The sequence below is a fragment of the Carcharodon carcharias genome, chromosome 27 (genome assembly GCF_017639515.1).
Source record: "Carcharodon carcharias isolate sCarCar2 chromosome 27, sCarCar2.pri, whole genome shotgun sequence".
Taxonomy (NCBI): Eukaryota; Metazoa; Chordata; class Chondrichthyes; order Lamniformes; family Lamnidae; genus Carcharodon; species Carcharodon carcharias.
In genome coordinates this window covers 15,947,547-16,091,725 of record NC_054493.1, presented here as the reverse complement: position 1 = coordinate 16,091,725, position 144,179 = coordinate 15,947,547, and the positions used below count along the sequence as shown (strand labels likewise).

Here is a 144,179-nt window from a genome sequence, read left to right as displayed (position 1 = left end):
CAACATACATCATGTTGCACTCTGTGGTACAATTATAATACATTTAGTATTCACTACATACAATCTTTGTGAGACGTACAGTCCAAGGGGTCTATATAATTCCCAGCCCCTCAGTGCACTATGGCAGAAAGGTCTTAGACAGTGACCTTTTCCCATTGTGCCTTTGCAGTGGCTGCCCCAAGCTTTAGTGCGTCCCTCAGCACGTAGTTCTGGACCTTGGAACTTGCCAGTCTGTAACACTCGGTTGGGGACAACTCTTTGCACTGGAAGACCAACAAGTTTCGGGCAGACCAAAGAGCATTTTTGCCTGAGTTGATGATTCTCCAGCTGCAGTTGATGTTTATCACATTGTGTGTCCCCTGGGAAAAGCCCGTAGAGCACAGAGTCCTGTGTCACAGCACTGCTCGGGATGAATTTGGACAAAAACCACTGCATCTTTCTCCAGACCTTCTTTGGAAAGGCACGTTCCACAAGGAGTTGAACAATGGTCTCTTCACCCCCGTAGCCATCTCTAGGGCAACGTGATGAAGCTCTGAAACTCCCTCCCTAAACCTCTCGGCCACTCTCCTGATTAAATATGCTTGTTACAATCTGCCTCTCGAATCCAGCTTTTGGCCATCGACCTTAATATCGCCCTTCGTGACTCAGTCTCTAATTCTGCTTTATGAAGCTCCTCTGAAGCACCTTGCAAAGTTTTACAACAATAAGCATGTTCTATAAATGCAAACTGTTACTCTCATAACAGCCATTTTGCACAAGAAAAGATTCCAAAAACACCAATAGATGAATAACCAATTAGTCAAGTTTTTTTTTGGTGCTGTAGTTACAACAAGAATGTTGATCCCACTGCGCCAGGAAGAAGGCAGAATGAGGAGAGGCAGCATAAACTAAATGGTACAATTTCAAACAGAGTGCAGGAATAGAGTGACCTGGGAGTGTAAGTGAACAAATCCTAGAATACGACAGGAGAAGTTGATCAAACTGACAAAAGCTAATGGGAACCTTGGATTTATCAATAGAGGCATGGAATACAAAAGAAAGTCAGTTATCCAGAATCTTTATAAATCTGGGGTTAATCCTAAACTGAAATGTTGCATTCAGTTCTGAGTCCCACACTTCAGGAAAAATGTCAAAGCCTCAGAGAGGGTGTAAGGAATGTTTACCAGAATGGTATTAGGGATGAGGAATTTCCATTATGTGGAGAGACTGGAGAATCTGGGATTGTTCTCTTTAGAGCAGAGAGGTTAGGGAGTGATTTCATGGCAATGTTGATATTTTTTAGGAGTTTTCCTCTGCTCTCGGAGAAATTGTTTCCATTGGCAGGATGGCTGATGACCACAGAACACAGATTCAGAATAATTGGCAAAGGTCCAAGGTGAAGATTAGGGGAGAGTATTTTAGTCAGTGAGTTATCATGATCTGGAACACATTGTCTGAATGACTGGTAGAAGCAGGTCCAATAGTAATGATCAAAAATTTTTGGACTTTTACTTATAAGGAAAGATTTGGAGGACTATTGGAAAAGAGCAGGGGAGTGGGACAGATTGGTAACATTCTCAGAGACAATACAGGCACAGTGGGCTGAATGGCCACCATCTGTGCTTTGTGGTTCTATCATATGGTATTTACTATGAATCATTATATTATTATAGATCATAGAAGCCCTAACAGGACAGCAGAGAAAGAGGCTTCCACCATTGACCTACCACAGTGCTAAATGGGATAGATTCGAACAGATCTAACAACTCAAGACTGGGCATCCATGAGACACTGTGGGCCATCAGCAGCAGCAGAATTGTACTTGAAAACAATCTGTAACCTCATGGCCTGGCATATCCTCAACTCTACCCTTACCACCAAGTCAGGGGATCAACCCTGGTTGAATGAAGAGTGCAGGAGGGCATGCCAGGAGCATCACCAGGAATACCTAAAAATGAGGTGTCAACTTGGTGAAGCTGCAACACAGGACTACTTGCATGTCAAACAGAATAAGCAGCAAGTGATAGACAGAGATAAGAGATTCCACAACCAATTGTTCAGATCTAAGCTCTGCAGCCCTGTCACATCCATTAGTGAATGGTGGTGGACAATTAAACAACTCACTGGAGGAGGAGGTTCCACAAACACCCCCAACCTCAGTGATGGAGGAGCCCAATACATCAGTGCAAAAGATAATGTTGAAGTGTTCACAACAGTCTTCAGTCAGCAGTGTCGAGTGAATGATTCATCTTGGCCTCCTCCAGAGGTCCCAGCATCACAGATGCCAGTCTTCAGCCAATTCGATTCACTGCATATCACATCAAGAAACAGCTGAAGGCACTGGATACTGCAAAGGCTATGGGTCCTGACAATATTCAATATTCTGGGAAGAGTACTGGAGACTTGTGTTCCAGAACTTCCAGTGCCCCTACCCAAGCTGTTCCAGTACAGCTACAACACTGGCATCTACCTGGAAATGTGGAAAACTGGGCAGGTATGTCCTGTACACAAAAAGCAGGACAAATCCAACCTGGCCAATTACCACCCCATCAACCTACTCACAATCATGAGTAAAGTGATGGAAGGGGCATCGACAGTGCTATCAAGCAGCAATTGCTTAGCAATAACCTGCTCAAATACACTGGGTTTGTGTTTTGCCTGGGTCACTCAGCTTCTGACCTCATTAAAGCCTTGGTTCAAACATGGACAAAAGAGCTGAACTCCAGAGGTGAGATGAGAGTGACTGCCCTTGACATCCAGGCAGAATTTGACTGAGTGTAGCATCAAGGAGCCCCAGCAAAACTGGAATCAATAATTTGAGGTAATAACACAGTGTAACAAGAAAGGAAATTCAATAGCAGGATTGGGGAGCTGGGACGTAACTGAATATTTGAGAACTGAAATAATCTGGAGTAAGAAAGGAGAAATTACAAGAAACTGAATAATCAGTAACAGGACATCAATTGGTCTCTTATCAAAGAGAAATCGACAATTCATTCCAACTAATCAATAATCTCCAACTGTCAGGATGAACATGGTTCATTCCTGAATGTGATTTCTCCCTTTATTCTTTATGGAACGTGGGCATTGCTGACAAGGCCAGCATTTGTTTCCCATCCCTAATTACCCTTGAGAAGGTGCTGGTGAGCCGCCTTCTTGAATATCACTGAGTGGCTTCTTTGGCCAATTCAGAAGGCAGTTAAGAGTCAACCATATTACAGTAGGTCTGGAGTCACGTGTAGGCCAGACCAGGTATGGATAGCAGATTTCCTTCCCTGAAGGACATTAGTGAACCAGATGGGGTTTTAGAACAATTGATGATAGTTGTCATGGTCAGCATTGCTGAGACTCGCTTTATATTCTAGATATTAATTCAGAACCGTGGAAGAAGAGCCATATTGGACTCCAACCGCTAACTCTCCACAGATGCTGCCAGACCTATTAAGTTTTTCCAGCATTTTCTGTAGATGAGGCTGGATGCACAAGTGAATCCTTTCCCAAGTATGCAGCAGATGAACAACATCTCTATGGTAGAAAGGACGTTTCCTCTTGTGGATGAGTCCAGAACTAGGGAGCACTGTTCTGAAATTAGGGGTCACCCATTTAAAATGGAGACTGGGCAATTTTTTTTTCTCTCAGACGGTCATGAGTCTTTTGAATTCTCTTCCTGAAAAGGTGGTGGAAGCGAAGTCTTTGAATATTTTTAAGGCAGAGGTGAATAGATTCTTGGTAAGAAAGGGGTGATATGTTATTGGGAGTAAGTGGGATGCAGATTTGACGCTATAGTCAGATCAGCCTATCCTGCTCCTTGTCCGTATGTATGTTCAAATGCCTCAGAAGGCAGTGGAGGCAGGATCACTGAATACTTTTAAGCCTGAGGTACATAGATTTTTGTTAGGGAAACAATAGTTATTGTGGGTAGATGGGAATGTGGAACTCGAAACACAAACAGATCAGCCATGATCTTATTTAATGGTGGAACAGGCTCGAGCAGCGAAATGACCTCCTTCTGCTCCTAATTCGTATGTTCATATGAACTTGTTGGTGTATCTAGAGGCTGAATAAGTGAGTGAATCTTTTCCCACACACACAGAAAGTTTTACTGCTTCTCCCCAGTGTGAACTTGCTGGTGTTTCTGGAGTCTGGATGGTCTGATGAATTATCTTCCACACAAGGAGCCAATAAACGGCCTCTCCACCATGTGGCAATATCATTATTTTTCCAGCAGGAATGGACAACTGAATCGCTTCCCATAATCCCCACATTTCCATGGTTTCACCGTACAGCGGGTGTCCTTGTCTCTCCAGGTTGGATGATCAGTTGAAGCCTTACATAGGATTAACAGGATATACAGCACACAAACAGGCCATTTGGCCCAACCAGTCCATGTCAGTGTTTATGTTCCACTCGAGTCTCCTCCCATTTTGTAGGTCTAAAGCTACCATCGTAACCCAATATTCTCTTCTTCCTCAAATGCTTGTCTAGCTTCCCCTTAAATACATCAAAGATATTCGCTTCACCCACTCCCTGTGGTAGTGAGTTCCACAATCTCACCACTCTCTGAGTGAAGAAGTTTCTTCTGAATTCGCTATTGGATTTCTTGGTGACAATCTTATATTGATGCTATCTAGTTTTGCTCTTCCCCACAAGACAAAACATTCTCTCTGTATCCTCTCGATCAAAACCTCTCATAATTTTAAAGACCTCAATTAGGTCACACCCTCAGCCTTCTTTTTTCAAGAGAAGAGACCCAGCCTGTCAATCATTTCCTGATATGTAAACTCACACATTTCTGGTATCATCATTATAAATCTTCTCTGCTCCCACTCCAGTGTCTCTGTATCCATTTTGTAAAAAGGGGAGCAGAGAAATGGAAAGCTCAGTTTGCTGAGAAGAGGGTCCAGAGAAAACAGAGACCAGTGAACCCTGCACCTTCTCAGCCAATGGTCTTCCTCTGCAGCAATTATAGCAGATACTGTCCTGTCAGAGTGAGGCTCCTGAATGTTTCCTCTTGTGGGGTAGAGCAAAATTATTCCCAATATATTATCATTGTCTAAACTCTGTTACATCCTCAAAACATTCAACAAGGTTGGTCAGACAAAATTTTCCCTTTTGAAATCCATGCTGACTGTTCATTGTTATATTTTACATTTCTAGATGTTCTTCTATTCTCACTTTTAGAAGAGATTCTGTTACTTGTCCTGCCACCGATGTTAAGCTGAATGGTCTATAATTCCCTGGACATGTTCCGTCCCCCTTATTAAATACAGGAATTACATTGGCTATCCACCAGTCCTCTGGTGCTGCATCTTTTTAATGAATTATTAAGCATAAGCAGCACAGCCGCTGCCATTTCTTCCCTACATTCTTTTACAATAAGTGAATTCAATCCATCTGGACCACTTTATCCCTTTCATTTATTCAGTACATCTTTTCTTGACTTTCGATGCACTTATCTCATTCCTCATCTCACCTTTCTATATCCTATTGACTTGTTGTCTCTCCCTGAGAAACAACAAGGCAAAATATTTTTTTAATATTTCTGCCATCTCTCTGTTGTTCCCTGTGGTATTATCCTGTCTAATCCCTTAAAGCTTCAATTCCCATCACAGCCATCATTTTTTATAAATATTGTAAAATATTTTACTATTTTGTTTATATTTCTTGATAATTTAATTTCATAATGGAGGTGCCACTGTGAGAATGTGTAAGTCAGTAAGAATTGTCAGCAAGGATTAATCAGCACTTTCTAATTGGAAATGTTAATCTGTGGAATCTTCCAGACACTGAATTGTAGAGTTTGCACCAACGGTGCAAATTTAGGACTGAAGTAAAAGTTCATAATTTTATTGTAAACTAGCTCCTGTCAAGAGTTCTTGAATTAAGGGGAAAGATCGCAGATGGTGCATTTAAAAGGGGACACTGCAGCCCTGAAAATCAGTGACAGATCCAAAATATTAAACTCCTGCCAGTTAACATTGGAAGGAACAAACTAAATATTGTCAGACTATCAGTCCTGGATGTGATTAACAGCATCAATAACAGCAGAATCCAATCCCTGTAATCACTTATGAACTCGCTGTGTGTGAACAGGTGTTGTGACTGAGTGAATCTCTTCCCACACACGGAGTAGGTGAATGGCCTCTCCCCAGTGTGAACTCGCTGGTGTGTGAGCAGGTGAGAGGACTGAGTGAATCCCTTCCCCCACACGGAGCAGGTGTACGGTCTCTCCCCGCTGTGAATTTGCTGGTGTGTTGCAGGTTACATGGGTGAGTGAACCCATTCCCACATACAGAGCATAGGAATGGCCTCTCCCCAGTGTGACTTCGCTGATGTCTCAGCATGATGTTTCACTGAGCGAATGCCTTCCCACACTCAGAGCAGGTGAATGGCCTCTCCCCAGAAATTGATCCAGTTACCAGTCCAGCCGCGGTTTCCATTCCTACCCTATGCTCACAATCTCCTCCCGCCTCCCGAACCGTCAGCTCTTCCTCTCTCTGTCACTATGATCGACACTGAGCATGCTCAGAGTGCACAACTACAATGCATCTGCGCACTGGACTCCTATAGTCATTGATTGGGGACTTTCTGCAGCGCAGGGTATTCTGGGTAAATAATCCGCCATTGTCGCATTAAATTCATGACAGAAATTGTAATGGCTCGGCATCCTAATCGAGATCGGGGCCAGAGGGACAATACATTAGTATTATGTAGAAATGTGAATATCTGGACCCTCCTACCCGGTACAATCTGTGCAATTCACCTCCACCTCCAACTGCAATTTCAAATTGGAAACAGTCAAATGTGTGATCTGCAATGATCAGCGATAAGACCATGTTATTTCTTATTTTGTATTAATGACCTGAACTTGGGAACAATATCAAAACTTGCAGCTGATACCAAACAGTATTTCTAGGAAGAATGCACATAAGACAAGAAGACATTAGAACGCCTGGCAGTTTAGCAGCAAATGAACTTTAACAATGATAATATGCAATGATATGCTTTGGGAGCAAACATACAAACAATGCCCAGATATTAGAGAATAAGAAAGTGCATGGGGTGGAAGAACAAAACAACCTTGTGATACAGGTGAACAAATAATGAAAAATATCATTGCAAGTCAGCAAATCAAGTAAAAATGCTCACAAAGGACTGGGATTTATTTCTAGAGGTACAGGACTAAGAAATCATAAAATTACGTTCAATCTGTTAAGTTTCCTGTACACAGTGTCGTCGCCATACAATCAAAAATCCAAAAAAGCACTGGAGCTTGTGCAAAAAAGATTTTTATGGATGACATCAGAATTGAGGGATTACAGTTATTGGGAAAGATTTAACAGATTAGGGCTTTGTATCTTAGAAAAGTGTTGTATTAGAGGTGACCTGACAGAGGTTGCTTTAAATTATGAATGGGTTGTGGAGGGTAGAAGTGGAGCAATGTTTCCATTTATTGGAGAATAAAAAACTGGGTCCATATGTACAAAAGAGTTCCCGAAAAATCCAGCAGCGAAATAAGGAGAAATGTCTGTACTCAGAGAGTGGTTAGAATGTGAAATTCACTATCAGAGGAAAAGGTTGGGAAAACAGCTTAGATGCTTTTAAAAGGAAACTCGGTGGGTACACTAGATAAACTGTTGATTGGATAAAAGAGATAAACTAAAAGGCTGAAATGAGGCAGATGAAATGGAAGGAGATTACTGTTAAAGATCAAACTAGGTGAATCAATTGGTCTGTTTCTGGACTCAGTATTCCCTGTAATTCAGCGTCAGTTCCTCCCAACTCCTGATTAGCATGTTCCACATCCACCACATGTACTGCACATGCTCAGAGTACAGCTGAGTAATCACACTGGGCTCCTATAGTCATTGATGGGGAATATCATGGCCACTTGGGAAATAGTGGATTGTATCACCATCACGGAAAGCCAATTAGTGAACAGAAATTTGTGTCAAGACATTGAGATTGGACCGAATGGCCTGTTACTGTAATGAAATCCTGTAAGGTAGAGGTGGATTAATACTCATGTCTATACAGTTGTGGCCCAAGAGGTGAATTAATACTCGGGTCCATGAAATCACCCCCAACCACATAACTCAGCACCGACTCCATCCCCTTCCTTGCCACACTCTGAGGGCAGACCAGACAAATTGCAACCTTCGTTTCCTATTTGAAGCTGAGCTGAGCATTGAGTTACTAATAACATATCCTCTCCATCCCTAAGATCACCTGCTTCCAGCTCTGTCATATCAATTGTCTCCATCCTGTCTCAGCCAATTTGCTTCTGAAATTTTCATCCATGCCTTTGTTACCTCCAGTTTCGGCTATTCCAATGCTCTCTTGACTAGTCGCTCATCTTCTACCCTTCATAAATTTATGCTTATCCAAAACTCTCCTGGGTGGACAGCAGTTTAGTGCGAATGGAGACCACAGAGCAGAAAGTGGGTCTCATGGACAAGTTGAGTTTATGAAAAGATAAAGGGAGGTAGCAGAGAAACTAAAGAAAGATGCTTGATCAGGGCAAGGGCTGGTCGGATCTGGAGAGGCAGTTTGGCCCAGTGGACTGGTGGAAAGGAGGAGAGTGGCAGAGGCAGCTGATCAGATGGTCTGAGTCTTAGAAACAATGAGTGAATGAGCTCCTCGCCCTTGTCATTGGAGGTGAGGATGGAGGAGACAGGGGAGAGGGAGAGCACTTCAAAATGAACTAACTTGTACTAGAGATATTAAAATGACTTATAACTCTGCCCGCTTAACACAAAATTTATTTATTTGACTTTTATCCAGAATATTAACACATATAACTGAGAATTTATTAACATTAGCAGAAACAGATCCGAATGCTATACTTGCTATGAGATGAGGGATGGAGAAATATCGTGAAGGTCAATGCAATATGAAGATTGTATTCATTGATCTAAAGGCTTATTACCAGTTGCCCAGGAAGTCTGGAGATGGGTTATAGTTCGTGGAGTCCCTGAGAAGTATATAAGAATATTACAGGATTTATCCAAGGAATGCCAGGCAAGAATAAGAGGCTGTGTGGGAGAGAGTGAGTTTCAAAGTCAAAGCTGGATTGCACCAAGCATCAACACTGAACTCCCTCCTCTTCCTGATGTCATTGATGTTCTAAATGAGCAAATGTGACAGGAAGCGTCATAGTCAACAGTATTTGCAGATGATTTTCAGAAACTTGAGCTACATGGTGGGTTTGTTGAGAACATGATGGAATATCTGGAGAACTGGAGAAAAGAACTGGAAGACATGGGGATGAAGATTCATTTTTATTCTTTCACTGGATGTGGGAGTCACTGGCAAGGCCAGCATTTGCTGCCTGTCCCTAACTGCCATGAACTGACTGGTTTACCAGGCCATTGCAGAGAGCAGCTAAGGGTCAATAACATTGCTGTGGGTCTAGAGTCACATGTAGGCCAGACTGGGTAAGGATGGCAGATTTCCTTCCCTAATGGACATTAGTAAACCAAAGACCCAATCTATGAACTGTCAGTTTGAGCCTAGGGAAGAGAATCAGAGTGAAGATGTAAATATTATGGACAAAGACTTGGAGAAAGTGAATAGATTCAAGTACCTGGGGTCAGTCATTGCAGACGATGGAAGTATGGAAATTAAGCAACAGATTAGCTCTGGTTGGAGTAATTGGAAGAAGTGCAGTGGAATGTTAAGTGATAGAAAAGCATTACTGAAATTGAAAGTGTAAGTTTTTGAGGGTGCTTAACCTCCAAATCCATGACTGCACTCACTCAATATTAATTTGTTTTTTTGAGATTTTAACCATTCAGGAAATAGGAAACAATCTAGTGAGGTAACTCGGGAAGTGTTTATTAAACAGAAGTAATAGTTAACAAATCTAGGGAGCAATTTTACTGGCTGAATGCACTCTTGCTTCTCAATTCAGCCCAGGGCACAAGATGACATGTGGTCTCTCTCTCTGTCTGTCAGTTTTGTGGTCTTCTGCTCCTAGCTGTAAAGCAGTCTCTTGTCTTCAGATTCAAATTCATTGCATGACGGAGGCTGAAGCTTTTTAACTCTTTCAAACCACGACTTACATGCATGAACAGTCATGGTCTTGAATTCTGATTGGCTCAGGAAGCACATGGTCAGTCCATGAAAAGTTTTGGTGGTACAGGATCCGTTTCTGATTGGTTTCTTGAGAGTGATGCCCATCTATTGATGACACTCCCTGTTGTCTCCTGACTGGTCCTCTAAAGTGTCATTTACTTGTGTGACAGCCCCCCTCATTATAGTTTTTCTTGTTATTTCATCAAATTTTATGCCTTTCAATTGAGATAACAGGGCCTTCAGGTAGTTTTAGTGTCTACTTGTTTGAGATAAGAGAGGATATGATGTCAGTAATACTCAAAGATTGGACTCATTGTCCCAAGTGCCTAATTGATATATAGGTATCAATATTGTATGTCCTGCAGAACGCTCATTCTGACAGGCACCTATCAATGTGTTTTGGTTATGGTAACAGCTTCGCTATTATATATATATATTTTTTAGTATCTGCCTGTGCTTGGTACAAGTTAAATAAAAATAGTAAAAGTGTACAGAGTGGTGCATAATGTTATAAAAATTATTAACTTACAGAAATTACATAAAGTCTACGTAAAATACATATAAAATTGATGCATAGAAAAATGATTGGTGTGTTAAAGTTGAGGTAACAAGTCATACCTAAAAATACAGCATGATACATTCCGCTAATATATGTTCCTCAGTAAATAAATGTCAAGAGAACTATATTGTTACATAAACTGATTACAGAACTTAATTTAAAGCCTGAGGCAGTTATAATATTGTGAAGGGAGGTAACTGCTTCTCTTATAAAGCATCTTAAGTTAAAACTAGACTAATTTATGACATAAGGCTGAATGTTTAACACTTCATAGCTGTTTTCTTTACACAATAGGCCTTTCTAACTCCTCTCTAAGTCACAGGTATGAGTACCTGATAGGGTTTCATTGCCATGGAATATGATGGTGTCAGACATGGACTGCTCAACCTTGACAGCTTCACGGGACTTGCTCTGTAATTAGACCATGAAAATATAACTTTACATGGCTTGGGGCGATGTGGTGTTTCTCACTTGTCAAGTGTGGATGTGACTGCTGACAAAGACTAGTCACATGATGTACTTGTGGCCTGCATTAACTACAATGAAGCAGAATATAATAGAGTTATTCATTAATATACCTTGATCATTTGATCATTACACATAACTAAACTACAAATTAATTGTAAATAATTGTGAAACCTAAGCTTTTCTACAGAAGGAAGAATCTACAAGATGGTTTTGAAACCGGCCTTGTTATATAGAGCAGAAACTTGCATCATATCAAGAAGTGAGGAACAATGACTAGATACTAAGGAGATACAAATGCTGAGATGGATGTGTGGAGTGACAAGAAAGGACAAGATCAGGAACCAGTACATCAAGGGGTCAGTGAAGATTGTGGAAACATCAAAGAAAGTAGCTGACAAGAGATTGAAATGCTCTGGTCATCCATTGTAGAGAGAGAGGAAATGAGGAGAGGTGAGTGATGGACATGGAACTGTCAAGAAGAAGAAGAGGAAGGTCTAAGGCCAGATGGAAAGATGTGGTGGCCAGAGACAGAAATGCAGTGGGATTGGAAGAGGAATATGTGAGTGACAGGAGGAGATGGAGAAGGTGATCAAGCAGCATTGTGATGACTCCAAGTAAAATGGAAAGAAGAGAAAGAAGAAAAAAACAGATCCCAATGAACATGCTTCAGTCCTGGATGTGGTTAACAGTAAAATCAAATCACGGTAGTTACTCATGAACTTGCTGGTGTTTAAGTTGGTTGGATGACCGAGTGAATCTCTTCCCACAGTCAGAGCAGGTGAACAGTCTCTCCCCAGTGTGAATTAGCTGGTGTACAGTGAGGTTAGATGATGTCTTGAACCCAGACCCACAGTGAGAGCACCTGAACGGTCTCTCATCGGTGTGAACACGTTGATGGGATAACAGTGCCCCAGAACTTTTAAAGCACTTCCCACAGTCTGGGCATTGAAAAGGTCTCTCATCAGTGTGAATTCGTTGGTGTATGAGCAAAACGGGTGACCGAGTGAAGCCACCTCCGCACTCTGAGCAGGTGAATGGTCTCTCCCCAGTGTGAGTGAGTTTATGTAAATGCAGGTTGCCGGACTGAGTGAATCCCTTCCCACATATGGAGCAGATGAATGGTCTTTCTCCAGAGTGAACTCGCTGGTGTATCAGTAGGTGGGATGACTGAGTGAATCTCTTCCCACAGTCAAGGCAGGTGAACGGTCTCTCCCTAGTGTGAACTCGCTGGTGATTCAGCAAGATAAATGAATGGGTAAATCCCTTCCCACAATCCCCACATTTCCATGGCTTCTCTCCGTTGTGACTGCATTTGTGTTTCAAGAGGCCAGATGTTCGGCTGAAGCCTCGTTCACACACAGAACACGTGTATGGTTTCTCCCCACTGTGAACGGTGCTTTTTCCTTCCATGTTCAAAATCTAATGATATTCAGCTTACGATAAATTCGGTGACTCTGTCAGGTTCTGATGTGATGTTTGGTTTCAGTTTCATTACTGAAAATCCTCGCCTTTTGAAAACCTCCCAAATTGATTTAAAACAGAAAAAAGGAAGTGAGAGAGAACTCACAAAAACACAAATGCACCAGAAAAGTGACCATGACGAGAGAGAGAGAGAGAGAGAGAGAGAAAGAGTGAAAGAGAGAGAGAGAGGGGGAGAATTTCCAAAACATTCCATGTTCACCACCTGGATAGCCGGTGTATGAAAATACTGTCACCATCCTGACCAGTCTAACATGAACAGAAATTTGCTTTAATTGAATATTGGGAAGACTGATGCCATTGTCCTGCTACAAACTCCACTGCCGAGCCACCGACCCCATCCTTCTCCCAGGCAACAGTCTGAGGCTGAACCAGACTATTCACAACCGCTGACTTCAAGTTGATCTTCCAACCACATTTCTGCATCATCACCAAGTCTACCTATTTCCACCTCAGTAACACTGCCCTAACTTCAGCTCCATCCATTCCTTTGTTACCTGCAAATTTAACTAACCTAACGCACCCCCGACCAGCCATCCACATTCAACCTTCCTGGAATCTTCAGGCCATCCAAAACTCTGCTGCCGGTGTGCTTACTCACACCAAGTTTTGTTCACCCATCTCCCCTGTGCTCGCTGACATATGAAGGCTCCTGTTTAAGAAGCATCAATATTTAAATTTCTTATTCTTGCTTTCAAATCCTGCCCTGATCATGTCCCTACCTATCTCTGGAATCTCCTCCAGATACACAACCTTTTGAGGTATCTGCACTCATCCTGAATTGCACCTGCCCTGATGGCCATTATTTCAGTTTCTTAGGCCCTAAGCTCTGGAATTTCCTCCTTCAATCTGTCCACTTTTTAAATCTTCAAACCTACTCCCTTAAAACCTTCCTCTCTGACCAAGCTTTTGGTCACCTGCCCTAACATCGCCTTGTGTGTCTTGGTGTTAAATGTTGCCTGAGTCACTGACCAGACCAGAGTTTATTGCGCATCCCGAATTGCCTTTGAGAAGGTGGTGGTGAGCTGCCTTCTTGGAACCGCTGCAGTCCATGTGGTGTAGGTACATCCAGTGCTGTTTGGGAGGGAGTTCCAGGATTTTGGCCCAGCTACAGTAAAGGAACAGTGATACATTTCCAAGTCAGGATGATGAGTGGCTTGAAGGATCTTCCAGGTTGTGGTATTCCCATGCATTTGCTGCCCTTGTCCTTTCAGATGGTAGTGGTATTGGGTTTGGAACATGCTGCCTAAGGAGTCTTGGTGAGTTCCTGCAGTGAATCTTGTAGATGGGACACATTGCTGTTACTGTGCGTCAGTATTGGAGGGAGTGAGTGTTTGTGGATGGGGTGCTATCAAGCAGAGCTGCTTTGTCCTGGATGGTGTCAAGCTTCTTGAGTGTTGTGAGAGCTGCACTCGTCCAGGCAAATGGGGAGTATTCCATCACACTCCTGACTTGTGCCTTGTAGATGGTGGACAGGCTTTGGGGAGTCAAGAGGTGAGTTACTTGTCGCAGGATTCCTAGCCTCTGACCTGCTTTTGTAGCCAGAGTATTTATATGGCTAATCCAATTCAGTTTCTAGTCAACGGTAACCCCCAGGATTTAAATGGTGGGGATTTCTGCAATGGTAATACCATTGAATGTCAAGGGCCAATGGAGAGATTCTCTTGTTGGAGATGGTCATTGCCTGGTACTTGTGCAGCATGAATGTTACTTGCCACTTTTCAGCCCAAGCCTGGATATTGTCCAGATCTTGCAGCATTTGGACTTGGACTACTTCAGCATCTGAGGAGTCACGAATGTGCAATCATCAGCGAACATCCCCACTTTTCACCTTAAGTTGGAAGGAAGGTCATTGATGAAGCAGCTGAAGATGTTTGGGCCTAGGACACTACCCTGAGGAACTCCTGGAGTGATGTCCTGGAACTGAGATGATCGCCCTCCAACAACCACAACCATCTTCCTTTGTGCTAGGTATGACTCCAAACAGCGGAGAGTTTTCCCCCTGATTCACATTGACTCCAATTTTGCTAGGGCTCCTTGATGCCGCAATCAGTTGCTGCCTTGGTATCAAGGACAGTCACTCTCATTGCACCTCTGGAGTTGCTGGAGCTATGTTAAAGGCACTTTATAAATACAACGTATTATTGTTGACTTGGACCTATATCACCTTTCCTTCATCATTGCTGGATGAAAATCTTGTAACTCCTTATCTAACTGCATTGTAGGAGCAGCTTCACCACATGGACTGCAGCGGTTCAGGAAAGTCAAACATCATCTTCTCCACAGGTAACTGGGGATGGGTAATAAACACTGCTGGTCTTGTTAGTGATGCCCAAATCCCAAGAATAAATTTTAAAAACATGCAAAAGTCAAATAGATCAAAAGCATCTAAAGAAATCCTTGTTCCTAAAACAATTACATTGCCTGGACAGTGTTTGTTTATTAATCTGATCTCACCTAGTATCTACCTCCCTCGACAATTTCACATAGGAAATTGCTGCGCCCAACTGGGTTCCAAAGTCCTTGGGGTTAAACCCAGCAGCTTCTCCTCCATCTCCGCTCCAGCTCAAACTGATACAACAAAGACTTTCAAAGGGAATTGGATAAGCTGGGCTACGAGGAAAGGGGAGAGGGGTGGGACTAACTGATTTGTTCTTGAGAGCACCAGCATGGGAATGATGAGCTAAATGGCCTCTGTCTGTATTGTAATCATTCTATGGCTGCATAAAAAGGACCTACACTGGGGGGCAGGAACCAATCTCTACAACCAACACCCACCCTGATGCAAATCAGTTTTTAATTGGTCCATCTCTGTTTCTCGATTCGGTTCAGAGAGAAACACCTGCAATAAAAAAAAGCAAACTACTGCAGTTTCTGGATATCTGAAATAAAAAGAGCAAGTGCTGGAAATACTATGTCTTAGTTCTGATGAAAGGTCATCCAGATTCGAAACGTCAACTGTGTCCATCTCCACAGATGCTGTCAGACCTGCTGAGTTTTTCCAGGTATTTTTGTTTTTGTGCTGGAAATACTCAGCAGGTCAGACAGTAATTGTGGAGAGAGAAAGAGAGTTAACATTTCAGGATGTGCAGAATCAATTAGAAGGAATAAAAATGGAGCAGAATTTGATGGTCAATTTCAGCTCAGGAGCGGAAGAGAAACGATCTCTAGTGCAGAAAAAAAAACTCCTGGCCATTGGAAGGTAAAGCTGGTAAATCAGCAATGAATAGCCAGGGTATGGGCAATGGTGGAAACCTCATTTAGCCACCTTTGGAAGAAATAACATTAAAATACTAAACATTATTAAAATACATCCACTATTAGAGGCAGAGGAAGTTAGACAATGGCAGAGAAGTGGTCAGGGAAGGCAGGAGTGAAACTGAGCAATGGATAGACATGGATTCAGAACCACAGTAAAGGAGCCACACCAGCCCCAGAGCCATGGAACCAGAGTACAGCACTAAAAGCTCTAAATGGTAGATGAATGGTCAATAATACTCACATCTGAAACAATTTCACTGTTTTCAAAATTTTAATCTGCTGGAACCTGCAGTTGAAAAGATAGCAGAAGCACTGGAGTTAGAGAAAAATTTCACAATTTTCAAATCTAACTCCCTGTAAAAAGAGATCACAAAAGCAATAAGTGTCAGTTCAGGATATAAGTTTAGAACAGACAAATATTTCTCTTGGTTTCAGTTTGCTGTGTGTAAATCCTCTCATTCTAACCCACTGTTAAAGAGGTTTCCAAAGTCCATCACTGTCAGTCCAGGACAGAAATTCACAACATTCTCTCCACCTGCTGCCTGTCCCAGGATTACTTAAGCACTAGTTAAACCACACCTAGAATATTGTGAACAATTTTGGTCCCCTTATATAAGGAAAGATATATTGGCATTGGAGCCAATCCAGATAATGTTCACAAGGTTGATCCCAGGTACAGAGGGATTTTCTTATAGAGAGGTTGAGTAAGTTGGGCCTGTAATCATTGGATTTTTGAAGAATGAGAAGCAACCTTATTGAAACATATAAGATTCTTAGGGGGTTTGACAGAGTAGATGCTGAGATGCTCTCGCCTTGTGGGAGAGTCCAGGACCAGAGGGCATAATCTCAAAGTAAGGGGTCGCCCATTTAAAGCAGAGATGAGGAGAAATTTCTTCTCTCAGAGGGTAGTCAATCTGTGGAACTCTTTACCACAAAGGGCTGTAGATGCTGGGTTGCTCAGTATATTGAAGGCTTAGATTTTTAATCAGAAAGGGAATCAAAGGTTATGGGGAAAAGGCAGGAAAGTGGAGTTGAGGGTTGTCAGATCAGCCATGATCTCATTGAATGGTGGAGCAGATTAGGTGGGCTGAATGGCCTACTTCTGCTCCTACATCTAATGAGACATATGTGCATTGGAATCAGTTCAGAGAAGGTTCACTTAGCTGATTCCAGGGATTAGAGTGTTTATTTTCTGTGCAAAGGTTAAGCAGTTTGGGCCTATACTCATTGGGGATTAGAAGAACGAGAGATGATCTTACTTAAACCTGTAAGACTCTGGGGTCTTGACAGGATTGATCAGAGAGGACGTTTCCACTCAAAGAGGGTTCTAGAATTAATGGGCCAGTTTAAAAATAAGGGGTCCCTCATCAAAGGCTGAGATGAGGAGGAACTTCTTCTCTCAGAGGGTTGCTAATCTTTGGAATTTTCTTCCCCGGAGAGCAGTTGGAGGCTGGCTCGTTGTATATGTTCAAAGTTGAGTTAGATAGATTTTTAATCTACAGGGGAGTTATAGGGGGCAGGTAGGAAAGTGGATTTAAGGCCACAATCAGATCAGCCATGTTCTTATTGAATGGCAGAGCAGGCTCGGTGGCCCATTCCTATTTCTGATGTTCTTAAGGTGGCCGCGCAAACGCCCTGCAGCACCTTGACCCTCCAGAGATGGTGGCAATTACCTCGGGCCTGTCACCAGCTCTTGTGCGCAGAGTGAGAATAAAATCGATGAGTCAATGACTTTATTTCTCCCGGTCACGGGGACCCTGAAGCCCCGCCCCGCCCCTCTGTTGCATCACCAACACAGCTGCGCATGCGCTCCGTTCCCCGGTGGCCATTAACCTGGGCCTATTCCTGGGAAAAAGCCCAGGAGCTGTAAACGCAGGACCCTCAGGGTCTTATTCAGGCCTTGCGGCCTACACCAGGTCTTTATGAAGCCTCGTCTTCCTCCCCACCCCGACTCCCGGCTCCCAGCTCCATCCCTCCCTCCGCCTCATCGACTCTCACCCGCTGCAAAAAGCGACTCCCACACTCAGGACTCTGACCAAAGTGACACTGCGCATGCTCTGGACACTGTCCAATATTGCTCCTGCGCACAGGGCTTCTGTAGAAGGAGTAGGGCACATTCACATTCGCAGGGGATGTTGGGTAACAGCAGCGCCATTGATATCCCAGAGAAGAGAAAATAATTCTGTTACCAATTAAGATAAATTAATTTAAAAATCACATAAACTCTTGTCAATGCCGTGTCTCATTTCTCAAAGTGATTCAAACCGCTGCTTTCCTGTGGCAATACACTGAGTTTTTAAAACTTTCTTTACTCTCTCCTCTGAAGGTGTTGATTCTGGCTGGCTTCAATCCCACAGTAACTGCTTCCTCTCTCTTTATCTCGCTATCCCCTGATACTGTATATTCACTGTTTTAAAGAATGATACAACACATATGGAAACCATTTGGCCCATCATGCCTGTGCTGGCTCTTTGGAAGGTCTATCCAATTAATTCCTCAGACCTCTTGGCACTATCAGAACAATGTATTTCTGCTATAGAAATGGAAGTGGTGAATGGAAAAGGTTTTCCAGTTGGATACTTCTCAGACACAACCACCACTGTGGAAAGATCAATTGTCCAATTTATTAAGCAGAATTAAGTGTTCACTGGTTAGTTAAGTTTTTGGTAGAGTTAAATTCAAAAATTCTACACACCCCCATATACTGCAGTGACATTATTAGTTAAAGGCCAAGGCAAGGGAATATCCCTGGTGTGATAAAGTAAATGAATTGAGTTACAAAGCAATGACATTAACATCCTAAAACTGAAAAAAATTACCAATTGGCTGGAATGTTGCAGTATGAAGGAAACCCACATACTTGTCAGGTGAAAAAAGGCCATATACAATGGACCTATTAAAGCCTCACCACTGTTAGACTCCACTGGGATTTATTTGGATGGGTCTTTCTTTTATGAACAGGAACCCTATTAGACTGGTACTACATCCTTGATTCCTCATGACAGCCGCAGTATCTTTAGTGAATTCCCACCACAATACTTAGCCCAGAGATCTGAGGTTATTGAGATCAAATCCCTTCAAAACGTCACTGATAGAATCAGCAACTATTCTGAAACCTCCTTTGGTTTTTACTCCCTCAGGGAAAACCTATTTCTCTGGCAAAAAAAAAATGACAGAAAACCAACCACTCACCCACTACGCCAAATTCCAAATGATTTGGGATATTGATGGTAAGTGTCCAACACAAATTGCAATTTGTAAGGCTAAGGTACATCAACAGCAGTGTAGTGATGAGGTTAATAACCAGGCAGACTGACTCACCAGGAAAGTTGCTGGGATCTGCTTGGGATCCACCCAAAACTCCATCATTGGCACCATAATGACAGACTGAAGTTAAACCTGATTCAAAAACTTGTCAGGGCATTGACCCTGATGTGACTATGGTCAAAGAAGTCGTACAACATAGGAGACTTTACTGCATTCCTCACAGCAAGTAAGGACTCGCTCATCCTACATGATTAGATTTTTCTATTATATGAATGACTCTAATTTGACTTGGGTCACACCTCAATGGCTCAGAAAAGGATTAATTTTGTTTATGGGTCAAATTGGGGACAAGTTTCTCTTGTTCCAGTCATTGATATGTTACACAATTACTATTGGTGGCAGTGGATGCACCAGGATGTTCATCACCACCTGAACTTGTGTCTCATATGTGTCCAAATCAATCCAGATCTTCAAAATGTAAGGTCCCAATGGACACATCCCACCTGAATAATGTTCTTGGGAAACATTGTAGATTGATTATACAGGTGCCTTGTGCATATAAAAGGAGGGGATTAGTATATAATGGTAATTATAGATACCTTTACTTGGTGGATTCAAGATTTCTTGGTATGTAATAATGATGCAGTCACTACAGCTAATATCCCATGGGAATAGATCTTTACCTGATGGGGCTTTCTTAAAAGGATAGAGATTGATAATGATTCTCATTTCACAGCAGAAGTAATGCAACAGCTCTGTCATCTTATATGTGTAGAACTACATTTCCACATCCCCTACCACCCAGAGTCCGGTGGGATGCTTGAGAGCATTAATTACTCTGGATAAACAACACTAAAAAAAGCTGTCATGGAGGGCACCTTTTCAACACCTCCAGGAGAACAACCCCATCCGTTACATTAACTCCTAAATGGGAGATGAAGTAATGTTTTAAAAAATCATTGTGAAAAGAGGTGGGGCTAGGAGGTTGGTTGAGAAGATCCATATGATGTTCCGCATAATTGGGAGGATCAAATCTTAAATGAGTTAATTGGAAAAGAGGAAGAGAAGCACATTATCTGAGTTACTATAGAGATCAGTGTAAACAGTACAAAATGAAAAGGTCAGATAACTACATGGGGAATAAACCCTGTGTTTGATTTTATGCAACAGGGACTTGATGTGGATGGTCATCGTGCTCCTGGGCTGTGCTCAGGCTGAATTTCTGTTCCTGCCCAATGCATTTCCCCCAGATTGTCCTTTCTGAGCTCCAGCCAGGTGATGCTAAAAACACAATTGAGAAAGATAAAAATCTACAACAATGTGTTTAAACCAAGGTTAACTTATTCCACATTCAAACAGAATATTAAACTCAAGCCCAGTGATGGGATTATTACCATCCGAGGCAAACCCTGACTCTCACAAGGAACGTGTTTCAATCCTGCCGGTGATTAACAGCAGATTCCAACCCCTGCAGTCACTTGTGAACATGCTGGTGAGTCAGCAGAGTGGATAACTGAGTAAATCGCATCCCACACATAAAGCAGATGAACAGACTTTCTTCAGTGTGAGAGTATTGGTATGTCAGCAGATCATTTTTACTTTTGGTATTGAAATGCTGCCTTATCAGTGTGAATGCGCTGGTGGCTTCCCAGATGAGATGAAGTAATGATTCCCTTCTCATACACACAGCAGGTGAATGGCATCTCTCTAGTGTGAACTTGTTGGTGTATCAGGAGATGGGGCGACTCAGAGAACCCCTTCCCAAACGCAGAGCAAGAGAAGGGCTTTTTCCAAGTGTGAACTTGCTGGTGTACCAGTAGGTGGGATAAACAAGGAAATCCCTTCCCACAATCGGGACAGGTGAATGGCCTCTCCCCTCGTTGGTGTGTTAGCAGGTTGGACAATTGCCTGAACCCCTACCTGCACTGAGAGCAGTTGAGCGACCTGGAACAGGAGCGAAAGTGCTGGTGCTCTTTCAGCCCACATGGATGTTTAAAGCTCTTCTCACAGCCAGAACATTTGAACTCTCTCGTCACTGCGAAGCTGCAGGTGTCTTAGCAGGGCAGAGAAATGAAAGAACCCCTTCCCAAATTTGGAGCAGGTCAATGGCCTCTACCCAGTGTGACTATGTCGATGAGTCTCCAGCTGAAATAAGTAATTAAATATCTCCCACAGTCCCCACATCTATCTGGTTTCTTCTCAGTGTGACTGTGCATGTGTGTCGACAAGCCAGATGAATGGCTGAAGCCTCGTCCACACACAAAGCATGTGTATGGTTCATCCCCGCCGTGAACAGTGGTTTTTCCTTCCACATTCAAAGGCTGATGATAGTCAAGTCCTGACATACTGTCAGATTGTGACTTGATATTTGTTTTGAGCTTCCATCTGCAATCCTCCCCTTCTAAATACCCTGTAAAATGAATTTAAAATAGGACAAAGTGAGTGAGGGAGAATGCACAAAAGCACAGCTAGGTGATGAAACTGAACTGAATGAATTTAGTTACTTGTGCAGCCAACCCTCGGCAAAAGTGGCCAGGAAAGCCGTTGGATTGTAAAACCCAACTGAGTCATTGATGTCCATCAGGGTAGGGAACCTGCCACCTAGTATTGACCTACAATAAGACTCTGACCTCAACAGAAGCAAATAGAAAGGTAGAAGGTTTGGGGCCATGGCGTGAGAATGATACTGAAGGAAAGGGATCTTATACATTGACATGTCGACAAGAACTTAGACAGAACCTCCTAAAACTGTAACTTCCACCCACTTGAAAGATAATAACAGCAGGTGCATGCGGAAACCTTCATGTTCATTTCAAGTCACACACACCATCCTGACTTGGACACATATCAGTGTTTCTTCATCTTCACTGGGTGAAAATCCTGCAATCCCTTACCTAACAGCATTGTCAAAGTACCTTCACCAGAAGGACTACTGTGGATCAAGAAGGCCCACAATCAGCTTCATGTGGAGAAGGTTGGATTTCACAGGGTCTGGGTGTTGCTGGTGAGGCCAGCATTTATTGACCATCACGAATAGCCCTTGAGAAGGTCATGGTACACCACACTGCTGCTAGGAAGGGAGTTCCAGGATTTTGATCAGCTGATAGTGAAGGAACTGTGATATAGTTCCATGTCAAGATGGTGAGTGGCTTGGAGGGGAAATTGCAGGTGGTGGTGTTCAATGAGTCTGCAGGCCTTGCCCTTCTAGGTGATAAAAGCCGTGTGTTTGAAAGGTGCTGTCAAACAAAACTTAATGAGCTGCTGCAGTACATCTCATAGATGGTACACATTGTTGCCAGTCTGCATCGATGGTGGAGAGAGTGGATATTTAAGTTGGTCAGTGGGGTGTCAATCATGCAGGCTATTTGTCTAGGATGTTGCCAAGCTTCCAGAGCATAATTGGAGCTGCACTCATCCACTATATTTGGTGGCCTTGCTGGCAAAAGCCCACACCCCAAGAATTAATTTGAAAAACTAAATGGAAATGAATTAAAAGCGTTTACTGAAAGTATTGCTCTGAAGGGAATATTTGATTACTTTGTAGGGGCTGTGTCTGTTTAGCAACCGAACATCCCTGAGGAATCTATCTCCCCTGGCAGTCCCACACATTGGGAATTTTGGGGCTTAACTGGGCTAAAAACTACACAGAATATTCTCCCCCATCCCCATTCCTTTTCAAACTAATACAACAATAAAGATCCACTCAGGAGGCCAGGGACAGGCAAGGGCATCTAACTCCAATCCTGAGGCAAATATTCGAAATATTATGTTGTTTAAATAGAATATGTGCAGAGAGAACCGAAAAAGAATTTCATACCGTTGAGTTTTTGCCAGGATGCAGGAAAACACATCGACAGCAGCTTATTAATGGTGGCCATCATTCCCACAAGTCCACGCGCCCAAGAAACTGCTCTATCCAATTCGCTCCTTTCCCCCGGCACTGAGAGTGAGCATGCTCTCCAGGGCCAGCCGCGGGGCATTCTGGGTAGCTCCTTTGTTGTGATAAAAACAAAACACTGCTGATGCTGGAAATCCAGAACAAAAACAGAATTACCTGGAAAATCTCAGCAGGTCTGGCAGCATCGGCGGAGGAGAAAAGAGTTGACGTTTCGAGTCGTCAACGCTTTCCTTCTCCGCCGATGCTGCCAGACCTGCTGAGTTTTTCCAGGTAATTCTGTTTCTGTTTTGGATTTCCAGCATCCGCAGTTCTTTGCTTCTATCCAACTCGCTCCTTTCCCCGGGCGCTGAGAGTGCGCATGCTCCCCAGGACCAGCCGCGAGGCATTCTGGGCGGCTCCTTTGTTGCGAGTCGGACTCGGTGGAAACTGGAGAAGAAACCGGGAGGCGGTGGCGAGCATGGGGGAGGCGCTGCAGCATCGCTTTAATGGGCAGACCCGACTCCCAGCCCGGGGAGATCACCGCACTGCCGCCGGGCACGGCCGCTCTCATTCGGCCTCTGAGAGCCGCACTCGCTGTTCCTGAGGCTGCGCTCGCCCCCCGCTCAGTTTCTCCATTGAATCCAGTTTCTCTCCTTGTTTTTCCCAACTCAGATTCACCGCCTCATTTTCTTTTCTTCCTCTGAGCCCCTGAACTCCATCTGACAGGGTCATGTTGGAGAGCGGGCATTGACTGTCCTGAGAAACAACAGCAAGAGGAGCTCAGAGGCCGGAGGAGCAAAGGGAGGAGCGAGTTCAGTCACCAATCGGGGGGATTGAGGACTGGACCCTGAGTCAGTCAGTCAGGGGAGTCAGAGTGAACCCCTGGGAATTCAGTCATCTCGTAAACAACATTAAATGAGTATCTCTTTTAGCAGCAATACAATTTAACTTTTGTCAATTTTAATTTTTTAAAATTTATTCTTTGTTATCTCAATTCCAGGACATCGCTGCTGGAGTTCCTCAAGGCAGTATCCTAGACCCAGTCATCTTCAGCTGCTTTATCAATAACTTTTCTTCCAGCATAGGTCAGACTTGGAAATATATCACTGTCCCTTCACTGTCGTTGGGTTGAAATCCTGGGACTCCCTTCCTAACAGCACCTACACCACATGGACTACAGCAGTCCAATGAATTGGCACACCACCATCTTCTGAAGGTAATTCCAGATGGGCAACAAATACTGGTCTTGTCAGTGACACCAACATCACATGAACAGATTAGAAAAAAGAAACAAACTAGAATTGACTGTTCTGAATTTCTATCCTGTACTGACTTTTGTGAACCCCTTTTATAGGATATTTGAACAGGAAGATTTGCTGACAGGAAACTCAAACCAAAAACTATGTCAAAATCTGATTGATTCACTTAATACATCAGGAGCTGGATATCATTGAACATTTAATATGGACGGAGAAATGTTTTAACCAATTGCAAAGCCTGATAAAGCATCTCACCATTCATAGTGTGAATAAATTATGTGTGGATGAGGTTTGATCTGACCATCCAACATGGACAGCTACGAGGACATCGGCACCATGGAGAAACCATGGAAATGTAGGGACTGTGGGAAGGGATTTGGTTCCCCAACAAAGCTGGAAATTCATCAACGCAGTCACACTGGGGAGAGGCCGTTCACCTGCTCCGTGTGTGGGAAGGAATTCACTAATTCATCCAACCTGTTGAGACACCAGCACATTCACACTGAGCAGAGTTCAGTCATCTGCTCCGTGTGTGGGAAGGCAGTCAGTCATTGAACTTTCACAGACACCAGCAAACTCACAGTGGAGAGAGGCCATTCACCTACTCTGTGTGTGGGAAGAGATTTACTGAGTCATCCTACCTGCTGACACACTAGTGAATTCACACGAGGGAGAGTCCATTCACCTGTTCCTTGAGTGGGGAGGGATTTAATCAATTGTCTAGGCTTCTGAGACACCAGTGCATTCGCACTGGGGAAAGTCCAAACACCTGTTTTGTCTGTGGGAAGGGATTTAATCGGCCATCCAAACTACTTACACACCAGCGAATTCACAATGGAGAGAGGCCATTCACCTGCTCTGATTGTGGGAAGGGTTTCACTAATTCATCCGACCTGCTAACACACCAGCGAGTTCACACTGGTGAGAGGCCATTCACATGTTCCATGTATGGAAAGAGATTCACTCGGTCATCCCACCTTCTGACACATCAACTTGTTCATACTGATCAGAGACCCTTTGAATGTTCATACTGTGAGAAGACTTTTAAAAGTAAAAAGGATCTGCTGACACACCAGAGAGTTTACACTGGGGAGAAGCCATTCACCTGCTCCGTGTGCGGGAAGGAATTCACTCAGTCAGGTTCCTGACTGACACACCAACGAGTTCGCAAGTGACTGTAGGGGTTGGATTCTGCATTTTTTGTTGTTGCTAATCATGTTCAGGATTGAATTCTTTCATTCTGACATTTGGGTCTGTTTCTGAAGATTTTAATGGACCATATAATTGGGCTGCTGTTTAATATTTTGGATAAATGTCGAATAGAATGTCAAGCTTTGTTTTAAACACATTATTGTAGATTTTTGTCTTTCCCACCTGAATGTTTAACAACACCTGGCTGGAGCTCAGAAAGGACAATCTGGGGGAAGATCATACAGCAGGAACAGAACTTCAGCCTGGACACAGTCCTTCAGGGTCACGCTGAGAGGGACAAATGGCACTTTGGTCTTTCTCATATTTCTTCACTGACAACAAAACCCACATATGGATTAATCCTGAGGTGTGTAAGAAATGTGTCACAGCCGCTTCTGTGCAGTACATACAGTCTAAAGATGACCAAGGTCAGGCTACGTGGAGTCCAAGGCCACATAGAAAAATGGATGGAAAAATACAAACTCACTGTAAATCTAACCCTCTGATTTCTGGTTTGTAACCATCGTTGTTCAAAGCTCCTAGGCACAGAGTAGAAGTTTCCTTTACAACTGTGGCTGTTCAACCTGAGTCGGGCAGACTGGAAACATACTGTTAAATCAGAGATTGATGTAAAACTGTGCTCTGTTCCTGACTGAAACTTAAACACCAGGATTAAGTTTCCAGTTTAAAAGTGACTTGTGATTATTCTGTGAAGTTTTAAAGATGTTTTAGTGACAGTTCTGAATCCACCACTTTAAGCCAACATCAAAAGCAACTTGTATTGATACAGCACCTTTAACATAGTAAAATGCAGTTAAAATATATTGTTTAAAGCCTGTACTAAAATAACATATGGAGGAGTTCACAGGATCCTGTTAACTGCTGGGACAATTATACAACAGACATTTGATTTCCAGATAATGAAGAACCTGCAGCATGTTTCCAGGAATTCACTGTTTTATTCATGTGTGCATTTTGGATCCAAGGATTTTGTTGCAGTTTGCTCAGTATTAACTGCATCAGGTCCTCGTGTCCTTGTTCAGTCTGCAACAGAATTAAAGATTTAATGAACTGTGGTACAAAGTTTTGTTGATTGGGAATTCTTATCAGTGATTTACTGTAATTCTGCTCCCAAATTTTAAAATTAGAATTTCATTTTCTGGGTCCAAATTGTTTACGTAAGTTGTGAATAACAGGGATCCCAGCATTGCTCCCTGTGGAACACCACTTCTCACCTTTTACCTGTCTGAGTAGCTACTCTTAACCTCTTCTCTGTTTTCTATTTTTTCACCTGCTTGCTTTCCATATCAGTGTGTACAATCTACAAGGTGACCAAGTAATTCACCAAGGCTCCTTCAACCTTTCAAACCTTTGAAAGCACCTTTCAAACCCATGACCACTACCATCTAGAAGGACAAGGGCAGCAGTTTGTGGGAACACCACCACCTGGAAGTTCCCCTCCAAGTCACTCATCATCCTGACTTGGAAATATATCGCCGTTCCTTCACTGTTCCTGGGTCAAAATCCTGGAACTCCCTCCCTAATAGCACTGTGGGTGTACCTACACCACAGGGACTGCAGCGGTTCAAGAAAGCAGCTCATCACCACTTTCTCAAGGGCAATGAGGGATGGGCAATAAATGCTGGCCCAGCCAGCGAAGCCCACGTCATGTGAATGAAAAATATCAGGTGGTGTGGAAGGAAGAGCCAGACAACAGAATGGATGGAAAGGTGGCTACAACACCAAAACCAGAGGGTTAGATTTACAGGGAGTTTGTAGGCACCTTTCCATCCATTCTGCTGTGTGGCCTGACCTTCACCCAGACCATCAATATAAAGGGAATTAGCATCATCTGTAATACCAGCAGGAAAGTAGAAGCTGCAATGAGCGAAGGATATTGTCCTGTATTGTGTAAAAACTCCCATCAGGGCTTATCACCTGGGGTGATCATAGACCACTCAATATCTATTGACCACAACTTTCTGTTGCTGCTTCTGTCCAAGGTGTTGTTCATTATAGATTTAAGGTTCAGAGAAAGTGGTGGCATCAGGTGGTCAAAACTGCTTGCAGTCCCTGGAGGGTAATGTTTACATGAATTTCTATAACTTTTTGGTCCTTACAGATGCTGATATTTTATCCCCAGTCTTAGTCAGTCATCAGGTTGGCTGGTGTGAGGCAAAACCTTGTCCACCAGATTGGGAGGAAGTGTATCCATGTGGTTTTGTATGTGTGGCTGGCTCTGTGTGTGTGCGTGTGTGTATGTGTCTTTTTTGGGGGGGGAGGTGGCAGTGTTGGTGTCAGTGTGTGTGTAAAACCAGGCACCTGTGCAACCACCAGGTCCCACTTCCTTTATAGCAACGTGAAGAGATTTTTTTTCCACAACCCTTCCTTTTGCTTCACTATTATCTTCAGATAGTTCACAAATTCCTTGTATACAGCATCCTCCAACACACCTGTGGTCTCCATTTTAAATGCTTCCATTGGCCTTACCAACAGGTAGCTGCTACCACAGGATTCAGTTCTGAAATACTGTCATTCTGATGTTTTTTTATTCCTTCATGGGATGTGGGCTTCACTGGCTGGGCCAGCATTTATTACCCATCACTAATTGCCCTTGAGAAGGTGGTGGTGAGCTGCCATCTTGAACTGCTGCTGTCCACGTGGTGTAGGTACACCCACAGTGCTGTCAGGGAGGGAGTTCCAGGATTTTGACCCAGCAATTGAAGGAACGGTGATATATTTCCAACTATGGTGAGTGACTTGGAGGGGAACTTCTAGGTGGTGGTGTTCCCATCTACCTGCTGTCCTTGTCCTTCTAGATGGTCGTAGTCGTAGGTTTTAAAGGTGCTGTCTAAGGAACCTTGGTGAATTCCTGATGTGCATCTTGTAGATGGTACACACTGCTGCTACTGTGCGTTGGTGGTGGAGGGAGTGAACGTTTGTGGATGTGATGCCAATCAAGTGGGCTGCTTTGTCCTGGATGGTGTCAAGCTTCTTGAGTGTTGTGGAGCTCCCACAACTTGCAGCTTGCACTCATCCAGGCGAGGGGGGAGTCCTCCATCACACTCCTGACTGGTGCCTTGTAGATGGTGGACAGGCTTTGGGGAATCAGGAGGTGAGTTATTTGCCACAGGATTCCTAGCCTCTGACCTTTTCTTGTATCCATAGTATTTATATGGCTAGTCCAGTTCAGTTTCTGGTCAATGCTAACACCCAGGATGTTGATAGTGGGAGATTCAATGATGTAATGCCATTGAACATCTAGGGGTGATGGTTAGATTAGATTCTCTCTTTTTGGATATGATCATTGTCTGGCACTTGTGTGCCAATGTTACCTGTCAGCCCAAGCCTGGATATTGTCCAGGACTTGCTGCATTTGGACATGGACTGCTTCAGTATCTGAGGGATTGCAAATGGTGCTCAACATTGTACAATCATCCCCACTTCTGACCTTATGATGGAAGGAAGGTCATTGATGAATCAGTTGAAGATGGTTGGGCCGAGGACACTACCCTGAGGAACTCTAAGGCTTCCTGGAGGAAGACACTGATCCAGATCTTCCCACCTAATACTAATCCATATTCCCATCTGAGTTCCTGATTTTAATGCGATTGTCCCTTATGCTTGGCATCCTTTCATCTATGAGAAATGATGGGAATGTAGCCTCAGGAGCTTAGTGAGGTCAGATGATATGGTCTGCTGCCTTTCATCTGATGGCTGAACAATCGGATTCTGGGAAGACAAATTCTGTCAAAAGTAGATATTCCTTACTCATGTTGTGGGTGGATATCAGCTGACACCTTGTTTGCCAGGATGGTGTCTGTTGTGGAGATTCTGAAACCACATGTCGCCGTGGTGGTGAACTCCTGCTCACAACTGGCGTTGGTACTTGCATCAATCATCAGCTAGAGTTTCCCACTCATCATGATTAATGTTGAGGACTTTCATTACTCATTTCTGAAGCTTTGAATATGATTATCTGTGTGGTGCAGTGGTTAGTGCTGCTGCTTCACAGCTCCAGAGACCTGAGTTTGACCCTGACCTTGAGTGTCTGTCTGTGTGGAGTTTGCATGTTTTCCCTGTGTCTCTGTGTGTTCCTGCTGGGTGCTCTGTTTTCCTACCACCCTCCAAAGATGTGCTGGTTAGGTGGATTGGCGACAGTAAATTCTCCCCTATTGTGTGTGTGCCCTGTGATGGACTGGCATCCTGTCCTGAGTGTACCCTACTTAGCGTCTGTTGGGATAGGCTCCTACTCCCTGCAACAATGAATTGGATGAAGCGGTTCTGAAAGAGTGATTGTCCAATAGAGAAAACATATTTGACCTCTGTCAACCTGATTCAGCACGTCATTACAGACTACAGGAGATTGTCTTTGAGATCAGTTTTTCCTTTACAGTCTCTGTTGTTCTGAATGATGACAGTATTAACCTTCTCCCTAATCTGTCCTAACCCTTCTGCCTGTTCATTTATTGAAACCAGGGCCTCTCCTTATTCCAATAATGACATTCCCTGTCTGCCCAATTATTCCTTTAAGTCAGCCGTTAGATTGTGTGTCCATTGTTTCATCATATTCCCACATATCACTAACAAATGTTGAAATATTTGCTCCACACCCATAGGGTTTCATCTGTTTAAAGCCACAAACAGAAAGGTCCAGTTTTCTGCTGGAGTTTGAGACAAACCAGCTTTCAAAATGATGCAGACTTTCAGCCAATGAGGGAGATCCCGGACGGATCGTCCCCGCCACTTATTCACTCCGATTGGATGGAGGACCAGCCGCTCCTGCTCAGTCCTCCAGCCCTGCCCCCTCTTCCTATTGGTCCGGAGCTGCCGTCAATCACTCCCCGTGCATTGTGATCTGGAGCGTGCGCAGTGCGGGTGATGTCCATGGACAGACGCTTGTTTGTCTCATCTTCAGGAGGATAAGCGGAGGCAGCGTTAGGGCCAGTGGGTGGGAAGGGAGGCTTCACAAATACCCAGTGGAGGCCGCAAACATCAAAAAAGAAGTTAACTGTCCCGATTTTGCACCAATAATGAGGGCTTTTTTGCAAAATCCGGTCACAGGCCCAAGTTAACGGCCGCCATCTTGAGCGGGTTAATGTGCAGCAGGGCGCATGCGCGGTCATTCATGTCCTTGTCAGCAGGAGGAGAGAATATTGTGAATTGTCATTCAGACTCGAAACGTTAACTGTTCCTCTCCGCAGAGGCTGTCAGACCTGCTGAGTTTTTCCAGCTATTTTTGTTTTTGTTGTGAGTTTCTATCCTGGACTGGAAGGGATGGATTTTGGAAACTCCTTTTGCAGGGGGTTAAAGCGGGGTGTGGAGACAAAAAACTCAAATCAAATATAACATTAAGATCTGACAGAATCACTTGATTCACTATGATCTGGATATTATTGGTTTTTGAGTTTAAGCATCGAGTTCCAGGTCATAACCACTCGTTGTTTAAAAACATTAGTCCTCACATTCACCTGTATCTCTTCCCAAAAGCTTCAATCTGGGTCCAGTAATCGTTTTGCAATCAGCTAAGTTTTTTTATTCAATCACGGGACTTTGGCATCACTGGCTAGGCCAACATTTATTGCCCATCCCTAAATGCACTTGAGAAGCTGGCGGTGAACTGCCTTCTTGAACCGCTGCAGTCCATGTGGTGCAGGTACACCCACAGTGCTGTTCGGGAGGGAGTACCAGGATTTTGACCCAGTGACAGTGGAGGAATGGCGATATATTTCCAAGTTAGGATGGTGAATGACTTGGAAGGGAACTTACAGGTGATGGTGTTCCGATCTATCTGCTGTCCTTGATGGTAGTGGTCGTGGGATTCGAAAGTGCTGTCCAAGGACCCTTGGTGAGTTTCTGCAGTGCACCTTGTAGATGGCACATGCTGCTGCTAGTGTGCATCGGTGGTGGAGGGAGTGAATGTTTGGGATGTGGTTCCAATTAAGAGCGCTGCTTTGTCCTGGGTGGTGTTGAGCTTCTTGAGTGTTGCGGGAGCTGCACTCATCCAGGCAAGTGGGCAATATTCCACCACACTCCTTACTTGTGCCTTGTAAATGGTGGACAGGCTTTGGGGAGTCAGGAGGTGAGTTCCTCACTGCAGGATTCCCAGCTTCTTACCTGTTTTTGTAGCCACAGTATTTATATGGCAAGTCCAGTTCAGTTTCTGGTCAATGGTAACCCCCAGGATGTTGATAGTGGAAGATTCAATGGTGATGCCATTGAATGTCAATGGACGATGGTCAGATTCTGTCTTGTTGGAGAAGGTCATTTGCCTGGCACTTGTGTGGTGCAAATGTTACTTGACACTTGTCAGCCCAAGCCTGGATATTGTCCAAGTCTTGCTGCATTTGGACTTGGACTGCTTCAGTATCTAAGGAATCATGAATGGTGCTATACATTGGTGCAATCATCAGCAAACATCCCCACTTCTGACCTTATGGTGAAAGGGAGGTCAGTGATGAAGCAGCTGAAGATGGTTGTGCTGAGGACACTATCCTGAGGAACTCCAGTAGTGATGTCCTGGAGTTGTGATGACTGACCTCTAACAACCACAACCATCTTCCTATGTGCTAGGCATGACTCCAACCAGCGGAAAGTTTTCCACCTGGTTCCAATTGACTCCAGTTTTGCTCGGGCTCCTTGATGCCACAGTCGGTCAAATGCAGCCTTGATATTAAGTGCAGTCACTGTCCCCTCACCTTGGGAGTTCAGCTCTTTTGTCAATGTTTGAACCAAGGCTGTAATGAGGTCGGGAGCTGAGTGACCCTGGCGAAACCCAAACTGGGCATCAGTGAGCAGGTTATTGCTGAGCAAATGCTGCTTCATAGCTCTGTTGGTGATCCCTTCCATTACTTCACTGATGATTGTGAGTAGACCGATGAGGCAGTAATTGGCTGGGATGGATTTGTCCAGCTTTTTCTGTATTATTTATTTCATACTGTTGAAGAGAGGGGGTGGAGCAAAATAGGGGTAGTCGAAGCTTAGGAGCAATTTGACAAAGATATCTGACACAGGACAAAGGCAATGATTCTCTTAAATGCAAAGGCAGATGTTAACAGTGGCATCAAGGTCAGTTAGCAGAATGTGTTAATAGCAGAACAAGGGTCAGTGCTCTCTGAAAGCAAAACATGAGAATTAGGTACAGACTGGCCCTTTCTGAGGGAGGGCATTGGGAAATAAAGAATTATCAAAGTGGAGTACCAGTGAACCTTTGTTTCAATCCCTCTAGAACAAGTATGTCCTTGCTTAAGTAAGGAAACCAAGACTGCAAACACTACTCCAAGTGAGGCCTCATCACTGCTCTGAATAATTGTAGTAAGTCTTCTTTACTCTGATACTTAATTGCCTATGCACTAAGGAAATACTAGTATGATCAGACAGTCAACATGGTTTTATCAAAGCAAAATTGTGCTTGATAAGTATATTAGCTTTCTTGAGCATGTAACTGACAGGATGGATAAAGGGCAACCAGTAGATGTCTTATACTTGGATTTCCAAAAGGCATTCGACAAAAGGCTGTAGAAATTCCCTTATCAATGACACCAGGAGCCCAGTGCACCAAAATGGGGTGGGGTTGTGCTCTGAGCATGCTCATACCAGCTGATGGAGATGGACTGGGGTGAAAAAGGTGGCTCAGGTGGCCGTAAAAGATTGTGGGAAGAATTGGAGCTGTGCATTGGCCGGGAAGCTTCAGAAACATCTGGCCTAGGCCTGAGACCCACAATAAGAACCTCCACATCGCATGTTTGCAACCTTGGGGCTTTATCCCAGGGACAGGCCCAAGTTAGCAGCCACCATCCTAGTTTAGCGAATGGCAGAGTGTATACACAGCCACCTTGGTGTGGGAATAGAGAGTGAGAGGGTCTTTGTGGTCCCAGTGACCAGGAGAGAAAATGTTTGACTCATTGATTTTATTTGCATTCTGCAATCAGGGGCTGGAGAATTGAACCCAGCCAGAGTAGAGGCAGAAAAGGGAATGGAGGAAAGATATGGTGGCAGTGGCGCTGAAATCCAATCCAATCATACTGGGAGGAGGGAGAATGTGCGCTGTGGGTGTACCTACAGCATATGGACTACAGCCGTTCAAGAAGACAGCTCACCGCCACTTTCTCAGGGGCAATTGGGGATGGGTAATAAATGCTGGCCTAGCCAGTGATACCCAAATCCCATGAACGAATAAAAAAAAAGTATCAAACTGTATGGGACGAGGATTTACTTTGAGAGCTGTGTCTGCCAATTGGAGAACAAGAGAGGAAAAGATGTTCCATAGAAAATGGGATTGTCTGTTCTGAATTTCCATCCTGTAGTTAGAGTGATTGATGACTTGTGTAATCTCCTTTAACAGATAATAAGAACAGGAGGATTTGCAGACAGGAAACTCAAACCAAACTTCACACTGAGATCTGACTCAATTCCTCAGGTCTGGAATATCATCGAACTTTGAATGTGGAAGGAGAAATGTCTGTTCTGTCTGCGGTAAAAGATTTCAAACATCATTGTGACTGGAAAAGCACCGGGACACATACACACTCGAGTGAGAGTGTTCCAGTGAACTGACTGTGGAAAGTTACACAGCCTGAAAAAACATCACACCATTCACAGCGGGGAGAAACTGTACACGTGTTCTGTGTGTGGATGAGGTTTCAACTGATCATCCAACCTGGAGAGGCCCAAGGACACCTGCAGCATGGAGAAACCATGGAAATGTGGGGACTGTGGGAAGAGATTCAGTTGTCCATCCCACCTAGAAACTCATCGACGCACTCACACTGGGGAGAGACCGTTCATCTGCTCTGTGTGTGGGAAGGGATTTACTCAGCCATCCAGCCTCATGTCACACCAGCGAATTCACACTGAGGAGAAACCTTTTAAATGCTCTGACTGTGGAAGAAGCTTTAGGAGCTCCGGCTGTTTAATTCAACATCAGGGACTTCACACAGGGGAGAGACCGTTCACCTGCTCCAAGTGTGAGAAGAGATTTGCGTCTTCATCTCACCTCACAAAGCACCTACGTGTGCACACGGGGGAGAGGCCATTCACCTGCCCTGAGTGTGGGAAGAGATTCAGGTGTTCACCCAACCTCGCTGAACACCTACGTGTGCACACGGGGGAGAGGCCATTCACCTGCCCTGAGTGTGGGAAGAGATTCACTTGTTCATCCCACCTTGCTGAACACAAGCGAGTTCACACTGGAGAGAAACCATTTGTCTGCTCCATGTGTGGGAAGGGATTCACTACGTCATCCCAGCATCTGAACCACCAGCAGGTTCACACTGAGGAGAGACCATTCACCTGCTCCACATGTGGGAAGAGATTCAGTCGTTCATCCACCCTGCAGAGACACCAGCGAGTTCACACTGGGGAGAGACCGTTTCTCTGCTCCAAGTGTGGGAAGGGATTCACTCAGTCATCCCACCTGCTGAGACACCAGCGAGTCCATAAGTGACTACAGGAATTTGATTCTGCTGAAATTGCTGCTGATAATCACATCCAGGACTGAACCATGTTCATTCTGACAGAATCCTGGCTTCCTGAACTGGGGTTTGGTGTCCAATGAATCACCTTTCTGTGTGCCAAGCTCTTGACTTTTCCAGGATAAGAGGAAACTCATTGATCTCCTGTTACCTACTGCTCTGTTTTTGGAACTTGATGGGATAGAAAGCTGACAAACCCCTGGATCTCACTGCCTACATTCCAGGATTCGGAAAGAGGTGGCTGCACCGATATTGGATGCACTGCTTGTCATTTTCCAAAATTCCCTAGATTCTGGAATGGCACCAATGGATTGGAAGGTGGAACATGTAATCCCAATATTCAAGAAAAGCAGGAGAAAGGATACAGGGAAACACAGGCCATTTAGCTGGACATCAGTCATCAAGAAAGCACTGGAATCTATTATTAAGGAAGTGGTAACATTGCACTTAGAAAAGGACAATTTAATTAGACAAAGTGAACATGGTTTGATGAAAGGAGAACCCTGTTTGATAAAGCTGATAGAATTTGTTGAGGATGTAACTCGCCGGTTAGGTAAAGCGGAACCAGGGAATATAGTATGATTGAATCTTCAAAAGTCATTTGATAAGGTGCCCCACAAAAGGTTGCACAAGATCAAGACTCATGGGGTTGGAGGTAGATTATTATTGTGGTTAAAGGATTGGTTAAAGGTCAGAACACAAAGATTAGGAATAAACTTGTCATGTTGAGGTCAGTGGGCAGTTATTCTGTAACAGCTCGAGCAGTGTGACTGGGGCTTCACGTATTTACAGCCTATATTTAGGACTTATTTCAAGAGGGACTGAGTCCCAATGTGTTCAAGTTTGCTGATCATATCAAGTTAGGTGGATAAGTAAGCTGTGAGGAGGACACAAGGAGTCTGCAGAGGGACATGGACAGGTTGAATGAGTGGGCAAGAAGGTGGCAGATTGAGTATAATATGGGAAAACGTGAGTTTATTCACTTGGGTAAGAAGCAGAGAGAAACTGAATATTTCTTGAATGGCAAGAAACTAAATGTTGTTGTTCAGAGGGATTTGGGTTTCCTTGTACAAGAAGCAAAGGAAGTGAACATACGGGTGCAGCAAGCAATTAGAAAATAAATGATATGTTAGTGTTGATTCCAAGAGGATTGGAGTAGAAGAGTAAGGAAGTCTTGCTACAATTGTCCAGGACTCTAGTGATACCACATCTGGAGCAATGTTTACAGTTTTGACCTCCTTACCTAATGAAGGATTCACTTCCTTTGGAGGGATTGTAATAAATGTTCAGTAAATTGATTGCTGGGGTGATGGGGCTGTGCTATGATGAGAGATTGAGTGGACTGGGCCTATACTCTCTATATTTTAATGGAAAGCTCTGAGAATTTTCACTAGATTGATCCCTGGGATGATGGGGCTGTGCTATGATGAGAGATTGAGTAGACCGGGACTATACTCTCTGCAGTTTAATGGAAGATTCTGAGAGGCTGTTTCCCAGGCTTGAGAGTCTATAGCCAGGAGGCATCATCTCCGGCCTTTCAGACTGAAATGAGGAATAACTTCCTTCGCTCAGAGGGTTGTCAATCTTTGGAATTCTCTACTCCAGAGGATTGTGGATGCTCACTTGTTCACTGTGTTAGCGGCTGAGATCGACCGGTTTTTGGACTTGAAAGAAATCAAGGGGTTATGAGGTTTGAGTGGGAAAGTCGAGTTGAGATTGAGGATCAGCCATGATCTGATTAAATGTCAGAGCAGGTTTTAGAGTCTGTATGATTTACTTCACCTCTTATTTCTTACATTCTCCTTTCTATTTCTGGATTATTTCACTTCTCAGACCTTTGGTTACTCTCATGGACATGTCCCAGCTCCCCATACCTTCCAGAGGTTCTCCATCATGCTGGGCTCAACAGCACGGAGACCACCCTCCAGAAAATTCCACTTGGCCAGGCATGTCCCCCACATGGATGATGACAGAATTCCCAAGCAGATTGTCAATGGGGAACTGTCTCAGGGTAAACAACATCAAGGTGGTCAGTTCAAGGACACCCGAAAAAAGAGCCTTACAAACTTGTGCATTGCAGACCACCTCTCAGGAAACACTGCAGCCGACCGGCCCATGTGGAGGCAAACACTGAAATTTGGTTCAGCATGTTTCAAGGAACATCTGCTCCAGACTCACAACATCCGATGTGCCCAGAGGTGGAGCAGCTGCAGAAGTTCCCCCAGGCACCAACAACAACTTGAACTGTCAGTTCTGTGGACATCCATGTCAATCCCACATTGGACTCTTCAGTCACGAGAGGACCTACAGAAAATGATGAAATCGTTTACAGCTTGGACATACTCGAACAACGAGGAGCCTACCCCAACATTATCCCTGTTCTCCGGATCGGGGAACTATACTCTGTATGATTACAGTGCTGTTAATAAAGTCAGGAAAAGACAACCTGTTGTTGTGAGCTTGATTATCTGGTGGCTGAAACCACAAGATTCAACATTTAGAGTCAACAAGATGAACAAGGAAACACATCACAGTTCAATATTCCAGCTCAATATTCCCAGGAGAAAGTCTGTCATCTAACACCTCGAGTGGACAGAACAGAGAAAGATCCCAACTGTAAGAAACCCTCAAATCATTTGTAAATGTCTTTGAAATGGTGACAGGTTCCAACAGTCAGTTTCCATTACACTGAAGTCAATGGAAGTTGAGAGCGCGGTTATTCTATAATTATAAAGAACACTAGTTAGATCACAGCTAGAGTACTGAGCACAGTTCTAGTCAGGGGCCCAGATAGAGTGGATAGGAAGGACCTATTTCATTAACAGAGAGGTCAATGACCAGGTGGCAGATTTTTAAAGTCATTGGTGGAAGGATTAACGGGGAGTTGAGGAATGTTTTCACCCAGAGGGTGGTGAGGGTCTAGAACTCACTGTCTGAAAGGGTGGTAGAGGTAGAAATACTCACATTTGAAAAGTACTCCAAAATGCACAGGAGGTGTAGCTGTAACCTACAGAGCTAGGGATCAGGAGCTTGAAAGTGGGATTAGACTGAAGAGCTCATTTTCAGGTGGCACAGGCATGATGGCTGAATGGCCTCCTCTGTGCTGTAAATTTCTATGATTCTGTGCTGACAAGTAGTCCTCATGTTTTTATCCGAGACAGGCCTCAGCCCAGTCATTTGCTTCACATGTTGATGTGATTGTTCGAGCTAGGAGTCTGGAATCTGTGGTCAAAGGTTGTAATTATTGAGACAGACCCTAATTGAAGAGGGAAACTGAGAAAGGAACTGACTTGCTAAGGAAACTAAGACTGAACCTGGTTAAAATCATATAAGAGGACACAGAGAGCCCTCAGAGCTCAGTAGTAGATGATGTTCAGTGCTGCTGTACAGGCAGGCTGAAGAAGATGGAGACTCGAAACAGAAGCTGAGAATAAGGAAATACACAGTTTCTGCAGCTGTTTCTGTTACTTGGTGGATCTACACCATCCAGACCGTTGTAAGCAGAGTTGAGGTGGTTCCGCAGATGTGTGTCATTTTTGGTGAAGACCATGCCTGTGGAACTCAGGTTGGTTGTGCACTGTCGTCGGCTGGAGATCAGGCTGCATCCTAGAAGAAGAGGAGCTGAAATTCCTTGTGAGGAAGACAGTGTTCTGAGTTGTGACTGAGACTGATGACTTATAAGCGAGATGCACTGCCAAGTCAAATCATAAGACCTGTCTTAATTGTATCTGCCATTTAATGTGTAATTTATCATTTATAATTGACCATGATTTGCCTTTTAATTCATGTTGAACTAATGTTGACTTTGTGTTTTAGAGTATAGATGATTAACTAAGAAAGTGTTCAGTGTTTGCTTTGCTTGACTCCTGTACAGTAAAAATTCTTCTGTTTAAATTGTGGAATCTTGTGTCTTCGTTCTTTCCATAAATAACTGAGATTTCAGATTTCTTCTATTTTGAATAACAAGTTACTGGTCTCTCCTGAGATTATGGCAGGTGCCAGGTATCAGGAGCAGTAAATAAAATCTAAATGTCAGTAAGCAGTGATATGATTTATCTGTATCCAGTTCTATTTGAATACCGTTTGCTGAATGGGGCCCTCGCCCAGTGCTCAGAATTGAACACAATATTTGAGCTGATCAGGGATTTATAAAGATTCAGGATAACTTCCTAGTTTTTGTATTCCTTGCCTCCATTAATAAACTGAGGATCCCATCAGCATTTTTTAAAACAGCTTGATCAACTTGCCTTATCACAATGAAAGAAGTGTGTCCATTCACCCCCAAGTGTTTTGTTGCTACACACTCTGTTTCACTTGTACTATTTAGTTTATGCTGCATCTCCTCATTCTTCCTTCCAAAATGCAACACTGACTGTGAATCACTTTGGGATGTTCTGAGGGTGTGAAAGGTGTTAAATGAACACAAGAATTTTCTTTCTCTTTTACAGCTGATTTAAAGTTGTAGATTTTTCTCCAAAGATTAAATTTGGATCGATTAACTATTTTACTGCACAAACAACTTCAGGGAGTCAGTGAATTAAGAGGAAAGATCACAGACAGCGGTTCTTCAAGGTACACTGCAGACCCAACAGCTCAACCAGCTCCTCTCTCAGCTCAGGAGATCTCAACAACCCCACATACTGTCCACAGGGGATTTCTCCTGGTGCAGTGGGACCAACATTCATGCTTTAACTGACACCAAAAAAGCTGGATTAATCGGTCACTGGTCTGATTGCTGTTTCTGGAATCTTACCATGTGCATACTGACTATTGTGAAACCGTAACAAATTGTAATTATATAACATGTTTAATGTAATAAAACATCCCAAGGTGCTTTGGGGGAGTTATCATAAAGAAAAAATTAACACTGAGTCACATTGATTGGAGAGGCATATTTTAACAAGCATTTTTAATCATGAGAGAGAGCTAGAGGGGTAGAGAGGTTTAAGGAGGGAATTTCAGAGTTTCATGCATGGGCACAGGCACCACTGGGGGAGTAATTAAAATCAGGGATGTTCAAGAGGCCAGAATGTGAAGGGTGCAGATATCTCACAGGATGTGTGAAACTGGAGATTACAGAGATAGGGAGGGACAGGGCAATGGAGGAATTTGAAAACAAGGATGTAAATTTTAAAGTCAAGGTATTGCTTGACCAGGAGCCAATGTAGGTCAGTGAGCACAGGGGTGATGGGTGAATGAGACATGGTCTGAGAAAGCACACAGGCAGCAGAGTTTTGGTTAATCTCACATTTCCGTGTTGTGGCAGGGTGATTGTGAGAGGCTGGTCAGAAATGTATTGGAATCGTCAAGTCTAAAGGTAACATGGACATACATGAGGGTTTCAGCAGCAGATGGGGTGGGGTGAAGACAGGAGATGTTATGGAGATTGAAATATCTGGTATTAGTGATGGTGTGGATATGTGGTCAGTAGCTCATCTTGGGGTCAGATATGAGACTAAGATTGTGAACAGTGTGGTTCAGCCTCAGACTGTTCCCAGGAAGTGGGATGGACTCGGTAGTTTGGGAACGGAATTTGTGGTGGTGACTGAAAACAATGGCTTTGGTCTTCCCAATTTTTAATTGGAGGAAATTTCTGCTCATCCAGTACGGGATGTTGGATAAGCAGTTTGATAATTTAGTAACAGTGGAGGAATGGAGAGGGATGGTGCTGAGGTAGAGCTGGGCGTTGTCAGTGTACATGTGAAAACTAACACTGTGCTTTTGGATGATGTCACCTAGTGGCAGCATGTAGATGAGAAATAGGAGGAGCCAAGAATAGATCCTTGGGAACGCCAACTTCAAGGACTTTGGTGAGGAAAGGGAGATTGGAGATGGGGTGGTAATATTTGCAAAGACAGTGGTGTCAAAGGTTTTTTGGGATGGATGATGAGGGTGAATTTAAAGGGGAGAGGGACAGTATCAGAAGAGAGACAGAACCATTAACAATATCAGATAATGTAGGGAAGTTGGGTGATCAGTGCTTTAAGTGGGGAAAGAGTAAAGGGAGAAGAAGGCATGTCTCATGGACAAGATGAGCAATGAGGGGGTATGATGGGAGGTAGGAGAGAAACTGGAGAAAGATGTGAGTTCAGACAAGGGGGAAGTTTAAAGACGGAATGACCCAATGGGCTAATGAAAGGGAGGGAAGCAGCTGATCAGATTGTCTCAATCTTCGTGACAAAGAAGCTCCATGAGAACCTCACACTTGTTGTTGGCGGTGAGGGTGGAGGAGACAGGGGAGAGGGAGAGCACTTCAAAAGGAACTAACTTGTTTCAGAGATACTAAAAATACATTACACAGTGTGGTTATCACAAAGAAAACAAACTTGATTTTTGCCCAGAATATTAGCCTGTATAACTAGTGTGCAGCTTATTAACAGACCAAATGAACACAGTTCAGTCCAGGATGTGATTAACAGCAAAATCCAATCACTGTTGTGACTTGTGAGCTCGCTGGTGTCTCAGCAGGTTAGATGATTGAGTGAATCCCTTTCCACCCTCAGAGCAGGTGAATGGCCTCTCCCCAGTGTGAACTCGCTGGTGTCTCAGCAGGGTATATGACTGAGTGTATTCCTCACCACAGTCAGAGCAGGTGAATGGCCTCTCTCCAGTGTGAGTGCATTGGTGTACAGCGAGGTGAGATGATCGTCTGAACCCAGTCCCACAGTCAGAGCACCTGAACGGTCTTTCGTCAGTGTGAACTTTCTGATGGTACATCAGTTCCGGAGAAGTTTTATAACACTTCCCGCAGTCCAGACATTTAAAAGGTCTCTCGTCAGTGTGAACTCGCTGGTGTGTCATCAGGTTGGAGGAATTAATGAACCCCTTCCCACACACAGAGCAGGCAAACAGTCTCTCCCTAGTGTGAACTCGCTGGTGTGTCAGCAGGGTGGATGACTTAGTGAATCCCTTCCCACACTCAGAGCAGGTGAATGGCCTCTCTCCCGTGTGAGTGCGCTGAGTTTCCAGCTCTGAGGGGTAATTGAATCCCTTCCCACAGTCCCCACACTTCCACGGTTGTGACTGCATTTATGTTTTGACAGGCCAGATGTTTGGCTGAAACCTCGTCCACACACACGTGTACAGTTTCTCCCCACTGTGAACGGTGCTTTTTCCTTCCATGTTCAAATTCTGATGATATTTATGATAAATTGGGTGACCCTATCAAATCCTGATGTGATGTTTGGTTTCAGTTTTCAACTGCAAATCCTTACTTTATAATGCCCTGTCAAATCGATCGAAAACAGGATAAAGAGGGAGTGAGAAAGGACCCACAAAAACACAAAGGCAGGTTGTGAAATTGAGCTGAATGAATCTGGCAATTTGTGAGGCCGGCACTAGGAAAAAGTGATCATGAAAACTGCTAGATCGTCATCAAAACCCAATTAGTTCATTAATGTCCTTCAGGGAAGGAAACCTGCCACCTGGTCTGGGCCTGCACAAGACTCTGTCCTCTATGGGAGGGGTGAGAGGGAGAAAGAGGTGGGAGAGGCAGGAGACGAAGAGGAATTCTTTATATCGATAACTTGGTCAGAACTACAGAACATCCTAAACCCTCAAACCCCACCACCTAGAAGGACCAGGGTATCAGGTGTATGTGAACACCATCACCTCCAAGTTCCCTTCCAAGACACACACCATCCTGACTTGTCTGACAAACAGTACTGGATGAACAGAAATTACCTCCACTTAAATATTGGGAAGACCGAAACCATTGTCTTCAGTCCCCACTACAAGATCCACTCCCTAATCACTGACTCCATCCCTCTCCCTGGCAACTGTTTGAGACTGAATCAGACTGTTCACAACCATGGAGTCATCTTTAAAACCGAGTTGCGCTTTCAGCTACATACCTGTTACATCCCTGAGACCGCCTGTTTCCACCTTGTAAACATCGCCTGACTCCACCCTAGTCTCAGCTCATCTGCTGCTGAAACTCTCAACCATTCCTTTATTATCTTGAGATTTAATTATCCTAACACACTGCTGGCCATCCTCCTACATTCATCCTCTCTGCAATCTTGAGGTCATCCAAAACTCTGCTGCCTGTGCACTTATTCGCAACAAGTCTTGTTCACCCATCAGCTCTGTCTTTTTTAAAAATTCTTTCACAGGGTGTGGGCATCACTGGCTAGGGCAGCATTTATCACCCATCCCTAATTGGCCTTGAGAAGCTGGTGGGGAGGTCCAGTCTCGTTGCAGTCCATGTGGTGTAGGTACATCCACAGTGCTGTTAAGGAGGGAGTTCCAGCGATAATGAAGGAACGGCGATATATTTCCAAGTCAGGATGGTGAATGACTTGGAGGGGAACTTCCAGTCAGTGGTATTCCCTTTTATCTGTTGCCCTTGTCCCTCTAGATGTTTGTGGCCGTGTGTTCGGAATGCGCTGTCAAAGAATCCTTGTGAGTTGCTGCCGTGCATTTTGTAGATGGTACACACTGCAGCTGCTGTGCATCAGTATTGGATGGAGTGAATGTTTAAGTGACTGGAGTGCCAGTTAAGTGAGATGCTTTATCCTGGATGGTGTTGAGCTTTGAGTGTAGTTGGAGCTGCTCTCATCCAGGCAAGTGGATATTCCAATATTCCATCACATCCCTGACTTGTGCCTTGTAGATGGTGGACAGGTTTTGGGGAGTCAGGAGGTGAGTTACTCTCCACAGAATTCCCAGCTTCTGACCTGCCCTTGTCGCTCCAGTATTTCTAAGGCTAGTCCAGTTCAGTTTCTGGTCAATGGTAACTCCCAGGATGTTGATAGCAGGGGATTCAACGATGGTAATGCCATTGAATATCACAGGGAGATGGTCAGATTCACTGTTGTTAGTGACAGTCATTGCCTGACATGTGTGTGGCACAAATGTTCACCCTTCAACCCTGTGCTCACTGACCTACAAAGTCTCTAGGTTAAGGAGCTCCAAAATTTTAAATTTCACATCCTTGCTTTCAAATCCCTTCATGCTCACAGCCTGCCATAACTCTGTACCCATGGTGACAGTCCGCCATAACTCTGTAACCATGGTGACGGCGTGCCATGACTCTGTAACCATGGTGACTGCCCGACTGAACTCTACAATCATGGTGACTGCCTGCTAAAGCTCTGTAATCTCCTCCAACCTCACAAGCTTCCCAGATATCTGTGCTTCTCTAATTCTGACATCCTCAGCTCTCCTGATTTTAATTGTTCCATCTTTGGTGACCACATCTTCAGTTGCCAACAGCATAAGCTCTGGGATTTCCTCTCTAAACCCCTCCACATCTCAACCTCACTTTCCTACTTTAAGATTATCCTTAAAACCTTCCTCTTGTGGCCAAATCTTTGGCAATCTGCTCTCATATCTCCTTACATGACTTTGTGTCAAATGTTGCTTTATAAAGCTCCTGTGAAATACCTTGGAAAGGTCTATTACATGAAGGGTGCTATATAAATACACATTGTTGTTGTTGATTTGGATATATATCACTGTTCCTTCATCATCGTTGTATCTCCTTACCTCACAACATTGCTGGAGCATCTTCACCACATGGACTGCAGCAGTTCAAGAAGGTCAAACATCATCTTCCCCACAGGTAAATGGGGATGGGAAATATCTGCTGCTGGTCTTGTTAATGAAACGGCAGGGGAGTGGGACCAGCTGATTTGCTCTTGCAGAGACAGCACGGGCAGGACGGGCCGAATGTCCTCCATTTGCATTGTAACCATTCAATGATTCAATGATAAAGAACCGACGCTGGAGACCAGGGACCAGCCTCCAGAACCAATGTCCAACCTGATACAAACCGGCTCTTCATTGATCTGGGAGCTGCGGCCCCGCTCGGTGTAAACGGGGGAGGGGGACCGATCAGTTTATTTCGGGGGTTTGCGGTTTACACGTTTCCCAGACTCCGTCCAGATCCATCGCTCCCTCCATCCCGCTATCCCCCCCTTTACTCATTGTGGACCCGTCCGTCCATCGCCATTACCCGCACTGCACATGCTTCAATCACAACCCGGCCCCGCCCCCTCATTCACTCCGATTGGTTGGAGGACCAAATACAGATGGAACCTCCAGAGATAAAAACAAAAAAACTGCGGATGCTGGAAATCCAAAACAAAAACAGAATTACCTGGAAAATCTCAGCAGGTCTGGCAGCATCGGCGGAGAAGAAAAGAGTTGACGTTTCGAGTCCTCATGACCCTTCGACAGAACTTGCGTTCGAGTCCAAGACAGAGTTGAAATATAAGCTGGTTTAAGGTGTGTGTGTGGGGGGCGGAGAGATAGAGAGACAAAGAGGTGGAGCGGGGGGGGGGGGGGGCGGAGCGGGTGTGGTTGTAGGGACAAACAAGCAGTGATAGAAGCAGATCATCAAAAGATGTCAACGACAATAGTACAATAGAACACATAGGTGTTAAAATTAAAGTTGGTGATATTATCTAAACGAATGTGCTAATTAAGAATGGATGGTAGGGCACTCAAGGTATAGCTCTAGTGGGGTTTTTTTTTATATCATGGAAATAGGTGGGAAAAGGAAAATCTTTATAATTTATTGGAAAAAAAAGGGAAGGGGGAAACAGAAAGGGGGTGGGGATGGGGGAGGGAGCTTACGACCTAAAGTTGTTGAATTCAATATTCAGTCCGGAAGGCTGTAAAGTCCCTAGTCGGAAGATGAGTCCAGTTTGCGTTGGGCTTCACTGGAACAATGCAGCAAGCCAAGGACAGACATGTGGGCAAGAGAGCAGGGTGGAGTGTTGAAATGGCAAGCGACAGGGAGGTTTGGGTCATTCTTGCGGACAGACCGCAGGTGTTCTCCAAAGCGGTCGCCCAGTTTACGTTTGGTCTCTCCAATGTAGAGGAGACCACATTGGGAGCAACGAATGCAGTAGACTAAGTTGGGGGAAATGCAAGTGAAATGCTGCTTCACTTGAAAGGAGTGTTTGGGTCCTTGGACGGTGAGGAGAGAGGAAGTGAAGGGGCAGGTGTTGCATCTTTTGCGTGGGCATGGGGTGGTGCCATAGGAGGGGGTTGAGGAGTAGGGGGTGATGGAGGAGTGGACCAGGGTGTCCAGGGAGGGAGCGATCCCTACGGAATGCCGATAAGGGGGGTGAAGGGAAGATGTGTTTGGTGGTGGCATCATGCTGGAGTTGGCGGAAATGGCGGAGGATGATCCTTTGAATGCGGAGGCTGGTGGGGTGATAAGTGAGGACAAGGGGGACCCTATCATGTTTCTGGGAGGGAGGAGAAGGCGTGAGGGCGGATGCGTGGGAGATGGGCCGGACACGGTTGAGGGCCCTGTCAACGACCGTGGGTAGAAAACCTCGGTTAAGGAAGAAGGAGGACATGTCAGAGGAACTGTTTTTGAATGTAGCATCATCGGAACAGATGCGACGGAGGCGAAGGAACTGAGAGAATGGGATGGAGTCCTTACAGGAAGCGGGGTGTGAGGAGCTGTAGTCGAGATAGCTGTGGGAGTCGGTGGGTTTGTAATGGATATTGATGGACAGTCTATCACCAGAGATTGAGACAGAGAGGTCAAGGAAGGGAAGGGAAGTGTCAGAGATGGACCACGTGAAAATGATGGAGGGGTGGAGATTGGAAGCAAAATTAATAAATTTTTCCAAGTCCTGACGAGAGCATGAAGCGGCACCGAAGTAATCATCGATGTACCGGAGAAAGAGTTGTGGAAGGGGGCCGGAGTAGGACTGCAACAAGGAATGTTCCACATACCCCATAAAGAGACAGGCATAGCTGGGGCCCATGCAGGTACCCATAGCCACACCTTTTATTTGGAGGAAGTGAGAGGAGTTGAAGGAGAAATTGTTCAGTGTGAGAACAAGTTCAGCCAGACGGAGGAGAGTAGTGGTGGATGGGGATTGTTCGGGCCTCTGTTCGAGGAAGAAGCTAAGGGCCCTCAGACCATCCTGGTGGGGAATGGAGGTGTAGAGGGATTGGACGTCCATGGTGAAGAGGAAGCGGTTGGGGCCAGGGAACTGGAAATTGTTGATGTGACGTAAGGTGTCAGAGGAATCACGGATGTAGGTGGGAAGGGACTGGACAAGGGGAGAGAGAAGGGAGTCAAGATAACGAGAAATGAGTTCTGTGGGGCAGGAACAAGCTGAGACGATCGGTCTACCGGGGCAGTTCTGTTTGTGGATTTTGGGTAGGAGATAGAAGCGGGCCGTCCGAGGTTGGGAGACTATCAGGTTGGAAGCTGTGGGAGGGAGATCCCCAGAGGAGATGAGGTCAGTGACAGTCCTGGAAACAATGGCTTGATGTTCAGTGGTGGGGTCATGGTCCAGGGAGAGGTAGGAGGAAGTGTCTGCGAGTTAACGCTCAGCCTCCGCGAGGTAGAGGTCAGTGCGCCAGACAACAACAGCACCACCCTTGTCAGCAGGTTTGATGACAATGTCAGGGTTGGACCTGAGAGAATGGAGTGCAGTAAGTTCAGAGAGAGACAGGTTAGAATGGGTGAGAGGAGCAGAGAAATTAAGACAACTAATGTCGCGCCGACAGTTCTCAATGAAAAGATCAAGAGAAGGTAAGAATCCAGAGGGAGGGGTCCAGGTGGAGGGAGAATATTCGAGATGGGTAAAAGGATCCGTTGAACTGGGAGAGGACTCCTGCCCAAAGAAGTGAGCCCGGAGACGAAGACGGCGGAAGAAGAGTTCAGCATCATGCCGAGCCCGAAATTCATTGAGGTGAGGGCGTAAGGATATGAAACTAAGTCCTTTGCTGAGCACTGAACGTTCAGCATCGGAGAGGGGAAGGTCAGGGGGTATAGTGAATACACGGCTGGGGTTGGGATTGGAAGAAAGGGTGGGGACGGAGGAACAGGCAGGGGTGGAGGGTCCTAGATGGGTGTTGGTGTCAATGAGTTGTTGCAGCTTGCGTTCCTTAGCACTTGAGAGAAAGAGAAAAAGTTTCTTGTTGAGGCGTCGGATGAGCCGAAGGATAAAATGAAACTGGGGGCACGCGCAGCTTTGAAAAAGGGTACGGCGATGCTGCTGGAGGGAGAGGTCGAGTGTGTTCATATGGCGAACAATTGAACAATTGAACAATTTCTCCTTCAACTCCTCTCACTTCCTCCAAATAAAAGGTGTGGCTATGGGTACCCGCATGGGCCCCAGCTATGCCTGTCTCTTTATGGGGTATGTGGAACATTCCTTGTTGCAGTCCTACTCCGGCCCCCTTCCACAACTCTTTCTCCGGTACATCGATGATTACTTCGGTGCCGCTTCATGCTCTCGTCAGGACTTGGAAAAATTTATTAATTTTGCTTCCAATCTCCACCCCTCCATCATTTTCACGTGGTCCATCTCTGACACTTCCCTTCCCTTCCTTGACCTCTCTGTCTCAATCTCTGGTGATAGACTGTCCACCAATATCCATTACAAACCCACCGACTCCCACAGCTATCTCGACTACAGCTCCTCACACCCCGCTTCCTGTAAGGACTCCATCCCATTCTCTCAGTTCCTTCGCCTCCGTCGCATCTGTTCCGATGATGCTACATTCAAAAACAGTTCCTCTGACATGTCCTCCTTCTTCCTTAACCGAGGTTTTCCACCCACGGTCGTTGACAGGGCCCTCAACCTGTGTCCGGCCCATCTCCCGCGCATCCGCCCTCACGCCTTCTCCTCCCTCCCAGAAACATGATAGGGTCCCCCTTGTCCTCACTTATCACCCCACCAGCCTCCGCATTCAAAGGATCATCCTCCGCCATTTCCGCCAACTCCAGCATGATGCCACCACCAAACACATCTTCCCTTCACCCCCCTTATCGGCATTCCATAGAGATCGCTCCCTCCGGGACACCCTGGTCCACTCCTCCATCACCCCCTACTCCTCAACCCCCTCCTATGGCACCACCCCATGCCCACGCAAAAGATGCAACACCTGCCCCGTCACTTCCTCTCTCCTCACCGTCCAAGGACCCAAACACTCCTTTCAAGTGAAGCAGCATTTCACTTGCATTTCCCCCAACTTAGTCTACTGCATTCGTTGCTCCCAATGTGGTCTCCTCTACATTGGAGAGACCAAACGTAAACTGGGCGACCGCTTTGGAGAACACCTGCGGTCTGTCCGCAAGAATGACCCAAACCTCCCTGTCGCTTGCCATTTCAACACTCCACCCTGCTCTCTTGCCCACATGTCTGTCCTTGGCTTGCTGCATTGTTCCAGTGAAGCCCAACGCAAACTGGAGGAACAACACCTCATCTTCCGACTAGGGACTTTACAGCCTTCCGGACTGAATATTGAATTCAACAACTTTAGGTCGTAAGCTCCCTCCCCCATCCCCACCCCCTTTCTGTTTCCCCCTTCCCTTTTTTTTCCAATAAATTATAAAGATTTTCCTTTTCCCACCTATTTCCATTATATAAAAAAAAAACCCCACTAGAGCTATACCTTGAGTGCCCTACCATCCATTCTTAATTAGCACATTCGTTTAGATAATATCACCAACTTTAATTTTAACACCTATGTGTTCTATTGTACTATTGTCGTTGACATCTTTTGATGATCTGCTTCTATCACTGCTTGTTTGTCCCTACAACCATACCCCCCCCCCCACCTCTTTGTTTCTCTATCTCTCCGCCCCCCACACACACACCTTAAACCAGCTTATATTTCAACTCTTTCTTGGACTCGAACGCAAGTTCTGTCGAAGGGTCATGAGGACTCGAAACGTCAACTCTTTTCTTCTCCGCCGATGCTGCCAGACCTGCTGAGTTTTTCCAGGTAATTCTGTTTTTGTTTTGGAACCTCCAGACCCGCCCCCTCTTCCTATTGGTCCGGAGCTGCCGTCAATCACCCGGGCATTGTGACGGTTTCAAACGCTGAGAGCGGCCACAGACTCAGCCTGACTTGCTGATTCTTGGCAGCATTTTCTATTTGGGAATTAGAGCTAGAGATGGATGGTCAGTTCCCCTCATTTCCCCAATGCAGTGATTATCACGTTTACTTTACATGCGAAAGTCCCTGGCTAAATCCCGGCTGGAAAATTGTTACAGATTTTTTTTTATTCATTCACGGGATGTGGGCTTCACTGGCTGGGTCAGCATTTATTACCTATCCCCAGAAGCCCTTGAGAAAGTGGTGTTGAGCTGCCTTCTGGAACCGCTGCAGTGCATGTGGTATGGATACACCCACAGTGTTGTTAGGAAGGGAGTTCCAGGATTTTGACCCAGCAACAGGATTGAGTGACTTGGAGGGGAACTTGCAGGTGGTAAAAGCAAAATACTGTGGATGCTGGAAATCTGAAACAAAACAGGAAATGCTGGAAAAACTCAACAGGTCTAACAGCACCTATAGAGAAAATAAACACACAATTAACATTTCGAGTCTGTATGACTCTCCTTCCAGGTGATGGTGTTCCCATATATCTGCTGCACTTGTCCTTCCAGATGGTAGTGGTCATTGGTTTGAAAGGTGCTGTCGAAGGAGCCTTGGTGAATTCCTGCAGTGCACCTTGGAGATACACTGCTGATACTGTGCGTCAGTGGCTAGAGGGGCAGCAAATTCTGGAGCACCAAGTCTTCAGTACTATTGCCAGAACATTGTCAGGGCCCATAGCCTTTGCAGTATCCAGAGCCTCCAGCCACTTCTTGACAGCACTTCAAGTGAATACAATTGGCTGAAGAATGGCATCTGTGATTTTGGGGACCTCCGGAGGAACCCGAAATGGATCATCCACTTGGCACCTCTGGCTGAAGTTGTAGCAAATGTTTCAGCCTCATCTTTTACACTGATGTGCTGAGCTCCTCCATCATTGAAGGTGGGGATAGTTGTGAAGCCTCCTCCTCCAGTGATTTAATTGTCCACCTCCATTCATGACTGGATGTGGCAGGACTGCAGAGCTTGGATCTGGTCCGTTGGTTGTGGGATTACTTAGCCCTGTCTATCACTTGCTGCTTATCCTATTTGGCACACAAGTAGTCCTGCATTATAGTTTCAAAAGGTTGAAACATCTTTAGGTATGCCTGGTGTTGCTCCAAGCATGCCCTCCTGCACTCTTCATTGAACCAGTGTTGGTCCCCTGCCTTGACGGTAATGGTAGAGTGGGGGATTTGCCAGGCTATGGGGTTACAGATTCTTTTCGAGTGCAATTCTGCTGCTGCTAATGGCACAGCATCTCATGGATGCCCAGTATTGAGTTGCTAGATCTGTTCAAAATCTATCCCATTTAGCATGGTGGCAGTGCCACTGTGGAGGGTATCCTCAATGTGAAGGTGGGAATTTCTCTTCATAAGGACTGTGAGGTGGTCACTCCTACTGATACTGTCATAGACAGTTGCACCTGTGGCAGGCAGGTTGGTGAGAATGAGGTCAAGTGTGTTCTTCCCTCTTCTTGGTTCCCTCACCACCTGCCGCAGACTCAGTGTAGCAGCTGTCAGTTAGGTCTCAGTCAGCTCAGTCAGTAGTGGTACTACCGAGCCACTCTTAGTGATGGACACTGAAGTCCCCCACCCAGAGTACATTCTGCGCCCTTGCCACCCTCAGTGCTTCCTCCAAGCAGTGCTCAACATGGAGGAGCACTCATTCATCAGCTGAGGGAGGGCAGTACGTGGTAATCAGCAGGAGGTTTCCTTGCCCATGTTTGACCTAATGCCATGAGACTTCATGGGGTCTGGAGTTGATGGAGAGGGCTCTCAGGGCAACTCCCTCTCGGCTGTATACCACTGTGTTGCCACCTCTGCTGTGCCTGTCCTTCCAATGGGACAGGACATACCCAGGGATGGTGATGGTGGTGTTGGGTGGGGGTGGAGAAGCGGGTAGAGAGAAGTATCAAATAAAGTAGAAACCTGAGAGTTGGACCAGGGTTAACAGGACACCGATTGGATCGGATGCGAAGCTGGGTGGAGCAGACCAGATGATCACAATTGGAGGGGGGTGGGGGGGGAGTGACTGATGTACACTCCAACCAATAGGGTCGGCGGGATTGGAGGACAGATTGGGGGTGGGTCCTCCAACCAATGGCGGTGTGGCGGGGGCGGGGTGTGGTGTGGAGCTCAGGTGCGCTGATGCAGATTGTGAGGCGCTGTCCCCAGGTGAATGCAGCTGAGGCAGCGCACAGCTGGGACTGGAAACTGGGGCTGTTCTGGGACAGGGGGCAGAGGGGGAGGGGCATCACAGGCAAAAATAATATAATTAAAATGTTTATATATTATTTATTAATTGTAGATATATATAAAAGTGTAGATCGATAAACCTTTAAGAGAATGTGGAACAACAGCAACCTGACCAAGAACCAAACTGTGAGTCTGCCAAGCCCGCGTCCTCAGCACATTCCTCGACAGTGGTGAGACCTGCACAACATACGCTGGGCAGGAGAAAAGGCTGAACCGTTTCCACCTTCACCATCTCAACACGTTTCCTCAGCACCTCACAGTCATCAACTCGATTGCCCTGGCACACGCTAATTCCATCAACAGCCGCTCATTACAAAGTAAAAGTGCTGGCTCAGCCACGTCCATCAGATAGATGATGGCTGTTTACCCAGAGCTCTTCTGTAGGTGAACTGGCCACTGGGTAACAATCCTCCGGACATCAAGGTCTCCACTGCAAGGAGGATATGAAGATGAGGACATTGACACTAATAATGGGGAGACAGTTGCCAACGGCTGTAACCTCTGAAGGCTGACTACTTGGAAGGGCCTTGGAAGTGGTGTGAGGAAACAGAAAGCTCAGCTGGCTGAGATGACGGCCCAGAGCAAACAGAGGCCATTGAATCCTGCACCTTTTCAGCCCATTGCCTTTATCTTCAACACATGGAGCAGAGGCCTCCATGAAAGAGCAGGGCCCTTAGCCACACCAGGTTATGCTTAACACGGAGTTCACCACCACAGCACAAACCATCCCTTAACATTCAATGGCATTACCATTGTTGAATCCCCAAGTCTCAACATCCTGGAGGTTACCATTGACCAGAAACTGAACTGGATGATCCATATAAATACAATGGCCACAAGAGCAGGTCAGAGGCTAGGAATTGAGTGATGAGTAACTCACCTTCTGACTCCCCAAAGACTGTCCGCCATCTACAAGGCACAAGTCAGGAGTGTGATGGAATACTCCCACTTGCCTGGATGAGTGCAGCTCTATAAACACTTAAGCAGCTCAACACCATCCAGAATAAAGCAACCTGCTTGATTGGCACCCCATCCACCACCTTAATCATTCACTCCTTCCACCACTGATGAACAGTAGCAGCAGTGTGTTCCATCTACAAGATGCACTGCAGCAACTCACCAAGGCTCCTTTGACAGCACCTTCCAAACCCACGACCTCTGCCACCAAGAAGAGCAAGGGCTGTGGACACATGGGAGCACCACCACCTGGAAGTTCCCCTCCATGCCACTCACTATCCTGACTTGGAAATATATCGCTGTTCCTTCACTGTCGCTGGGTCAAAATCCTGGAACTCCTTCTCTATAAGCACTGTGGGTGTACCTATACCACATGGACTGCAGCGGTTCAACAAGGCAGCTCACCACCACCTTCTCAAGGGCAGCTAGGGATGGGCAATAAATGCTGACCCAGCCAGTGAAGCCCATGAAGGGATAAAAAAAAAATCTCAGGTGATGGAAGACTGCCAAAGAAAGATAAACACTTTTCAGAACAAGTATTTTGTATCCGTCTTGATGATTGAAGACACCTAAAGCATCCCAAGAATAGTAGAAAATCAAAGGGCTCAAGGAAGGAAGCAACTAGAGAAAAACTACTAGGAAAACTAATGGGACTAAGGGATAACAAGTCTCTTGGACCTGATGGCCTGAGGTGTCTTAAAGGAAGTGGCTACAGAGAAAATGGATGCGTTGGTTGTAATCTTTCAAAACTCCCTAGATTCTGGAAAGATCCCCGCAAATTGGAAAATCAGAAATGTAACGCCGTTATTGAAGAGAAGTAAGGAGACAGAAAGCAGGAAACTATAGACCAGTTAACCCAACATTTATCATTGGGAAAATACTGGAATCCATTATTAAGGAAGTAGGCAGAGTCAACATGGTTTTGTGAAAGGGGAATCATGTTTGACAAATTAATTCGAGTTCTTTGAGGATGTAACAAACAGGGTGGATAAAGGGGAACCAGTAGATGTAGTGTAAAAGCTAAATACTGCGGATGCTGGAAATCTGAAATAAAAACAGAAAATGCTGGAAAAGTTCAGGTCAGGCAGCATCTGTGGAGAGAGCTGAAGAAGCATCATAAGGACTCGAAACATTAACTCTGTCTTCCTCTCCACAGATGTTGCCTGACCTGCTGAGCTTTACCAGCATTTTCTGTTTTTATTTCAGTAGATGTAGTGTATTTAAATTCCCAAAAGGCATCCTAAAAGATGCCACGTGAAAGGTTACTGCACAAAGATAACAGCTTATGATGTTCGTGAAATACATTAGAATGGATAAAGGATTGGCTAACTAACAGGAGAGCTGGGATAAGGGGGTCATTTTCAGGTTGGCAAACTGTAACGAGTGAGGTGGCACAGGGATCAGTGCTTTGGGCCTCAACTATTTACAATCTATATCAATGACTTGGATGAAGGGACTGACCTCATTGTAGCCAAATTTGTTGCTAATACAAAGATAGGTAGGAAAGAAGGAGAACACAAAATTTGCAAAGGGATGTACATAGGATAGGTGAGTGGTCTAAATTTTGCAGATGGAGTATAAAGTGGGAAAATGTGTGCATTTCCACTTTGGTAGGAATTGGGATAATTGAATCCAGGAGGGGAGGTGTGGAATATCTGACCAGGAAAAGGCCATTTAGCCCATTGAGCCTATTCTCCATTTCACCAGAAAATGGCAGATCTGTCACTTCCAGACATCCATTCCATGATATTTAATACCAATGGTTAACCATGACAGCTGTGGCCTTGGTAGAACTATCACCTCCAAGTCAGCACCTATGGGATCAAGTCCCACATCAGCAGTGTGAAATGGCTAGCCTCACCTGTTGCTGAAATATTTGGAACTGGAGAGTGCCCAGTATATCTTAAATAACACTGGAAGGGGACCATATCTCAAAAATTTGAGCAACAGGTGAGGTTAGCTGTTTTCACGCTGTGTCTATGCAGTAGCAACACGAGTGGTATTTTCCACTAACAGGATACTGACGTGAAGCCAAAAAGCATTTTGCCTACAACTCACATGAGTGATGTGATATATAAATTTCAGTACTGCTGTGATGCCAGGTAACAGGCTGTACGTTGCAACAACAGGTGGATCGTATCAAGCTGCATGTCCCTTTGGCTACTCACAATAGGCAGCGTACTGGCTGTACTCAAACAGCTCGGGCTTGCAAATCTCAGGACATAATGTCTAACATTAGATTTGATTCTGTGATTTGCTGAACATTCCAGGGTGTGCTCAGAATTACACTAACAACCGATTTAAGATTATCAATCAAGCTCACCAAGTGGCTCACTTATGCTTGCTGGAAGCTACATATGTTCCGACACAGGGATCTGTCCTCAGCAGGCAGAAGGACACTGTCCAGGCATTGCACCATTTTTGAATTAAATAAAAGTGTGGGGGATAATAGTTCCCTGGTGAATTCTCCATGGCAACACCTCAAATGATCAGAGTCAACTTGTCAACCAATCAGCACCCTTTTCGGATGCAGTATATATTGTTCTTCCCTTTGAAATTTAGCATTCTTGCATCTGTCCTGATGAGTGCAAGATGCAAAGCTTCGACAGCATATCTCTCTTTTTCTCAGCAATATTCAAGTTTTGTTCTACCAAGTGAGTGCTGGCAAAATTGGAGCAGTGCAGTCAGTTGTGAACTTGCTGGTGCTTCACCAGGTAGGATGATCGACTGAATCCCTTCCCACAAACAGAGCAGGTAAAGGGCCTTTCCCCAGTGTGAACTCGCTGGTGGCTCACCAGGTTGGAAGCTTGAGTGAATCCCTTCCCACACATGGAGCAGGTGAATGGATTCTCCCCAGTGTGAACTCGCTGGTGGCTCAGCAGGTTGGAAGCTTGTGTGAATCCCTTCCCACACATGGAGCAGGTGAATGGCCTCTCCCCACTGTGAACTCGCTGGTGTGTCAACAGGTCAGTTGACTGATTAAATCCCTTCCCACATTCGGAGCAGGTGAATGGTCTCTCCCCGGTGTGAACTCGCTGATGTCTGAGAAGGGATGATGACAGAGTGAATCCTTTCCCACACATGGAGCAGGTAAACGGTCTTTCCCCAGTGTGAATTCGCTGGTGTGCCAGCAGGCTTCCTGACTCAGCGAACCCCTTTTCACACACACAGCAAGTGAATGGCCTCTCCCCAGTGTGTACTCGCTGGTGTCTCAACATGTTGGAGGCTTGAGTGAATCCTTTCCCACACTCAGAGCAGGTGAACGGATTTTCCCCTGTGTGAACTCGCTGGTGTGTCAGCAGGTTGGAGGGATGAGTGAATCCCTCCTCACACAGAGAGCAGGTGAATGGCCTCTCCCCACTGTGAACCCGTTGGTGGGAAAGCAGGTCAGATGACTGGATGAATCCCTTCCCACACATGGAGCAAGTGAACGGTCTCTCCCCAGTGTGAACTCGCTGGTGTCTCCGCAGGCTGGATAACAGTGTGAATCCCTTCCCACATTTGGGGCAGATGAACGGCCTCTCCCTGGTGTGACTGCAGCGATGAGTTTCCAGCTCAGAGGGGTGACTGAATCCCTTCCCGCAGTCCCCACATTTACACGGCCTCTCCTCAGTTTGGTCACACTTGTGAGTCTGCAGGTCAGACGATCGTTCGAATCCGCATCCACACACAGAACACGGATACAGTTTATCCACACTGCAAATGCTGCTCTCCGCTTCCATATTACTGATAATCTTCAGGTCCTGATGAATGGTGTGAGTCAGAGAGATTGGCACAGTTTCATCTGAGCTTCCCAGCCACAAACTCTCTCCCTGTAAAGCAAGTTTCCATCAGCATTAACTAAAAACAGGAGAGAAATTCAGAATAGACAATTTACTAGCTTTACCTAAATGTTGCTCCAAAGCCTGCTGTCTCTCCTCTCTGCACTGAAATCAGTCTATCTTGCAATGCCTGTCCCTTTAAATTACAAGTGAACACAGAGGGACAGTGTCCCTTTAATCCCCTTGGCGGCATTCCACAGGGATCGTTCCCTCCGGGACACCCTGGTTCACTCCTCCATCACCTCAACCCCCTCCCACGGCACCTTCCCATGCAACTGCAGAAGGTGCAACACCTGCCCATTTACTTCCCCTCTCCTCACCGTCCAAGGGCCCAAACACTCCTTTCAAGTGAAGCAGCATTTCACTTGCACTTCCCTCAATTTAGTCTATTGCATTTGTTGCTCCCAATGTGGTTTCCTCTACATTGGAGAGACTAAACGCAGACTGGATGACCGCTTTGCAGAACACCTTTGGTCTGTCCGCAAACATGACCCAGAACTCCCTGTCGCTTGCCATTTCAACACTCCACCCTGCTCTCATGCCCACATGTCTGTCCTTGCATTGTTCCAGTGAAGCTCAACGCAGACTGGAGGAACAGCACCTCATCTTCCGACTAGGCACTTTACAGCCTTCCAGACTGAATATTGAGTTCAACAATTTTAGATCATGAACTCTCTCCTCTATTCCCACCCCCTTTCCAACATCCCTCCCCATTTTTTCCCAATAATTTATATAGATTTTTCTTTTCCCACCTATTTCCATTATTTTTACATGTATTTCCATCCATTGTTTTACCTCTACCTTTTAGCCTATTTCGATCCCTTCCCTTCACCCCACCCCCACCAGGGCTATCTGTACCTTGCTTGTCCTGCTTTCTACTCTTAATTAGCACATTCCTTAGATAATATCACCACCTTCAACACTTTGTCTTTTTGTCTGTGACATCTTTTGATTATCTCCACCTATCACTGGCCCCCTATCCAGGTCTGTTTGTCCCACACCGCCCCCACCCCCCCTTAAACTAACTTATATTTCACCTCCTCTATTTTTCTTTAGTTCTGTTGAAGGGTCATTCGGACTCGCAACGTTAACTGTGTTCCTCTCCACCGATGCTGCCAGACCTGCTGAGTTTTTCCAGGAATTTTATTTTTGTTTTGGATTTCCAGCATCCGCAGTTTTTTTGCTTTTGCCCCTTTAAATATTCCGAGCTGCTGCCGGGATATGCGCATGCTCAGTCGCAAATCAACCAGGCGGGTCCTGGGCCAGGCGGCCATTGAAAGGCCGAATAATGGAACGAAGGCGAGTTTTCCCAAACCGAGTGAGCGAGCTCGAGGATGGGGTAGGGATGGAGAGGCGGGCGGAGAGACTCAGAGAGAAAATCAAACAAAATACAAACCGGAGAGTCCGACCGGGGCTGACTGGACACCAAGTGGAACGGACGCGGCGACGGCGCTGGGAAGAACCAGACCATGTGACCACCGAGGGGGCAGTAACTGACATGTGCTCCGACCAATAGGGAAGTGGTGGGGCGGGCAGGGCCGGGCTGGCGGATCGAGGGGTGGTGTTTCCTCCAACCAATGGCGGCGCGGCGATGGGGCGGGGCACGGTGAGGGGGCGGGGCGCGGTTGGAGCTGGATTGTGAGGCGCTGTCCCCAGGTGAGAGCAGCTGAGGCAGCACAGAGCTGGGAAAGGGAGATGGGAATCACACAGGGAACAAACACAGACATATAAATATAAAATGTGTATTTTTATACGTACATAATCACTAAACTATATGTACGTAAATGTAAAATGCTGCAAATCGAACTATAAAAAAGTAACGGTGCAGAAAGAGGCCATTCAGCCCATCGTGTCTGCGCCGGTCATTTTAACTCCACTTTCGTGTACCTGGTCCATAGCCTTGCAGGTTACAGCGCTTCTGATGCAGATCCATGTCCCTTTTAAATGAGTTGAGTGTTTTAGCCACAACCACCAACTGAGGCAGTGAATTCCAGACGCCTACCACCCTCTGGGTGAAAAAGTTTTTCCTCATGTCACCTTAAATCTGTGTCCCCTGGTAACTGACCCCTCAGCGAGGGGAAACAAGTCTTTCTTTTCTAGCCTATCTAGACCGTAACCCTCAAATAGGCCACCTGACTAGTCTGCCACGTGGAACGTTGTCAAATGCCTTACTGAAATCCATGTAGACAACGTCCACTGCACTATCCTCAACAATTCCTCCTTGTTACTTTCTCAAAAAATTCTGTCAGGTTAGTAAGATTTTCTCATAACAAAACCATGCTGACTATCCTTGATCAATCTGTGCACTTTCTAAGTGCTAGTTTTGCCTGTCTCTCAGAATTGTTTCCAATAATTTTCCCACCACTGAAGTTGGACTGACCTGCCTATAATTTTCTGGTTTATCCCTCGCAACCTTTTAAAATAATGGTATAATGTTCACAGCTCTCCAATCCTCTGGGAAGTCACCTGTATCTGGTGAGGATTGGAAAATGATCCTCAGAGCATCTGCTATTTCCTCCCTGGCTTCCTTCAACAGCCAGAGATACAATCCATCTGGTCCCGGTGATTTATCCACCTTCAAGAATGCTGGAAATCTGAAATAAAATCAGAAAATGGCAGAAAAAACTCAGCAGGTCTGGCAGTATCTGTGCAGAGAGAAACGGAGTTAAAGTTTCATGTCCAACATGACTCTTCTTCAGAACCCTTTGATATCCAAGGAATATGAAGCCCTCCCTCCTGCAGGAATTCCCCTTTGGTAATTCCAAAGAGGAGTCATATTGGGCTGGAAACATTATCTCTGTTTCTCTCTCAACAGATGCTGCCAGACCTGCTGAGTTTTTCCAACATTTTCTGTTTCTATAAATGTTTTATTCTTTCACAGGATGTGAGCATCACTGGCAAGACCACAATGTGTTGCCCATCCATAATTACCCTTGAGGGGTGTTAATGAGTTGCCTTATTGAACTGCTTCACTCCATGTGTTGTAGGTACATGCTCAGTGCTGTTAGGGAGGGATTTCCAGGATTTTGACCCAGTGACTGTGAAGGAACCATGACATTGTTCCAAGTCAGTATGGTGTATGGCCTGAACTGGAATTTCCAGGTGGTGCTGTTCCCATGCATCTGCTGCCCTTGTCCTTCTAGGTGGTAGAGGTTACAGGTTTGGAAGGTGCTGTTGAAGGAGCCTAGGTGAGTTGCTGCAGTGCATCTCATAAATGGTAGATGCTGCTGCCACTTTTCAAAAAAATGTACAAGGCGTGAACATATTCCTTTGTTGCAGAGAAGGGGTCGCTGCATATGTCACTTCTTGCAAGCATAATTTTTTTTTATTTGTTCCTGAGATGTGGGTGTCACTGTCTAGGCCAGCATTTATTGCCCATCTCTAATTGCCTTCATTCATTTTTGCACTTGGGCATTTTTTTAAGAGTCACCCACATTGCTGTGGGTCTGGAGTCACATGTAGGCCAAATCAGGTAAGGACACAGATTTCCTTCCCTAAAGGGCATTACGGAATGAGTTTAGGACATGAAGGCAGTGGTTTTCACAGCTTTTAATTCCAGAATCCACCCTCTGCCATGGTGGGATTCAAACCCAGGTCCTCAGAGCACTTCCCTGTGTCTCTGGATTACCACTCCGGTGACAATACCACTATGCCACCACATCCCTATGAGCTATTTATAAGCTGGACTAATATTAGCACACTCAGGATTGTGGAGCAAGTGCTGGCCAATCATAAAATCGAATCTAACAGTACTAGATCAAGGCAGGTTAACATGGAGCTGGTGAATTGCTGCAGGATGGAGGGCTTCAGACTCATAGGGCATCAAAGCCAGTTCTGAGGAATGAGGAACCTGTTCAAGATGGACGGATTGCACTTCAGTAGAGCTGGGACTAGGGTCCTTGTGGGTCGGTTTGCTAGTGCAATGGGGGAGGGCTCAAATTACTTTTACAGGGTGAAAGACAAAATTGTTGTTCCTTCCACTGAGGTCAATTAGAGAAACATTTCCCCAATTATTTAGTTTACTTTCCAATAATTGTTACATTGAAGTCCAGTTTCAATTGCACCAGAAGACAGAAATGACACATGACATGTCCCCTGATATTAAGGTCAGCCTGACAGTGCTCTGTCCCCACTTGCTGTATTATTATTTTACGGACGTTGGGCAGATTCCCACATGTGCCATTGGGCATTTTGCAATTGGATTCATTCATCCTGGTTTTGTTTGGGTCTCTTGCTCTTTGCTTCAGGCTTTGTGATGGTTCCCATGTATTTGGTTCCCAGCTGCAGGCAGCACCCAGCTTAGCTTTATTCGGCGTATCTATGGTCTGTGATGTCGCGTTCATAAAGCTTTTTTCACACAGAGAAAACCATCCCAAGGTGTTTGGTAATGTGTAATAAATAGGAGAGGATTCATTTATGACCTCATAGTAAAGGAGCCTCTAGGTAGCAGTGATCATAACATGATTGCATTTTGCATTTGGTTTGAGGGAGAGAAGAGTGTGTCTAAGACAAATGTTTTAAAATTCAGTAAGGGCAATTGCAAGGGTATGAAGACAGAGCTGGAAAAAGTGAACTGGGAAATTAGGATAAGGGTAGGTCAGTAGAAATGCAGCGGCAGACATTTAAGGAGATGTTTCATAACTCAGCAAAGGTAAATTCCAGTGAGAAAGAAACACTCTCGGAGAAGTATGTGCCATCCGTGGCTAACTAAAGAAGTTAAAGATAATAACAAATTGGAAAAAAAAGCTTACAATTCTGCGAAGACTAGTAGTAGGTCATAAGGTCATACAACATTTAAAAAGCAGCAAACAATGACTGAGAAAATGAGGGAGAAATTAGATTCTGAGAAGAATCCAGCTGGAGGTAAAATAACAGTTAGTAAGAGTTTCTACAAGTATTGAAAAAGGAAAAGAGTAACTAAAATGAGTGCTGATCCTCTAGGAAGTGAGTCTGGAGAATTAATAATGGAAAATAAGGAAGTGGCGCAAGTGTTGAACAAATTTTGTGTCTGTCATCACTGTAAAAGAGACAACTGACATCCGAGAAATACTTGTAAATCAAGAGGTGAAAGGGAGGGAGGAACTTAAAATCACCAGGGAAAGGGTACTGAGAACACTATTAGAACTAAAGGCTGACAAGCTCCCAGTACCTGATGAACTTAACTGATAGGGTCTTAAAAAAAGTGGCTGTGGAGATATTAAATGCATTTGATATAATTTTCCAAAATTCCTTTGATTCTGCAAAGATCCAATCAGATTGGAAAATAGCAAGTGTAACTCTTCTATTCAAGATAGGAGTGAGACAGAAAGCAGGAAAACGTAGACCAGTTAGTTTAACATCTGTCATGGGAAAAAAACGTAGGATCTATTATTAAGGAAGTTATAGCAAGGCACTTAGAAAATCTTAATGACATCAGGCAGAGTCAACACTGTTTTGTAAAAGGGAAATCGTGTTTGGCTAATTTATTAGAGTTCTTTGGGGAAGTAACAAGCAACATGAATAAAGGGGAACCTGTAGCTGTGATGTACTTGGATTCTAACTGGCATTTGATAAGGTGCCACATCAAAGGTTATTACATAAAAGAAGAGCTCATGGTGAGGGGGTAACATTAGCATGGACAGAGGATTAGTTATCTAACAGGAAGCAGAAAGAAGGGATAAATTGGTCATTTCTGGGCTGGCAAAATGTAACTATTGGAGCATCACAGGGATCAATGTTAGGGCTTCAACTATTTACAATCTATGTCAATGACTTGGATGAAGGGACTGAATGTTTGGTTGCTAAATTTGCTGATGACATAGGTAGGAAATCAAGTTTTGAAGAGGACTTAAGGAGTCTGCAAAGGGATGTAGATAGGTTAAGTGAGCAGGCAAAAAATTGGCAGATGAAGTACAATGTGGGAAAGTGTGAACTTGTCCACTTTGGCAGGAAGAATAGAAAAGCAGCATATTATTTAAATGGAGAGAGATTTCAGAACTCCACAGTACAGTGGGATCTGGGTGTCCTAGTATATGAGTCACAAAGTCAGTACGCAGGTACAGCTAGTGATTAGAAAGACAAATGGGATGTTGTCATTTATTCAAGGGGAATGGAATCGAAAAGTAGGGATGTTTTGCTACAGTTTACAGGATGTTGTTGAGACCACATCAGGAGTACAGTTTACAGTTTTGGTCTCCTTACTTAAGAAAGAATGTAATTACATTAGAAGTTCAGAGAGGGTGCACTGGACTGATTCCTGGGATGAAGGAGTTGTCTTATAAGGAAACATTGGATAGATTAGACATATATTCTTTGGCTTTAGGAGAATCAGAGGTCTTATTGGAATATATCACATCCTGAGGGGATTGGATGGGATGGAAACTGAAAGCATGTTTCCCCTTATGGGAGAGAGTCTATAACAAGAATTAGGGGCATAGTTTAAAAATAAGGGTTTTCCATTTAAGGAAACGAGGAGAGTTTTTTCTCAGAGGGTTGTTAGTCTCTGCAGCTCTCTTGCCCAGAGAGCAGTGGAGGTTGGGTTATTGAATATTTTTAAGGATGAACTGGATAGATTCTTGATTGACAAGGAAGTCAAGCAGTATGGTGTGTTGTCAAGAAAGTAGAGTTAAGGCTACAATCAGATCAACTCTGATAGTCCCAATGGCCTACTCCAGCTCCTAATTTGTAGGTTTGTACGTTTCACAGGAGCGATGACCACAGGCCACACAAGGAGATATTAAGGTGTTAAACTGAGGCCCACATCCAACCCTCAGGTGATGTAACATAGGAATATAGGAGCAGGAGCAGACCATTCAGCCCCTCGAGCGTTCTCTGCCATTCAACTAGATAATGACTGATTGTTTACCTCAATGCCACTTTCCCACGCTATCTCTGTCTCCATTGATGTTATTAGTATCTAGGAACTATCGACCTCAGTCTTGAACACACTCAATGACTGAGCCTTCACAGCCCTCTCGGGCAGAGAATTCCAAAGAATTCACTCTGAGTGAAGAAATTCCTCCTCATCTCAGTCCCAGATGGCCTTCCCTTGTTCTGAAACTCTGTTCCCTGGCTCTAGACCACGCACTCCCTCCCCCGCTGGGAGAAACATCCTTTCTGCATCCACCCTGTCACACCCTGTAAGAATTTTGTAAGTTTCAATGAGATCACCTTTCATTCTTCTAAACTCTAGAGGATACAGGCTCAGTCTCCTCAATCACTTCTCATAGGACAATCCTGCCATCCCAGGAATCATTCTTGTAAGCCTCCACTTCAATCTCTCTATGGCAAGTATACCCTTCCCTAGATAAGGAGATCAGAACTGTATACAATACTCCAGATGCGGTCTCACCATGGCTCTATACAATTGCAACAAGACTTCCTTACTCCTGTACTCAAATCCCCTTGCAATAAAGGTTAACATGCCATTTGCCTTCCTATTTGCTTGCTGCACCTGCCTGTTAGCTTTCAATAACTTAGGAACAAGGACATAAATACTTCCCATTCAAGAAATATTCTGCACCTGCATTCATTTTACCAAAGTGGATAACTTCACACTTACCCACATTATATTCCATCTGCCAGGTTCTTGCCCACTCACAAAGCCTGCCAAATCCCATTGAAGCCCTTTTGCATCTTCCTCACAACTTACATCCCCATCTAGTTTTGTGTCATCAGCAAACTTGGAAATATTACATTGGTCCCCATACCAAATCATTGATGTAGATTGTGAATAGCCAGGGGCCAAGTACTGATCCTTGTGGTACCCCACTAATCACAGCCAGCTAACCTGAGACTGACCCTTTTATTACTACTCTCTGTTTCCTGTCCATAATCAATCCTCAATCTATTTCAGTCTATTACCCTCAATTCTATGTGCTCTAATTTTGTTTACTAACACCCTTATCAAAAGCCTTCTGAAAATCTAAACACACCACATCCACAGGTCTCCCCTTAGCCATCCTGCTAGTAACATCTTCAAGAAACTCTTACAGGTTTGTCAAATGTTATTTCCCTTTCATAAATTCATGTTGAACCTGCCAGATCAGATCATTGTTCTCTAAGGGTACAGTTATGAAATCCCTTATTATAGATTCTTTATTATAAGTGGCTTCTCTCCTCCCCACCCCACCCAGCCACCCCCCCCCCCCCCCCCCACCTTAAACCAGCTTATATTTCACCCCTCTCCTATTTTTACTTAGTTCTGTTGAAGGGTCATGAGGACTCGAAATGTTAACTTTGCTCTTCTCCGCCGATGCTGCCAGACCTGCTGAGTTTTTCCAGGTAATTCTGTTTTTGTTTTGGATTTCCAGCATCCGCAGTTTTTTATTTTTATCCATCTTGATACAAATCGGCTCTTCATTGATCTGGGAGCTGCGGCCCCGCTCGGTGTAAACGGGGGGACGGGGGGTGGGGGGGGGGGGGCCGGTCAGTTTATTTCCGGGGTTTGCGGTTTACACAACATGTTTCCGGAGCCTCTCCGTCCGGATCCATCGCTCCCTCCGCCCCGCCATCCCTCCCCCCTCCCCCCATCTTTACTCATTGTGGTCCCGTCCGTCCATCGCCATTATCCGCACTGCACGTGCTTCAGTCACAGCCCGGCCCCGCCCCTTCGTTCACTCCGATTGGTTGGAGGATCAGCCGCTTTCGCTGGGTCCTCCAGTCCCGTCCCCTTTTCCTATTGGTCCGGAGCTGCCATCAATCACCCAGGCTTTGTGACGGTTTCAAATGCTGAGAGCGGTCACAGCCTCAGTCTGACTTGCTGATTCTTGGCAGCATTTTCTGTTTGGGAATTAGAGCTAGAGATGGATGGTCAGTTCCCCTCTGTCCGGGGTGGGGGGTGGAATTCACACTCATTTCCCCAGTGCAGTGTTTATCACGTTTACTTTACATGAGAAAGTGTCCGGTTCAATTCCGGCCGGAAACTTTGTGTTTAAAATTGTTACTGATGAGGAATTAGCAGTGAGTTTAGTTTCCATGTCGAACAGGGTGACAGTTCCCGTTGTCTCATTCTTTAAAAGCTCCTTCCCCACCTTTAAACTGGTAACGATAAGTGAGAGAAACTGATCCACAGTGACCCGAAAACAAAATACTGCATTTGCTGCAAATCCGATCTCAAAACAGAAAATGTTGGAAACCCTCAGCAGGTCAAACAGCATCATTCTCAGTGAATGTTTCACGTCGCTGAACTTTTATCCAAACTGGAAACTTTCCCAGGTTTAACAGAGTATAAACAAGTCCAGAGTCAGAGAAAACATTGACAGACAGAAGGAAACAACAAACGGCCTTGTGACAGGATGGAAGGCTGGAGAGAGTAAATGATAAAGGGGACAATGGTGCAAGGCAGCATTGGGTGACAATGAGACAATTAAAAAAACTAATGGGACAAATAAACAAATAAGACAGGTTCAGAGGAGGGATTAATGAGTTGTGGAGCAATTGTAATTAGATTGTGTAAATAACTCAGAAATAATGAGATGTTTGTTCAGAAAAATGAGCACTTTCGTCAATTCGACATGAAATCAAGAGTAAAGGTAAATAATGTTCATATTCATAGCTATGTAGGGGACCCAGGTCTACATCTTCATGTCATTGGGTGAGGGAAACAGTATTATTTAAGGAAAACTAGGCATGGAATCTGCAAAAACTCATTTTTCTTAAGGGAATTGTGCAATTAATTGATATTCAGAAAAATAACAGGTTGCCTAAAAGAGAGAAGGATACTGTGATTAATTGGTTTGCTCCTTTAAAGAGCTGACAGAGACAGGATGATGGAAGGTCCATGGTACGGCTGCATGGTGTTATGCCATTTTATGATGACATTGTTTTCTGAGTGTGTCTGCAGCATTCCAAATTATAGCAGCTGAATTCCATTTCCCACAACCAAAGAGCCAGAGAGCTGCTGCATGACAGCACAGTTTAATATCCCGGATAGGCTTACTGCCATCGAGGCTGGTCAATGTTTCTGTAGTGTTGTGGTTATCATTTTCACTTAACACACGAAAGGTCTCTGGTTCAAAACCAGACAAACATTATCTGAGCTCACTGGTTTTGTGACAGGAACATTTGTGCAATTCAGGTTTGTTGTTGAATGCTACCTGAACCTCACATGCTTCAGGCATGATGCTTTTGCTCCTATCTGGGCCTTAAAATGAAAGCAGCAAAATCAGAAATGCTGAAATTTCATGACATGCTGAGTAGAGATTGATACTCGTTTTTTGACACAGCACGCATTTAGCATAAAAGCAAAAAACTGCGGATGCTGGAAATCCAAAACAAAAATAAAAATACCTGGAAAAACTCAGCAGGTCTGGCAGCATCTGCGGAGAGGAACACAGTTAATGTTTTGAGTCCATATGACTCTTCAACAGAACTAAGTAAAAATAGAAGAGAGGTGAAATATAAGCTGGTCAAAGGTTGGGGGGGGGGGGTGGAAGTAGAGCTGGATACAGGGCCAGTGATAGGTGGAGGTAACCAAAAGATGTCACAGACAAAAGGACAAAGAGGTGTTGAAGGTGGTGATATTATCTAAGGAGTGTGCTAATTAAGGGTAGAAAGCAGGACAAGCAAGGCACAGATAGCCTTAGTGGGGGTGGGGTGGGGTGAAGGAATCGAAAAAGGCTAAAAGGTAGAGATAAAACAATGGATGGAAATACATTTAAAAATAATGGAAATAGGTGGGAAAAGAAAAATATATATAAATTATTGGAAAAAAAGTTGGAGGGGGGGGGGAATCGGAAAGGGAATGGGGATGGAGGAAAGAGTTCATGATCTAAAATTGTTGAACTCAATATTCAGTCCGGAAGGCTGTAAAGTACCTAGTCGGAAGGTGAGGTGCTCTTCCTCCAGTTTGCGTTGAGCTTCACTGGAACAATGCAGCAGGCCAAAGATGGATATGTGGGCATGAGAGCAGGGTGGAGTGTTGAAATGGCAAGCAACAGGGAGGTCTGGGTAATGCTTGCTGACAGACTGAAGGTGTTCTGCAAAGCGGTCACCCAGTCTGTGTTTGGTCTCTCCAATATAGAGGAAATTGCATTGGGAGCAATGAATGCAGTAGACTAAATTGAGGCAAGTGAAATGCTGCTTTACTTGAAAGGAGTGATTGGATCCTTGGGTGGTGAGGAGAGGGGAAGTAAAGGGGCAGGTGTTGCACCTTGTGCGGTTGCATGGGAAGGTGCCGCGGAAGGGGGTTGAGGTGTAGAGGTGATGGAGGAGTGGACCAGGGTGTCCCGGAGGGAATGATGCCTGCGGAATGCTGCTGGGGGGTGGGGGGGGGGGGGGTGGTGAAGGGAAGATGTGTTTGGTGGTGGCATCATGCTGGAGTTGGCGGAAATAGTGGAGGATGATCCTTTGAATGCGGAGGCTGGTGGGGTGATAAGTGATGTTTCTGGGAGGGAGAGGAAGGTGTGAGGGCAGATGCGCGGGAGATGGGCCGGACACGTTTGAGGGCCCTGTCAACTACTGTGGGTGGAAAACTTCGGTTAAGGAAGAAGGAAGACATGTCAGAGGAACTGTTTTTCAGTAGCATCATCAGAACAGATGCAACGGAGGTGAAGGAACTGAGAGAATGGGATGGAGTTCTTACAGGAAGTGGGGTGTGAGGAGCTGTAGTCGAGGTAGCTGTGGGAGTTGGTAGGCTTGTAATGGATATTGGTGGACAGTCTATCATCAGAAATTGAGACAGAGAGGTCAAGGAAGGGAAGGGAAGTGTCAGAGATGAACCATATGAAAATGATGGAGGGGTGGAAATTGGAAGCAAAATTAATAATTTTTTCCAGACAAGAGCATGAAGCAGCACCGAAGTAATCATCGATGTACCAGAGAAAGAGTTGTGGGAGGGGACCAAAGTAGGACTGGATCAAGGAATATTCCACATACCCCATAAAGAGACAGGCATAGCTGGGGTCCATGCGGGTACCCATAGCCACACCTTTTATTTGGAGGAAGTGCAAGGAGTTTAAGGAGAAATTGTTCAGTGTGAGAACAAGTTCAGCCAGAAGGAGGAGAGTAATGGTGGATGGGGATTGTTCGAGGAAGAAGCAGAGAACCATCAGACCATCCTGGTGGGGTATGGAGGTGTAGAGGGATTGGATGTCCATGATGAAGAGGAGGCGGTTGGGGCTAGGGAACTGGAAATTGTTGATATGATGTAGGGTGTCAGAGGAATCACAGATGTAGGTGGGAAGGGACTCGACAAGGGGAGAGAGAATGGAGTCAAGATAGCAAGAAATGCTAAAACACATTTTAGCAGTTCATCCGGTCAGCCACAGAATTAAATGGTTTTTCAATGCAGCTCACCACCTCAAAGACATCTCATGTTCAAGTGCGCTCATAAAGACAGGCCAAGCGATGCTGTAATTGAACCAGAGGAAATGACAGAGCTGGTATGGAATTATTTCTTTAAATAATCGGTCTTCAGAATAGAGTTTCAGAAAAAATGACCCAGGGAGTCGTGGACACTGAGGCGCAGTGCAGATCTGCTGGCTTCCCTCCTGTCTTCTATATGGACGCCATTTATGTGCCAGTAAGTTTCTCAACTGGAACAAGGAGGGATCAAATATCATGAATGAATCATTCTCAAAACTGTTCCCAGTAAAATTATTCAATTTTGTTTACAAGCTAACTGTGCTCAGTTTCAAATGAGCACCATATGATTTGCATTCCCTGCTGACTGGCACTCTTCTATCTATCAGTCATGTTTGCAATTCAAGTTTGCTGTATATTTCAGAGAGTCTCAATTCAAATGAAGGCATCAAAAACAGATAAAATATCAATATTAAATATAGAATAGTGGAACAAATACAGTTTGTTCAATTTCGTCTTCCAAGGATAAGACGGATGTTCCTAATGATTGAGCAGAAAGCATTGCACCCGGAGACATTTGCTGGATGGACATTACTACTTTGAGAAATTCAAAACAAGCTGAGGCACCAGGGTGAAACCAACAGCTGTCTCCCTGCAACAAGTGACATGGCCTCTCAATCCAACCATTGGAAACCTCCAAACACCTTGGTAGCTCAGCACTGCCCTATTTTCTACACAAATATTTATCCTCTGTAAGATTCCGGTCCAGGAACATAATTGTTTTAAACCAAATAAAGGAAACAAACTATTAAATCACGTGCTCTTGGCAGAGCTCTGTTAAACTCCAGAACAAACATTTTCCTCTGTAATATAACACCCTCGATTGAAGGTTTGTGGAGCAAAAGTAATAAGGTTGTAAAAATAGTAAGATTGAAAAAATGACACTTTCATAAATTCGATATGAGGATCAATTGCATAATTACATCATGTTCATATGGTAAAGTATATTAGGAGCCCAAGTCCAAATCGTCATGTGAACCATGTGAATTAAGGCAAACTAGGCATGGATTCTGCAGAAATTGCTTCTTCAAAAGGGAATTGAGCAATTTAATGAAAAGGAGGGAAAAACAGGTTTATTAAAAGAGAGAAGCAAATTGCGATTAACTAGTTTGCTCGTTTAAAAAGAGGACAGAGGTCTCATGGTGGAAGGGCCTCTTATGCGATTGTATGAATACACGGTGCTCGGCTACTTTATGATTACTTTGTTATGTCAGTCTCGCTGCAGTGTTCCTGATAATTGCAGCTGAATTCCATTTCTCTGCAACAGACACTCAAGAGTGCTGCTGCATTTCAGTGCAATTTAACATTCCAGACAGGCTCGATGGCAGTATGATAGTTTCTGTAGTATAGTGGTTGTCACATTCACCTAACACGTGAAAAGTCCCTGGTTTGAAGCCGTGGAGAAACATTGTTAAAACTTACTCATTCATTCGTGACCATAATCTGCATTGTTGAAGCTTATTTGAATATCCAATGTTGCAGGCATTTTGCATTTACTCTCACTGAGGACGTGCTGAGATTTCATGACACACTTGAGTGGAAACTGATGTTCGTATTTCACTGCGCTCACATATTAGCAGTTTGCTCAGTCAACAACATAAATTAATCTGTCTTTTGACACAGATTAACACAGTTAAAGATAATGTGTGCTCGTAACGGCAGACAAAGGGGGATCAGATCTAATTAACGCATCATTCTCAAATCTGTTGTCTGTAAAATTCTTTGATTTGAAATGATGAGTGTTGTGCTAAATCTCGAATCAGACCCGTATCAAGTGGCTGGTGTTTGGCATTATTTTGTTTGCCAGTCACGTTTGCAATTCGATGTTATTTTATATTCCAGAGAGTCTCAAGTCAACTGAGGGAATCAGTATCAAATAAAAAAAAAACTGAATGTTGAATAATGGAAAAAAAATGCTGCTGAGTAAAGTTTGTTGAATTTCATCTTCTGAGGAGGAGAAGGGTGTTCCTAATGATTGAGCAGAAAGCATTGCTGCCTGAGGCATTTGCTGGACTGAGCTTTCTGCATTATGAAACTCAAAACAAACTGAGGCACCAGGTGGAAACCAACAGTTGTCTTCCTGTAACAAGAGTCATGACCTCTCAGCCTAAGCATTAGAATCCTCCAAGCATCCTGGTAGATCAACACTGCCCTTTCCCCTAAACAAATATGTATCCTGTAAGATTTAATTCCCAGAACAAAATTATTTCAAACCAAATGAACGGAACGAACTATTTCAGCATGTGATCTTGGCAGGACTCTGTCTAACTGTATCAATGATTTCCCTCGATTAACAGGTTGTGTAGAAAATGTAATTAGATCGTGTGTGTGAACAACTCAGAAATAATGAGCTGTTTGATCAGAAAAATGAGCACTTGCGTCAATTCGACATGAAATCAAGTGAAAAAGTAAATAATGCTTATATGCATAGCTATGGAAGGAACACAAGTCTAAATCTTCATGGCAATGGCTGAGGGAAAATATATTTTTTAAGGCAAACTGGGCATGGAATCTACAGAAACTCCTTCTTCCAAAGGGAATTGTGCAATTCATTGATATGCAGAAAAATAACAGGTTTGCTAAAAGAGAGAAGGAAACAGCGATTAATTCGTTTGCACTTTTAAAAAGCTGACAGAGACATGATGATGGAAGGGCCGTGGTATGGATACATGACGCTATGCCATTTTATGATGACATTGTTTTATGAGTCTGTCTGCAGCATTCCAAATTAAAACAGCGGCGTTCCAATTCTCCCAACCAAAGAGCCAGTGAGCTGCTGCGTGACAGCACAGTTTAACATTCCAGATAGGCTCACTGCCATGATGGCAGTCTAGTGTTTCTATAGCGTAGTGGTTATCACATTCACCTCCCATATGCAAGGCACCCCTGTTCAAAACTGGGCAGAAACATTATTCCAGCTGGCTACTTTTGAGAGAGGGCAATTTGCGTCATTCAGGTTTGTTTTTGAATGTTAACTGAATCTCTCATGTGACAGGCATGTTACTTTGCTCTTACCTGGGCCTTAAAATGAATGCAGCAAAATCAGAAGCGCTGAAATTCCATCATACACTGAGTAGAAATAGATGTTCATTTTTTGACTCGGCACACATTTTAGCAGTTCATCCGAGCAGCAACAGAATTTGGTGGGTTTTCGATGCAGATTTACACCGTTACCCACTACCTCAAAGATGTCTCATACTGAAGTACACGCATAAAGACAGGTGCAAGCGATGCTGTAATTGAACCAGAGGAAATTACTGAGCTGGTACAGAATCACTCCTTCAAATAATCGAGCTTCAGAATAGAGTTTCAGGAAAAATGACTAAGGGAGTCGTGGAAACCGAGGTGCAGTGCAGATCTGCTGGCTTCCCTACTGTCTTCTATATGGATGCGATTTAGACGCCAAAAGGCTTATCACCTAGAACAAAAAGGGACCAAATATAATGAAAATATCATTCTCAAAACTGTTCCCAGTAATATTCTTGCATTTTGTTTACAAGCTAACTGTGCTCAATTTCAAATGAGCACCATATGATTTGCATTACCTGCTGACTGGCATTCTTTTGTCTATCAGTCATGTTTGCAATTCGAGGTTGGTGTGGATTTCAGAGAGTCTCAATTCAAATGAAGGTATCAATAACAGATAAAATGTTAATATTAAATATAGAATAACGGAACAAATACTGAGTTAAGTTTAAAAACAAAAAAAACTGCGGATGCTGGAAATCCAAAACAAAAACAAAAACAGAATTACCAGGAAAAACTCAGCAGGTCTGGCAGCATCGGCGGAGAAGAAAAGAGTTGACTTTTCGAGTCCTCATGACCCTTCGACAGAACTTGAGTTCGAGTCCAAGAAAGAGTTGAAATATAAGCTGGTTTAAGGTGTGTGTGTGGGGGGCAGAGAGAGAGAGAGAGAGGTGGGGGGGGGTGTGGTTGTAGGGACAAACAAGCAGTGATAGAAGCAGATCATGCTTCTATCACTGCTTGTTTGTCCCTACAACCACAACCCCCCCCCCCACCTCTCTCTCTCTCTCTCTCTCTCCGCCCCCCCCCACCCCCCCGCCCCCCACACACACACACCTTAAACCAGCTTATATTTCAACTCTTTCTTGGACTCGAACTCAAGTTCTGTCGAAGGTCATGAGGACTCGAAACGTCAACTCTTTTCTTCTCCGCCGATGCTGCCAGACCTGCTGAGTTTTTCCAGGTAATTCTGTTTTTGTTTTTGTACTGAGTTAAGTTTGCTCAATTTCGTCTTCTGAGGATAAAATGGATGTTCCTAATGCTTAAGAGAAAGCATTGTACCCAGAGACATTGGCTGGGCAGACACTTTTACATTTTGAAATTCGAAACAAGCTGAGGCACCAACTGTTGTCTTCCTGCAACAAGTGACATGGACACTCAGTCCAAATATTGGAAACCTCCAAACATTCTGGTAGCTCAGCACTACCCTGTTTGTTACGCAAATATTTATCCTCTGTAAGATTCCGGTCCAGGAACAAAAATATTTCAAACCAAGTTAAGTAAACGAACAATTGAAGAACGTGACCTTGGCAGGGCTCTGTTAAACTCCGGAACAAACATTTTCCTCTGTAATATCGCACCCTCGATTGAAGGGGTATGGAGCAAAAGTAATAAGATTGTACAAATAGTAAGATTGAAGAAAATAACGCTTTTGAACATTGGAGATGAGATCAATTGCATAATTATATCATGTTCATATGGTAAAATATATTAGGGACCCAAGTCCAAATCGTCATGTGAACCTTGTGAATTAAGGCAAACTAGGCATGGATTCTGCAGAAAGTACTTTTTCGAAAGGGTATTGAGCAATTTAATGAAAGGGAGGAAAACACGGGTTTATTAACAGAGAGAAGCAAATTGTGATTAATTAGTTTATTCGTTTAAAACGGGAGCAGAGGTCGGATGGTGGAAGGGCCTCTTCTGCCATTGTATGGATACATGGTGCTAGGCCATTTTATCATTACGTTGTTATATCAGTCTCGCTGCAGCGTTCCTGAGAATAGCAACTGAGTTCCATTTCTACGAAACAGACACCCAGGGTGCTGCTGCGTTACAGCGCAGTTTAGCATTCCAGACAGGCTCACGGCAGTTTCTGTAGGGTAGTGGTTATCACGTTTGCCTAATACGTGACCGGTCCCCGGCTCAAAACTGGGCAGAAACATTATGAAAACTTACTCATTCAATCATGAGTGTGATTTGCATCATTGAAGCTTAGCTGAATCTCCTCTGCTGCATGCATATTGCATTTACTCTCACCGAGGACGTGCTGAGATTTCACGGCGCACTTGAGTGGAAATTGATGTTCGTATTTCACTGCGCTCACATATTAGCAGCTCGCTCAGTCAACAACAGAAATTAACCATTCTTTCGACACAGATTAACAGTTACTCACCATGTCAAAGATAACTTGTGCTCGTAACGACAGACAAAGGGGGATCAGATCTAATTAACGCATCATTCTCAAATCTGTTGCCTGTAAAATTCTTTGATTTTGTTGAAATGCTGACTGCTGTGCTAAATCTCAAATCAGACCCGTATCAAGTGCATTATCTGGTGTCTGACATTCTTTTGTTTGCCAGTCACGTTTGCAATTCGATGTTGTTTTATATTCCAGAGTCACAAGTCAACCGAGGGCATCAATGTCAAATAAAAAAAAATCATACTGAATGTTGAATAACGGAAAAAAAATGCTGCTGAGTAAAGTTTGTCGAATTCCGTCTTCTGAGGAGGAGAAGGGTGTTCCTAATGACTGAGCAGAAAGCATTACTGCCTGAGACATTTGCTGGACCGAGCCTTCTGCATTATGAAACTGAAAACAAACTGAGGCACCAAGTGGAAACCAAAAGTTGTCTTCCTGTAACAAGAGTCAAGACTCTCAGCCTAACCATTGGAACCCTCCAAACATTCTGGTAGATCGACACTGCTCTTTTCCCTAAACAAATATGTATTCTGTAAGATTTCATTTCCAGGACAAAATTATTTCAAACCAAGCAAATGGAACGAACTATTTCAGCATGTGATCTTGGCAGGGCTCTGTCTAACTTAATCAATAATTTCCCTCGATTAACGTGTTGTGGAGCAAATGTAATTAGATTGTGTAAATAACTCAGACATAATGAGGTGTTTGATCAGAAAAATGAGCACATTCGTCAATTCGACATGAAATCAAGAGAAAAAGTAAATAATGTTCATATGCATAGCTACGGAAGGAACACAAGTCGAAATCTTCATGGCATTGGCTGAAGGAAAACAGTGTTATTTTAGGCAAGCTGGGCATGGAACCTCCTTCTTCCAAAGGAAATTGTGCAATTAATTGACATGCAGAAAAGTAACAAGTTTCCTAAAGGAGAGAAGGAAACTGCGATTCATCCATTTGCACTTTTAAAAAGCCGACAGCGACAGGACGATGGAAGAGCCGTTGTATAGATACACGGTGTTTTGCCATTTTATGATGACACTGTTATATGAATCTATCTGCAGCATTCCAAATTATAGCAGCTGAATTCCATTTCTCCCAAACAGAGAGCCAGAGAGCTGCTGTGTGACAGCACAGTTTACCATTCCGGACGTGGTTGCTGTATTGTAGTGGTTATCACGTTCACTCCTCACGCGAAAAGCCCCGGGTTTGAAACCCGGCAGAAACTTAATCCAAGCTTGCTATTTTTGAGAGAGGGAAATTCGGGTCATTCAGGTTTGTTGTTGAATGTTAACTGAATCTCTCATGCGACAGGCATGTTACTTTTGCTCTTACCTGGGCCTTAAAATGAATGCAGCAAAATCAGAAGCGCTGAAATTCCATGACACAGAGTAGAAACAGATGTTCATTTTTTGACTTGGCACACATTTCAGTCCGAGCAGCAACAGAATTTAGTGGGTTTTCGATGCATTTTACATCGTTACACACCACCTCAAAGATGTCTCATACTAAAATGCGCTCATAAAGACAGGCGCAAGCGATGCTGTAATTGAACCAGAGGAAATGACGGAGCTGGTACAGAATCACTCCTTTAAATAATCCGGCTTCAGAATGGAGTATCAGGAAAAACAACCAAGGGAGTCGTGGAAACCGAGGCTTAGCGCCGATCTCTTCTGGCTTACCTCCTGTCTTCTATATGGACACGATTTCGGCGCCAGAAGGCTTATCACATCGAACCAAAGGGGATAAAACATAATGAACGCATCATTCTCAAAACGGTTCCCAGTAAAATTCTTGCATTTTGTTTGAAAGCTAACTGTGCTCAATTTCAAATGAGCACCACATGATTTGCATTGCCTGTTGACTGGCATTCTTTCGTCTATCAGTCATGTTTGCAATTCGAGGTTGGTATATATTTCAGAGAATCTCAACTCAAATGATAGCATCAATAACAGAAAAAAAATTAATATTAAATATAGAATAACGGAACAAATACTGAGTAAAGTTTGTTCAATTTCGTCTTCCAAGGATAAGACGGATGTTCCTAATGCTTAAGCAAAAAGCATAGCCCCCGGAGACATTTGCTGGACGGACACTTTTACATTTTGAAATTCAATCAAGTTCAGACACAAGGATGAAATTAACATAAAAGCAAAATACTGCGGATGCTGGAAACCTGAAACAAAAATAAAAATAGCTGGAAAAACTTAGCAGGTCTGACAGCATCCGCGGAGAGGAACACGGTTGACGTTTCGAGTCGGTATGACTCTTCATCAGAACGGTGAAACCAAAATTTGTCTTCCTGCAGCAAGTGACATGGACCCTCAGTCCAACCGTTGGAAACCTCCAAACATTCTAGTAGCTCAGCACTGCCCTGTTTGCGACACAAATATTTATCCTCTGTAAAATTCCGGTGCAGGAACAAAATTATTTCAAACCAAATGAAGTAAACGAACAATTGAAGCACGTGATCTTGACATATCGCTGTTAAACTCCTTAAGCGTTTTCCTCTGTAATATCGCACCCTCGATTGTAGGGTTGTGGAGGAAAAGTAATAATATTGTATAAATAGTAAGATTGATAAAATAACACTTCCGTAAATTCGATGAGGTCAATTGTATAATTACATCATGTTCATACGGTAAAATATATTAGGAACCCAAGTCCAAATTGTCATGTGAACATTGTGAATTAAGGCAAACTAGGCATGGATTCTGCAGAAACTACATTTTCGAAAGGGTATTGAGCAATTTAATGAAAGGGAGCAAAAAAAACTGGTTTATTAAAAGAGAAGCAAATTGTGATTAATTAGTTTGCTCGTTTAAAAAGGGGACAGAGGTGAAAGGTGAAAGGGCCTCTTCTGCCATTGTATGGATACATTGTGCTAGGCCATTTTATGATTACATTGTTATATCAGTTTCGCGGCAGCACTCCTGAGAATAGCAGCTGAACACCATTTCTCCGAAACAGATACCCAGGGTGCTGCTGCTTTACAGCGCAGTTTAACATTCCAGACAGACTCACTGTAGTTACGGCAGTTTCTGTTATGTAGTAGTTATCACGTTCGCCCAACACGCAAAAGGTCCCCCGGTTTGGAATCGCGCAGAAACATTATTAGAACGTATTTATTAAACAGTGAGGGTGATTTGCATCATTGAAGATTAACTTCATTTGCATTTGTTCTCAGCGAGGACATGCGGACACCCTGGTCCACTCCTCCATCAATCCCTACTCCCCAACCCCACCTATGGCACCACCCCATGCCCACGCAAAAGATGTAACACCTGCGCCTTCACTTCCTCTCTCCTCACCGTCCAAGGACCCAAACACTCCCTTCACGTGAAGCAACATTTCACTTGCATTTCCCCCAACTTAGTCTACTGCATTCGTTGCTCCCAATGTGGTCTCCTCTACATTGGAAAGACCAAACGTAAACTGGGCGACCGCTTTGGAGAACACCCGCAAGAATGACCCAAACCTCCCTGTCGCTTGCCATTTCAACACTCCACCCTGCTCTCTTGCCCACATGTCTGTCCTTGGCTTGCTGCATTGTTCCAGTGAAGCCCAACACAAACTGGAGGAACAACACCTCATCTTCTGACTAGGCACTTTACAGCCTTCCGGACTGAATATTGAATTCAACAACTTTAGGTCTTGACCTCCCTCCTCCATCCCCACCCCCCTTCTGTTTCTTCCCCCTTCCTTTTGTTTTTTTTCCAATAAATTATATAGATTTTTCTTTTTCCCTCCTATTTCCATTATTTTTAAATATTTTTAAATATTTTATGCTCCCCCCACCCCCACTAGGGCTATACCTTGAGTGCCCTACCATCCATTCTTAATTAGCACATTCATTTAGATAATATCACCAACTTCGACACCTATGTGTTCTTTTGTTCTGCCGTCTGTGACATCTTTTGATGATCTGCTTCTATCATTGCTTTTGCTTAAAACCACACCATCCCACTCCACTTCTCTCCCCCCAACCAACAACCGCCCCCCCCCCCCACCACCACCTTAAACCAGCTTATATTTCAACCCTTCCTGGGATTCACCTAGTTCTGTTGAAGGGTCATGAGGACTCGAAACATCAACTCTTTTCTTCTCCGCCGATGCTGCCAGACCTGCTGAGTTTTTCCAGGTAATTCTGTTTTTGTCTGAGATTTCATGACAGACTTGAGTGGAAATATGTTCGCATTTCACTGTGCTCACATATTAGCAGTTCGTTCAGTCAACAACAGCAATTAATGGGTCTTTCGAAACAGATTAACACAATTACTCACCATGTCAAGGATAATGTGTGCTCGTAACGACAGACAAAGAGGGCTCAGGTATCATTAACGCATCATTCTCAAATCGGTTCCCTGTAAAATTCTTTGATTTTGTTGAAATTGGGTGAGGGAAACAGTGTTATTTAAGGCAAACTAGATACGGAATCTGCCGAAACTCCTTCTCAAAGGGAATTATGCAATTAGTTGATATGAAGAAAAATAACAGGTTTACTAAAAGAGGGAAGGAAACTGCGATTAATTTGTTTGCTCTTTTGAAAAGATGACAGAGACAGGATGTTAGAAGGGCCATTGTACGGATACGCGGTACTATGCCATTTTATGATGACATTGTTATATGAGTCTGTCTGCAGCATTCCAAATTATAGCAACTGAATTCCATTTCCGGGAGTTGAGGAGAAGTGCGAGAGGAGCCGGGAGAGCAGGGGTGACTGAGGGAGTTCGGTGAGGAGGGAAGGAAGTGATCCTTTGATGACTGTGAGTATGGCCGGGTAAGTAATTACTTCTTTTATCACTTCTAGTTTTTAAGGCCTCGTTTTGTGCTTGATCGTTTGTAAGGGCTATATTTTGTAATAGCGAGGAGCAGGGAAGAAGGGCCCTTGAGTAATTGATATTATAGGTGGGAAAAGAAAAAATATATATAAATTATTGGGAAAAAGGGGAATTGGGAAGGGGGTGGGGATGAAGGAGAGAGGTCATGATCTAAAATTGTTGAAATCAATATTCAGTCCGGAAGGCTGTAAAGTGCCTAGTCGGAAGATGAGGTGCTGTTCCTCCAGTTTGCATTGAGCTTCACTCATCTTCCCACTAGGCACTTTACAGCCTTCTGGACTGAATATTGCGTTCAACAATTTTAGATCATGAACTCTCTCCTCCATCCCCACCCCATTTCCGATCCCCCCTTTTTTCCCAATAATTTATATAGAATTTTCTTTTCCCAACTATTTCCATTATTTTTAAATGTATCTCCATCCATTGTTTTATCTCTACCTTTTAGCCTTTTTCGATTCCTTCATCCTACCCCACCCCCACTAGGGCTATCTGTACCTTGCTCGTCCTGCTTTCTACCCTTAATTAGCACATTCCTTTAGATAATATCACCACCTTCAACATCTCTTTGTCCTTTTGTCTGTGACATGTTTTGGTTATCTCCACCTATCACTGGCCCTCTATCCAGCTCTACTTGCCCCAACCCCCCTCAAACCAGCTTATATTTCACCTCTTTTCTATTTTTACTTAGTTCTATTGAAGGGTCATTTGGACCTGAAATGTTAACTGTGTTCCTTTCCACAGATGCTGCCAGACCTGCTGAGTTTTTCGAGGTAATTTTGTTTTTGTTTTGTATTTCCAGCATCCGATGTTTTTTGCTTTTATTTGAGTTAGATATAGTTCTTGGGGCGAAAGAGATCAAGGGCTATGGGGAAAAAGAGGGAGCAGGCCATTGAGTTGGATGATCAGCCAAGATCATGATGAATGGCAGAGCAGACTCGAAGTGCCGAGTGGCCTACTCCTGCTCCGAGTTTCTATATGTCTCCTCATGTATAGTAAATGTGATAATCACTGCACTGGGAAAATGAGTGTGAATCCCCCCGGACAGAGGAGAACTGACCATCCATCTCCAGCTCTAATTCCGGAACAGAAAATGCTGTCAAGAATCAGCAAGTCAGGCTGAGGCTGTAATAAAAACAAAAAAACTGCGGATGCTGGAAATCCAAAACAAAAACAGAAACAGAAATACCTGGAAAAACTCAGCAGGTCTGGCAGCATCAGTGGAGAAGAGCACTGTTGATGTTTAAGTCCTCATGGCCCATCAACAGAACTAAGTAAAAATAGGAAAGGGGTGAAATAAAAGCTGGTTTAAAGGCTGGGGGGGTGGTGGGGGGGGGGGGGGTATGTGTGTGTGTGTGTGTGTGGAGAAGGTGGGGTTGGGGGGGGTGCGGTTTGGGACAAGCAGCCGGTGATAGGAGGAGGTAACCAAAAGATATCACAGACAAAAGAACAAAGATGTGTTGAAGGTGGTGTTATTATCTAAAGGAATCTGCTAATTAAGAATGGAGAGCAGGACAAGCAAGGTACAGATAGCTCTAGTGGGGGTGGGTGAAATAAGACTAAAAGGGCATAAAAGGTATAGATAAACGATGGGTGGAAATACATTTAAAAATAATGGAAATAGGTGGGAAAAGAAAAATATATATAAATTATTGGAAAAAACAAAAAGGACGGGGAAGAAACGGAAAGGGGGTGGGGATGGAAGAGAGAGTTCAAGATCTAAAATTGTTGAACTCAATATTCAGTCCAGAAGGCTGTAAAGTGCCTAATTGGAAGATGAGGTGCTGTTCCTCCAGTTTGCGTTGAGCTTCACTGGAACAATGCAGCAAGCCAAGGACAGACATGCGGGCATGTGAGCAGGGTGGAGTGTTGAAATGGCAAGCGACAGGGAGGTCTGGGTAATGCTTGCAGACAGACCAAAGGTGTTCTGCAAAGCAGTCACCCAGTCTGCATTTGGTCTCTCCAATGTAGAGGAAACTGCTTTGGGAGCAACGAATGCAGTAGACTAAGTTGGGGGAAATGCAAGTGAAATGCTGCTTCACTTGAAATGAGTGTTTGGGCCCTTGGACGGTGAGGAGAGAGGAAGTGAAGGGGCAGGTGTTGCATATTATGCGTTTGCATGGGGAGGTGCCGTGGGAGGGGATTGAGGAGTAGGGGGTGATGGAGGAATGGACTAGGGTGTCACGGAGGGAACAATCCCTATGGAATGCCGCCGGGGGGGTGGTGAAGGGAAGATGTGTTTGGTGGTGGCATCATGCTGGAGTTGGCAGAAATGGCGGAGGATGATACTTTGAATGTGGAGGCTAGTGGGGTCATCACTGAGGACAAGGACCCTATCATATTTCTGGGAGGGAGAGGAAGTTGTGAGGTCGGATGCGCGGGAGATGGGCCGGACACGGTTGAGGGCCCTGTCAACTACTGTGGGTGTAAAACCTCAGTTAAGGAAGAAAAAGGACATGTCAGAAGGACTGTTTTTTAAGGTAGCATCATCAGAAGAGATGCGACAGAGGCGAAGGAACTGAGGGAATGGGATGGAGTCCTTACAGGAAGCGGGGTGTGAGGAGCTGTAGGCGAGGTAGCTGTGGGAGTCGGTAGGCTTGTAATGGATATTGGTGGACAGTCTATCACCAGAAATTGAGACAGAGAGGTCAAGGAAGGGAAGGGAAGTGTCAGAGATGAACCATGTGAAAACGATGGAGGGGTGGAGATTGGAAGCAAAATTAATAAATTTTTCCAGGTCCCGACGAGAGCATGAAGCAGCACCGGAGTAATCATCGATGTACTGGAAAAAGAATTGTGGGAGGGGGCTAGAGTAGGACTGGAACAAGGAATATTCCACATACCCCATAAAGAGACTGGCATTGCTGGGGCCCATGCGGGTACTCATAGCTACACCTTTTATTTGGAGGAAGTGAGAGGAGTTAAAGGAGAAATTGTTCAGTGTGAGAACATGTTCAGCCAGACGGAGGAGAGTAGTGGTGGATGGGGATTGTTCGGGCCTCTGTTTGAGGAAGAAACAGAGAGCCCTCAGACCATCCCAGTGGGGGATCGAGGTGCAGAGGGATTGGACGTCCATGGTGAAGAAGAGGCGGTTGGGGCCAGGGAACTGGAAATTGTTGATGTGATGTAAGGGGTCAGAGGAATCACAGATGTAGGTGGGAAGGGACTGGACAAGGGGAGAGAGAAGGGAGTCAAGATGGCGAGAAATGAGTTCCGTGGGGCAGGAACAGGCTGACACGACCGGTCTGCCGGGAAAGTCCTGTTTGTGGATTTTGGGTAGGAGGTAGAAGCGGGCCGTCCGAGGTTGGGCGACTATCAGGTTGGAAGCTGTGGAAGGAAGATCTCCAGAGGAGATGAGGTCAGTGACAGTCCTGGAAACAATGGCTTGATGTTCAGTGGTGGGGTCATGGTCCAGGGAGAGGTAGGAGGCAGTGTCTGCGAGTTGACGCTCAGCCTCAGCGAGGTAGAGGTTAGTGCGCCAGACAACAACAGCACCACCCTTGTCAGTGGCTTTGATGACAATGTTAGGGTTGGACCTGAGAGAATGGAGTGCAGTAATTTCAGAGAGACAGGTTAGAGTGGGTGAGAGGAGCAGAGAAATTGAGACGACTAATGTCATGCCAACAGTCCTCAATGAAAAGATCAAGAGAAGGTAAGAATCCAGAGGGAGGGGTCCAGGTGGAGGGAGGATATTGGAGATGGGTAAAAGGGATCCGTTGAACGGGGAAAGGACTCCTGCCCAAAGAAGTGAGCATGGAGACAAAGGCAGCGGAAGAAGAGTTCAGCATTGTGCGGAGCCTGAAATTCATTAAGATGAGGGCGTATGGGTATGAAACTAAGTCCTTTGCTGAGCACTGAACATTCAGCGTCGGATAGGGGAAGCTCAGGCTGTATGGTGAATACATGGTCGGGGCTTGGATTGGAAGACAGGATGGGACAGACAGAGAGACAGTCATGGGTGGAGGGGGTGGGGATGAAGAGATGTGTTTGGTGGTGGCATCATGCTGGAGTTGGCAGAAATGGCGAAGGATGATCCTTTGAATACGGAGGCAGGTGGGGTGATAAGTAAGGACAGGGGGGACCCTATCATGTTTCTGGGAGGGAGGAGGAAGCATGAGGGCTGTCCTTGTCGTGCTGCATTGTTGCAGTGAAGCTCAATGCAAACTGGAGGAACAGCACCTCATCTTCCGACTAGGCACTTTGCAGCCTTCCGGGCTGAATATTGAATTGACAACTTTAGATCTTGAACTCCCTCCTCCATTCCCACCCTCTTTCCGTTTCTTCCCCCTCGCTTGTTTTTTCCAATAATTTATCTAGATTTTTCTTTTTATATCTATTTTCATTATTTTTAAATGTATTCCACCCATCATTTATTTCACCCCATCCCCACTAGAGCTACCTTGCTTGTCCTGCTCTCCACTCTTAATTAGCACATTCTTTTAGATAATATCACCACCTTCAACACCTCTTTGTTCTTTTGTCTGTGACATCTTTTGGTTCCTCCTATCACTGCTTGCTTGTCCCAACAACACCCCCCCCCCCCTCCCCCTGGACCAGCTTATATTTCACCCCTTTCCTATTTCTACCTAGTTCTGTTGAAGGGTCATGAGGACTCGAAACGTCAACTTTGTTCTTCTCCGCCGATGCTGCCAGACCTGCTGAGTTTTTCCAGGTGTGCGCAATGTCGATACTGGCGACGAACGGACGCTTCTTTATCAGATCCGCAATCGGTAAGAGATGCCGAACGAAGGGAGCGATAGATCGGTCGGTGGGCGGGAAGGTTTTGTAAACATGATGTGTAAGCGCAAAACCCGAAAAATAACTTCCCGGTCTCCCTTTCTGCACCGAACGGGGCCGCAGCTTGGAGCGATGGGCCCGGATTAACTATCGCCATCTTTGTAGGGGGCGATGTGAAGCAGGGCTCATGTGCGGCCGCCATCTTTGTAAGGGGCAACTTTTGTAATAACTGGGCGGGGCTTGTTACCGATTTAGAATGGGGACAAATTGTCTATTAGCTGCATTAGCCTTTGACCTGGGTAATTTGACCCTCCATTACCCTGGTTTGCACAGACTCAGATGCCTTATTTATGAGGCAGAGCAGCAGCAGAGAAGGCAGGAAAGAGAAGCAAATCCTGCTCTCCAGATCCCACGACCTCATAGGACGACCTGCTCAAATATGAACAACACCTCATCTTCCGACTAGGCACTTTACAGCCATCCGGACTGAATATTGAATTCAACAACTTTAGGTCGTGAGCTCCCTCCCCCATCCCCACCCCCTTTCTGTTTCCCCCTTCCTTTTCTCTTTTTTTTCCAATAAATTATATAGATTTTCCTTTTCCCACCTATTTCCATTATAAAAAGAGAAAAAGAAAAAAAAAAATTATTTATTTATTTATTTTATTTTAATTTTTTTTACATCTTTTATGCTCTCCCCACCCCCACTAGAGCTATACCTTGAGTGCCCTACCATCCATTCTTAATTAGCACATTAGTTTAGATAATATCACCAACTTTAACTTTAACACCTACGTGTTCTTTTGTATTATTGCTGTTGACATCTTTTGATGATCTGCTTCTATCACTGCTTGTTTGTCCCTACAACCACACCCCCACTCCACCTCTCTCTCTCCGCCCCCCACACACACACCTTAAACCAGCTTATATTTCAACTCTTTCTTGGACTCGAACTCAAGTTCTGTCGAAGGGTCATGAGGACTCGAAACGTCAACTCTTTTCTTCTCCGCCGATGCTGCCAGACCTGCTGAGTTTTTCCAGGTAACTCTGTTTTTGTTTTGGATTTCCAGCATCCGCAGTTTTTTTGTTTTTATATTAGTTTTGCTCAAATATCTGCAGGTCTGTTCAGTCACATGAAGACCCACAACCCTGAATGACGTCATCTGCGAATCGAGAGACTGCCGACGACAAAGATGACGGGGGAAATGTGCAGCAGGGTGCTTGTGCAAGGAAGCATGAACAGAGAGTGTTGTGAATTCCTATCCTGGACTGACAGGGATGGATTCTGGAAACTCCTTTTACAGGGGGTTAGAAGAGGAGGATTTGCACACAGCAAACTCAATCAAGCAAAATGTTTGTCTCTTCGGAAATTTTAATCTTGGACTGACAGTGATAGCTTTCGTAAACTTCTTTTAAATGGTATTAGCAGACAGGAAACTCAAACCAAATCTCACTTCAAAACCTGACAGAATCACTTGATTCATCAGGACCTGGATATTATCAGCTTATGAGTGTAAGCATTGAGTTCCAGGTCATTACCACTCACTGTGTAAAACTTTTTCCTCACATCCCTCCTGTAGATCTTGCTCAAAATCTTAAATCTGTGTCCTGTAATCCTTTTACAATCAGCTGATGGGAACAGCTTTTCTTTACCTACCTTATCTAAATCGATCATAAACTTGTACACCCCTATCAAATCTACCCCCAATCTCCAATGCTCCAAGGAGAACAATCCCTGTTTCTCCAACCTAACCTGCCAATTAATATAGCTCACCCCTGGAAACAATCTGGTAAATTTTCTCTGCACCCTCTCAAGGACCCTCACATCCTTCATAATGTGTGGTGATCACTGGTTTGCACAGACCCAGATGTTCTGTGTTTGTGTCTATGATGTCATTACGCACCAACAATTGCTCAGTGACATCACCCCACTCCCCGGGTATTTCCTCAACTAGGAGATTTTTCTCTGACTCCAGTGTTTCTGATATCTTTCCAGCTGCAGGCTCCAGCAGGAGATTTTAATATTGAAAACAGTGGAGTTGTTTCAGAGGTGAGTATTTTTGAATATTCATCTAAAATTTAGTACTTTTAGTGCTGTGCTTTGGTTCCATAGCTCTGGAACTGGTCCTGGGGGGATTCATTACAGCCCAGCCATTCCCTCGCCTTCTGCGTGAACACACAGTCCTTGAATAGTGACTAGGGGCAGGAATGCAGGATGTTTCATTCCTATCCCCACCACAGGATCACTAAGGCTCATTCTACTATCCCTACCACTGTGCCCGGGTAACAAAGTGAAGTCATTAACATCGAGTCACACTGCACTTTCCAACTGAGCCATCAGGGACCCATCCTCTACCAGTTTATGGGAGGGGAGTTACTTAGGGAAATCTACTATAGTCCATTTCTCTTGCACTTCTGAGCTTATATTGATCACCAAATTCTGCACCATCTTTAATACCCGTAATTCATTACACACACCCTGAAACGTTAACGCTGTTTCTCCCTCCACAGATACTACCCGACCTGCTCATTATTTCCAGCATTTGCTGTTTTTAATTCAGATTTCTAGCAGCTGCAGTATTTTGCTATTATTTTATTGCAGGCATTGCTCACAGAACCAAGCCTAGCAACACAGATGGACCAATTAAAAGCTGGTTTGTTGCAGGGTAGGCATTGGTTGTAGAAATAGTCCCTGGCCTCTAATTTAGGTCCATTTTCATCGAGTCAAACAATCACTGAAGGATACAATACAGACGGAAGTTATTCAGCCCGTCTTGCCTGTGCTGGCTTTCTGCAAGAGCAAATCAGCTAGTCCCACTCCCCTGCACTTTCACTAACAAGACCAGATATTACCCATCCCCAGTTACCTGTGGAGAAGATGATGGTTGACCTTCTTGAACCGCTGCAGTCCATGTGGTGAAGGTGCTCCCACTATGCTGTTAGATAAGCAGTTACAGGATGCAGTGGTATATGTCCAAAATCAACAATAACAATTTGTATTTGTATAGTGCCTTTCATGTATTAGACCTTTTCAGGCTGCTTCACAGGAGTTTTATGAATCAGGAGCCTTTGTAGATCAGTGAGTACAGGGCTGATGGCTGGATAAGACTTGGTCTGAGTAAACACACAGACAGCAGAGTTTTGGATGACCTCAAGATTACAGGGAGATTGAATGTGGGAGGCCGGCCGGCAGTGTGAAGGGATAGTTAAGTTTAGAGGTAACAAAGGAATGGATGAAAGTTTTAGCAGTAGATGAGCTGGGACTAGGGCAGAATCAGAGGTGAAAACATTCAGTAATGATGCTGATCTGCGGCTGGAAGCTCAGTTGGGGTGAAATATTTCACCATGGTTGTGAACAGTCTGATTCAGTCTCAGACAGTTGCCAGGAGTGGGTTGGAGTTGGTGGTCAGGGAGTGGAGTTTGTAGCGGGAACTGAAGACAATGGCTTTCATCTTCTCAATATTTAAATGAGGGAAATTTCTGTTCATCCGGTACTGGATGTCAGAGAAGTCAGGACAATATGTGACTTGGGAGGGGAACTTGGAGATTATGGTCTTCACATATGCCTGCTGTCCTTGTCCCTCTAAGTGATGGAGGTTGAGAATTTGGGAGGTTCTCTTAAAGTTCTGGTTGAGTTGTAGTTATGTAAAATCCCCCTTCTTCACCCCTTGCCTCTCCCACCCTACTGCTTGTCTCTCTTGCTCTCTTCTCCCATCTAGTCTTGTGTAGGCCCAGACCAGGTGACAGGTTCCCTTTCCTGAAGGACATTAGTCATCCAGCTGGGTTTTTACAACAATTCAGCAGTTTTCATGGTCACTTCTTCCTAATGCCAGCACCACAAATTACCATATTCACAATTCGCCTATATGTTTTTGTGCGTTCTCTCTCACTTCCTTTTTTCTGTTTTAAATCAATTTCACAGGGTATTAAAGGGGAGGATTTGCAGTCGGGAATCTCAAATCAAGCATCACATCAAAATCTGACAGAGTTGCCTAATTTATCATAACCTGAATGCCATCGGATTTTGAACATGGAAGGAGAAAGCACTGTTCACAGTGAGGAGAAACCGTACACGTGTTCTGTGTGTGGACGAGGCTTCAGCCAATCATCTGACTTGTCAGAACATAAATGCCGTCACAACAGAGAGAAACCATGGAAATGTGGAGACTGTGGGAAGGGATTTAATTACCCATCTGAGCTGGAAAATCATCAGCGAGTTCACACTGGGGAGAGGCCATTCACCTGCTCTGAGTGTGGGAAGGGATTCACTTGTTCATCAACCCTGCTGCAACATCGACAGGTTCACACTGTCGAGAGGCCTTTCAAATGTCCAGACTGCGGGAAGTGCTATAAAAGTCCCCGGGAACTGTCTGGCCATCAACGTGTTCACTCTGACGAGAGACCGTTCAGGTGCTCTCACTGTGGGACTGGGTTCAAGACATTATCTGTCCTCACTGTACACCAGCGAATTCACACTGGGGAGCGGCCATTCATCTGCTCAAAGTGTGGGAAGGGATTTGCTCACTCTTCTCACCTGCTGACACACCAGCGAATTCACACTGGGGAGAGACCTTTTAAGTGCCCAGACTGCGGGAAGGGCTTTAAAAGTTCCTGGGAACTGATGTTTCATCAACGTCTTCACACTGGCGAGAGGCCGTTCAGGTGCTCTCACTGTGGGGCTGGGTTTAGGCGATCACCTGATCTGATTGTACACCAGCGAGTTCACACTGCGGAGAGGCCATTCACCTGCTCCGAGTGTGGGAAGGGATTCACTCGGTCATCCACTCTGCTGGAACACCAGCGAGTTCACACTGGGGAGAGGCCGTTCACCTGCTCGGACTGTGGGAAGGGATTCACTCGGTCATCCCACCTGCTGACACACCAGCGCACTCACACTGGGGAGAGGCCGTTCATCTGCTCTGTGTGCGGGAAGGGGTTCAGTCAGTCATCCCACCTACTGACACATCAGCGAATTCATACTGGGGAGAAGCCGTTCACCTGTTCTGAGTGCGGGAAGGGGTTCATTCAGTTATCCAACCTGCTGCTACACCAGCGAGTTCACAAATAACGATAATGATTGGATTTTTCTGTTAATCATATTTGGGGTGAACCATTGTTCATTACGGTCTGTTTCTGCTGATGTTAATAAACTTCGGCCCAGTTATTGTGTTATTAATACTGTGGATAAAAGTCAAATAAAACAGCTTTGTGCTAAACAAAATGTGTTGAATCTTTTTAATATCTCTAACGTGTTAGCTCCTTTTGAAGGCTCTTGCTTTCCCCTGTCTCATCCATCCAGAGCTCCAGCAACAAGTGTGAGGAGCTCATGGAGCTTCCTTGTCACTAAGATTGAGACAATGCAATCAGCTGCCTCTGCTGCTTCCCTCTCTTCCACTAGCCCACTGGGACAAACTGCCTCTAAAGCTCCCCCTTGTCTAAGCCCTGAATTCACATCTTTCTCCAGTTTCCCTCCTATCCTCTATCTCCCTCAGAGCTCATCTTGTCCATAAGAGACACCTTCTGCTCCCTTGACCCTATTCTCACTAAACTACCGACCATCCATCTTCCCCACATTAGCTGATATTGTTCATGGTTCTCTCTCTTTTGATAAAGTCCCTCTTGCCTTTAAATGCACTGTCATTATCCGCCCTAAAACAAAACAACCCTTCACCTCATCATTTTTGCAAACTACCGCCCCATCTCCAACCTCCCTTTCCTCTCCAAAGTTCTTGTTCTTGGTGCCCCCAAGGATCTATCCTTGGTCCCTCCTATTTCTCATCTACCCGCTGCCACGAGGTGACATCATCCAAAAGCACCGTGTTAGTTTTCACATTTGCACTGAGAACGCCCAGCTCTACCTCCCCACCATCCCTCTCCATTCCTCCACTGTTATTAAATTATCAAACTGCTTATCCGACATCCAACACTGGATGAGCAGAAATTTCCTCCAATTAAAAACTGGGAAGACCAAAGCCATTGTCTTCGGTCACCTCTCCAAATTCCGTTCCCTAACTACCGAATCCATCTCTCCCTGGGAACTACCTGAGGCTGAACAACACTCTTCACAATCTTGGTGTCAGATTTAACCCCAAAATAAGTTTCTGACCACATATCCAGACCATCACTAATACCAGATATTTCAATCTCCATAATATCGCCAGTCTCCACATTCCTGACAAGCCTCTCACACTCACCCTGTCCGTACACAGAAACATGATCTCATCTAAAACTCTGCTGCCCCTGTGCTTTCTCACACCAAGTCCTGTTCACTTATCACCCACTGTGCTCACTGATCTACATTGGCTCCAGGTCAAGCAATGCCTCGATTTTAAAATTCACATTCTTGTTTTCACATCCCTCCATTGCCCTCTCCCTCCCTATCTCTAATCTCCAGTTTCACAACTGTTTGAGATATTTGTGCTCCTCTCATTCTGGCCTCTTTAGAGCATCCCTGATTTTAATTACCCCAGCATTGGTGGCGAGGCCTAGGCATGAAGCTCTGAAATTCCCTCCCTAAACATCTCTGCCATTCTCCTGATTAAATATGCTTGTTACCAACTGCCTCTCAAATCTAGCTTTTGGCCATCTGCCTTAATATTGCCCTTAGTGACTCGGTCTCTAATTTTGCTTTATGAAACTCCTCTGAAGCACCTTGTGAAGTTTTATTACAATAAACATGTTCTATAAATACAAGTTGTTACTGTTTCACAACAGTCAGTTTGCAAAATAAGATTCCATAAACAGCAATCAGATGAATAACCAAGAAGTCCAGATTTTTTTGGTGGTGTTAGTTAAAACATGAATGTTGGCCCCACTGCACCTGGAGAACTCCCCTGTGGACAGTATGTGGAGCTGTTGAGGTCTCCTGAGCTGAGAGTCAAACTGATTGAGCTGTCGGTCCTGCAGTGTACCTTGAAGAACCGCTGTCTGGGATCTTTTCTCTTAATTCACTGACTCCCAGCTGAAGTTTTTAGGCAGTAAAGTAGTTAATTTTGAATATGAATCCCAATTTAATCTTTGGAGCAAAATCCACAACTTTTAATCAGCTGTAAAAAAAGGTCTCATGTTCACTTAGCACCTTTCACACCCTCAGAACATCCCAAAGTGATTCACAGTCAATATTGCATTTTGGAAGGAAAAATGAGGAGAGGCAGCATAAACTAAATGGTACAATTTTAAACAGAATGCAGCAACAGAGTGACCTGGGAGTGTAAGTGAACAAATCCTCGAATACGACAGGACAAGCTGATCAAGCTGTTTGAAAAAAGTTAATGGACACCTTGGATTTGTTAATAGAGGAATGGAGTACAAAAGCAAGTCAGTTATCCTGAATCTTTATAAATCTGGGGTTAATCCTAAACTGAAATATTGTGTTCAGTTCTGAGCACCACACTTTAGGAAAGATGTCAAGGCCTTGGAGAGGGTGCAGGGAAAATTTACCAGAATGGTATCAGGGATGAGGGTTTTGAGTTACTTGGAGAAACTGGAGAAGCTGCAGTTGTTCTCTTTACAGCAGAGAAGGTTAAGGAGTGATTTAATACAGTTGTGGGCATTTTTGATGAGCTTTCACCTATATAGGGAAAAATTGTTTCCACTGACAGCATAGTTGGTAACCACAGAACACAGATTTAAAACAACTGGTAAAAATCCAGCGTGAAGATGAGGAGAGATTATTTTACTCAGTGAGTTACTATGATCTGGAACACCTTGTCTGAATGACAGGTGGAAGAAGATTCTGTTGTGACGCAAAACTGATTTGGACTTTGATTTAATAAGGAAAGATTTGGAGGGCTCTCGGAAAAGAGCACGAGAGTGGGACGGATTGGTCACATTTTCAGAGACAGCACAGACACAATGGGCTGAATGGCCACCATCTGTGCTCTGTGATTCTATCATATTACGTTCACTATGAATCACTATATTATTATAAATCACAGGATCTCCTCATAGGACAGCAGAGAAGGAAGCATCCATCCAGCAACCTCACACCTGACAGCTCACAATGCCCGAGTGATTGACGGCAGCTCCGGACCATTTGGAAGAGTGGGTGGGACTGGGGGACTGAGTGACAGCCCCTGGTCCTCCAACCAATTCAAATGAGTGAGAGGGTGGAGCTGAGTCTGCGTCTCCCTCATTGGCTGAAATTCTGTATCATTTTGGAAGCTGATTTTTCTGAAACTCCAGGAGAAAACTAGACCTTTCTGTTTGTGGCTTTAAACAGATGAAACCCTGTGGGTGTGGAGCAAACATTTCAACATTTGTTCACACAATGGATTCATTCAGGACAGACAGCAGGGATAATTTGAGGGAATAACGCAGTGTAGTGAGAAAGGGAGTTCACTGGCAAGATTGGGGAGCTGGGACTTGTAACTGAAGGTTTAAGAATTGAAATAATCTGGAGTAAAAAAGGAGAAAATGACAAGAAACTGAATAATCAGTAACAGGACGCCAATTGGTCTCTTATCAAAGAGAAATCGACAATTCATCACAACTCATCAATGAACTCCAATTGTCAGAATGAACATGATTCATTCCTGAATGTGATTGCTCTCTTTATTCTTTATGGAATGTGGGCATTGCTGACAAGGCCAGCATATGTTGCCCATCCCTAATTGCCCTTAAGAAGGTGCAGGTGAGCGACCTTCTTGAATACAATTGAGTGGCTTGTTCAGCCAATTCAAAGGGCAGTTAAGAGTCAGCCACATTGCAGTGGATCTGGCATCACATGTATGCCAGGCTGGATAAGGATGGCAGATTTCCTTCCCTGAAGGACATTAGTGAACCAGAGCGGTTTTTAAAACATTTGATGACAGTTGTCTTGGTCACTATTACTGAGACTAGTTTTACATTGCAGATTTGTTAGTTCAGGACTGAGGAAGAAGAGTCACGCAGACTCGAAACATTAACTCTGTTTCCGTGTCCATAGATGCTCTCAGACCTGCTGAGTTTTTCTCGCATTTTCTGTAGATGAGGCTGAACACACAAACAAATCCTTTCCCACCTATGGAGCAGATGAACAGCATCCCCCTGGTGTCAACTCGCTGGTCTATCCAGAGGCTGGATAATTGAGTGTATGTCTTCCCACACACACACACAGCACGTTTTACTGCTTCTCCCCAGGGTGAACTCGTTGGTGTTTCTGGAGTCTGGATGAGTTGATGAATCATTTCCCACACAGGAAGCTGATAAATGGCCTCTTCCTGTGTGGCAGTATTGATATGTTTCAAGTAGGAACGGACAACTGAGTCGCTTCCTGCTAGCCCCACATTTCCATGATTTCTCTGTGGAGCAGGTGTCCTTGTGTCTCTCCAGGTTGGACGATCAGTTGAAGCCTTACATAGGGTTACGTAGGATAAACAGCATAGAAACAGCCCAACCAGTCCATGTCGGTGTTTATGTTCCACTCGAGCTTTCTCCCATCTTTGGAGATCTAAAGCTACCATCATAACCCGGTATTCTCTTCTCTGTTAAATGCTTGTCTAGCTTCCCCTTAAACACATCCAAGTTATTCACTTCACCCACTCCCTATGTGGTACTGAGTTCCACATTCTCACCACTCTCTCAGTAAAGAAGTTTCTTCTGAATTCCCTATCTGATTTCTTGGTGACTATCTTATATTGATGATCTCTGGTTTTGCCCTTCCCCACAAGAGGAAACATTCTCTCTGTATCCTCTTATCAAAATGTTTCATCATTTTAAAGACCTTGATTAGGTCACCCCTCAAGCCTTCTTTTCCAAGAGAAAAGAAATCCAGCTTGTTCATCCTTTCCTGATATGTAAACCCACACATTTCTGGTATCATCCTTGTAAATCCTCTCTGCTTCCTCTCCATTGTCTCTATATCCATTTTATAAGTTGGGATACCAGAGAAATGGAAAGCTCAGTTTTCTGAGAAGTGGTTCCAGGGAAAACAGAGACCAGTGAATCCTGCTCATTGCTCACCTTCTCAGCCCATAGTCTTCCTCTGCAACAATTACAGTGGGTACTGTCTTGGCAGAGTGAGGCTTCTGAACTACACCAAGTGATGTTTAAAGCAGAATTGAACACTTAAGATGCAAATCAAATGAGACAGGAGGTTATTAAAGAAGTATGCCGAACGGGACTAATCAAGGTCCAATAAAGATTTAGCATAACCCTACTTTTTAATTTTATCCCTTGAGAAATAAAGCACAGTTCTTGGTTTGTATTTTTTTTAATATCCTTGCTAACCTGGGACACAATTTTTAGTGACTGTTGTATTTGTACTTCGAGATCCCTTTGTTCCCAACCTGACCTAGACTCACACCTTCCATAGAATAACTGACCTCCTTACTCTTCCTATCAAAATGTACTACCTCACATTTCTCTGTGTTGAATTTCATTTGCCAATTGTTTGTCCATTCTGTAAGTTTATTAATGTCCTCCGGTAATCTGTTGAAATCCTCAATACTAACGCCACCCCCCACACCACCCCTGCCCCCCAATTTGGTATCATCTGCAAATTTAGAGATTGTGTATTAGATTCCAAAATCCAAATGGTTAATGTAAATTGTGAACAGCCGTGGTCCCAGATCCTTGCGGAACATCACTTCCCACCTTCTGTCACTCTGAATAACTCCCCTTTACTCTCTGCTTTCTGTCGTGAAGCGAGCAAGCAATCCATTCTGTCACTTGTCGCCGATCCACATTCTCTGACCTTATTCATTAGTCTATTATGAGGCATCTTATCGAAGGCCTTTAGAAAATCCAGATGAATTATACCTAATACATCACCAATGTCCACTCTGTTACATCCTAAAAACATTCAGTAAGGTTGGTCAGACAAGATTTTCCCTTTTGAAATCCATACTGACTGTTCATTGTTGTATTTCTCATTTCTAGATGATCTTCTATTCTCACCTTTAGTAGAGATTCATTTTTCCTGCCACCGATGTTAAGCTGAACGGTCTATAATTCCCTGCACTTGTCCTGTCCCCCTTCTTAAATACAGGAATTACATTGACTATCCACCAGTCCTCTGGTGCAAAACTTTTGAATGAATTATTAAGCATGAGCAGTACTGCCGCTGCTATTTCTTCCCTACACTCCTTTATGTGAAATCAATCAATCCGGACCACTTTATCCTCTTTATTTAGTTTATACAAAACATCCTTTCTTTACTTTCAATGCACTTATCGCATTACTCATCTCAATAATTCAATGCGCTGTTGACCTGTTCTCTCTCCCTGGAAACAATGAGGCAAAATAATTATCTAATATTTCTGACATCTCTCTATCATTCCCTGTGGTATTATCATGTCTAATCCCTAAATTGTCCAATTCCCATTACAGCCATCATTCTTTTATAGATATTGTAAAATATTTTACTATTTTGTTCATATTCCATGATAATTTAATTTCATAATGGAGATGTCACTGTGAAGAATGTCCAAGTCAGCAGGGATTAATCAGCGTTTCTAATCGAAGATGTTAATCAGGCACTGAATTGTAGATTTTGCAATGATAAATTTAGATTGAAGTAAAAGTTTATAGTTTTGTTGTAAATGAGTTCCCGTTGAGGGTTCTTGAATTATGGGGAAAGGTCACAGATGGTACTTTTAAAAAGGGACACTGCAGCCTCTAAAATCAGCAACAGATCCAAAATATTAAACTCCAGCCAGTTTAAATTAGCAGGAACAAACTAAACATTGTTAGACTATCAGTCCTGGATGTAATTAACGGCATCAATAACAGCAGAATCCAATCTCTGTAATCACTTATGAACTCGCTGGTGTGTGAGCAGGTATTGTGACCGAGTGAATCTCTTCTCACACACGGAGCAGGTGAACGGCCTCTCCCCAGTGTGAACTCGCTGGTGCGTGAGCAGGTGAGAGGACCGAGTGAATGCCTTTCCACACACGGAGCAGGTGTACGGTCTCTCCCTACTGTGAATTTGCTGGTGTGTCAGCAAGTTACGTGAATGAGTGAACCCATTCCCACATACAGAGCATATGAATGGCCTCTCCCCAGTGTGACTTCGCTGATGTCTCAGCATGTTGTTTATCTGAGCAAATCCCTTCCCACACTCAGGGCAGTTGAACGACCTCACCCCAGTGTGAACTCTTTCGTGTTTCAGCAACTGGGATGAATTAGTGAATCCCTTCTCACACACTGAGTAGGTGAATGGTCTCTCACAGGTGTGAACTCGCTGGTGTGTCAGCAGAGTTGTTGAATGAGTTCCCTTCCCACATATGGAGCAGGTGAATGGTCTCTCCCCAGTGTTGATTCGCTGATGTGCAGTGAAGTTGGATGAACATGTGAACCTCTTCCAACAGTCAGTGCAGCTGAATGATCTGTCCTCAGTCTGAGCTCGCTGGTGTGACTGGAGACAGAAAGAGTGAGAAAATCCCTTCCCACACACAGAACAGATGAACGGCCTTTCCCCAGTGTGACTGCATTGATGTTTTCCGGTTTGATGGGTAATTGAATCCCTTCCCACATTTCCATGGTTTCTCAATAGTGTTGGAGTCCTTCTGTCTCTTCAGGTTGGATGATCAGTTGAAGTCTTGTCCACACACAAAACATGTACGGTTTCTTCCCTCATGTGAATGATGTGATGTTTTTCAGGCTGTGTAACTGGTTAAAGCTCTTTCCACAGTCAGTGCACTAGAACACTGTCACTTGGGTGTGTGTGTGTGTCTCGGTGCTTTTCCAGTCACACTGATGTTTGAAATCTTTTCCCACAGACAGAACAGACAAACATTTCTCCTTCCACATTCTAAGGCCGATGACACTCAGGTGCTTATGAATCGAGTGACTCTGTCAGATCTTGATGTGATGTTTGGTTTGAGTTTTCCATTTGCAAATCCTCAATGTCTGCTACCCTGTCAAAAGGAGTTTACAAAAGTCCCCATTGTCGGTATAGGATAGAAATTCTGAATGGATAATTCTAGTTTCCATGAAACACTCTCCCTCCTCAATCATTTTCTCTCCTGGTCACTGGGATGCTGAAGCTCCAGCCATTCTCCCTTCCCCCACCAAGATGGCCCGAACACTGAACAGGCCAACCTTCATTAGGTCATATGAAATAGGAACAGGACAAGGCTATTCTGCCCCTCGAGCCTGCTCCACCATTCAATAAGCTCATGGCTGATCTAATTCTGTAAACACAGGGCCAGTGGGCTCCATGAAAGCAGCCACTCTCTCCATGACAGATAGTCTCTGGTCCCTGCTCAAGCCCTACGACACTTCAAGTCCCTGCGCTCCTCCAATTCTGAACCCTTCCTTCCCCCCACTGCCATCCGCATATATCACTCCACCATTGGTGGCCATGCTTTCAGCTGCCAAGGTCCCGAGCTCTGGAATTCTCTCTAAATCTCTCCCACCTCCCTTAAGATACTTCTTAAAATCTACCTCTTTGACCAAGCTTTTCATCATCTGTAAAGCACCTTGGGATGTCTTACTGTGTTGAAGGCTCTATATAATTTTTTTCCTTATTCTTTCATGGGATGTGGGCGTCACTAGCAAGGTCACCATTTGTTGCCCATCCCTAATTGCCCTTGAACTGAGAGGCTCACAAGGCTACATCAGAGGACAGTTAAGAGTCAACCACATTGCTGTGGATCTGGAGTCACATGTAGACCAGACCAGGAAAGGACAGCAGATTTCCTTCCCTAAAGGACGTCAGTGAAGCAGATGGGTTTTACAACAATCTATGATAGTTTCATGGTCACCAAATGTAACTTGCAACCTTACATTGGTGGAATCAGAAATACCACACAACACTAAATCCTCATACCGTAATTACCACAATCAGTTTCTGACTTAAAGCTGTCATTTCACTTTCAGTCAGGAACAGATCACAGTTTTACACCAATCTCTAATTTGACAGCACATTTCCAGTATTCGGCGTTTTTCTTCCTGACTCTCAAAACAGTTGTAAAGGTGCCTTCTTATCTGTGTCTTGGAGCTCTGAACCATGGAAGAGAGCAGCTGGGAAACATTTCTTACACACCTCAGGATTAACCCAAGTGTTCAGTCCTCAATGTGATTAACAGCAGCAATAACTGAAGAATCCAGCCTCTTCATTCACTTGTGAACTCGCCGGTGAGTCAGCAGGTTAGATGACTGAGTGAATCCCTTCCCACACACAGAGCATGTGAATGGCTTCTCCACGGTGTGAGTGCGTTGGTGTTTCAGCAGATGGGATGAACAAATGAATCCCTTCCCACATACGGAGCAGGTGAAGGGCCTTTCCCCAGTGTGTACTCGTTGGTGTCTCAGCAGGTTGGATGACCGAGTGAATCCCTTCCCACTCACAGAGCAGGTGAAGGGCCTCTCTCCAGTGTGAGTGCGTCGGTGTCTCAACAGATTATTGTTGCTTTTAAAGCTCTCCTCACAGTCAGAACATTTAAAAGTTCTCATATCAGAGTGAATATGCTGGTGTCTCAGCAGGTTGGATGAATTAATGAATCCCTTGCCACACACGAAGCAGGTGAATGGCCTCTCCCCAGTGTGAGTGCGCTGGTGTACAGTGAACTCAGATGATTTTCTGAACCCAGTTCCGCACTGAAAGCACCTGAATGGCCTCTCGTCAGTGTGAACACGTTGGTGGGACATCAGGTCCCCAGAACTTTTATAGCACTTCCTACAGTCTGGGCACTTAAAAGGTCTCTCCTCAGTGTGCACTCGCTGGTGTGTCAGCAGGTTGGATGACTCTCTGAATCCCTTCCCACACTCAGAGCAGGTGAACGGTCTCTCCCCAGCGGGACTGCGTCGATGGATTTCCAGCTGGGATGGCCAAGTGAATCCCCTTCCACAGTCCCCACATTTCCAGGGTTTCTCTATGGTGTGGGTGTCCATGGGTCTCTCCAGGTTGGATGATCAGTTGAAGCCCTGTACACACACAGAACAGTGTACAGTTTCTCCTGACTGTGAAAGGTGTGATGTTTTTCAGACAGTGTAATTGGTTGAAGCTCTTTCCACAGTCAATGCACTGGAACACTCTCACTCGGACGTGTGTGTCTTGGTGCTTTTCCAATCACACTGGTGTTTGAAATCTTTTCTCACAGACAAACATTTCTCCTTCCACATTCAGAGGCCAATGATATTCAGGTCCAGATGCATTGAGTAATTCTATCAGATCTTGATGTGATGTTTGGTTTGAGTTTCCTGTCTGTAAATCCTCTCCTTCCAATGCCCTGTGAAAGGAGTTTACAAATGTCATCACTGTAAGTCCAGGTTAGAAATTCAGAACAGACAATTCTAGTTTCTGTGGAACGCTTTTTATTTTTGCTCCACATCCCACACATTCTCCCTCTTGCCTCTGCAGAATCCAGTTAAGTTTCTTCCCTCCATCCCCAGTTTTTTCTCTCCCTCCACTCTGGCTGGGTTCAGTTTGCCACTTCCTGTTTGCAGACTGCGAGTAAAATCAATGAATCAATCATTTTCTCTCCTGGTCACTGGTACCGTGAAGTCCTGATGTCCTCTCATCAAGATGGCCACCCATGCACCCTGCTGAACAAGCCCCACCTTCCTCACTCAACTGGCAACCAGCAGCTGGGGTAACCTGGGCCTGTCACCGGGAAGGAAGGCCAACCTCCTGGATCTGTCCTGACTCTCTATTTTTCAGGTAGTCCCTCAGGATCGAGGATGACTTGCTTCCACTCTGATCTGATGTGTTCTGAAATGGCTGATAAGTCCAATGCCTGATCTGCAGACTCTGTCACATGCGGGGCAGGTGCTGCCTGAAGGGTTGGGTAGATGGGTAGTTTGCAGAGTCGTGCGTTCTCTCAGATGCTTCAACTTCACCTCTGCGTGTTCCCGACCAATAGTCTCGATGTACTTGAACATACGAAACAGGACCACAAGTCGGCCATTAGGCCACTTGAGCCTGCTCCACCATTCAATAAAATCATGGCTGATCTGTTTGTGTTGAATTCCAAATTCCCACCTACCCCGATAACATGAGATTCCCTTGCCTAACAAGAATCTATCTACCTTCGCCTTAAAAATATTCAGTGACCCCGCCTCCACCACCTTCTGAGGCAGAGTTCCAAAGTCGCACAACCTTCCTAGAGAAAAGATTTCTCCTCATCTCTGTCCTATAAGGGCGATCCCTAATTTTTAAACAGTGCCCCCTAGTTCTGGACTCACCCACAAGAGGAAACATCCTTTCCATGTCCACCTTGTCAAGACCATTCAGGATCTTATATACTTAAATCATGTCACCCCTCACTCTTCCAAACTCTAGTGGAAACAAGCCTAGTCTGTCCAACCTATCCTCATAAGACAACCCACTCATTCCAGGTATTAATCTAGTAAACCTCCTCTGAACCACCTCCAATGCATTTACATCCTTTCTTAAATAAGGAGACCAAAACTGCACACAATATTCGAGACATGGTCTCACCAGTACCTTGCTCTATATAACTGAAGTATAACATCCTTACTTTTATGTTAAATTCCTCTTGAAATAAAGGATAGCATTCTATTAGCATTCTTGATTATATGCTGGACCTGCATACTAACTTTTAGTGAATCATGCACGAGAACACCTAGATCCCTCTGCACCTTGCATTTCTGCAGTCCTCTGTTTAAATAATTCTCTGCTTTTTTATTCTTCCTGCCAAAGTGAACAACTTCACATTTTCCCACATTTCTTCCACCCGCCCACTCACTCAACTTATCTATATCCATCTGAAAACTCTTTATGCTTTTTTCACAACATATTTTCCTATCTATCTTTGTGTTGTCTGCAAATGTAGCTACCATACCTTTGCTCACTTCAACAAAGTCATTGATTTAATTGGAAAAAGTTGAAGTCCCAGCACAGTCCTCTGTGGGACCCCAGTCATCACATACTGCCAATCAGACAAAGACACATTTATGCATACTCTCTGTTTTCTCCCAGCCAGCTAATCTTCAATCCAGGCTAATATGTTACCCCCTACACCATGAGCTTTTATTTTCTGCAATAAACTTTAATGTGGTGCCTTCCCGAATGAGCCTTCTCCATTTTGACCACTCAAAATCCAGGGAGTTGGTGGGGATATTTTGATCTCTTCAGAGGCATGTTGAGGAGATCTCTAAAGCATTTCTGCTGTCCTCCTGGAATCTCCTGCTGTGACTGAGTTCCGAGTAGAGCAATTGCTTTATGCGTCTAGTGTCAGGAATATGAGTAACATGTCCCATCCAGCAGAGCTGGTTTTGAGTGATTAGCCCCGCGATGCTGGGTGAGTTGGCTTGGGAGAGGATGTTGCTTTTGTACTGCCTTTCTTGAATTGAACATCCACAACTCCATTCCTCAATACCCTGTCCTGCTCAGTCTCAGCGCTCCCACGGTCTACAGCAAAAATGAAAAAGCTATTTGACAGCTGAAAAACAACAAGATTTTCTGGAGCAGATGGAATCCCTGCTGAAATTCTGAAACATGGTGGAGTTATACTCCTGGCCCGGCTGCATAGCCACATATTCCTCACTAGCGAAGAGGGATCCATGATGGGGGATCCCTGGGGACACTCAGATTGTGAAGATATTCAAGAAGGGAGACAAGTCTAATTGTGGTAATTACAGAGGAGACTCCCTGCTGCCTGCCACGGGGAAATTCATTGCAAGGAACCTCCTCAATCACCTTCTCTTCGTGGCCAAAAAGCTCCTTCCAGAGTCACAGTGTGGTTTCCCCCATTGGGAGACATCACAGACATGATCTTCACTGCGTGGAAAACCCAAGAAAGATGCAAGTAGCAGCACCAACCACTGTCCTTGATCTTTTTGGACTTCAAAAAAGACATTTACAAGTTCAAACGTGAAGTATTATCCTAGATCCTTCTCCAAGCCATAATCCTCATCAATGGAAACACTACAGACCCTACCTCAGTGAAAACTGGGATCAGACAAAAAGTGTCATTGCACCAACCCTCTTCTCCAGTTTCTTCCCTGTATCTCACTTCGTGCAAATCTACAAAAGAAACATGAAATGAACACTACCTTCAAAATACAATCAGAATCAGTCCAACCTCAGATACTGAGCTCTAGTATGCAGATGCCTGATTTTTATGTTAAATCCATCCATCTCCCTTGATTCCATGACCCTTAATACTCTCTTGCCTCACAAACGTCCAGCAATCTCAGTTTTGAAATTTTCAATTGTCTGAATCTCAACAGAATTCCAGATTTCCACTATATTTTCTGTGAAGTGATTTCTGACATTGTTCCTGAACAGCCGACTCTCGGTTACACAAATAAATATCACTGATTTGTACATTTAAATGGTAACAATTATTTTACCCTTAACTAACCCAACAAAATTTCAAAGAAACATAATTTTAGTAAAATACGGTGGATGCTGGAAATCTGAAATGAAAACAGAAAGTTCTGGAAATCCTCAGCAGGTTTGGCAGCTTCTGTGAAGAAAGAGAAACAGATTTAACATTTCCAGTCCAATATGATTCTTCTTCAGAACTGAGTATTTCGAGCATTCTGATTTCATTTTAAACACATAATTGATGTAAACTTTATTGTCCTTACAGGGATCTGGATGTAAATCTGATTTCAGACCTTCCTCTGAACAGTTTTCAAACTGACTCCAGCTCATTGTCCTCCACTAAAGACCCGGATGGAAAACACTCAGCGCAAGATGGCGGCGGCCGGTTGCCCGGGTAACCCGGGCCTGTCACCTGGGAGGAAGCCCCGCCCTCAACCTCCCTTCCCTCACCAAGATGGCCGCCCATGCGCCCGGCTTCCTGAACAAGGATTAAACCAGAGATAAAAACAAAAAAACTGCGGATGCTGGAAATCCAAAACAGAAACAGAATTACCTGGAAAAACTCAGCAGGTCTGGCAGCATCGGCGGAGAAGAAAAGAGTTGACGTTTCGAGTCCTCATGACCCTTCGACAGAACTTGCGTTCGAGTCCAAGAAAAAGTTGAAATATAAGATAGGATTAAACCAACTTATATTTCACATCTTTTCTATTTTTACTTAGTTCTGTTGAAGGGTCATTCGGACTCGAAACGTTAACTGTGCTCCTCTCCACAGATGCTGCCAGATCTGCTGAGTTTTTCCAGTTATTTTTGTTTTTGTTCTGAACAAGGCCCGCCTTCCTCTCCCAAGTTGGCGGCAACCGGTGAGCCCAGCTCCCAGTGCGCAGGTGCAGTGTGGGTGTGCGCTCTGAGCATGCTCAGTGTCAGTCATGGTGACGGAGTGAGGAGGAGCGGACGGTTTGGGAGGAGGGAGGAGATTGTGAGCACAGGGTAGGAATGGAAATTGTGGCTGGACTCGGAACTGGATCAACTTCTGGGGTAGGCCCCAGGCCCCGTGTTTACCCCGCGGTGACAAGCCCGGGGGAGGGAGCAATGGAGCCAGCAGCTGGACGGGGAGGGTTTGGAAACACTTTGTGGATCCAGTTAGTGGTTAATGGAGATCAGAAACCCAGAGTCAGAGTGTCGAACCCCACATTGGGTGGTTGTTTTATTAAATATCGTTATTTATTATTTATCCACTCAAGAATATGTTTTTTTTTAAGTCATTTTATAGCATCTGTGAAAAGCCCTATTAAAATACAATCCCCTGATGTATTTCTGATGAGAATTTGACTGACAAGATTATGGAGAACAGTCAATTCGAACATGATTGTGTTTTAATTTACTCCCTGATACCAGATTTCAGCTTGTATTTCAAAACTTAATTTAGAATATCAGTCCAGCAGCAAATGGTAAAATGAGATCTAAGATACCAGCTGCACTTAAAACCATCTCTGACTTTTCGCGTCTGACACTGTCCTTCCCCTGGTGTTGTGGCACAAATAAATGCAGCCTTTCCCGGGAACATGCCCATGTTGGTGGTCTTCATGTTTCAGCGGCGAGCAGAGCACATGTGTGGTCATTGTGATAATGCAACACAGAGTGGGTGGAACTTCAGGGGCCTGTGACCAGGAGAGAAAATTATTGACTCGTTGATTTTACTCTCACTCTGCACACAGGACAGAAAACTGAATTCAGCCAGTTTGGGATGGAGGTGAGGGGTGCTTGGGGGGAAGATCAGAGTGGAGACTTAAGATGGTGCAATAGGTTTGGATTCCAGCCTAGGGATGAGGGAGTGTGTGTGGGACAGGGATTTATAGCTCTGAGTAGATGAGAGGAAAAATGTCCCACAGAAACTAGAATTGTTTGTTTTGAATTAATTTTGTAAATTCCTTTTCCAGGGTATTAGAAGAGGAGGATTTACAGACAGGAAACTCAAACTAAACTTCACATCAAGGACTGACAGAGCCATTTGATTCATCACAACCTGAACAGGCAGCTCACCACCACCTTTTCAAGGGCAACTAAGGATGGGCAATAAATGCTGGCCCAGCCAGTGAAGCCCACATCCCGTGACCATGAAAGGAGAAATATTTCTCTCTTCTGCATGTGAAAGAAGATTTCAAAATTCAGTGTGACTGGAAAAGCACCAAGATACACACATATACCCGAGTGAGAGTGTTCCAGTGTAGTGACTGTGGAAAGAGCTTTAACCAGTTATTCTGCCTGAAAAAATATCACAGCAGGGTGAAATCATACATGTGTTCTGTGTGTGGCTGAGGCTTCAACTGATTGTCCAACCTGGAGAGACGCAAGGACGCCAGGTTCATGGAGAAACCATGGAAATGTGAGGATTGTGGTAAAGGATTCAATTATCCATACCTGCTGGAAAACCATCGACGCAGTCACACTGGGGAGAGGCCATTCACCTGTTCAGTGTGTGGGAAGGGATTTACTCTGTCATCCCACCTACTTTTACACCAGCGAGTTCACACTGAGGAGAGACCTTTCAGCTGCACTTACTGTGGTAAGAAGTTCTCATGTTCATCCAACCTCAGTGCACATCAGCGAGTTCACACTGGGGAGAGACCATTCTCCTGCTCCTTGTGTGGGAAGGATTTCGCTGGGCGATCCGGTCTTTCGTTACACAAGCGAATTCACACAGGGGAGAAGCCGTTCACCTGTTCCGTGTGTGGGAAGGGATTTACTCTGTCGTCCAAACTGCTCTCACACCAGAGAATTCACACTGAGGAGAGGCCGTTCAGCTGCGCTTTCTGTGGAAAGAGGTTCAGGTCTTCATCCAACCTCAATGCACACAAGCGAGTTCACACTGGGGAGAGGCCGTTCACCTGCTCTGTGTGTGGGAAGGAATTTACTAAATCATGCAGCTTTCTGTCACATCAGCGAATTCACACCGAGGAGAAGCCATTCAGCTGCACTCACTGTTGAAAGAGTTTCAGGCAGTTATCAGCCCTCACTGCACATCAATGCATTCACACTGGGGAGAGACCATTCACCTGCTTCGTATGTGGGAAAGGATTCATTCAATGCAGCAGCCTGAATTTACACCAACTCACTCACACTGGGGAGAGACTGTTCACCTGCTCTGTGTGTGGGAAAGGATTCAAGCAGTCATCCCACCTGCTGACACATCAGCGAGTTCACACTGATGAGAGACCTTTTAAATGCCCAGACTGTGGGAAGTGCTATAAAAGTTCTGGGGAACTGATGCCCCATCAACGTGTTCACACTGATGAGAGACTGTTTAGGTGCTCTCACTGTGGGACCATTCACCTGCTCTGTGTGTGGGAAGAGATTCACTCAGCCATCCCACCTGCTGACACATCAGCGAGTTCAAAACTGTCAAGAAACCTTTTAAATGCCTAGACTATGGGAAGTGCTATAAGGGTTGCAGGGAACTGATGCACCAGCAACATGTTCACACTGACGAGATACTGTTCAGACGATCTCACTGCGCGACTGAGTTCAAGCAATCACCTCAACTTATTGTATAGCAGTGAATTCACACTGGGGAGAGACCATTCACCTGCTCTGTGTGTGGGAAGAGATTCACTCAGCCATCTCACCTGCTGATACACCAGTGAGTTCACAAGTAACTACTATGATTATGTTTTGCTGTTAACCACATCCAGGACTGAATCATGTTCACTGGGATCTGTTTTTATCTTCTTCAAAGGAAGATGGTTGTGACTTTTGGAGGTCAATCATCTCAGTCCCAGGACATCACTGTAGGAGTTCCTCAGGGTTGTGTCCTAGGCCCAACCATATTCAGCTGCTTCATGAATGACCTTCCCTCCAGAAGGTCATAAGTGGCGATGTTCACTGATGATTGCACAATGTTCAGCACCACTCATGACTCCTCAGATATTGAAGCAGTCGTGTCCAAATGCAGCAAGACCTGGACAACATTCAGACTTGGGTTGACACGTGGCAAGTTACTTTAGTTCCAACAAGAGAATCTAACCATCTCCCATTAATGTTCAATGGCATTACCATCACTGAATCCTTCACTATTAACATCCTAGGGATTGCCATTGACCAGAAACTGAACTGGAAAACCCCTAGATACAGCGTGGTGAAAAGAGCAGGTCGAGATTGGGAATTCTGATTAGTGTGTCTTAGCTCCTGACTCCCCAAAGCCTCCCCAATACCTAGAGGGCACAAGTCAGGAGTGTGATGGAATACTCTCCAATTCCCTGGATGAGTGTCGCTCCTGCACGGAGCAGCCTGCTTGACTAGTGTCCAATCCACCATGTTCAACATTCACTCACTCCACAACCGATCCACAGTGACATCATCTACAAGATGCGCTGCAGCAACTCACCAAGGCTCCTTCAACATCTCCTTCCAAACTTGCAAATCTACCACCTGGAAGGACAAGGGTTGCAGACACATGAGAACGTACAACCTGTAAGTTCCCCTCCAAGTTCCATGACTTGGAAATATATCGCCGTTCCTTCTCTGTCGGTGGGTCAAAATGCTGGAACTCCCTCCCTAGCAGCAGTGTAGGCGTATCTACACCACATGGACTACAGCGGTTCAAGGAAGTGACTCAGCACCACCTTCTCAAGGGCAGTTTGGATGGGCAATAAATTCTGACTTAGCCAGTGAAGTCCATACCTCATGAATGATGGAAAGAGTATTGTTTTGTTGTCCTCCTTCTTCTCCTCCTCCTCTTCCTCCTCCTCCTCGTCTCCCTCCTCCCCCTCATTTTCCTCCTTCACCTTTTCCTCTTCCTTCTCCTCCTCCTCTTCCTCCTCCTTTCCTCCTCCTGTAGACCTCTATGACTTGACTAAATCACTTTCAAACACAATATAAACTTCCATAATATTATGGTCACTCTTCCCTAGAGGCAATATTTAGAGTCATCGAGGTCTGCAGCACAGAAAAAGGCCCTTTTGCCCATCGAGTCTGCGCTCAAACAAGTACCAAACTATTCTAATTGCATTTTCCAGCACTAGGCCCATAGCCTTGTATGCCATGGCATCACAAGTGCACATCCAAATACTTCTTAAATGTTATGAGGGTTTCTTCCTCTATCACCCTTTCAGGCAGTGAGTTCCAGATTCCCACCACCCTCTGGGTGAAAAACTTCTTTCTCACATCCCCTCTAAACCTCCTGCCCCTTACCTTAAATCTAGGTCCCCTGGTTATTGATTCCTCCACCAAGGGAAAACATTCCTTCCTGTCTACCCTACCTATGCCCCTCATAATTTAATACACCCCAATCATGCCCCCACCCCTCAATCTCCTATGTTCCATGGATAATAACCCCAGTCCATCCAATCTTTCCTCATAACCAAAACTCTCCAGCCCAGGCAACATCCTGGTAAATCACCTCTGCACTCTCTCTAGTACCATCACATCCTTCCTATAGTGCGGATTCCAGAACTGCACACAATAATCTAGCTTTTTATTTAGCTCCAGCATAAGCTCCCTGTTCTTATATTCTATGCCTCGGCTAATAAAGGCCAGTATCCCATATGCCTTCTTAACCACCTTATCTACCTGTCCTGCTACCTTAAGGGACTGGTTGACATGCACACCAAGGCCCCTCTGATCCTCGGTACTTCCCAGGGTCCTACCATTCATCGTGTATTCCCGTGCCTTGTTTGTCCTGCCCAAGTGCATCACCTCACAGTTATCCAGATTAAATTCCATTTGCCACTGATCAGCCCATCTGACCAGCCTGTCTATATCCTCCTGTAATCTAAGACTATCCTCCTCACTGTTTACCACCCCACCAATTTTTGTGTATTCTGCGAACTTATTGATCAACCCTCCTACATTTAAGTCTAAATCATTTATATACACCACAAACAGCAAGGGACCCAACACCGATCCCTGTGGAACCCGACTGGACACAGGCATCCAGTCACAAAAACACCCCTCGACCATCACCCTCTGCTTCCTGCCACTCAGCCAATTCTGGATCCAATTTGCCAAATTGCCTTGGATCCCAGGAACTCTTACCTGCATTATCAGTTTCCCATGCGGGACCTTATCAAATGCCTTGCTGAAATCCAAGTAAACTACATCAAATGCATTGCTCTCATCTACACTCCTGGTCACCTTTTTGAAAAATTCAATCAAATTGGTTAGACATGACCTCCCCTTAACAAAACCATGCTCCCTGTCCTTGATTAATCTCTGCCTCTCCAAGTGTAGATTAACTCTGACCCTCAGAATTGCTTCCAATAGTTTCCCCACCACTGAGGTTAGACTGACTGGCCTGTAGTTCCCTGGTTTATCCCTTCCTCCCTCCTTGAATAACAGTACCACCTTGGCTGTCTGCCAGTCCTCTGGCACCTCTCCTGTGGCAAGAGAGGTTTTGAAAATGATTGCCAGCGCCCCTGCTTTCTCCTCCCTTGCCTCACTTAACAGTCTGGGATACATTTCATCTGGGCCCAGAGATTTATCTACTTTTAAGCCTGCCAGACCACTCAGAACCTTTGTATACTAATTTCTTCAATTATATGACAGTCCTTCTGCCTGATTTCCATACCCATGTCGTCCCTTTCACTTGTGCACACCGACACAAAGTATTCATTTAGAACTCTGCCTACGTCTTCTGGCTCTATACACAAACTGCCACTATGGTCCTTAATGGACCCTACTCTTTCCCTAGTTATCCTCTTACTGCTAATGTACTTGTAAAATAACTTTGAATTTTCCTTTATTTTACCTGCTGATGTTTTCTCATGCCCCCTTTTTGCTCTCCTAATTTCCTTTTTAAGTTCCCACGCTACACATTCTGTGCTCCTAGAGGGCTTCCGCTGTTTTGAGCCCTCAGTATCTGCCATAAGCTTCCCTCTTTCTCTTTATCCAATCCTGCAATCCTGTATATCCCTCAACATCCAGGGTTCCCTGAACTTGTTGGTACCACCCTTTGTCTTTCTGGAATATGTTGGCCCTGTACTCTCCCTATTTCCTCCTTGAATGAGTCCCACTGCTCTGACGCAGATTTACCTAAAAGTAGCTGCTCCCAGTCCACTCTGGCCAAATCATATCTGATCTTATTAAAATCGGCCTTTCTCCAATTTAGAACTCTGATTTCTGGCCCATCCTTGCCCTTGTCCACAACAACCTTGAATCTAATGGAATTATGATCACTCTCTGCAAAATGTTCCCCCACTGGATACCTCTACTATTTGCCCGGCTTCATTCCCTAATATTAAGTCCAGGACCGCCTCCTCTCTTGTAGGACCTTCTACGTATTGGCTTAATAAGCTCTCCTGGATTCATTTTATGAGTTCCGCTCCCTCTAAACCTATCACAACTATGACTAACCCAGTTAATGTTGGGCAAGTTGAAATCGCTCACTTTTACTACCCTATTATTTTTACACTTCTTTGGAATTTGCCTACATATCTGCTCTTCGATTTCTTTCTGACTGTTTGGGGGCCTATTGTACACTCCCAGCAATATGATTGCTCCTGTTTTGTTTTTCTGTTCTACCCATATGGCTTCACTTGAGGAGCTTTCTAAGATAACTTGGACTTCCAGAAGGCCTTTGACAAGGTACCGCACAGGAGGCTGCTCAGTAAGATAAGAGCCCATGGTAATTAGAGGCAAGGTACTAGCATGGATAGAAAATTGGCTGTCTGGCAGGAGGCAGAGAGTGGGGATAAGGGGGTCCTTCTCAGGATGGCGGCCGGTGACTAGTGGAGTTCTGCAGGGGTCAGTGTTGGGATCACAACTTTTCACTTTATACATTAATGATCTAGATGAAAGGAACTGAGGGCATCCTGGCTAAGTTTGCAGATGATACAAAGATAGGTGGAGGGACAGGTAGGATTGAGGAGGCGAGGAGGCTGCAGAAGGATTTGGACAGGTTAAGAGAATGGGCAAAGAAGTGGCAGATGGAATACAATGTGGGCAAGTGTGAGGTCATGCACTTTGGTAGGAAGAATAGAGGCATAGACTATTTTCTAAATGGGGAGAGAATTCAGAAATCTGGAGTGCAAAGGGACTTGGGAGTCCTAGTCCAGGATTCTCTAAAGGTTAACTTGCAGATTGAGTCGGTAGTTAGGAAGGCAAATACAATGTTGGCATTAATTTCGAGAGGACTAGAATATAAAAGCAGGGATGTGCTGCTGAGGCTTTATAATGCTCTGGTCAGACCACATTTAGAATATTGTGAGCAATTTTGGGCCCCGTATCTCAGGAAGGATGTGCTGGCCCTGGAGAGGGTCCAGAGGAGGTTCACAAGAATGATCCCAGGAATGAAAGGCTTAACATATGAGGAATGTTTGAGGTCTCTGGGTGTATACTTGATGGAGTTTAGAAAGATGAGGGGGGATCTGATTGAAACTTACAGAATACTGAAATGCCTGGATAGAGTGGACGTGGGGAAGATGTTTCCATTAGTAGAAGAGACTAGGACCGCAGGGCACAGCCTCAGAGTAAAGGGAAGACCTTTTAGAACAGAGATGAGGAGAAACTTCTTTAGCCAGAGAGTGGCGAATCTATGGAATTCATTGCCACAGAAGGCTGTGGAGGCCAGGTCATTGAGTGTATTTAAGACCGAGATAGATAGGTTCTCGATTGGTAAGGGGATCAAAGGTTACGGGGAGAAGGCGGGAGAATGGAGTTGAGAAACTTATCAGCCATGATTGAATGGCGGAGCAGACTCAATAGGCCGAATGGCCTAATTTCTGCTCCTCTGTCTTATGGTCTTATGTCATCTCTCCTTATTGCTGTAATTGATTTCTTGATCAATATTGCAATACCCCCTCCTCTTTTACCTCCATCCCTGTCTTGTCTGAAGACCCTATATCCTAGAATATTGAGCTGCCGATCTTGTTCCTCTATCAACCATGTCTCTGTGACAACAATGACATCATCCTTCCATGTGTTAATTTGTGTCCTCAACTCATCTGCCTTATTCATCAGACTCCTTGCAGTAAAATAGAAACCATCCAGCCTTGCCAAACTCCCTTGTGCCTTAACTGGCCTATAATTTCTATGCCTTCACTTGCTCTCTTCTAATTTTGGCTGTGCATCTCCCCCTGCTGAACCTTCTCTAAGGATTGCATCTCCCTGCTAAATCTGTTTTAAACCTTCCCACAAGGATGTTGGTTCCATTCCGGTTCAGGTGCAACCCGACCGCCTTGTACAGGTCCCACCGGAAACAGTTCCATGTCCCAGAAATCTATGTCCCTCCTGCACCATCTCTCCACTACACATTCATCTGGACTAACCTTCTATTTCTATACTCATCAGCGCATGGCACTGGAAGTAATCCAGAGATTACCACCTTTGAGGTCCTGTTTTTTAATCTGCTTCCTAGCTCCCTAAATTCTGCTTGCAGGATCCCTCTTTCTACCTATGTCATTGGTCCCAATATGTACCATGATCTCTGTCTGTTTGCCCACTCCCTTCCGAATGCCCTGCAGCCATTCAGTGACATCCTTGACCCTGGCACCAAGGAGGCAACAAATCATCCTGGAGTCACGTCTGCGGCTGCAGAAACGCCTGTCTGTTCCCCTTACTATCGAGTCTCCTACCACTATTGCTCTTCCCCTCTTTTTCCTCCCCCTCGTGCAGTTGAGCCACTCAAAGTGCCATGAGCATGGCTTGCATTCCCCAGAGGAATACCAGAGTGAGTGGGTCACAAATAAAGCAACAACAACTTTCTAAATCTTTTCACTGCAATATTCCTTCCTTTTGTTTAAGAGCTGAATGTGGTGAATCTGAAAATGAGCACCATGGGATTTGTGTTACCGACTGACTCGTTTTCCATTGTTTGTCCATCAGGTTTGCAATTCAGTTTGTGTTGGAGATTGAAGCGAATCTGATTTCAAAATGAGTTCACAAAGCAGGTCAATATTAAATCCAGAAACAAAACCTGAGAAAAAAATGTCTCGATCACAATGTCTGGATGGATGTGCAGCAAGAAGTGGAAGTTGTGAATGATGTTATCGATGACTGAGCAGGAAGCACTGGACTTGTGATGGTTGATTTCCTTTCTGCCGTTGCATTCAGAGCAAACTGAATCACCAGTGGAAACCACTGCTTGCCTTGCTCTAATAAGAGATTTGGATGTGCAATTACTGCATGTCCGGTGAGCTCAACCAGTAAAGCAAAACTTTGCTGCTTTAATGCGTGAAGCCCAGCTCTCCATTTCTGTGGCAGTAACATCACTCCGAAACTGAGCTTTTCTCCTGCATGCTTTTGTTAATATCAATATTTCTGCTTTATAGTGAAAACCCTCCTCTGTTTCACTGGAAGCACAAGACACACATTTGTAGCTGAGGCCGAATGTATAATGAATGATGAAACTTTAAAACAAGAAGTTCCAGTCAAGCCCCTATATCAACAAAACTGCTCCGAGTCACAGAATTAGAATGGCCACTTCCTGGGGGACCAACAGCAGCTGGTGAACATTAAACCTGATCCAGAGAGGAATGATCTGATACATCAGATTGGGGACAGGATTCGGGAGCTCCCCTTGAACATTATTCACATCAAAATGAGCGAGGAGGAAGGATTGGATACAATGGGTTTGTATTCTTTGGAACAGGGAAGGCTCAGGGGAAATTTAATTGTGATGCATTAAAATTGTGCGGGACCTAGATACTGTGGATAGGGAGAACTTATTTCCGTGAGCAATGAGATCAATAACCAGGGGCTTAGATTTAGGAAGAAAGAAATCCTCACATTTATGTAGCACCTTCCACCATCCCAAAACACTTTACAGTCAGTGAAGTTCTTGTTGTAAAGTAGGAAACTTTGCAAACTCTCACAAGCAGCAACATAATAATGACCAAATCATCTGTTCTTGTGATGTTGGTTGAGGAATAAATATTGGCCTGGGCACAGAACCCTGTTCATTGTCAAAATAGTGATCTTTTACATCCATTTTAAATAGCAGAGGGGGCCTCAGTTTAACATCTTATCCAAATGGCAGCACCTCCAGTGGTGCCACACTCTCTGAGTATTCTGCCAGCCCAGATTGCTGTGCTCACGTCCTGCAATCAGATTTTCAACTCATAATGTTCTCACTTAGAGGTGAGAGTGTCTGACCCACGGTTGACTAAACAATCCAAATTATCCTAATTGGTGGATTGATTAGAGCAGAGTTGTGGAGTAACTTATTTCTCACGGTGGGGGGACGGGGGTGGGGACCTGGGAATCACTGCTTGAGCTGGTGGTGGAGGCAAAATCCCCCTTTGAATTAAAGAAAGGAGCACTTGGAAAAACATCTGAGGCGCCACAACCTTCAGAAGAGATAAAACATGGGATTAGACCAGATTGTTCTGTTTCTGCTGGCATGGACACTATGGATGGAATGGTCTCCTCCTGGCCCGTAAGTACTTCTATCTTTAAATCATAGAATCTTGATAGCACAGAAGAAGGCCATTCGGCTCATCATGTCTATGCTGTCTCTCCTAAGGAGTAATTCACGTCCTGCCACTCCCCCACCCTCTCCCCACATTCCTGCCTTTCAGGTGTTTAGAAAATTCAGAAATTGTAGAAATGTTTATGGCACAGAAGGAGGCCATCCGGCCCACCGTGACTGTGTCAGATGGAAAACGAGTCACCCAGCCCAATCTCATTTTCCAGCACTTGGTCCATAGCCCTGGAGGGTAAGGGACTTCAGGTGCATATCCAGACCCCCTAGTTTCTGCATCTCCTCCCCTTTCAGACAGGGAGTTCCAGACCCCTTGCAGCCTCTGGCTGATTCCACCCCCCCACCACCACCCCGTGAAATCTCTAATCATTCTAACAATCACTTTAAATCTATGCCCCCTCTAGTCACTGACCTCTCTCCTAAGGAAATAGTTTACATTTCAGGCCTATGATCTTTTATCAGAAATGTTATCAGAAGTGATTTGAAACATTAACTCCATTTCTCAAAACTACAGATGCTGCCAGATATGCTCAGTATTTTATGCTTTAACCCCCAGGTAAAGAAATTGCTCCCAAATTGCATATTAGATTTATTGCTGACTAACTTATAATTATTATATTTCCACCATTTTGGGCTTTTAATTCAGATTCCAAGAATCTACATCGTTTTGCTTTACTCTCACTGGTGAATGCTGAGAATGTGGAGCTCATTATCAGAAGTGTTTGAGTTCTCCATGTGAGCTGGAAACTAATGGGTCAATTCCCATCAATAAAAGATCGTTCACCAGCTGAAATTGGAAAGGGATTTATTCGGTGAATCCAATTACTTAGAGTGCAGTCGACATAGCAGGGAGACCATTCAGGTTCCACACGTGTGTGAAGGAATTTGCTGAGTTTCCCCATATGTTAACATTCCAACCTGAGAAGTTTAAAGTATTTGATTCACAATTGATGACTTCTTATTGGCGAGGGGCAGTTGAACTGTTCTGTATATGGTAGAAACAAATATTTGTTCACTCTACCTGCTGAGACTCCAGTGAGTTCACATCTGATTGTAGCGGTTTGTTCTGCTGTTCACAGAATTGTTTTGTGATGAAGGAGGCAATTTGGCCCATCGTATTTGCACCATTTCTCCCAATGAGCAAAGGACCTAGTGCCACACCCCTTCCTTCTCTATGTAACGCTGCACATTCTTTCTTTTCAGATAACAGTCTAATTCCCTTTTGAACACCTAGATTGAACATGCATCCACCACACTCTCAGGCAGTGCAATCCAGGCCTTACTCGCTGCATGAGAAAGGTTTTTCCTCATATCACTTTTGCTTCATTAACCAATTACTTTAAAACTGTGCCCTCTTGACCCATTCAGTCACACTCAGCACAGAACTATGGTGGAGAGCCCGTGCACTTTGACTGCCGTATTTGTGATTTTATATCTTGTCCTTATGGCTCCAATCGAAATCGGACCAGGATCAACAAATGGCGGGGCTCTAACCCAGCATTCCCTGCGTTGCAGAATGTGCCCTATCAACAGATCCGGAGCTCTCTGCGCAGGGGCAATGCTCAGCTGTGATTGGAGCATGCGCCCTACGGGCTGTGACTGGGGCAGGTGCATTGCTGAGCGGTTGAGGAATGACCACGAGCATAGGTAATCGAACCGCTGGGTAAACAGGGAGCAGTAGAGCCGATGGGTGATCTGAAAGACTTCATAAGAACCCCGTGGAAGAGACAAACCCTGAATGAGCAGTTAACGAGCCCGTACTTGTAGCTATGCGGCTGAGATCAGGCCCAGGTGATGGTCGCCATTTTTATAGAGCAACGAGGAAGGTGCGCATGCGCGACCATAATTATGTGCGGCATTGCACAGCAGTGCGCATGCGCGGCGATCCTGGATCCGGAAGACAGAATGTTCTGAATTTCAATCCTGGTCTAACAGTGATAACTTCTGTAAACCCCTTTACAAGGGGTTAGGAGGGGAGGCGTTCCAGACGGGAAACTCAAAACAAACATCATGTCACATGTTCTGGTGAAGAGTCATACGGACTCGAAACGTTAACTGTGCTCCTCTCCGCAGATGCTGTCAGATTTGCTGAGTTTTTCCAGGTATTTTTATTTTTGTTTTGGATTTCCAGCATCCACAGTTTTTTGCTTTTATCATGTCAAGATCTGACAATCACTCAGTTCACCAGGACCTGAATATCATCAGTCTTTGAATGTGGAAGGTGAAATGTTTGCTCTGTGGGAGAAGATTTCAAACATCAGTGACTGGAAAAGCACCAAGACACACACACCTGAGGGAGAGTGTTCCAGTATACTGGCTGTGGAAAGAGCTTTAACCAATTTCACAGCCTGAAAAACATATTGAACCATTCACTTTGGGGAGACACTGTACAAAGGTTCTGGTGGTTGAGGCTTCCACTGATCATCTAGCCTGGAGAGATGCATGGACACTGCACCATGGAGAAACCATTGAAATGTGGGGACTGTGGGAAAGGATTCACTTTCCCATCCCAGCTGGAAACTCATCAACGCACCCACACTGGGGTGAGGCCATTCACCTGCTCTGTCTGTTGGAAGGGATTTACTCGCTCATCCAACCTAGCATTACACCAGCGGGTTCACACTGGTGAAAGGCCTTTTACCTGCTCCGTGTGTGGGAAGGGATTCATTAATTCATCCAACCTCGTGTCACACCAGCGAGTTCACACTGAGAAGAAACCATTCAGCTGCACTTCCTGTGGAATGAGCTTCAGACTTTCATCCACCCTGCAGCAACACCAGCGAATTCACACTGGGGAGAAACCATTCAGCTGTACTGACTGTGAAAAGAGCTTCAGGCATTCTAGCAGCTTCATTGTACACCAGCGAGTTCACACCGGGAAGAGGCCGTTCACCTGCTCCATGTGTGGGAAAGGGTTCACTCAGTCATCCAATCTAGCATTACACCAGCGAGTTCACACTGGGGAGAGACCGTTCACCTGCTCCATTTGTGGGAAGGGATTCACTGATTCATGCCAATTGCTGAGACACGAACGAGTTCACACTGGGGAGAGGCTGTTTACCTGCTCAGAGTGTGGGAAGGGATTTCCTGATTCATCCCAATTGCTGAGACACGAGCGAATTCACAAGTCACTGCAGGGGTTGGGTTCTGCTGTTATGGATGCTGTTAATTACAACCAGGCCTGAATTATGATCATACTGATTGGTCAGGCTTGTTTCTTCTGATAATTACAGGGATTATTAATATTCTGGATCTATAGCTGATGGTGTTTTCAGGGCTGCGGTGTCCCTTTAAGAACCACTGTCTGTGATCCTTCCCCATAATTCAGGAACTCTCTTCAAAAATTAGTTTACAACAAGATCATGAACTTTTACTTCAATCCTAAATTAATCTTTGGTACGAACTCTACAATTTAGTGTCTGAAAGGTCCACTGATTAACATTTCTGATTAGAAAGTGCTGATTAATCCTTGTTGACAATTCTTACTGACTTGCACTTTACAAACAGTGACACATCCATTATCCACCAGAAAGAAGGGGAATGGGATTTGGTGGAGAATCGAGAGTCCCCAAATGTTACCCCTCCATCTGGTACAAGTCAAAGTAACAAGCCAAGTAACAGACTGTAAGAAATTGCCATCTAATAACCTTAGAAAATCTTCAGAAATTTATGGACTATTATAAAAATAGCTCACTCTCTTTCTCTCATGAAGAAAGCTTCCATAGCAGCTTGCTGGCTAACAACACAGGACAGGCCTATTATCTCTGCTGAGGTCATGCCTCTAGCACGGGCCCTGAAACAAGACATTTCTCACCCTCATACGATTGGATATCGTGACCTATACGTAAACCAAGTGCCTGTGTAAAGGTTAAAACAGGTTCTCGAGACCAAAAAAAGATTTCTAAGTGATCCATACTGGCTTCGCCCCGATACCCACACTCTGGCCATTCAGAGGAGACTGCCACCACCAGCTACGGAGATTGACGTTCACTTGCATCATTCGTCCGTTTATCCTCCGGGACCGGTAAACCGTTCTCATCTGTCGCGGCTCATATGCTTTTCCTGTCTATTTAACTCCTGCATCATTTTACAACTCTTGCTTCTCAATAAACTACTTTAAAATCACTTCTGAGCTGGACCCCCTTTTGGGTTATCTGTGACTCCCGGACCTAAATCTTACAACTGGTGTTAGGAGTGGTCGAGACCACAGGCTTGAGAACCAACAGTCTTGGTTAAATGTGAATGGAGAATATGAATCTTGACTTCAAAGAGTTAAAAAAGATTATAAATGCTTCTGTAGGTATGTAAATGGGAAGAGATGAGTGAAAGTAAACATGCCCCCATTAAAGGCAGATGCAGGGGAAGTTATAATGGGGACTAAAGAAATGGCAGAGACATGAAACAAATATTTTGTATCTCTCTTCATGGTAGAAGACAGAAAAATTCTGGTGATGGGCAACTGAGGGTTCAGTGTAGGGGTCAGCAACCTGCATTGAAGGAAGAGCCATTTGTTAGAAATTGGTCGAAAATACAATATCCGAAGAGCCATAATGCTGTTAATCAAATGTCGGCAATAATGGAAAACCAGACAGAGACAAGTTTCAACAACATTTTATAGATTGTTACTGAAAAGCTGTTAATTGAATGATACTTTCTAACAAGTACAATGTTACTAAAAGTTTTAAAAAATGGATCAAACCATTTAATTACCATCAAAATGGGTTTGATCAATGAAGAGTGGTTGCTGCTTAAGTCCTTAGTGAGCTGCACCAGTTTTAGAGACACAGGTTACAGACCCCCTTGTCTACTGAGAAGGAGGAACTGAAAGAAATAGCACTGGAGAAATTAATGGGACTAAGCTGTGACAAGTCCCCTGGACCAGGTGACCTGCATCCTCGGGATTTAAGAGAGGGAGCAGCAGAAATAGTGGATGCATTGTTTTTGATCTTCCAGAATTCCTCAAATTCTAGAACAGTTCCCAAAGATTGGAAGGTAGCAAACATAACCTTACTATTCTAGAAAGTAGGAAGAGAGAAAACAGGGAACTTTAGGCTAGTTAGCCTAACATCAGTTGTAGGCAAAACACTTGAATGTATTATTAGGGACATGGTAACAGGATCCTTATCAAATCAGATTAGGCCCAAATTTCACAAAGTTTAGAAAAATGAGAGGTGATCTTTTTGGGACATGTGATACTTAAGGGGCCTAACAGTTAGATGCTGTGAAAATGTTTCCCTGCCTGGGGCAATGCAGAACAGTCTCAGAATTAGATGTCAAACATTTAGGACTGAGATGAGGAGGAATTTCTTCACTCGAAGACTGTGAATCTTTGGAATTCTTTATCCCGGAGATCTTTGGATGTTCAGCCACTGAGTATAATTAAGATGAAGATCAATAGTTTTTTGGGTACAAAGAGAATTGAAGGGATATGGGGTGAGGGCAGGAAGGTAGAGTTGAAGTAGGTGATCAGCCATGATCTTTTTAAATGATGGAGCCGAATCGAAGGGCCAAATGGCCTATTCCTGCTCCTATTTCTTATGTTCATTTGTTAGTCTGGTTCCCCTCAAGCTGCTGAGTGAGTGAATTAAATCTTTCTTCACAAATCACCTGGATACCAGACCACAATTCAGGCCATGAACATTGTTTATTGTTTCCAAATCACAGTGAAATCTGGTCACACAGACCTTCTCTAGACGTGTCTAAATGTAATCAGAGTTATCCAGCAGTTCAGCACTAATGGGGAGAGCTATTTCACAAAACAAGGAACAAAGACGCCACAGGATATTCAGTGATTCACTGCAAATCAGCACGAATGGATGCTGAGTATTAATTACAGCAGGGAGCAGAGTCTGAGGTTATCAATTGGTGAGTTTACGTTCAGAGTAATTCCTTCAATATCTGACAAATTAACAGCTTTGAGCTGCCCATCTCACAAACAGCTCGAGCCTACTTGTAATTACAAATATTCAGAGCTTACCAAGCCTTTTCCTCAAGTTACAGAACAGACTTTCTCCTGTCAATATAGAGCTTCAGGATTGGACTGTTATCTGTTTATTGTTCATCTTTAGTTCAATACAGTTTCTGAGTGATTTACATTTAAGACAAGGTTTGCAGGTGTAAAGGTCTTTTCACACATGTATGAGAGAGGTTGTGGGGCACACACAAAGTCCATTCGGGCAATTTAAATATGAAATGAACTCCAACTATCCGAATGAACATGGTTCAGCTGTGGATGTGATTAACAGCAGAATCCCACCCCTGTAATCACTGGTGAACTTGCTGGTGTCTCAGCAGGTTGGATAGCTGGGTGAATCCCTTCCCACACATGGAACAAGCGAAGGGCTTCTCCCCACTGTGGATGTGCTGGTGCCTCAGCAGGGTGGATGAGCGAGTGAATCCCTTCCCCCACACAGTGCAGCTGAATGGTCGTTCCCCAGAGTGATTACGCTGGTGTGTGAACAGATCATTTCTGGTTTTGAAGCTTTTCTCACAGTCAGAACATTGAAAAGGTCTCTTATCTGTGTGAACAAGTTGGTGTGAAGCGAGATGGGATAAACAAGTGAATCCCCTCCCACACACTGTGCAGTTGAATGGCCTCTCCCCAGTGTGAACTCGCTGGTGTACAATGAGGTCGCCTGATCACTTGAACCCAGTCCCACAGTGAGGACACGTGAATGGTCTCTCGTCAGAGTGAACATGTTGATGGTGCTGCAGTTCCTCAGAACTTTTATAACATTTCCCACAGCCTGGGCACGAGAAAGGTCTTTCCTCACTGTGAACGCTTTGGTGTTTCTGCAGATTGGATGATCGATTAAATCCCTTCCCACACTCAGAGCAGGTGAACGGCCTCTCCCCAGTGTGAACGGGCTCATGTGCCACAAGGTGGAAGGACGTCCTGAACCCCTTCCCGCAGTGAGAGCAGTTGAACGGTGTGGAACCAGTGTGAAGGTACTGGTGCTCCCTCAGTGTGCGTGGACTTTTAAAGCTCTTCTCACATTCAGAGCATTTAAACTCTCTCTTGTCAGTGTGAACTCGCTGGTGTCTCTGCAGGGCAGAGAAATCAGTACATCCCTTCCCACACACGGGGCAGGTGAACGGCCTCTCCCCTATGTGAATATGCCGATGTATCAGCAGAGCTGATGACTGAGTGAATCCCTTTCCACATTCGGAGCAGGTGAACTGCCTCTCTCTGGTGTGAATGCTGGTGAATCAACAGGCCAGCTGACTGGGTGAATCCCTTCCCACACACAGGGCAGGTAAAAGGTCTCTCACCAGTGTGTGTGTCGATGACTTTCTAGCTCAACTGGATAATTGAATCCCTTCCCGGAGTCCCCACATTTATACAGTTTCTCCCTGGTGTGAATGCGCTTGTGTCTTGTCAGGCCAGATGATCGGCTGAAGCCTTGTCCACACACGGGACACATATACGGTTTCTCCCCACTGTGAATGGTGCTTCTTTCTTCCATGTTCAAAGGCTGATGATGTTCAGATCCTGATGTATCGAGTGACTCTGTCATATTTTGATGCGATGCTTGGTTTGTTATTGTCTGCAATTCCTCCTCTTCTAATACCTGGAAAATGAATTGAAAATAGAAAAAGGGGAACATGAGAGAGAGAAGCCACAACAACACAAAGGCAGGTTGTGAAATTGAGCTGAATGAATCTGGTAATTTGCAGGGCTGTCACCAGGAAGAAGTGGCCATGAAAATTGCTGGATTGTCATAAAAACTCAACTGGTTCACTAATGTCCTTCACGGAATGGAACACACACATTGGTCTCCTTATTTAAGGAAAGATCTAATTGCATTAGAAACAGTTCAGGGAAAGTCTACTTAACTCATACTGGGAATGGGCAGGTTGTCTTATGAAGAAAGATTTGACAGGCGAGACTGGAGAACTAGGGGTCACTGTTTAAAAGTAAAGGGTTGCCCACTTAAGACAGAGATGAGGAGAAATTTTTCTCTCAGAGGATAGTCAGTCTTTGGAGCTCTCTTCTTCAAAAGGAAGTGGAAACAAAGCCTTTGAATGTTTTTAAGACAGAGGTAGATAGATCTGTTTGAATAGCAGAATAGACTCGAGGGGCTGAGTGGCCTTCTCCTGCTCCTAATTCGTATGTTCGTATGTATGCTCATATCTGGTCTGCGCCTACATAAGGCTCCAGCCTTTGAGAGGAGAGGGAGAGGTCGGGGAGGAGGGGTAAGGAGAGGGACTTTAAACATCAACTCAACTAGGATTTCGACAGAATCTCTCAAACCCACAATCTGCAACATCTGGAAGAACCAGAGCAGCTGGTGCTTTAGAAAACCGCACATTATCCTAACTTGAATAAATATCACTGTTCCTTCGATGTCACTGGGTTAAAATCTTAAAACTATTGGCATTATGGGAGCCCCTTCACCACATGGACTGCAGAGGTTCAAGAAGGCGGCCAGAATTACTGCCTCAAAGGGTAGCTGGTGATCGTAACTCTTTCGAGTACAAACCCGTTTCCATCTGTTTCAGATGAAGTTACATTGTTTCATAGTTTGCCATTGTGAGATTTGAACTCTTGATTTTGGGGTTACAAACCCAGTACCATAACCACTTGGCTATTTAGGCCAAGCCTGGTGATTGTAATATATCCCTGTCAGTACAGGATAGTAACTGAGGGCAGATAGCTGAGACTTGTCAGCAGTGGCCACTTCAGAAGAATTTTTCTTTTGCAAATCACTGTAAAACATGCAATAAAACAAGAGCAAATCCCTGTTGATGCTGGAAATTCGAAATATAAAGAAAAAATGCTGAAAATCCTTAGCAAGTCAGGTGAGTTCCTGCAGCGTCTGTGGAGAAGGAAACAGAGTAATTGTTTCAGCTGAAGCTTAGTGTGAAAAGTTTCTCTGCAGAAGCTGAGGATTTCCAGCAATTTCCAAAAGGCTTTGATACAGAGAGAATGGGGGCAGAACAAAACTGAGACCATCAATATAAGATAGTCACCAAGAAATCCAACAGGGATTTCAGAAGAAACGTCTTAATCCAAAGACTGGTGCGAATTCACTACCACAGGGAATGGTTAAAGTGAATAGTCATGATGAATTTAAAGGGAATCTGGACAAGTATATGACAGAGAAGGGAATAGATGGTAATGATGGTAGATTTAGATGAGAAAAGATGGGAGGAAGTTCGAGTGGAGTATAAACACTGGTAGGGAGTGTTGAGGCCGAATGTGTCGCATACGCTCGGCCATCCTGTGTTTTTCTTTCCCAAGCTTGGGGAGAAGGTGCCACACTAACCATTTAAATCATTGCTGTCTATAAAAATAAAGTATATTTAAATATTTAAACATTCCAGCTTCTAAAATTTCCCTTCAAAGTGCAGGAAGGCTGTGGTGTTTAAGTTCTTGAATGGTTCCCAACAATCCTCTCTCTCCCCCCACCCCGGGCAGTAGCTGCGGGCCGGTCTGATCCCCCGGGGCTGCTGAACTGAACCCAGAGGGAGGGAGAAAATTCCCCCTGAGCTGCGATCCCGGGACCCACAGGATCTTCTTGGGGTTTGCGGCTTCCACCGGGTGTTTCTGAATCTTCCCCTCGGTGCAAACGCGGGCCCGATAGCTTCTTATTGGGGGTCTGAATCCTCCTGAAGGAGTTTGTGAAACCTCCCGGTCCAGCCACCGGCTCCATTCCTCTCCTGCCCGGGGATATTTCTCACCCACTGTACCGCCTCCATTCGGTTCCAGCACCGCACTGCGCATGCGCAAGTCATAGACCCGCACCACGCCTGCGCAAGGGCTCCTCGAATGAGGATAGCGCCCCGCTCATCGTTCGGCCCTCCAGTCCCGCCCCCTCTCGATCCTTGGCCCGGAGCTGCCGTCAAATCAGCCGGGCATTGTGAGCTGTCAGGTGAGAGGTCACTGTCCGGAGCGGGTTAATAAACCCCGGCCGGGGGGGGCGGGGTTTACAAATCCCGAGTGCGGCCCCAGAGCCGAATATTAAACAATGAACATTCTCCACTCTCACTATCCGCCGCTTCCGGCTTCTCTCCGGGAACAACCTCAAAGAAAGAGGCCAGGGGGAGACAGTGGCCTAGTGGGAATGTCACTGGATCAGTAATTCAGAGACCCAGGGTCATGTTCTGGGGACATTGATTTAAATCCATTAAATTAATACAATCTGGAATATAAAGATAGTCTCAGTGATGGTGACTGAGGCCCCTCTGAGAAAATCTCCACACAGCCAGTTCTGGACACAAGGTGAAAAGGTCTGTTATTCTGCCTGGTCGTCAGGGTGATTGAGGTTAATGTTTTGTCACGAATCATGAATGAAGTTACCTCCAGTTGTAGAATTTGTTAAAAAGATACGGAAAGAATTATCCAACACTTTATTCAGCCCAGCGAGGAGGGAGAGTGTGTGGGACAGAGATTTTCAGCTTTGGAGGGACAAGAGAGAGAAAAAATATTCCACAGGAACAAGAATTGTCTGTTCGGAATGTACATCTTGGACTGACACTGGTTACTTTTGTAAACCCCATTCACAAAATATTAGAAGCTGAGGATTTGCAGACTGGTAACTCAAACTAAGGATCACATCAGGATCAGACAGAGTCATTTGGGGGAATGAAAGTGGAACATATTCCACCAAACGAGAATTGTCTGTTCTGAATTTCTGTCCTGTATTGATCGTGATGACTTTTATAAACTCTTTTATCAGGTTGTTAGAATCAGAGGATTTGCAGATGGGAAACTGAAACCAAACATCACGTCATGATCTGATACTCAATGAATTAGGGTGTGAATATCATTGGCCTTTGAATGTGGAAGGCGGATTGTTTTAACCAATTGCATAGCCTACAAAGACATTGGAACCAGAGAGAATCTTTACACCTGTTCTGTGGATGAGGTTTGAACTGATCATCCAACGTGGAGAGAAACAAGGACAACAGCACTACGAAGAAACCATGTAAATGTGGGGACTGTGGAAAGGGATTCAAATACTCATTGCTGCTGGAAATCCATCGACGCAATCACTATGGGGAGAATCTGTTCACCTGCTCCGTATGTGGGAAATGATTTGCTCAGTCAACCACTCTGTTGAGACACCAGCAATTTCAAAGGGGAGAGACCATTCCCCTGTTATGTGTGTGCAAAGGTATTCACATAGTCATCTGAGCTACTGGTACACCAGCAAGTTCACACTGGGGGAAGCCATATACCTGCTCTGTTTGTGAGAGGGGATTCACTCGGTTATGCCACCTGCTGACACACCAGCAAGTTCACAAGTGACCATTGAGGTTGGATTCTGCTGTTGTTGCTGCTGTTCATCACATCCAGGACTGAAACATGTTCATTCCAACAGTTCAGGTTTGTTTCTGCCGAAGTTACTAACCATAGCACTAGGCTGGAGTTTAGGATTCTGGTTATGAAGCTGATTATGTTCTCAGGAATGCAGTCTCCTTCTCAGATTAGATGTCTGTGAGCATTCCCCTGAATTCAGAGAATCTCAACAGTTTGCAACAAATATTAAAGTTTGACTTCAACCCTAAAGTGATCCTTGATAATAAATCTACAATCAGTATCTGAGAGATTCCACTGATTAATATCTCCAATTAGAAAGTGCTGATTAATCCTTCCTGACAGTTTCTACTGACTGGCACATTACACAGAGTCACACCTCCATAATCCACCAGAAAATAGGGGAATAGGAATTGGTGGAGAATCGACATTACCCAAATGTTAACCCTCCTGTCTGGTACAGAAATCTCATCCGCACAGGAATGGAGTCAAATCAATTCCAGATAACAGACTGAGTTTAATCTTTCTGGAGATGAGGGGCTGCATTATAATGAGACATGAGGAGACTGGTATCAGTGACTGTGGGGTGGCTTCATATCCGAACAGGAGGAGATTGGTGTCAGTAACTGTTGGGTTGGTTCATAGGATACAGGAGGAGATTGGTGTCAGTGACTGTGGGTTTGGTTTATATCAGAAAGGAAGGGATTGGTGTCAGTGACTGTGGGGTTGATTTTCACCTGACAGGAAGATTTGGTGTCAGTAACTGTGGGGTAATTTATATCAGACAGGAGGAGATTGGTGTCAGTGACTGTGGGGTTGGTTTATACCAGACTGGAGAAGATTGGTGTCAAGAGTCTGTGGATTTAGTTTATATCAGACAGCAGGAGATTGGAGTGAATGAGTGTGGGGTGGGTTTCATTTAGACAGGCGATTGATGTCAGGGAGTATGGAGTTGGTTCATATCAGGAAGCAGCAGATAAATGGCAGTGACTGTGGGGTTGATTTATATCTGACAGGAGCAGATTGGCGTGAATGACTGTGGGGTTGGTTTATATCAGACAGGAGGAGATTGGTGTCAGTCACTGTGGGGCTAGTTGACATCAGACAGGAGGACTTGGTTTCAGTGACTGTGAGGTTGGTTTATATCAGACAGGAGGAGATTGGTGTTAGTGACTGTGGGGTTTGTTTATATCAGACCAGAGGAGATTGGTGTCAGTGACTGTGGTGTTGGTTTTCATCTGACAGGAGGATTTGGTATCAGTGACTGTGGGGATGGTTTATATCAGAGAGGAGATTGTTGTCAGTGACTGTGGGTTTGGTTTATATCAAACAGCAGGAAATTGGAGTGAATGAGTGTGGGGTGGGTTTCTTTTAGACAAGAGGTGATTGGTGTCAGTGAGTATGAAGCTGGTTCATGTCAGGCAGCAGGGGATTAATGTCAGTGACTGTGGGGTTGGTTTATATCTGACAGGAGGAGATTGGTGTGAATGACTTTGGAGTTGCTTTACGTCAGACAGGAGCTGATTGGTGTCAGTGACTGTGGGGTTAGTTTATATTAGAGAAGCAGTGATTGGAGTCAGTGACTGTCGCGTTGGTTTATATCAGACAGGAGGAGATTGGTGTCAGTGACTGTGGGGTTGGTTTATATCAGATAGGAGGAGATTGGTGTCAAGAGACTGTCGATTTGGTTTATATCAGACAGGAGGAGATTGGTGTTAGTGACTGTGGGGTTTGTTTATATCAGACCAGAGGAGATTGGTGTCAGTGACTGTGGTGTTGGTTTTCATCTGACAGGAGGATTTGGTATCAGTGACTGTGGGGATGGTTTATATCAGAGAGAAGATTGTTGTCAGTGACTGTGGGTTTGGTTTATATTTAACAGCAGCTGTTTGGGGTCAGTGATTGTGGGGCTGGTTTACATCATAAAGGAGGAGATTGGTGTCAAGAGTCTGTGGATTTGGTTTATATCAAACAGCAGGAAATTGGTGTGAATGAGTGTGGAATGGGTTTCTTTTAGACAAGAGGTGATTGGTGTCAGTGAGTATGAAGCTGGTTCATGTCAGGCAGCAGGGGATTAATGTCAGTGACTGTGGGGTTGGTTTATATCTGACAGGAGGAGATTGGTGTGAATGACTTTGGAGTTGCTTTACGTCAGACAGGAGCTGATTAGTGTCAGTGACTGTGGGGTTAGTTTATATTAGAGAAGCGGTGATTGGAGTCAGTGACTGTCGCGTTGGTTTATATCAGACAGGAGGAGATTGGTGTCAGTGACTGTGGGGTTGGTTTATATCAGATAGGAGGAGATTGGTGTCAAGAGACTGTCGATTTGGTTTATATCAGACAGGAGGAGATTGGTGTGAATGAGTGTGGGGTTGGTTTATCTTAGACATGAGGAGATTGGTGTCAGTGAGTATGGAGTTGGTTCATATCAGACAGCAGGAAATTAATGTCAGTGACTGTGGGGTTGGTTTATATCTGACAGGAGGAGGTTGGTGTGAATGACTGTGGCGTTGGTTTACATCACACAGGAGGAGTTGGTGTCAATACCTGTTGAATTGGTTTATATCAGACAGGAGTAGATTAGTGTCAGTGACTGTGGGGTTGGTTTATATCAAACAGGAGGAGATTGGTGTCAGTGACTGTGGGGTTGGTTTATATCTGACAGGAGGAGATTGGTGTCAGTGACTGTGGGGCTGCTTCAGATCAGACAGGAAGACTTGGTGTCAGTGACTGGGCGGTTGGTTTATATCGGACAGCAGCAGATTGGAGTCAGTGACTGTCGGGCTGGTTTATATCATATTGGAGGAGATTGGTGTCCAGAGACTGTAGATTTGATTTATATCAGACAGAAGAAGATTGGTGTGAATGAGTGTGGGGTTGGTTTATTTTAGACAGCAGGCGATTGGTGTCAGTGAGTATGGAGTTGGTTCATAACAGGCAGCAGGAGATTAATGTCAGTGACTGTGGGATTGGTTTATATCTGACAGGAAGAGATTGGTGTCAGTGACTGTGGGGCTAGTTTACATCAGACAGGGGGATTTGGTGTCAGTGACTGTGAGGTTGGTTTATATCAGACAGGAGAAGATTGGTGTCAGTGACTGTGGTGTTGCTTTTTATCTGACAGGAGGATTTGGTGTCAGTGACTGTGGGGATGGTTTATATCAGCGAGGAGGAGATTGGTGTCAGTGACTGTGGGTTTGGTTTATATTGGACAGCAGCCGTTTGGGGTCAGTGATTGTGGGGCTGGTTTATATCATAAAGGAGGAGATTGGTGTCAAGAGTCTGTGCATTTGGTTCATATCAGACAGGAGGAGTTTGGAGTGAATGAGTGTGGGGTGGGTTTCTTTTAGACAAGAGGCGATTGGTGTCAGTGAGTATGAAGCTTGTTCATGTCAGGCAGCAGGGGATTAATGTCAGTGACTGTGGGGTTGGTTTATATCTGACAGGAGGAGATTGGTGTGAATGACTTTGGAGTTGGTTTACGTCAGACAGGAGCAGATTGGTGTCAGTGACTGTGGGGTTAGTTTATATTAGAGAAGCAGTGATTGGAGTCAGTGACTGTCGCGTTGGTTTATATCAGACAGGAGGAGATTGGTGTCGGTGACTGTGGGGTTGGTTTATATCAGATAGGAGGAGATTGGTGTCAAGAGACTGTCGATTTGGTTTATATCAGACAGCAGGAGATTGGTGTGATTGAGAGTGGGGTTGGTTTATCTTAGACAAGAGGAGATTGGTGTCACTGAATATGGAGTTGGTTCATATCAGACAGCAGGAGATTAATGTCAGTGACTGTGGGATTGGTTTATATCAGACAGGAGGAGATTGGTGTCAGTGACTGTGGCGTTGGTTTATATCGGAGAGCAATAGTTTGGGGTCAGTGACTGTGGGGCTGTTTTATATCATATAGGAGGAGATTGGTGTCAAGAGACTGTGGATTTGGTTTATATCAGACAGAAGGAAATTGGTGTGAATGAATGTGGGGTGGGTTTATTTTAGAAAAGAGGCGATTGGTGTCAGTGAGTATGCAGTTGGTTCATATCAGGCAGCAGGAGATTAATGTCAGTGTCTGTGGGGTTGGTTTATATCTGACAGGAGGAGATTGGTGTCAGTGACTGTGGGGCTGGTTCACATCAGACAGGAGGACTTGGTGTCAGTGACTGTGGGGTTGGTTTAGATCAGACAGGAGCAGATTGGTGTCATTGACTGTGGGGTTGTTTTATGTCGGACAGCAGCAGTTTGGGATCAGTGACTGTGGGGCTGGTTTATATCAGAAAGGAGGAGATTGGTGTCAAGACTCTGTGGATTTGGTTTATATCAGACAGCAGGAGATTGGTGTGAATGTGTTTGGGGTGGGTTTCATTTAGACAGAGGCGATTGGTGTCAGCGAGTATGGAATTGGTTCATATCAGGCAGCAGGAGATAACTGGCAGTGACTGTGGGGTTGGTTTATATCTGACAAGAGGAGATTGGTGTCAGTGACTGTGGGGATGGTTTATATCAGACAGGAGGAGATTGGTGTCAGTGACTGTGGGTTTGTTTTATATTGGACAGCAGCCGTTTGGGGTCAGTGATTGTTGGGCCGGTTTATATCATAAAGGAGGTGATTGGTGTTCAGAGTCTGTGGATTTGGTTCATATCAGACAGGAGGAGTTTGGAGTGAATGAGTGTGGGGTGGGTTTCTTTTAGACAAGAGGCGATTGGTGTCAGTGAGTATGAAGCTGGTTCATGTCAGGCAGCAGGGGATTAATGTCAGTGACTGTGGGGTTGGTTTATATCTGACAGGAGGAGATTGGTGTGAATGACTTTGGAGTTGTTTTACGTCAGACAGGAGCAGATTGGTGTCAGTGACTGTGGGGTTAGTTTATATTAGAGAAGCGGTGATTGGAGTCAGTGACTGTCGCGTTGGTTTATATCAGACAGCAGGAGAATGGTGTCGGTGACTGTGGGGTTGGTTTATATCAGATAGGAGGAGATTGGTGTCAAGAGACTGTCGATTTGGTTTATATCAGACAGCAGGAGATTGGTGTGATTGAGAGTGGGGTTGGTTTATCTTAAACAAGAAGAGATTGGTGTCAGTGAATATGAAGTTGGTTCATATCAGACAGCAGGAGATTAATGTCAGTGACTGTGGGATTGGTTTATATCAGATAGGAGGAGATTGGTGTCAAGAGACTGTCGATTTGGTTTATATCAGACAGGAGGAGATTGGTGTTAGTGACTGTGGGGTTTGTTTATATCAGACCAGAGGAGATTGGTGTCAGTGACTGTGGTGTTGGTTTTCATCTGACAGGAGGATTTGGTATCAGTGACTGTGGGGATGGTTTATATCAGAGAGAAGATTGTTGTCAGTGACTGTGGGTTTGGTTTATATTTAACAGCAGCTGTTTGGGGTCAGTGATTGTGGGGCTGGTTTACATCATAAAGGAGGAGATTGGTGTCAAGAGTCTGTGGATTTGGTTTATATCAAACAGCAGGAAATTGGTGTGAATGAGTGTGGAATGGGTTTCTTTTAGACAAGAGGTGATTGGTGTCAGTGAGTATGAAGCTGGTTCATGTCAGGCAGCAGGGGATTAATGTCAGTGACTGTGGGGTTGGTTTATATCTGACAGGAGGAGATTGGTGTGAATGACTTTGGAGTTGCTTTACGTCAGACAGGAGCTGATTAGTGTCAGTGACTGTGGGGTTAGTTTATATTAGAGAAGCGGTGATTGGAGTCAGTGACTGTCGCGTTGGTTTATATCAGACAGGAGGAGATTGGTGTCAGTGACTGTGGGGTTGGTTTATATCAGATAGGAGGAGATTGGTGTCAAGAGACTGTCGATTTGGTTTATATCAGACAGGAGGAGATTGGTGTGAATGAGTGTGGGGTTGGTTTATCTTAGACATGAGGAGATTGGTGTCAGTGAGTATGGAGTTGGTTCATATCAGACAGCAGGAAATTAATGTCAGTGACTGTGGGGTTGGTTTATATCTGACAGGAGGAGGTTGGTGTGAATGACTGTGGCGTTGGTTTACATCACACAGGAGGAGTTGGTGTCAATACCTGTTGAATTGGTTTATATCAGACAGGAGTAGATTAGTGTCAGTGACTGTGGGGTTGGTTTATATCAAACAGGAGGAGATTGGTGTCAGTGACTGTGGGGTTGGTTTATATCTGACAGGAGGAGATTGGTGTCAGTGACTGTGGGGCTGCTTCAGATCAGACAGGAAGACTTGGTGTCAGTGACTGGGCGGTTGGTTTATATCGGACAGCAGCAGATTGGAGTCAGTGACTGTCGGGCTGGTTTATATCATATTGGAGGAGATTGGTGTCCAGAGACTGTAGATTTGATTTATATCAGACAGAAGAAGATTGGTGTGAATGAGTGTGGGGTTGGTTTATTTTAGACAGCAGGCGATTGGTGTCAGTGAGTATGGAGTTGGTTCATAACAGGCAGCAGGAGATTAATGTCAGTGACTGTGGGATTGGTTTATATCTGACAGGAAGAGATTGGTGTCAGTGACTGTGGGGCTAGTTTACATCAGACAGGGGGATTTGGTGTCAGTGACTGTGAGGTTGGTTTATATCAGACAGGAGAAGATTGGTGTCAGTGACTGTGGTGTGGCTTTTTATCTGACAGGAGGATTTGGTGTCAGTGACTGTGGGGATGGTTTATATCAGCGAGGAGGAGATTGGTGTCAGTGACTGTGGGTTTGGTTTATATTGGACAGCAGCCGTTTGGGGTCAGTGATTGTGGGGCTGGTTTATATCATAAAGGAGGAGATTGGTGTCAAGAGTCTGTGCATTTGGTTCATATCAGACAGGAGGAGTTTGGAGTGAATGAGTGTGGGGTGGGTTTCTTTTAGACAAGAGATGATTGGTGTCAGTGAGTATGAAGCTTGTTCATGTCAGGCAGCAGGGGATTAATGTCAGTGACTGTGGGGTTGGTTTATATCTGACAGGAGGAGATTGGTGTGAATGACTTTGGAGTTGGTTTACGTCAGACAGGAGCAGATTGGTGTCAGTGACTGTGGGGTTAGTTTATATTAGAGAAGCAGTGATTGGAGTCAGTGACTGTCGCGTTGGTTTATATCAGACAGGAGGAGATTGGTGTCGGTGACTGTGGGGTTGGTTTATATCAGATAGGAGGAGATTGGTGTCAAGAGACTGTCGATTTGGTTTATATCAGACAGCAGGAGATTGGTGTGATTGAGAGTGGGGTTGGTTTATCTTAGACAAGAGGAGATTGGTGTCACTGAATATGGAGTTGGTTCATATCAGACAGCAGGAGATTAATGTCAGTGACTGTGGGATTGGTTTATATCAGACAGGAGGAGATTGGTGTCAGTGACTGTGGCGTTGGTTTATATCGGAGAGCAATAGTTTGGGGTCAGTGACTGTGGGGCTGTTTTATATCATATAGGAGGAGATTGGTGTCAAGAGACTGTGGATTTGGTTTATATCAGACAGAAGGAAATTGGTGTGAATGAATGTGGGGTGGGTTTATTTTAGAAAAGAGGCGATTGGTGTCAGTGAGTATGCAGTTGGTTCATATCAGGCAGCAGGAGATTAATGTCAGTGTCTGTGGGGTTGGTTTATATCTGACAGGAGGAGATTGGTGTCAGTGACTGTGGGGCTGGTTCACATCAGACAGGAGGACTTGGTGTCAGTGACTGTGGGGTTGGTTTAGATCAGACAGGAGCAGATTGGTGTCATTGACTGTGGGGTTGTTTTATGTCGGACAGCAGCAGTTTGGGATCAGTGACTGTGGGGCTGGTTTATATCAGAAAGGAGGAGATTGGTGTCAAGACTCTGTGGATTTGGTTTATATCAGACAGCAGGAGATTGGTGTGAATGTGTTTGGGGTGGGTTTCATTTAGACAGAGGCGATTGGTGTCAGCGAGTATGGAATTGGTTCATATCAGGCAGCAGGAGATAACTGGCAGTGACTGTGGGGTTGGTTTATATCTGACAAGAGGAGATTGGTGTCAGTGACTGTGGGGATGGTTTATATCAGACAGGAGGAGATTGGTGTCAGTGACTGTGGGTTTGTTTTATATTGGACAGCAGCCGTTTGGGGTCAGTGATTGTTGGGCCGGTTTATATCATAAAGGAGGTGATTGGTGTTCAGAGTCTGTGGATTTGGTTCATATCAGACAGGAGGAGTTTGGAGTGAATGAGTGTGGGGTGGGTTTCTTTTAGACAAGAGGCGATTGGTGTCAGTGAGTATGAAGCTGGTTCATGTCAGGCAGCAGGGGATTAATGTCAGTGACTGTGGGGTTGGTTTATATCTGACAGGAGGAGATTGGTGTGAATGACTTTGGAGTTGTTTTACGTCAGACAGGAGCAGATTGGTGTCAGTGACTGTGGGGTTAGTTTATATTAGAGAAGCGGTGATTGGAGTCAGTGACTGTCGCGTTGGTTTATATCAGACAGCAGGAGAATGGTGTCGGTGACTGTGGGGTTGGTTTATATCAGATAGGAGGAGATTGGTGTCAAGAGACTGTCGATTTGGTTTATATCAGACAGCAGGAGATTGGTGTGATTGAGAGTGGGGTTGGTTTATCTTAAACAAGAAGAGATTGGTGTCAGTGAATATGAAGTTGGTTCATATCAGACAGCAGGAGATTAATGTCAGTGACTGTGGGATTGGTTTATATCAGACAGGAGGAGATTGGTGTCAGTGACTGTGGGGTTGGTTTATATCGGAGAGCAACAGTTTGGGGTCAGTGACTGTGGGGCTGTTTTATATCATATAGGAGGAGATTGGTGTCAAGAGACTGTGGATTTGGTTTATATCAGACAGGAGGAAATTGGTGTGAATGAATGTGGGGTGGGTTTATTTTAGAAAAGAGGCGACTGGTGTCAGTGAGTATGCAGTTGGTTCATATCAGGCAGCAGGAGATTAATGTCAGTGTCTGTGGGGTTGGTTTATATCTGACAGGAGGAGATTGGTGTCAGTGACTGTGGGGCTGGTTCACATCAGACAGGAGGACTTGGTCTCAGTGACTGTGGGGTTGGTTTAGATCAGACAGGAGGATACTGGTGTCATTGACTGTGGGGTTGGTTTATATCAGACAGCAGCAGTTTGGGATCAGTCACTGTGGGGCTGGTTTATATCAGGAGGAGATTGGTGTCAAGACTCTGGATTTGGTTTATATCAGACAGCAGGAGATTGGAGTGAATGTGTTTGGGGTGGGTTTCATTTAGACATAGACAATTGGCGTCAGTGAGTATGGAATTGGTTCATATCAGGCAGCAGGAGATAATTGGCAGTGACTGTGGGGTTGGTTTATATCAGCCAGGAGGAGATTGGAGTCAGTGACTATTGGGCTGGTTTATATCAGACAGGAGGAGATTGGAGTCAGTGACTATTGGGCTGGTTTATATCAGACAGGAGGACTTGGTGTCAGTGACTGTGGGGTTGGTTTAGATCAGACAGGAGGAGATTGGTGTCAGAGACTTTGGCGTTTGTTTATATCAGATCAGAGGAGATTGGTGTCAGTGACTTGGGGTTGGTTTATATCTGACAGGAAGAGGTTGGTGTGAATGACTGAGGGGTTGGTTTATATCACACAGCAGGAGTTTGGTGTCAGTGACTGTGGGGTTGGTTTATATCGGACAGCAGTAGTTTGGAGTCAGTGACTGTGGGGCTGGTTTATATCATATAGGAGGAGATTGGTGTCAAGAAACTGTGGATTTGGTTTATATCAGACAGAAGAAGATTGGTGTGAATGAGTGTGGGGTTGGTTTATTTTAGACAGGAGGCGATTGGTGTTAGTGACTGTGGGGCTAGTTTACATCAGACAGGAGGAGTTGGTGTCAGTGACTGTGAGGTTGGTTTATATCAGACAGGAGGAGATTGGTGTCAGTGACTGTGGGGTTGGTTTATATCAGAGAGCAACAGTTTGGGGTCAGTGACTGTGGGGCTGTTTTATATCATATAGGAGGAGATTGGTGTCAAGAGTCTGTGGATTTGGTTCATATCAGACAGGAGGAGATTGGATTGAATGAGTGTGGGGTTGGTTTATTTTAGACAGGATGCGATTGGTGTCAGTGACTGTGGGGCTAGTTTCCATCAGACAGGGGGAGTTGCTGTCAGTGACTGTGAGGTTGGTTTATATCAAACAGGAGGAGATTGGTGTCAGTGACTGTGGTGTTGGTTTTCATCTGACAGGAGTATTTGGTGTTAGTGACTGTGGGGATGGTTTATATCAGAGAGGAGGAGCTTGTTGTCAGTGACTTTGGGTTTGGTTTATATTGGACAGCAGCCGTTTGGCGTCAGTGATTATGGGCCTGGTTTATATCATAAAGGAGGAGATTGGTGTCAAGAGTCTGTGGATTTGGTTCATATCAGACCGGAGGAGATTGGATTGAATGAGTGTGGGGTGGGTTTCTTTTAGACAAGAGGCGATTGGTGTCAGTGAGTATGAAACTGGTTCATGTCAGGCAGCAGGGGATTAATGTCAGTGACTGTGGGGTTGGTTTATATCTGACAGGAGGAGATTGTGTGAATGACTTTTGAGTTGGTTTACGTCAGACAGGAGCAGATTGGTGTCAGTGACTGTGGGATTAGTTTATATTAGAGAAGCGGTGATTGGAGTCAGTGACTGTCGCGTTGGTTTTTTCAGACAGGAGGAGATTGGTGTCAGTGAGTATGGAGTTGGTTCATATCAGACAGCAGGAGATTAATGTCAGTAACTGTGGGATTGGTTTATATCAGACAGGAGGAGATTGGTGTCAGTGACTGTGGGGCTAGTTTACATCAGACAGGAGGAGATTGGTGTCAGTGACAGTGGGGCTAGTTTACATCAGACAGGAGGACCTGGTGTCAGTGACTGTTGGGTTGGTTTACATCACACAGGAGGAGTTGGTGTCAATGACTGTTGAATTGGTTTATATCAGACAGGAGTGGATTGGTGTCAGTGACTGTGGGGTTGGTTTATATCAGACAGGAGGAGATTGGTGTCAGTGACTGTGGCGTTGGTTTATATCGGAGAGCAACAGTTTGGGGCCAGTGACTGAGGGGCTGTTTTATATCATATAGGAGGACATTGGTGTTCAGAGACTGTGGATTTGGTTTATATCAGCCAGGAGGTGTATGTTGTGAATGACTGTGGATTTGGTTTATATCAGACAGGAGGAGTTTGGCGTCAGTGACCATGGGGCTGGGTACATCACACAGGAGGAGTTGGTGTCAGTGACTGTGGTGTTGGTTTATATCTGACAGGAGGTCTTGGTGTCAGTGACTGTGGGGATGGTTTATATCAGAGAGGAGGAGATTGGTGTCAGTGACCATGGGGCTGGGTACATCACACAGGAGGAGTTGGTGTCAGTGAATGTGGAATTGGTTTATATCAGACAGGAGTGGATTGGTGTCAGTGACTGTGGGGCCCTTTTACATCAGACAGGAGGAGTTGGTATCAGTGACTGTGTGGTTGGTTTATATCAGACAGGAGGTGATTGGTGTCAGTGACTGCGAGATTGGTTTATATCAGACAGGAGGAGATTGGTGTCAGTGAATGTGGTGTTGGTTTATATCTGACAGGAGGTCTTGGTGTCAGTGACTGTGGGGATGGTTTATATCAGACAGGAGGAGATTGGTGTCAGTGACTGTGGGTTTGTTTTATATTGGACAGCAGCCGTTTGGGGTCAGTGATTGTTGGGCCGGTTTATATCATAAAGGAGGTGATTGGTGTTCAGAGTCTGTGGATTTGGTTCATATCAGACAGGAGGAGTTTGGAGTGAATGAGTGTGGGGTGGGTTTCTTTTAGACAAGAGGCGATTGGTGTCAGTGAGTATGAAGCTGGTTCATGTCAGGCAGCAGGGGATTAATGTCAGTGACTGTGGGGTTGGTTTATATCTGACAGGAGGAGATTGGTGTGAATGACTTTGGAGTTGTTTTACGTCAGACAGGAGCAGATTGGTGTCAGTGACTGTGGGGTTAGTTTATATTAGAGAAGCGGTGATTGGAGTCAGTGACTGTCGCGTTGGTTTATATCAGACAGCAGGAGAATGGTGTCGGTGACTGTGGGGTTGGTTTATATCAGATAGGAGGAGATTGGTGTCAAGAGACTGTCGATTTGGTTTATATCAGACAGCAGGAGATTGGTGTGATTGAGAGTGGGGTTGGTTTATCTTAAACAAGAGGAGATTGGTGTCAGTGAATATGAAGTTGGTTGATATCAGACAGCAGGAGATTAATGTCAGTGACTGTGGGATTGGTTTATATCAGACAGCAGGAGATTGGTGTCAGTGACTGTGGGGTTGGTTTATATCGGAGAGCAACAGTTTGGGGTCAGTGACTGTGGGGCTGTTTTATATCATATAGGAGGAGATTGGTGTCAAGAGACTGTGGATTTGGTTTATATCAGACAGGAGGAAATTGGTGTGAATGAATGTGGGTTTGGTTTATTTTAGAAAAGAGGCGACTGGTGTCAGTGAGTATGCAGTTGGTTCATATCAGGCAGCAGGAGATTAATGTCAGTGTCTGTGGGGTTGGTTTATATCTGACAGGAGGAGATTGGTGTCAGTGACTGTGGGGCTGGTTCACATCAGACAGGAGGACTTGGTGTCAGTGACTGTGGGGTTGGTTTAGATCAGACAGCAGCAGTTTGGGATCAGTGACTGTGGGGCTGGTTTATATCAGAAAGGAGGAGATTGGTGTCAAGACTCTGGATTTGGTTTATATCAGACAGCAGGAGATTGGAGTGAATGTGTTTGGGGTGGGTTTCATTTAGACATAGACGATTGGCGTCAGTGAGTATGGAATTGGTTCATATCAGGCAGCAGGAGATAATTGGCAGTGACTGTGGGGTTGGTTTATATCAGACAGGAGGAGATTGGAGTCAGTGACTATTGGGCTGGTTTATATCAGACAGGAGGACTTGGTGTCAGTGACTGTGGGGTTGGTTTAGATCAGACAGGAGGAGATTGGTGTCAGAGACTTTGGCGTTTGTTTATATCAGATCAGAGGAGATTGGTGTCAGTGACTTGGGGTTGGTTTATATCTGACAGGAAGAGGTTGGTGTGAATGACTGAGGGGTTGGTTTATATCACACAGCAGGAGTTTGGTGTCAGTGACTGTGGGGTTGGTTTATATCGGACAGCAGTAGTTTGGAGTCAGTGACTGTGGGGCTGGTTTATATCATATAGGAGGAGATTGGTGTCAAGAAACTGTGGATTTGGTTTATATCAGACAGAAGAAGATTGGTGTGAATGAGTGTGGGGTTGGTTTATTTTAGACAGGAGGCGATTGGTGTTAGTGACTGTGGGGCTAGTTTACATCAGACAGGAGGAGTTGGTGTCAGTGACTGTGGGGTTGGTTTATATCAGAGAGCAACAGTTTGGGGTCAGTGACTGTGGGGCTGTTTTATATCATATAGGAGGAGATTGGTGTCAAGAGTCTGTGGATTTGGTTCATATCAGACAGGAGGAGATTGGATTGAATGAGTGTGGGGTTGGTTTATTTTAAACAGGATGCGATTGGTGTCAGTGACTGTGGGGCTAGTTTCCATCAGACAAGGGGAGTTGCTGTCAGTGACTGTGAGGTTGGTTTATATCAAACAGGAGGAGATTGGTGTCAGTGACTGTGGTGTTGGTTTTCATCTGACAGGAGTATTTGGTGTTAGTGACTGTGGGGATGGTTTATATCAGAGAGGAGGAGCTTGTTGTCAGTGACTTTGGGTTTGGTTTATATTGGACAGCAGCCGTTTGGCGTCAGTGATTATGGGCCTGGTTTATATCATAAAGGAGGAGATTGGTGTCAAGAGTCTGTGGATTTGGTTCATATCAGACCGGAGGAGATTGGATTGAATGAGTGTGGGGTGGGTTTCTTTTAGACAAGAGGCGATTGGTGTCAGTGAGTATGAAACTGGTTCATGTCAGGCAGCAGGGGATTAATGTCAGTGACTGTGGGGTTGGTTTATATCTGACAGGAGGAGATTGGTGTGAATGACTTTGGAGTTGGTTTACGTCAGACAGGAGCAGATTGGTGTCAGTGACTGTGGGATTAGTTTATATTAGAGAAGCGGTGATTGGAGTCAGTGACTGTCGCGTTGGTTTTTTCAGACAGGAGGAGATTGGTGTCAGTGAGTATGGAGTTGGTTCATATCAGACAGCAGGAGATTAATGTCAGTAACTGTGGGATTGGTTTATATCAGACAGGAGGAGATTGGTGTCAGTGACTGTGGGGCTAGTTTACATCAGACAGGAGGACCTGGTGTCAGTGACTGTTGGGTTGGTTTCCATCACACAGGAGGAGTTGGTGTCAATGACTGTTGAATTGGTTTATATCAGACAGGAGTGGATTGGTGTCAGTGACTGTGGGGTTGGTTTATATCAGACAGGAGGAGATTGGTGTCAGTGACTGTGGCGTTGGTTTATATCGGAGAGCAACAGTTTGGGGCCAGTGACTGAGGGGCTGTTTTATATCATATAGGAGGACATTGGTGTTCAGCGACTGTGGATTTGGTTTATATCAGCCAGGAGGTGTATGTTGTGAATGACTGTGGATTTGGTTTATATCAGACAGGAGGAGTTTGGTGTCAGTGACCATGGGGCTGGGTACATCACACAGGAGGAGTTGGTGTCAGTGAATGTGGAATTGGTTTATATCAGACAGGAGTGGATTGGTGTCAGTGACTGTGGGGCCCTTTTACATCAGACAGGAGGAGTTGGTATCAGTGACTGTGTGGTTGGTTTATATCAGACAGGAGGAGATTGGTGTCAGTGAATGTGGTGTTGGTTTATATCTGACAGGAGGTCTTGGTGTCAGTGACTGTGGGGATGGTTTATATCAGAGAGGAGGAGATTGGTGTCAGTGACTGTGGGTTTGGTTTATATTGGACAGCAGCCGTTTGGGGTCAGTGATTGTGGGGCCGGTTTATATCATAAAGGAGGAGATTGGTGTCAAGGGTCTGTGGATTTGGTTCATATCAGACAGGAGGAGTTTGGAGTGAATGAGTGTGGGGAGGGTTTCTTTTAGACAAGAGGCGATTGGTGTCAGTGAGTATGAAGCTGGTTCATGTCAGGCAGCAGGGGATTAATGTCAGTGACTGTGGGGTTGGTTTATATCTGACAGGAGGAGATTGGTGTGAATGACTTTGGAGTTGGTTTACATCAGACAGGAGCAGATTGGTGTCAGTGACTGTGGGGTTAGTTTATATTAGAGAAGTGGTGATTGGAGTCAGTGACTGTCGCGTTGGTTTATATCAGACAGCAGGAGATGGGTGTGATTGAGAGTGGGGTTGGTTTATCTTAGACAAGAGGAGATTGGTGTCACTGAATATGAAGTTGGTTCATATCAGACAGCAGGAGATTAATGTCAGTGACTGTGGGATTGGTTTATATCAGACAGGAGGAGATTGGTGTCAGTGACTGTGGGGTTGGTTTATATCGGAGAGCAACAGTTTGGGGTCAGTGACTGTGGGGCTGTTTTATATCATATAGGAGGAGATTGGTGTCAAGAGACTGTGGATTTGGTTTATATCAGACAGAAGAAGATTGGTGTGAATGAGTGTGGGGTTGGTTTATTTTAGACAGGAGGCGATTGGTGTCAGTGACTGTGGGGCTAGTTTACATCAGACAGGGGAAGTTGGTGTCAGTGACTGTGAGGTTGGTATATATCAGACAGGAAGAGATTGGTGTCAGTGACTGTGGTGTTGGTTTTCATCTGACAGGAGGATTTGGTGTTAGTGACTGTGGGATTGGTTTATATCAGACTGGAGGAAATTGGTGTCAGTGACTGTGGGGTTGGTTTATATCGGAGAGCAACAGTTTGGGGTCAGTGACTGTGGGGCTGTTTTATATCATATAGGAGGAGATTGGTGTCAAGAGTCTGTGGATTTGGTTCATATCAGACAGGAGGAGATTGGATTGAATGAGTGTGGGGTTGGTTTATTTTAGACAGGAGGCGATTGGTGTCAGTGACTGTGGGGCTACTTTACATCAGACAGGGGGAGTTGGTGTCAGTGACTGTGAGGTTGGTTTATATCAGACAGGAGGAGATTGGTGTCAGTGACTGTGGTGTTGGTTTATATCTGACAGGAGGACTTGGTGTCAGTGACTGTGGGGATGGTTTATATCAGAGAGGAGGAGATTGGTGTCAGTGACTGTGGGGATGGTTTATATTGGACAGCAGCCGTTTGGGGTCAGTGATTGTGGGGCCGGTTTATATCATAAAGGAGGAGATTGGTGTCAAGAGTCTGTGGATTTGGTTCATATCAGACAGGAGGAGTTTGGAGTGAATGAGTGTGGGGTGGGTTTCTTTTAGACAAGAGGCGATTGGTGTCAGTGAGTATGAAGCTGGTTTATGTCAGGCAGCAGGGGATTAATGTCAGTGACTGTGGGGTTGGTTGATATCTGACAGGAGGAGATTGGTGTCAGTGACTGTGGGGATAGTTTATATTAGGGAAGCAGTGATTGGAGTCAGTGACTGTCGCGTTGGTTTATATCAGACAGCAGGAGATTGGTGTGATTGAGAGTGGGGTTGGTTTATCTTAGACAAGAGGAGATTGGTGTCAGTGAATATGAAGTTGGTTGATATCAGACAGCAGGAGATTAATGTCAGTGACTGTGGGATTGGTTTATATCAGACAGGAGGAGATTGGTGTCAGTGACTGTGGGGTTGGTTTATATCGGAGAGCAACAGTTTGGGGTCAGTGACTGTGGGGCTGTTTTATATCATATAGGAGGAGATTGGTGTCAAGAGACTGTGGATTTGGTTTATATCAGACAGGAGGAAATTGGTGTGAATGAATGTGGGGTTGGTTTATTTTAGAAAAGAGGCGACTGGTGTCAGTGAGTATGCAGTTGGTTCATATCAGGCAGCAGGAGATTAATGTCAGTGTCTGTGGGGTTGGTTTATATCTGACAGGAGGAGATTGGTGTCAGTGACTGTGGGGCTGGTTCACATCAGACAGGAGGACTTGGTGTCAGTGACTGTGGGGTTGGTTTAGATCAGACAGCAGCAGTTTGGGATCAGTGACTGTGGGGCTGGTTTATATCAGAAAGGAGGAGATTGGTGTCAAGACTCTGGATTTGGTTTATATCAGACAGCAGGAGATTGGAGTGAATGTGTTTGGGGTGGGTTTCATTTAGACATAGACGATTGGCGTCAGTGAGTATGGAATTGGTTCATATCAGGCAGCAGGAGATAATTGGCAGTGACTGTGGGGTTGGTTTATATCAGACAGGAGGAGATTGGAGTCAGTGACTATTGGGCTGGTTTATATCAGACAGGAGGACTTGGTGTCAGTGACTGTGGGGTTGGTTTATATCTGACAGGAAGAGGTTGGTGTGAATGACTGAGGGGTTGGTTTATATCACACAGCAGGAGTTTGGTGTCAGTGACTGTGGGGTTGGTTTATATCGGACAGCAGTAGTTTGGAGTCAGTGACTGTGGGGCTGGTTTATATCATATAGGAGGAGATTGGTGTCAAGAAACTGTGGATTTGGTTTATATCAGACAGAAGAAGATTGGTGTGAATGAGTGTGGGGTTGGTTTATTTTAGACAGGAGGCGATTGGTGTTAGTGACTGTGGGGCTAGTTTACATCAGACAGGAGGAGTTGGTGTCAGTGACTGTGGGGTTGGTTTATATCAGAGAGCAACAGTTTGGGGTCAGTGACTGTGGGGCTGTTTTATATCATATAGGAGGAGATTGGTGTCAAGAGTCTGTGGATTTGGTTCATATCAGACAGGAGGAGATTGGATTGAATGAGTGTGGGGTTGGTTTATTTTAGACAGGATGCGATTGGTGTCAGTGACTGTGGGGCTAGTTTCCATCAGACAGGGGGAGTTGTTGTCAGTGACTGTGAGGTTGGTTTATATCAAACAGGAGGAGATTGGTGTCAGTGACTGTGGTGTTGGGTTTCATCTGACAGGAGTATTTGGTGTTAGTGACTGTGGGGATGGTTTATATCAGAGAGGAGGAGCTTGTTGTCAGTGACTTTGGGTTTGGTTTATATTGGACAGCAGCCGTTTGGCGTCAGTGATTATGGGCCTGGTTTATATCATAAAGGAGGAGATTGGTGTCAAGAGTCTGTGGATTTGGTTCATATCAGACCGGAGGAGATTGGATTGAATGAGTGTGGGGTGGGTTTCTTTTAGACAAGAGGCGATTGGTGTCAGTGAGTATGAAACTGGTTCATGTCAGGCAGCAGGGGATTAATGTCAGTGACTGTGGGGTTGGTTTATATCTGACAGGAGGAGATTGGTGTGAATGACTTTGGAGTTGGTTTACGTCAGACAGGAGCAGATTGGTGTCAGTGACTGTGGGATTAGTTTATATTAGAGAAGCGGTGATTGGAGTCAGTGACTGTCGCGTTGGTTTTTTCAGACAGGAGGAGATTGGTGTCAGTGAGTATGGAGTTGGTTCATATCAGACAGCAGGAGATTAATGTCAGTAACTGTGGGATTGGTTTATATCAGACAGGAGGAGATTGGTGTCAGTGACTGTGGGGCTAGTTTACATCAGACAGGAGGACCTGGTGTCAGTGACTGTTGGGTTGGTTTCCATCACACAGGAGGAGTTGGTGTCAATGACTGTTGAATTGGTTTATATCAGACAGGAGTGGATTGGTGTCAGTGACTGTGGGGTTGGTTTATATCAGACAGGAGGAGATTGGTGTCAGTGACTGTGGCGTTGGTTTATATCGGAGAGCAACAGTTTGGGGCCAGTGACTGAGGGGCTGTTTTATATCATATAGGAGGACATTGGTGTTCAGAGACTGTGGATTTGGTTTATATCAGCCAGGAGGTGTATGTTGTGAATGACTGTGGATTTGGTTTATATCAGACAGGAGGAGTTTGGTGTCAGTGACCATGGGGCTGGGTACATCACACAGGAGGAGTTGGTGTCAGTGAATGTGGAATTGGTTTATATCAGACAGGAGTGGATTGGTGTCAGTGACTGTGGGGCCCTTTTACATCAGACAGGAGGAGTTGGTATCAGTGACTGTGTGGTTGGTTTATATCAGACAGGAGGAGATTGGTGTCAGTGAATGTGGTGTTGGTTTATATCTGACAGGAGGTCTTGGTGTCAGTGACTGTGGGGATGGTTTATATCAGAGAGGAGGAGATTGGTGTCAGTGACTGTGGGTTTGGTTTATATTGGACAGCAGCCGTTTGGGGTCAGTGATTGTGGGGCCGGTTTATATCATAAAGGAGGAGA

The 144,179-nt window shown here is 44.7% G+C and overlaps 5 protein-coding genes and 3 long non-coding RNA genes across 8 annotated transcripts; 5 read left to right on the top strand and 3 right to left on the bottom strand.

Moving 5' to 3' along the window:
• The first annotated feature begins 32,648 nt into the window (after window positions 1–32,648).
• On the top strand, window positions 32,649–89,282 carry LOC121270302 (zinc finger protein 420-like). Its single transcript, XM_041175609.1, has 7 exons — window positions 32,649–32,731; window positions 33,762–34,858; window positions 35,115–35,325; window positions 36,724–37,457; window positions 57,937–58,069; window positions 86,124–86,177; window positions 88,143–89,282. Exons 2-7 carry the CDS (start codon window positions 34,104–34,106, stop codon window positions 89,193–89,195), a joined length of 2,940 nt encoding a protein of 979 aa, XP_041031543.1. The 5' UTR covers window positions 32,649–32,731; window positions 33,762–34,103; the 3' UTR covers window positions 89,196–89,282.
• Window positions 54,385–58,247, bottom strand: LOC121270466 (gastrula zinc finger protein XlCGF57.1-like). Its single transcript, XM_041175786.1, has 2 exons — window positions 58,167–58,247; window positions 54,385–56,761 (listed from the first exon to the last, which is right to left on the bottom strand). Exons 1-2 carry the CDS (start codon window positions 58,239–58,241, stop codon window positions 55,634–55,636), a joined length of 1,203 nt encoding a protein of 400 aa, XP_041031720.1. The 5' UTR covers window positions 58,242–58,247; the 3' UTR covers window positions 54,385–55,633.
• LOC121270469 lies at window positions 71,570–76,143 on the bottom strand. The gene is made up of 2 exons (XR_005941550.1): window positions 74,529–76,143; window positions 71,570–72,530 (listed from the first exon to the last, which is right to left on the bottom strand). It is a non-coding gene; the product is annotated as an uncharacterized LOC121270469 (long non-coding RNA).
• LOC121270470 lies at window positions 83,990–86,186 on the top strand. The gene is made up of 3 exons (XR_005941551.1): window positions 83,990–84,120; window positions 85,247–85,640; window positions 86,124–86,186. It is a non-coding gene; the product is annotated as an uncharacterized LOC121270470 (long non-coding RNA).
• A 14,017-nt stretch (window positions 89,283–103,299) lies between the features above and the next one.
• On the top strand, window positions 103,300–113,233 carry LOC121270471. The gene is made up of 2 exons (XR_005941552.1): window positions 103,300–103,337; window positions 112,167–113,233. It is a non-coding gene; the product is annotated as an uncharacterized LOC121270471 (long non-coding RNA).
• On the top strand, window positions 103,345–105,512 carry LOC121270468 (gastrula zinc finger protein XlCGF7.1-like). The gene is made up of 2 exons (XM_041175789.1): window positions 103,345–103,385; window positions 104,288–105,512. The coding sequence occupies exon 2, from the start codon at window positions 104,715–104,717 to the stop codon at window positions 105,333–105,335; it is 621 nt and encodes a 206-aa protein (XP_041031723.1). The 5' UTR covers window positions 103,345–103,385; window positions 104,288–104,714; the 3' UTR covers window positions 105,336–105,512.
• A 2,112-nt stretch (window positions 113,234–115,345) lies between the features above and the next one.
• Window positions 115,346–117,888, top strand: LOC121270215 (gastrula zinc finger protein XlCGF7.1-like). The gene has a single exon (XM_041175530.1). It carries the CDS (start codon window positions 116,202–116,204, stop codon window positions 116,946–116,948), a length of 747 nt encoding a protein of 248 aa, XP_041031464.1. The 5' UTR covers window positions 115,346–116,201; the 3' UTR covers window positions 116,949–117,888.
• Window positions 117,889–119,388: 1,500 nt separating this feature from the next.
• LOC121270217 (zinc finger protein 723-like) lies at window positions 119,389–123,460 on the bottom strand. Its single transcript, XM_041175532.1, has 2 exons — window positions 123,276–123,460; window positions 119,389–121,334 (listed from the first exon to the last, which is right to left on the bottom strand). The coding sequence occupies exons 1-2, from the start codon at window positions 123,417–123,419 to the stop codon at window positions 121,032–121,034; spliced, it is 447 nt and encodes a 148-aa protein (XP_041031466.1). The 5' UTR covers window positions 123,420–123,460; the 3' UTR covers window positions 119,389–121,031.
• Between the last annotated feature and the right edge of the window lie 20,719 nt (window positions 123,461–144,179).

What these genes read in the sequence shown, in the direction of transcription:
- LOC121270466 (XM_041175786.1), bottom strand. Translation starts at nt 58,241, where the DNA reads ATGGTCTGGTTCTTCCCAGCGCCGTCGCCGCGTCCGTTCCACTTGGTG. An exon ending in AGCCCCGGTCGGACTCTCCG is followed by an intron (nt 56,762 to 58,166) that starts GTTTGTATTTTG and finishes CTTGCTTTACAG; the next exon opens with GGAGAGAGTTTGTGGCTGGG.
- LOC121270215 (XM_041175530.1), top strand. Translation starts at nt 116,202, where the DNA reads ATGCATGGACACTGCACCATGGAGAAACCATTGAAATGTGGGGACTGT.
- LOC121270217 (XM_041175532.1), bottom strand. Translation starts at nt 123,419, where the DNA reads ATGGAGCCGGTGGCTGGACCGGGAGGTTTCACAAACTCCTTCAGGAGG. An exon ending in GCAAACCCCAAGAAGATCCT is followed by an intron (nt 121,335 to 123,275) that starts GTGGGTCCCGGG and finishes TTCATTTTCCAG; the next exon opens with GTATTAGAAGAGGAGGAATT.
- LOC121270468 (XM_041175789.1), top strand. Translation starts at nt 104,715, where the DNA reads ATGGAGAAACCATGGAAATGTGAGGATTGTGGTAAAGGATTCAATTAT.
- LOC121270302 (XM_041175609.1), top strand. Translation starts at nt 34,104, where the DNA reads ATGGAGAAACCATGGAAATGTGGGGACTGTGGGAAGAGATTCAGTTGT. An exon ending in CTCAATATTCCCAGGAGAAA is followed by an intron (nt 37,458 to 57,936) that starts GTCTGTCATCTA and finishes TTGGATTTCCAG; the next exon opens with CATCCGCAGTTTTTTTGCTT. An exon ending in GGCCGAATAATGGAACGAAG is followed by an intron (nt 58,070 to 86,123) that starts GCGAGTTTTCCC and finishes ATATCTTTCCAG; the next exon opens with CTGCAGGCTCCAGCAGGAGA.